Below are 142061 nucleotides of genomic sequence, written 5' to 3'. Positions count from 1 at the left end.
CAACCGCCAGACCTTCCTATCCTCAGTCCTGCCACGTCCACACCTGCTCCACAGATGCCTATGGCTTCTGGCATTCTGTTCTCGGCTCTGTCTGCACCGCCATCTCTCCTTGCTCCCAGCTCCTCCTTCTCCACGCAGCCTTTAATCTTCGCAGCTTCTCATCCTGCAACATCCCTGACTCTCTTGTGAAATGCAAATTAATTAGCATCTCATTACTCACCGGGTGCTGCATCTAGAGCTTTCTCCTGTTAGGTTCCTGTGGAACATCTTTCTCATCGGCTGAGAACTGGACCCAGGAGGAGCAATTCCAGTTCAGGGAGGCGGGCAGAAGTGAAGAGAAGCCACCTCCCTCCCCCACCCCAACCAGGCTTTGTCAGCACCCACCCCATCAGTGGATCCCAGGAACATGGCCTGGGTGGAGTGGCTCCACCTGCCACTCACCCAAACCTCTGGCATCATTTTAGGAAGGGATGGGGCCAAGGGCTGTGCTGGGCCAAGAGAGCCAAGCCTCTGCCCTCAAGGAGGTGACCATGGGGCTAAGAAGCAAAGCCCCACCTGTGTAACATATGTAACCCTGCCTGAGCACCGGGCAGCCGGGGAAGAAATGAGGCCGTGCCCAAGAACATCGTCAAGTACATAGTCTAGTCTTTAAACTTTGACAGACTGAGTTCAGATGTGGGAGGTAAATGGCAGAGGACTTGAGCCCATCCTGAGCCACAGTGTACAGTCTCCCGCCGTGGAGAGATAGATGGGGCAGGAGGAGGAGAATGGGCTCAATCCACCCACTCCCCAGAAGCCTTTTGGCCTTGACCCATGCAAGCCTCAGTTTCCTCATTTGGGAACAGACGATAAAAGGTCCAGCAAGATGAAAAGGAGTCCTTGTCTGCAGAGTGCACAGTCCATTTGAGAAGCACGCCCTATCCCAGGGTTTGGCTGACTCCAGGGACCCAGTCTGTTTGCACAGGGCCTTGAGCTAAAGGCCTTGAGCTAAAGTGTGGGTTTCCAGTGAATGCCAATTTCATTTGTCTTTGCCTTCGTGATCCTGTGGGGTGAATCTGTGATGGGTGGAGGTAGAGGTGGATTTTCAGCCGGTGTACAGCCTCACCTTGGGCCTTTGCCCTGCCCTCCCAACTCCTCCAAGTACACACTGGTCACAGTCACTCCCAGCAAGTCCATGCCAGCCCAGCTAATCCTCACAGAAGCTGAAAAATCAGTCTTCCACTCACCAGCTGGAAGAAGGAGATGACCCTCCAACCAGCCTGAATTTAGGAGACTTGGCCTTGAAAGCGGGACTCCTAGAACCCATCACCCCAGGGCTCAGCCGGCAGAGGCTCGCCCTGACACCCAAGCAGCCCACCTCCCTGTGTTCTGGAGATCCTCAGGCTTTGGCAGCTGCCCCTGTGGCCTGTCTCTCCCACCCCAGTCCCCTCCAGCCCTGCTACCCTCCCTCTTCCCAGCGCCGATCACTTCAATCTAGACTGAGCCCTGTTCCCCTGAAACCCCTCTCTCGTATTCATGGTTCACATGAGACCACCGGTCACTACTGGTCACTACTCCACTGGTCACTGCTAATTTTTTTTTCCTATTTTTTTTCCTATTTTTTTTTTAGAGCCACACCTGCGGCATATGGAAATTCCCAGGCTAGGGGTCAAATCAGAGCTGCAGTTGCTGGCCTACACCGCAGCCACAGCAACATGGGATCTGAGCTGCATCTGTGACCTACACCACAGCTTAAGGCAACACTGGATACTTAACTCACTGAGTTAAGTCAGGGATCGAACCCACATCTTCATGGATACTAGTTGGGATCTTAACCCACTGAGCCACTACAGGAACTCCCTTATTTCTTAACGGTCTGAGGAAGTGTGAGTGTGGTCCTATAAGGGTAACAGACTGTAAACTTGAAGGATAGGACCACAGCAGGCCCCCACATGTACCAAGCCCAGCGTGGTGCTGGGGCCATGGCCAGCCAGCACTTCAGCAGATCAATTGCATGACCCAATGTCCAGCCTCACCTAACTTGCTGGTGCCAGATGGGCAGATGTGTTTGGTGGACATTGGAGAAAGTGGGAGTGAGAAGGAATGAGGGCTCTTGGGGCACCTACTGTGTGCCGGGCACAGACCCTAGTGAGCCCTTGTAAGTAGGTGCTGTCGTTTCGTGCTCACAACAGCCTTGTAAGGTAGATGCTATTCTTCCCCATCTTATGGTGTAGATCTGAGCATGAGGGAGCTTCAGCTTCCAGCTCTAGACTGTAGAGCTGCAGAGTAGCAGGACCCAACTGGCACCAGACCTGCTTGCCTCTGGAGTTTAAAGCCCCTCTGGTAGACCCAGTTGCTCAGAGCTCTCTGCCCTCTCCCTCTGGCCTGGGTTGGCAATTGCGTGCCAGTTGGCTCAACCCATGGCTCTGCTGTTGGCCTCTGGAGCCATCATGGTCTTTCCTTCCTCTTTCCTGGCCAGCCCCTTGGGGCTGGAGCTGGAAATCTGCACTCCTGGGGAGGCCCAGGCCACCCTTTATCTGGGACACTGGTCAGGTTTACAGGCCCTGCCAAACCACCAGGCTGGGGCCCATGGACCTTATGACCCTGCCCAGGTAACAAGTCCCGTGGGCTCTCATCCACCAGGCACAAGTGGCTAATGCTATAGGGAGCTTCTCTGTTGAAATATGTCACTGGCCCAACCCCTTCATTCTATTGACAGGGAAATTGAGACCAAGGGAGGGAGGTGGCTTGCCCCAGACTTCAGCAAAGCAGATCCTGGGACCAGGTGTCCAGACACCCAGTTCAGGGTTGTCCTGCCACTCCCAGCTCAATTTCACAGTGTGCAGAGAGGGCAGCGGAAGCGTGTGCTCTAGGGCCACACAGAGAAGCCTGGTTCCCTTTCTGCTTCCTTCGGGAAGCTACACTCTGCTGGGAAAACCAGGCCTGACAGAGCAGCTCAGCCCCCGGCACTGTGGGGAGTGCTGCGGGGGAAGAAAGGCCGTGAAATGCATAAATCCTGGCTCAGCACACGGGCTGCTAAGTATGCTAGCTGAACCCAGGAAGGAAGAGCGCTTTCCAGGCTGAGGTGAGAGACAGGCCAAGGGGTAGGTGGCACAGGACTTGAAGGTCAGAGAGGACCCTATGGATGGATCAAACACTCTGCCGCAGTATGGGAACTAGAAGGGCTTGGCTGCCTCTTGTCCCTGTGCTCTGGGGAATGTCCTTGCTGCTCTGGTGTTAATCCAAGCCAGTGTTTCTCAAGATGGCTGTTGTACTGCCCCACACTCCCAGGACAGCTCTAGGAAAAAGCAGTATTCCTAACCCTCACCTCACCTCCATAGGTCAGCCTCCTCCACCCTCTGAGCCAGGGTGGGGGGATTCCATTTGCATGTGGTCACCTGGCTCTCCCCCTCTGCATGGACCTTCTCCATCCCTGACCTAAAGATCACCATGTCCGCAGAATACACATTCGCTGCATTGCCCAGGCTCTGCCCTGATCCTTCCCCACCAGCAACTCAGAAAGCCCAGCCCAGCCCCACTCCATCACTCCCTCCTCCAGTAAGCCCTGCTGAGTCTGGGCAGGGATGCTGAGCATGAATGAGACAGGTCCTCCTCTCGAGGAGCTTGCAATTGATGGAGCAGAGAAGACATGAACATAAATCACCAGAATGCATGCTAGAAAGTGGACACTCCTGCACAGTGCTCAGGGATAGGGGAGATAGCTTCCCAAGGTGAAACCCGGCGAGGCTTCCTGAAAGGCAGCACATGCCCTAGAGACACATACACGGGGCTCAGCGCCTGGGAAGTATTTGATGATGTGTTTGGAAGGTCTTGGTTGTGCAATAACTACGACTGTGAGGGCTGGAGTTGAGAGAAGAAGGAACTCGGAGATGAAAGACCCTGGGTGGCAAGGTTGGGAGCCCAAGCGGGGCAAGAAGCAGAGAAGTCATACAACCAGATTTGGGAAAATAAACTACTATGGCCATGGGGTCAAGAATTGAGGGGTGGAGGAGGGTGAGGGAGGGCAAAAGGGCAGCTGCCTGAAGACCAGTGAGGAGGGGACTGCAATGGCCCAGTGGAGAGCAGAGGGCTCAGGGTGATGGTTAGAAGGGCACATGGGAGGAAGAAGATCCCAGGGTTATGTAGAAGGTGGAATTGATAGAGTTGCTGATTGTTTGGATGGCAGGCTTGGGGGTGAGAGAGGGAAAGATTCTAAAGATAGGAGTGGTGTGTAGTCTCCCTTTCCTGCTGGGGTGTCTGGCTGGCTGGAACTGTGTGACCCTGGATGGCACCACCTCCTGCCCCTTGGCCCACAGGGAGGGGGTAGGGTGTCCAATCCCCCAGGGGAGTTCACGGCCCAACACCTGGCCACACTGCTGCAGCCAGGGCAGACTGAGGCCAGGAGACCCACCACCTCACCTCACCCCACCATGCTGGCTCCTGCATAGCATGCCCCTCCCTGGGCACCAAGAGATGTCTCCCTAATTTGCCCTTCTTCCCCATAACCACCCTCAGCCATCCCTCTGTATTCAACCCAGGGCAGACTTTCCACAAACAAGAAATCCCTTCTTCTTGTGTTAGGTCACTGAGATATTGGGGCTTATTTGTTACCGAAGCATCACCCAGCTTGGCCTGACTAATACATTCCCTGTGCAGTGATAGCACCATGCCAAGCTCACCACTTGTTCTCTGCTTTGCAGGGGCTATCGCCACCCACTCTGCACCCCAACCCTTCCAAGCTGCACTCTCTTCTATGCCCCAAATTCCAGAAACTCTCCCTACACTCACACACATTGTCATATCACCCACTTTTCCATCTCCCCAGCTGAAGTGTGAACTCCTGCATCCCCTCTCTGTCCTTCAGAGCACTAAGCACTGTGCCATATGCGTGGGAACTGAACTGAGAGGCCCTACAGGCGACTAAGCCACATAACATCCTCCATCAAGGGCTTCCCTTCCTTCCCCACTCCATCCTGCCTCCGAGGTCCCATCTGGGGGAGTAGGAGAAAGCCATGACTGGGAGATGGAAAATATTCCTGGTATTGTTCTAAGGCCACAGCCTGTGGTTGTGGAAGGAAGTGAAGGGGGGTTGGGAGATGGGGAGGAGAGGTTAACAAGATTAAAAAAGCCATAATGAGACCACAGCACAAACCCTGCAATTATGCTCCCAAATTTAATCAAAACAGCTTCCCGCACTGGGCCTGTAATGCCTCTAACAAGCCCCGTCAGGTTCTGCCTCTCAGGCCCTGCCCTTGAGATACCCCAGAGCCCAGGTCCTTCTGCAGAAAGTGAGGGTGGTGGTGGGGTGCCTTCCAGCACCACCCACCCCACCCACCCCCAGCCCATCCCACTGTGATGGGCCTGCAGGGCTTGACATGGCCTAGTTAGGCCAAGTCTCCAGGGAAGTTCTTCCTTCTCTGCTCCAACTATCACCTCCCCCCACTTCTCATCTCTGGCTCCCCCTTCATCGTGCCCAGCTCCACTGCAGTGGGCTCTCCATGGCACTGGTTACCAGCTGTCCCCATACTTCTCAGGCGAGGTTCACTCATAGTCCCTCCTCCCCAGGGATGCCCCCCTCCTTGTCACACCCCACAGCAGATCTGGCCCCACCAGGAGATCTGGTCTTGCCTAGGTGCATTGACCTTCTTGAGGAGAGAAGTATTTTCTCCAAATGGTTTTGGTCTCCTGTGGCACACATAGGTCATTCCCTATAGCAGAGGTAGTTAAATGATCACTGATTATCTATATGCTCCCCTCCATGTCCCAGCCTCCCTTGTGGGAGGTTGGGGCCGTGTGACTAGTTCTGGCCCACAGACTGTGGTTACCAGGTCAAGAGAAGAATGAACGTCCCTTCTCTACCTATCTCTTACTTTGTCCTGGTGATCCTGAACAACATGTATTTTGATTGGTGCACAAGGTGAAGAAGGCGACCCAACCCACGTTTGGACCTTTGCAATATTGTGGTTTATAAGAAAGATATGTATTTGGTCATTTAGATGACCAAAATATATCTCTTGTATATATTCAGTCTTAGTCCATGGTTCTAGGTTCACAGCTTTCAATTTCCTAAATGTTAAGAGCTCGATAAAGGTGTCTTTTGTTACGTTAATGAGGTGACTTTCGGGGGCAGGTACCTAGGTAAGTTAAGTATGAGATTGGTTGTAGGAGAATCAACCACATGATTAGTGGGTCGGAAATTTCAGTCCTACCCCCTGACTTCCAGGGAGGGTAGAGGAACTGGAGGTTAAATTGCTCACCAGTGGCCAATAATTTAATCAATCATGCCTATGCAATGAAGCCTTCATAAAAACCCAACAGGAGAAGGGTTTCAGAGTGCTTCCGGGCTGGTGAACACAGGGACATTTAGGAAATAGCTCCATCCCGTTTCCCCATATCTTGCCCTGTGTGTCACTTCCAACTGGCTGTTCCTAGTTATATCCTTTCTTTAAACCTGTAATCTAGTAAGGAAAGTATTTCTCTGAATTCTTTGAGCCACTCTAGCAAGTTAATTGAACCCAAGGAGGAGGTACCAGGAAGCTCTGATTTATAGCTAGTTGATCAGAAGCTCAGTTGACAACATGGACTTGCAATTGGTATCTGAATTGGAGGGGGGATAGTTTTATAGAACTGAGCACTTAACCTGTAGGATCTGACCCTAACTCCAGGCAGATAGTATGAAAACTGAGTTGAATTGTAGGACACCTAGCTGGTGTCAGAAAACTGCTTGGTGTGGGAGAAAAAACCTACAAGCAGAATTAGTGTCAGAACTGGAGATGCTGGTCCAAGACCAAGCACAGCCGGGGTAAGGCTGGTCCAGATCCAAAGAGGTGCTGAGATTCTTAGAGATTTCTGGGTTCTAGAGGGGAAGGGGGTGATGGTTCTCTGACACTAAGGACTTGGGACATTTTGTCAGCCAGGGGCTGAGCTGTTCTATAAGAGCCTGCTCTAGGAACAACTCAAGGAGGATTCCAGTCCATCCCAACCCATCCCATCCACTCACCCAACAAATACTGGTTGAAGATACTCCCAGCCTTGCCCTCAAGAAGAGGGAGGTGACAGCAGTGAGTGCGGAATGCAGACTTTCTACCTAGAAGACCTGAAATCGAGCCCAGCTGGCCTTGGGCTGGTTACTTGGCCTTTCTGAACCTCATTTTGTAAACAAAGCTAATCATACTCCTCAACTTCCATATATCCTATGGTGGTTTTGAAAATCAAAAGGGACTTTCTTTGACAAAGTGGTTTGTAGGTTGTTATTAAGAAGATAAAATAAGGACTTAATCCCTTGGGATAGAAGGCGGAGAGTCATAAGAGCAACTGGAGAGATAAGAGGTTAAGAGAGAAAAGGGGAGGGGACAGTTGGGATGATGGAGAAGGCTAAGGTGAAAAGGTAAGGCATTGAAATTAAAGGATGAGTACAATCCCAACCAACAGAAATGGCAGAGGAAAGATATTCCGGGAGAGAACAGAGAATGCAAAGGTATAGAGGCTAGAAATGATGCAGCAGTTTGCAGCGACAGTGTAAAACCCCATCAATATTTACAGGGGGACCTTAGGAGATAATATTGCAATTGTATCTGGGGAGGGGACAGAGAACCTTGAACACTAGGCAGAGGTATTTGGACTTATTTAATTATTTATTTATTTACGTATTTATTTATTTTCGTCTTTTTTTTTTTTTTTTTTTTTTTGGTCTTTTCTAGGGCCATACCCACAGCATATGGAGGTTCCCAGGCTAGGGGTCTAGTTGGAGCTGTAGCCGCTGGCCACAGCCACAGCCACAGCAACACAGGATCCAAGCCGCATCTGCAAGCTACACCACAGCTCAAAGCAACACCAGATCCTTAACCCACTGAATGAGGCCAGGGATTGAACCCACAGCTTCATGGTTCCTAGACAGATAGGTTAACCACTGAGCCACAACGGGAACTCCTATTTTTGTCTTTTTAGTGCCGCACTGGTGGCATATGGTATAGTTGCCAGGCTAGGGGTCCACTCAGAGCTGCAGCTGACAGCTTACACCACAGCCACAGCAACACCAGATCCAAGCTGCTTCTGTGACCTACACCACAGCTCATGGCAACACCAGTTCCTTAACCTGCTGATCAAGGCCAGGGATCGAACACGCATCCTCATGCTTAATAGTCGGGTTTGTTACCACTGAGCCACAACGGGAACTCCTTGGACTTTATTTGGTTGTTGTATATGTGCGCACTTGAAAACTTGTTATAAATGCACATTCTCAGGCCACACTCCATCCCTCCTAAAGCTAAAACTCAGGGGTGTGCCCAGGAATCTGGGTTTTCTCAAGCCTTCCAGGGGATGCCAATGCCCCTCAAGTGCAAGGCCCACTGGTGTAGCAGGTGCCATCAGCACGCAGCCCTGCAGCTTCGATCCACCACCAGCAGAATCCCTCTGACTGCAGGCTTTCTATGGCCACGGAAGCCTGCCCTGCCCAGGCATGAAAAGACTGGAGGTGCCAGAAATGAGTCCCAGGGGAGGAGCTGTCACCCAGTGATTGACAGGAGTTGGCACAGTATCCCCAGCTCCCTGGTCCCTCAGATGGTGTGGCTGAGATCAGGGTTTCACCCTCCATCCCACATGGGTCACGGCGGGCACGGTCTCTGCCTGTATGTGGTGCCTTCCCTCCCTGTCTGACCTCGCCACTCCCACTGATGTTCTCTGGGACACCACCCATACGGAGCGCTGCCGCTGGAGTCCTTGTCCCTACCATCAGGGGAGCCAAGCTCATGTGCGCATGCACACCCAAGCACTCACGTGGCGTCAGGGACAGGATGGGCAGGAATGATGACTTCCTGGGCCAGGAATGGCACTGGGGGAGGAGGCAGAGCAGCCAGGGGATCAGATGAGGAAGGAGCACTGGTAAGACATTGGCAAGAGCAAGGTGGTGACAGAGGGCTTGGGGAGGAAGGGGTGCGGGGAGAGGGGATCTCTTCCTAATGCAGAATTGCCAAGACTGAGGCCACGATGGGGTGTGGGGTGAGGAAGAGACAGGGAGGCCCCACCTGGCTCCAGCACGTTATGATCATCCCCATTTTACGGATAAAAAGACTGAGGCCTGAGAGCGAAATGGCCTGGCCAGAGCTAGTCCAAGATCTGGGAGCAAAACCCAGGCCTGCCCGGCCAGAACCTGTTGTTTCTGGACCACCATCGGGGACACAGCCTCCAGGCTGCCACTTACCTGAAGCCACACTGCTCTTTAGAGCTGTCTTGACTTTCGTACCTCTGAAGAGTCCAGAGTGTTAACTTTGGACAAAGGCAAGGGCTTGACTCTCCCTCAAAACTCTAGCCCTTCTCAAAAAAATCAAAGCAGCTGTACAGCAGAAATCAGCACAACACTGTAAATCAACCATACTTTAATTTTAAAAAGAATTTTTTTTTTAAATCAAAGCAGCTTTGCAGTCGGGCCACAGCCTTGCAAGGTGCCAGCCTGTGTGTGCCCCAGCTGTAAATCTGGGCTGTTTACCTGTCATCTTTGTGTCTTAGTTTCCTCACCTCTAACAATAGGACTCAAAATACATCACCTTAAATTCTTACACCAGTACTACTGTTGGTGCTGCCACAGCTTGTTCTTGCTGATTAGATCGTTAGGTTTGGAAAACTCTCAATACTGGTATTTATTCCTATATATTCATCTCCTAGCTAATAACTGGCAGAGCTGGGAGTCAATGTCAGGGGTGGCCGACATGAGAACCCAAGAGCTGAGCTTGCCATGCTACTCATGGGTAACGGAATTAAACACCAAACTGGTGGAAGTGTTTTATGTGACTCAATCATTTTTAACCTTAGAACTTTCTTTCCAAATCTCTGTATTGACGTGGTTTTAGAAGCTGCAGGTTGAGGAATGCTGTTCTGGCAGTGTGTCTGCTGTGAGGCCAGAGAAACAACGTCACAGAATTGAAACCAGGTCAAGGAATGTGGGTTCTGGGGCTAGTTCTGTGGCTACTCAGCTCTCTGATCTTTGGCAAGTCATTTTCTCCCTGGGGCTGCAGTTTCTCCATCTATAAAATAAGTACACACAAAGCCCTGCCTCTTGCAGGGTTGTGAGGAGACTCAGTTGAGAAATATTTCTTCTCTGGTCTGTGTGAGGCGCTAGTGGGGAGAGACTCATATGAGAAATACCTGGTCCTGTCCATGCACAAGGGGTGTCAGAGGAGAGGAACCTCTATGGTTAAGGACACAGTGTTGCCATGAGCTGTGGTGTATGTCGCAGATGCATCTCAGATCCTGTGTTGTTGTGGCTGTGTCGTAGACCAGCAGCTGTAACTCCAATTCAAACCCTAGCCTGGGAACCTCCATATGCTTCGGGTGTGGCCCTAAAAAGCAAAATAATAATAATAATACAAGTATTAGATGCCATGCTAACTTAAAGGAGGAAGTACTGCAAGGCCTCACAGAGGAGGAGATATTTGACCTAAGTTTTGAAGAATATGTAGTTTTCCAGATTAAGAAAAGAAGGTTCTTCAGAACAAGAAGATTTGCATATATAAGGAAGGCAGGTATCAAACTGTTGGCCACTTGAGGAACTGCGAATGGGTGTCAGTTACTGAGAGATGACCACAGCTGGATAAGGTGTATCCCGTCATCGATTTACTGGCTGCGTGATGTTGAGCAAGTTACTTAACTTTATTTTTTTTTTTGTCTTTTGAGGGCCGCACCCATGGCATATGGAGGTTCCCAGGCTAGGGGTCTAATCAGAGCTGTAGCCGCTGGCTTATGCCAGAGCCATGACAACACGGGATCCAAGCCATGTCTGCAACCTACACCACAGCTCATGGCAATGCCGGATCCTTAACCCACTGAGCGAGGCCAGGGGTTGAACCCACAACCTCATGGTTTCTAGTCGGATATGTTAACCACTGAGCCATGATGGGAACTCCATGTTACTTAAGTTTTCTGAGCCTCAGTGTCCTATTCTCTTAAAGGAAGATTGTAATGCTTAATTCGGAGTGTTGTTAGGTTTAGATGAGATAAACGTGAGAGAAATTTACATATATTTTTCTCACTTAATCCTTACAAGCTTGTTAGCTAATCTGGATATCAGCATCTCCCATTTTTTGCAAAGGATTGGAGAAGGAAGGAACTTGCCCAAGAGCACACAGCCAGAAGTGGCGTGTCCAGTGTTCGAAGCCAGGCAGGCTCATTGCAGATCTTGCCTTCCTAACAACAGTTACACTGACACAAAAATCCTAAATAAAATATTAGCAGAGCAAAACCAGCTTTGAATGAAAATACTAATCGACCATGATCAGGCAATTTTTATTCCAGGAATGTGGATATGATTCAATATTAGGAAATCTGTTACTGTAAAACAGCATTTATCAATAGGTTAGAGGAGAAAAGCCATGGGATTATTTTAAAAGAAATAGAAAGGGGGCCTTAATAAAATGCTACATAAAGATCTCACTTAAAAATAAACTTTAAGTAAACTAGATATAAGATACTTTCCTACCTTGACTTAAAAAAAAAACCTTTCTCAGATTAAATAGCCGACATGAGGAGTTCCCATTGTGGCGCAGTGGAAACGAATCTGGAACTTCTTTGCAGAACAGATGCTGACTCACAGACATTGAAAAACTTATGGTCTCCAGAGGAGACAGTTTGGGGGGTTGGGGGGGTGTGCTTAGGCTGTGGGATAGAAATCCTGTGAAATCAGATTGTTATGATCATTATACAACTACAGATGTGATAAATTCATTTGAGTAATAAAAAATTAAAAAAAAAAAAAAGAAATGAATCCGACTAGTAACCATGAGGTTGCAGGTTCGATCCCTGGCCTCGCTCAGTGGGTTAAGGATCCAGCGTTACTGTGAGCTGTGGTGTAGGTCACAGACACGGCTTGGATCTGGTGTTGCGGTGGCTCTGGTGTAGGCCAGCAGCTACAGCTCTGATTAGACCCCTAGACTGGGACCCTCCATGTGCCTCGGGTGCAGCCCTAAAAAGGACAAAAAAAGACAAAAATAAATAAACAAATAACCAACATGATACCTACTGATGAAAAACTAAAAGTATTCCATCAAAATTATGAAAAAGGAAATGATCCCTAAAACATTCCCATTGTTTAACTCTGTGAGCCTTCACAGACACAGTAAGACCTGAAAAAATATAAGAGGTATAATAGCCATTGGATGGGAGAAGGTACAATTATCAGATGGTATAATTGTCTACCTAAAAAACTTCTCAAAAACGAAACAACCGAAATTCTGTTAGGACTAATAATACTCAAATAACTAAATCTAAGATATATATATATATATATATATATATATATATATATATATATATATATCACTTGTTGCACTTACCAAGAACAAGAATATTACAGTTAGGAGTTAGGAGTTCCCGTCGTGGCTCAGTGGTTAGCAAATCCGAGTAGGAACCATAGGTTGCGGGCTCGATCCCTGGCCTTGATTATTGGGTTAAGGATCCAGCGTTGCTGTGAGCTGTGGCGTAGGCGGGCAGCTACAGCTCTGATTAGACCCCTAGCCTGGGAGCTGCCATATGCCGTGGGTGTGGCCCTAGAAAAAGACAAAAAAAGAATATTACATTTAGAAAACAAGATCCCATTCATAACAGTCAAAAATATTGTAAATTTGAATTTCCTTGACCATAAATTGCAGGGCAACATGAAATAAAGAAAACACTTCAGAGACAGAAAAATTTGACAAATGAGTATATTCCTAGAATAGAAGATTTAACTATTATAATGATGTTCATTCTTCATAAATTGATGGATGTTTAATGCAATTTAAAATTTAAAAATATGTGGAATCTAGGCCTTGATCAAGTTATTCTAGATTTCTAAATTAAGTTTCATATGGGAAAAACGAAAAGGCAAGTCTGGCCAAGAAGATTTGGGGAATTAAATATAATGAAAGGAATGGAGAATAATTTTTTCCCTACAAAAAAATGCAATGTAGGAGTTCCCGTCGTGGCTCAGTGGAAATGAATCCAGCTAGTAACCATGAGGATGCAGTTTCAATCCCTGGCCTTGCTCAGTGGGTTAAGGATCTGGCGTTGTTGTGAGCTGTGGTATAGTTTGCAGATGCAGTTCTGATCTGGCATTTCTGTGGCTCTGGCCTAAGCCGGCAGCTGTAGCTCCGAGTGAACCCCTAGCTTGAGAATTCCCATATGCTGCAGGTATTGCCCTAAAAAGCAAAAAAATAAAAAATAAAAAATAGTAATAATAATAATAAAGCAATATAGCATGAAGTTATAATCATTATAAGGCAGTATGGTCATTGCATAAGAACAGCCCTAGATAGACCAACAGAAGAAAGAAATCTCTGAAAGCAGACCTTAGGATAGAAATGTGCTAGGTATATAAGTAAAGTTAGTAATGATACACTGATAATAATTTCATCAGGGAAAGGAAAACTTACTCGTGCTGGGGCAATTGGTTAACTACTTAGAAAATTAAATTCGGATCTTCATTTACAGAGGATTAAAGCACAAAACAGAAAAAGCCAAGCCACAAAAATCATAAAGAGGAAATGCGACAATAAAATATTTGGTGAAAAAAATACATTTGTATATATAGTAGGATTCAAATATTCTAATATTTAGGGCAAAACAAAAAATTTAAGGATTATGGATTTGTATTTTTATCATTGTTCCTGTCTGTTGTTCAGATTTTTAACAATAAGCACATAATCTCTTTATGATTTTTTTTAAATGTATGAGATTATACCCTGACCTGAAATTAAGTGATAAGAGATAAGAAGGCCTTTGGACAAGTCCAGAGTCCTCTTTGGTTCACCTGCTTATTTTTACTACAAATCTCCTGGTGACCTAAGAGAAGAGATCCTGCTGAGGTGTCACTCACATACAATCAATTCTGGCTTCAAGATCAGGCTGTAGCACATGGATCAGAAACCACTTTACTGCAGAGAGGACAGCTGGCTTTACCTGGTTGCTCCTCACTGTCTTCCTTCTGCCCCGGCTCTATGCTTTTTGCTCTTCTCTGTAGAAGCAACGTCACTACTGCTATCACTGTCTTTCCAGGAAGAAATGCAGAGGACACATACACGCACGCACACACTTCCTTGTCTTAAATGAACAGGCAGCAGCAGCCAAATTCCCATACTCTTCTTAAGAGAGATGAACCTGGGTGGTTAATGACCTCTGTCTGTCCCCCTTCCTGCCATCCAGCTCAGCTCCTGCCCTGCCCTGGAATCTGTGCATCCCTGCCTTGTTTCACTCCCCCTTTACCTGGCAGCCACCAGGAAAATTTTTAATTTTCCAACCTTGAAAGGAAGAGCTGTTACACCAAGATGGTAGCTCTGGTTCTGCTACCAGTTTGGTGGATAACTAAATGTGGTGGGTAAATTTTTCAGGGGAGGGCACAGATTTTGGATCTCCGTGGTAGCCGACAATGGATCCACAAAGGTACATGTCCTAGGATGTCTATGACAGTGACGTCTGTGGTCCAGGATATGAAGGTGATGTCCCTCACTTGGAGAAAAGATAGGGAGACTATGGTGGGTGCATATTTTAGAAGACTCCATAACAATTGGAGGCAAATGCTGGATGTCCATGGAAAAAGAAACAGCATTTTATGAAAAGTGAGAAACAGAATGAACTCACTCGCCCCATATGTAAGTGCATCTGAACAGTGTCTGCAGAAAGAAGTCAAAGGCTTCCATGATACACAGGGCATGAAACTGGAGAGCCCCGTAGACCTCTTTACTGTATAATCCGGCCCCACAAAAGGACTCCTTTGGGTCTGAGAAGCATGCGTGTGTGTTTACAAGACACAAATCTGGTCAGAAGCTGTCCCGGATTCCACAAGAGAATCTGGGGTGATAATACGAATCTGACAAAAAGCTTTTGAACTACTCTGTGACTCTCTTATTAGGTTCTTATCGGGCCAGCCCCCTCTGTTCCATGGGTACTTTATTCCGGCTCCTTTTGGAACTATTTGGAAATGTATTTCTTGTTCTTCCAGCTACACCTGCCTCTTGCACCCTCCCTGATACTTACAAGACATGTCCTCCCTTCTCCAAGCCCAGAGAGCCATCCCCACAGACCAGTTCCCTAAGGAGGAAACCCATCTTGGGCTCTCTGAGCTGAGGCCTTCAAAGTTCTCATCCGCCAGGAGATGGACGAGATTTCAGAAGGCAAAAGGGAGACGGGGCATAAAAGAGGTGGCAGGACATGCAACCATGGTGACTTCTCCCTGAGCACCAGGGCAGCCCTGGAACAAAAGAAAAACCCAGCCCTGCTGGCTTCCAGGATGTCCTGGGCAACCGTCACATGTTTCCAGTGTTAATGGGCTTAAAAGTGCCAGCCTCGCTCGTGAGTTAATGTTCCTTTAAAAGTGCCTTGGACAAGAACAGCAGAAGTGCTTCCAGAACTCTCTCCTCTCCTTCAGAGAGGGAGAAAAAAGGAAAAGGTTCTTCAAATAGGTGGAGCCATGGGGGAGAAAGGAAACAGAAGTCATTTGCATATTCCCAGAAGTAGAATTACTAGGTCAAAAGGCCTAAGTGTAAATTACTTTCTAAAAATATGAAATAGTAACACCACCCACCATGGTTGAGTAGTCCAGTCTCACTGCTACCGTGCCAGCATTTGGTGGTAATGTTTTAAAATTGTTTGAGCCAGTTTGGTGGATAGTAAGTCTGTTCTTCTTCCTCCAACTTTATTTCATTCAGTCAGTTTTCAAAGCGCACCCACTAGGCCTCAGGCACTTGGTTTGACCGGGAGGTATACTGAGGTGGTTAATTAGGGCAGGGTCCTCATTCTGAACTGGTGAGGAGACAGAGGGAAAGAATGTGCCTGGGGAGGGTGACGATGCAAAATGTCAGGATGGAAACAGGGAAGGCAGGGAGCACAGAGGCCAGCAGTGGCCCCGGCCGGACTCTGATCATGGGCTCTCCTGCCCAGCTCAGGGCTCCATGACTTGAGAGAGCTTGCCTGAGAGTCGACCAAATTCACATCCAAAGGGGTGAGCTTCCGGGAGTTCCCATTGGGGTTCAGTGGAAATGAAGCTGCTTAGCATCCGTGAGGATGCAGGTTCAATCCCTGGCCTTGACCAATGGGTTAAGGATCCGGGGTTGCCATGAGCTGTGATGTAGGTCTCAGACGAGGCTTGGACCCTGCATTGCTGTGGCTGTGACGTAGGCCAGCAGATACAGCTCTGATTGGACCCTAGCCTGGGAACCTCCATGTGCTGCAGGCGCAGCCCTAAAAAGACCATGGTGGGTAGCTTCCCAGGTTCCAGGTCACCAAGAGGTGAAGAGAAAATGGACCATCCCTGAACCTCCTCCCTAATTCTGGAGCACCATCCACAGCTGGGGGTGGAGAGGAGCACAGAGAACACTAGTGAAGACAGAAGAGGGAGGTGGTACCTGTGTGCACATGTCTAATAATTTTTGCTCCCCTCCTCCTTTTGGGGAAGAAAGCTTTGTCCTCAAACACATCAAGCCAGCAAGCTACAATCCTCTCTGTCCCAGGGCCAAAGTAACAAACTGTCCATGTCCTCATCCCAAACCAAGGGAGACAGAGTCTGGGAGGAAAGAGGTCAGTTGGAGTCTCTGAGAAATCCTGCCTGGGAAGAGCAGGCTACAGATAAAAGACCTGATAACCATTGATCACTTACTATGTGCTCATTCCCTGTAGGAAGATTCTAGCAAGCTTGTTATCTTTAATCCCACCACAACCCTATGAGATTGCCTTTCTTATCCACATCTTGCAGATAAGAAAAACAGGCTCAAAGATTAAATCACTTGTCCAGGAACCCCCTGGGGCAGAAATCAGCAGGGGAAATGCAAACTCATCTGACCCCAAAGGCCATGCTCTTTTCTGAACGGACAGACCCCGGGTCAGACGCAGACCAGGCGGAATCCGGCCCAGGGATATGTGTCATTTGGCCTGAGCGAGGCTTTAAAAATTGGAATTGTTTACAAAAACCGAGCTTCTGGATTGGAAAACTGGGGAATCTGGCCACACAGAACCCTTGTTCCATGTGGCAAGGATGGGCTGGAGCCACGTGGAGGCCCAGACCTTTGGAGAAGCCTCCGGTGTCAGCCAGGTTCCTCTCCAACTTGGCAGCTGGCCCACCTGGCTCTTGCTGGGCGCCTCCAGGCACTGCTGCCCTGTGACCCCGGGCCTGGGGGAATACTATTCCTGACCAGCATCCAGCCCCCGGGAAAGCTGCAGAATACAGACAGGAGACGCCTCTGGCTTCTGCTCCCTGCCCTTTCTGCCTCTTCCTCCTCTCTCTCCCTCCCTCTCCTCTTCCTTCTCTTCCTCCCTCCTTCCCTTTTCTGTCCTCTTCCCAGGTCTTCTTTCCCCACCTGCTGCACAGCTAGACTCTACTCAGGTACCCATCCTCCCCTTCCCTTCCACTATGCCTTCTGGTTTCCCCAAGGAGACCACAAACCATGTGGAGATAGGGATATCTCTCACCTCCTGGCCACACAAGACCACCAGGCACATCCCTGCCGAACAGGAGCACAGCCTCCCCCAGGGGTGTTATAAGCGCTCATCGCCTCTGATGTCCCTGTGAAACGGACAGTATTGACGGCCTGAACCTGGCCAGAACACAGACTGGGACTCGAACCCACATGCTGGAACTCGAACCTGGCCTAAACCCAGACTGGGATGATAACCCACAGTTTTAAATTAGAATCACTCGCCCTGTGTCTGGCCTCACTGAGGTTCAGGTTCTTCATGTCTCCGCGCAGAGGGAATTCAGCAAGAGACAAAGTGATAGACAAGACGTAGATTTATTAAGATAGGACGCTTGTGAGAGATGCAAGCAGGCAGATGTGGAAGCTCGGCCCCTAGGATCTGGTGGGCAAATCCACAGAAGGGTGGTCCTCGAACTCTTGCCCTTGGTCTGAATCTGAATGCAGGCCTCATCCCATCCCCCACCCAAGGACCTGAGGCAATTCTCAAGTCTCCACTAATGAAGCAAGCCTGCCTTGTGCCAATGGCTTTCTTGAGCAATTTATTAACTTACAGTGATCTCCCAATGTCCCCCAAGTTTCCCTCATTATCTGTGGTCCTTTACTGTGACCTCTAAAACTACCTATGCCTACTCCATCCCTCTCACCTGGAGAGGCCCGGCTGCCTAGGGAAGGGAGATCCCCGCTTCTATCCAGCTGCCCTGCACCCACCCCCCTCACCATGCCAGTATTCCTGGGGCATCTGCCCCCATTTACACCCAGAAGGCCTGAGACTTACTAACTTCCCTGGAAACCATGAGCTGGACCCCAGGTCAACATGCTTGAAGCGCTAGGCCTTGTAAGTGAGATACTCAGCAGAGGCCCAGCCCCACCAGGAGCCCTGCTAAAAGCCTTTACGTCTTGGCAGATGATTATATGGGGTGGAGGAGGAAACTCAGGCCCTTCCATGGTGAAAGGAAGGGGTTCTCAGGCTTGAGCATGCGTTGGGATCACCTGTGGAGCCCCATAGACACATAAATTCCCTGACTGTATCCTTGGAGAGGCTGCCCCAGGGGGCAGCCTAGAAACCGTGCACTGGGATGAAAGGCATCATAATTTTTCCCATTAAAATTTATGGAATGGGTTTTTCATTTAATGGCTTTTCATTTAGCAGCAGAGTTTTCAAGAACAAATTCTAGTCATTAAGCGAAGGACTGGGTATATGCATCTGATCTGGGGGCAGAGTAGCAAATGAACTGGCCTAGATAATGGTAATCACCATCCTTGAGTGACTTAAGTGGTGGGAGCCTTACATCTGTTTTGTCATTTCAACCTTCGCATAGACACAAGCCCCCAGTATAGTTGTAGAGTATGTATATCCAGACTATAGGTGAGGAAACTGAGGCACAGAGAAATCAGATAAATTCCAAGCTTACCAAGTTAGCCAGTGGAAAAGCTAGGATCCTCACTGGCTCCCAAACCCAGCATCTTTCCTTATCCTCTCTGATGCCTTTCTGAGGAGGGGCTTTCTGCCCTCTCCCCACCCGTCCCCTAAAAAGAGTCCATGCAGCATATGGCCTATGGGCTGTGCATTCTTTTGGATCTATTGGAAGGAGTGTTCAGAATGAAGGGCAACTGGAAACAAAGCAAAAAGAAGTACAATTCCTGTTAAAAAAGATGGCACATTCAAAGAGCCGAGTTGAGGAGTTCTCGTTGTGGCTCACCAGAAATGAAACTGACTAGCATCCTTGAGAATGCAGGTTTGATCCCTGGCCTCACTCAGTGGGTTAAGGATCTGGTGTTGCCGTGAGCTGTAGTGTAGGTTGAAGATGCAGCTCAGATCCCGAGTTGCTGGTGGCTGTGGTGTAGGCCAGTGGCTATAGCTCTGATTTGACCCCTAGCTTGGGAACCTCTATATGCAGAGGATGTAGCCCTAAAAAACCAAAAGACAAAAAAAAATTTTTTAATTAAAAAAAAAAAAAAAGTGCTGAATTGCGGAATTAGATGAGCTGGTTAAAGACAGCTCTTCTGTGTGAAGTCACCTGACTCCCTGAGCCTCAGTTCCTTCATCTATGAAGTAGGGATAGTCGTGTCCACCATATTTGGTTAGTGCATGGTATGGATTATCTCATAGCATATGAGTAAGTTCTGGGTAAACCAGAAAACAAACAGTTTTGCAGAGAGCCAGATTTTTCCAGAAGATTCCAGAATGCCCAAAGATCATTTATCAAGTTATGAGTTTGTTTTTATATTTCTAACCTATGCCTGGATTCATTTTGCTATTTGATATTAATTGTACTTATTGTCAAAGACATGAACCTGTTAGGTTCAGCAAGTAAACTAAAATGATTGTTCTAGACAGGGCTGCTTTTACCCTGTTGGTGCCACTGATTTATGGGCATGCCTTTAGTCATCAGAATCAGAAAGGGCTACTTCCTGGAAAAGGTGCAGCATCTATTGTGGTTATCCGGTGCTGATTTTAAAGGTCAGCTCAGGGAATTCCCATTGTGGCACAGCAGAAACGAATCCAACTAGGAACCATGAAGTTGTGGTTTCGATCCCTGGCCTCGCTCAGTGGGTTAAGGATCCGGCATTGTCATGAACTGTGGTGTAGGTTGCAGACTCGGCTCGGATCCCGTGTTGCTGTGGCTATGGCATAGGCCTCGGCTGTAGCTCTGATTAGACCCCCAGCCTGGGAACCTCCATGAGTTGCGGGTGTGGTCCTAAAAAGACAAAAAGACCCCCCCACACAAAAAAAAAGGTCAGCTCAGTGTGCAATATTAACCACTTTTCAGGGCATTTTCTTTCTTCAAACATATTTCCATATTGTTCAAGGTGAGGGAGCCCTCGCATTCATGAAGAATAATAAAGAAATGCATGTAATGCCTTAGAACAGTCCAGTACATCCACCTATTTGACAGGAACAATGAAAATATTCTGAAAAAAATTGATGGTAAGAGGACTACGGAGTGTTAAGTAAAAAGCTTATTTGACATAAAACTTTAAAAAGCATTAGGTGTGTACACATTTTTAAGGATTCCTTATGGAACCTGTTTCAAGAAATGGATTTTTGGTTTTAAGGAAATAAAATCAGTTCACCAATCAACATGAAACAAACACTATTCTCTAAGAACCTACATGTGGGGCAATGGTACAAAAGTTTCAAAAATGCTTCTATCCCATTCATTCTCCTAAGTCGGTGAAATAGTCCCCCTGTGATATCACACCCTGGGCAGTCCCTCAGGGAACCCTTCTCTCCTCTAAAATCAGCAAACATCAGTGCTGTCATGAGCAAAGGACCACATTCCTGTAAGTTGAGCAGACAAGTACTATCTCGTGGCTCTACTTTTAAGGTTTAAGAGATTAATCATACACAGGTGCTCCACTACAAGCCTTCTTCCAATGTTCAACCCAAAATATGTGGTCCATTATATTCCAGAAAGGGGAATGGCTTTGGAAGAAAATGGTCAAGGCAGAGGCCATAAGGTGCCCACTTTCTGGGCTGTACTCTGGGCAACTGTTTGTGTTTGGAAATCCTGGAAGAGTGACCTTTCTCAGGAAGGGAGCACTGACTCCAGAGGCAGCCTCTCTGGGTTCAGAGGCTGGGTCTGTCTCTCATTAGCTGTGTGACCTTGCGCCAGTTGCTTAACCTCTCTGTGCCTCATTTCCCTCATTGGTAAAATAAGGAAAACAAGCCGATAATTTTATCAAGACTCCTGTTTCACGGGCACTGGTGGGTCTGGGGCAGAGCTTGGCAAACATTTTCCGTAAAAGGTCAGGTAGTAAATTTTTTCAGCATCAAAAGCCATACCTATAGTTTCCGTCACACTTACTCAGTTCTGCCCTTATTATGCCATAGACAATATGTATACAAATGGGTGTGACTGTGTTCTAATAAAACTTTACGAAAATAGGTAGTTATTTGTCTGGAAGCTCTAGATTGGCAGTTGCTGGTCTGGAGAAAGTCAGAGCCAGAGCAAGGGAAGGGGCAGTGAGAACAGACAGAGCCAGGTGAACAGGGGAGGGATAATAGAAGAGGTCCTGAGCTCATGGAAGGATGATGGAGGGAGCAAGAAAACTGATGGGCTCCCCCTCCACAATGTTGGTGGCCTGAACCTCCTGGCCTAGAATGCCTCCCCTTCTACTAGCCTGGTTTCCATGTTTCAAACTCCTAAAGGGGCTCTCCCATTCCGTCCATACCCTTGACGAGGGTGGGGACCAGAGCAGACTGCCTTAGGTGGGAAGCTTGTGGTAGCAGCACAGTCTCAGGAGCCTAGAGGGAGCTGAGTTCCAGTCCCACCCCTGCCGTGAACATGCTGTGTGACCTTCTATTGGATGACAGACAGCCGTAGCCCCAGGGCCTCCCCTACAAGCCATGGGGCATCACAAGATGAAGCTAGGGACAGATCTACACCAACTCTGTGCTGTGCCCCCATCCCTTCCAGCTCCTGCTGACCTCCGCAGCCTCTTCCCCAGAGCTAAGGCACGCAACCCAGTTCATGCCTCTGGCACTCCAGGCTGTCTCTGCAGCTTCTATCTCTTTGATGCGTCATACTTTCCCATAGCCAGAAGGGCCTTTGAGATCACCTAGTTAACCCTCTCAGTTTTCTTTAAGTTTTTTTGTTTGTTTTGTTTTGGCCGCACCTGCCACATAGGGAAGTTCCCAGGCCAGGGATTGAACTCATGCCTCCATGGAGACCCAAGCCACTGCAGTCGGATACTTAACCCACTGTACCAAAATGGGAATGCCTACCATCTTTTTTTTTTTTTTCCTGGTCTTTTTTAGGGCCACAACCACAGCATATGGAGGTTCCCAGGCTAGGAGTCAAATCACAGCTGTAGCCACTGGCCTATGCCACAACCATGCCAGATCTGAGCTGCGTCTGTGACCTACACCATAGCTCGTAGCAACGCCGGATCCTTAACCCACTGAGTGAGTCCAAGGATCAAAACTGCATCCTCATGGATACTAGTCAGATTCATTTCTGATGAGCCATGATAGGAACGCCTACCCTCTCATTTTTTAATGAGGAAACTGTGGCCCAGGAACGGAAAGGGACTTCCTCTAAGTCACAGGTAGATGTCCTGACTGACAGCCCATGCCCTGCCCGTCTCTCTGCCTCTGAGGAAGCCCCACCCTCAATCTATAGAATACAAATACTGCATCAAACAATATAATAATTCTTGGTGAGAAGTATTAAAAAAAAAAAAAATAGTATCCTTTCCTCCCGCCAAACAGAGCCCTATCTTAACACCCATGACGCAGCAAACAAATTATGGGAATGCAGCCCCCTTTGGGCCTCACAGCTGGGTGCCTCATGCAGTAAACAACCTGCACAGCCTTACCCAGAGGTCTGGGCCCATGCCTAGTAGCAGGGATTGCTGTTAACCTTGGCCAGCCCCAGATCACAGACCCATGTGGAGACATCAGAGACTACTCAGCTCACAGGTCATCCTTACCAAGCAGGAGTACATGCTCAGCATCATACCGGAAATCTAGATTTTGGAAACCTATAGTGTGCAAATGTTGGCAAGGGATTCCTTTTTTTAAAAAATGCAGTGCAGGCTGATTCTGTGCAGACCACAAGGACAAGTCTGTGGGCCAACAGAGTTTTGCCATTCAACTCCTCCAAACCCCTCAGGAAACAGATGTGAGATGACAGAGAAGTGACTTGTCCAAGGTGACACCTCGAGCCGGTGACAGGCTGTCTTCCAGCCTTCCCCGAGGCCTGTGACCCACACTGCGCCTGCACTTCACAAGTCAGCCCGAATTGCACACACACCTCCCGACCTGGCCCCGTCCCCAGCTGATATTTTTACCAAATGTCACAGCAGTTTGCAGGAAGGCCCAGGGTCTGGCGTGAGCCAGTAAATTATGATTGCTTGCCAGGGAGCTGTAAACAGGATTCTGATTAATGAATTCCTTAATGGTTGGGCCTGAGTGCCGACGTTGTCTGAGTGTCACCCTGGGCAGACACACAAGGAAGAGTTGGCTGGTGGGGGGTGGGGGGGAAGATTTGTGTCATGTTTTTGCCTCGGAAAGGGAAGGCTAAACCTGCTGGCGCCCAGCGCCTGAATAACCACTCCTCCCTCCTCCTAATCGTGCGCCTGCCCCATCTGAGTTCACGCCAGCTGACGTGTGCATAAGACCAGCGAGAGAGATGATGGATCCTCGGGTGAAAATAGAATTGGCTGGCCTCCACAGTGATCTCAAGAAACTTGAACATGCCCTTATCTGAATCCAAACAAAGAGCCGAGAAGCCTTCTTCCTGACGCTGACTGCCTTGCATCTGGCGGGACCCCCGAGACCTGAGCAGGAAGCTCTGGCTCAAGTCCTCTCTTGTTGAAGATGGGAAACCCGGGCAGCAGGAGCCAGACTCAAACCTGTCCAGAACCCCCAAGGATCTGAGAAGAAAGCAAACATGGGAGAGTCACTGATGAAGGGATGGTCCCACTGTGTGACCTTGGACCAGTCTCCTGACCACTCTGGACCTTGTGTTCTGCTCTGCGAAATGAAAGACCCGGAACACGTGATTCACTCAGTTCTCTGTGCTGGGGCAGGTGAGGGCAAAGCTAAGGCCAAAGAGGGGTGACAAGTAATCCACACAAGTGGCTACTTCCTGTCCCATCCCCAAGGCCAAAGTCACTGGTCAACCTGGCTTTCCTTGCCACTGAGTGGGGAGTAGCCTCACAGGCTTTTTCTGTGCAGGACTCAGGGTTGCTGCCACCAATCAGTCTCGGGCAGAAAGTATGAGAAAAGTGGTTTGCCCTCCCTGAACTGGAATATCTGTCTTCTTTGCTTTAGCCTAAGTGTGGCAGCTTGTGTGATGGAGAGAGCACTGGACTGGGAGTCAAGAGACCCAGAGAACTGTCAAGGCTCTGCAGTTAGCTCCCTTGGGTGGGATGTCCTGGAGTTTCGTCAGTCTTTTCTTGCTCGGGGTTCATGGACCAGTAAAAGCAGTGTCATCTAATTATAGTATCAGTGGGCATTCATGTATCAGGCACTGTGCAAACACTTTAGTGCATTTTCTCATGTCATCGTAATCCCTGACAAGAGAGGATTGCTGTTGTCCCATTTCGTGGGGAAGGAAATTGAGATTCAGACAGATTAAGTAAAAAAGCCCAAGTTCACAACTAGTAAGCATCCCAGTGGTCAAACCCAGGCATCATGTGACACATTAAATATGCCCATAAAGTCTTTGAGGCCCCTCCCATCAAGGAATGGAATTCCTGCCCCCGCCCCTTGAATCTGGAGTCACTGTGACTAACAGAATGTGACAAAAGGGATATTGTGTAAGTTCTGCAGCCCAGGCCTCATAAGACCTCATAGCTGCCAGTTTTGCCCCTTGGTCTATCCTGAGCATGAAGGACACTTGGAGGAGAACCACGGCTCTCCTGTGAACAGCTCACATCAGATGTGCAAGTCAGGCCAGGGCTGAACTTCCAGCCCTGCAGATCCTCCAGCGAATCCAGCAAAATGCAGCTGAGGGTCTAGAATGACCCCTCTAGAATTACATAAAGTGTACACTTACATGGTGGCCCTGGAAATAGCTGCTATTGGTCCCACCTTTCCCAGGTGAGGAAACCAAGACCCACAGCTCAAGAGAAACCAGCATTGGCACTGCCCAGCCACTTCCCAGAATTGTGAGAAATAAACCACCTTGTTTGTAGAGGTACTTGTTACACAGCAATAGCTAACTGATACATAATCTTACTCCAGGGCCACACTCTGAATATTGCTGGTGTACCTCACAAGAGGCAACTCATAGTAAGAAGTAAGAGTATGGTCTCTGGAGACAGACGACCTGGCTTCAAATCCAAACTCTGCCCTTTACTAGCTAGGGCAACCTCAGACAAGTCACTTCAGCTCTTGTGCCTTGGTTTCTCTGTCTGTGAAATGGAGGGATAATAATAGCATAGCTATCTTACTGGGTTGTTGTGAGGATTAAATCAGCCACTGGAAACATGTCAACTGCCTAGAATAGTGTCTGGCACAGAGTGCTCCCTTGTTTGCCCTAAAGAGAGGAAATTCCCAGGTCATGGTCAGTCGGGGTTACTCACCCAGTCAGGGGTCCTGGGGCCTGTGTCAGGAATCCCACCCATCTGCTGCCTCACACATCCTCAATCCCTCAGAGAGAGCGAGAGATTGAGCCAGAAGCCCCACGAGGGACATCTGGGCCAATGACCCCTCTAGAGTTACGTAAAGTATACACTTACATGGTGGCCCTGGAAATAGCTGCTATTGGTCCCACCTTTCCCAGGTGAGGAAACCAAGACCCAGAGAAAGAACTAGCCCTTAGCCAGTCTCCTAATTCCTGGTCTAAGGCTTATCCCTCAAGCCTACCTGGCCTTTCCAGCCTGGTCCTGATGCAGCGGTGGGGGTCCTTCCTGGAGTCTCTAGGCAGACTCTCTGGGGTTCAGTTATCCAGCCCTCTTTGGGATGAGGTGGGGAGATGATCAGGGCAGGGCTAGCCCCTCTCTGAGGCCTCCTGCAACCCGAAAGGCACAGGGAGGAGGGTGGGCCTTCTTCCATCAGGTCAGCAGAGCCTTAGGTCTTATCTTGGAAGGGAGCTCTTCTGCCATCTCTTGGTCTCTCTCTCTCCCTCTCTACCTTTCTCTTCCTTGGTCCTTTGTTCCTGGTCAGCCAGCATCCCTTTCCTTCAACCTCCATGAGGATAAACCTCCCTCTTTCCCTTTCCAGTGGGCTGAGCACCAGGCACACGGGAAACAAAAACTAAGATTTCCTGAACTCCCAATACGTGCTTTTGGTATAATATAAACATCCCCCCCTCCTTTTTTCTTTTTTTTTTTGGCTGCGCCCATGGCATATGAAACTTCTCAGGCCAGATATCGAACCCGTGCCACAGCAGTGACCCCATCTGCCACAGTGACAACACTGGATCCTTAACCCTCTCTGCCTCCTAAGAACTCTGAACATCTCCCTTTTAATTGACACAGCAATGCCACAAGGGAAGCATGGCACTGTCACAAATGAGGGAACCGCCACAAGTGAGGGAACACGGGCCCCAAAGGCCAAGTGACTTGTTCAAGAAGATACCTTTAGTAGATATCGGAGCTGGGTTTGAGTTCAGACCCTCTGCTCTCAGAGCAACACCATTTCCATCACACCACCTGGCCTCCCCCCCGGGAGAGGCCGGGAGCCCGGCCCAGAAACTCCGGTGTGGAAACAGCGAGTGGAAACTGCATTAATGAAAGGAGAGTCTGAGTGGGGCTGGGCCCCGGGGGCTGATTCCTCATCAACCTAAACCCCGGGAGGAACTGGGAGAGCTGTTCCCAGCATCCTCAGCTGCTAATTATCTGCTTCACTTTTTCCTTTCCCTTCTTGGATGTTTCCGATGCCCTCATCAAGGGCTCCCAACTCAGCCTCAGAGCTGGTAGGGCTGGAGGCAGAGCAGGGGGTGCAGAGAAGGAGCCTGCAGGGCCCCTCACAGCCCCCCAGCCCCAGGCAGCAGCCTGGGGGGGCCTCCCAGAAGGGCAAGGGCTCCCATCAGCTCCACAGGTGGCTGAATCCATGGTTCTCAATAAGGATTTGTTGGATTTATTAACTGGGCACCCTTCGGTGCTGGTTTCTGTGCTCTCATGTTCACATTCACATCTGTGTCTCACACTTTGGGCGTTCACACAACCATCTTCAGCCGTCCTCACGATGTGCCTTTACTGTGTGGACAGCCTCCCATGTGTGCTCCCACTTCGTGTTCACACGACCCCCCAAGACAGCTCTCAGGGGTCCCCCACCCTCATTGGGCTGTCCCAACCTTACACAGCAGCTGATGCTTGGAGGAGCTATGTGACCTCTCCCAGTTACTGGGTGACTGTGCCTGGAGCCAATCCAGGCCCGTTTGACCCCAGAGCCCCCGTTCTTAGGTGCTGTGCTCTAGGCAGTGGAGGGAAAATGAAAGCTCACAGGGGGAGTGCCACAGCTCATTGGCCAGAGAGAGGAGCTGGCCCAGGGCTGCCCTGCTTCTGAGCGTGGCTCTCATCTGACCTGGACCCCACTGGGGCTGAGTCCCCCTCCAAACCTGCCTGTCCCCACCTCCCTGCTTGCCCTCCCCAAAGCTTCCCACACAGCATGCTGGCCCACTGAGCCCTCCCCACTTCCAGCCCCCTCTCACCCCCTAGGCATGTGGAGTGGGAGCTGGTGAGAGTCCAGATGCCTCCGGACCACGGAGCGTTGTCAGTGATACCCACATGCCTCTGCTCAAGGCTGCAGCTGGAACCTTTGCAGCCAGCTCACTCTCACTCCCTCCTCTCTCACTTCCTCCTGCCCTCACCCCCTTCCCCACCCCGATGCCCTCTCCATTCCCTTCCCCTCTTTCTCAACCTTGCTCCTCCTCCCCAGAAAGGGAAAGGGCACAGCTCGGCTCTGAAGGCTCAGGGCCCAAAGTCAGTCCCCACTTACTCCGTGGCTGGGCAACCTTGGACAAGTCACGTGTCCTCAGAATGAAGCTAATTTGCAGGGTAGGGTCTTGGGTCTGGGAGAGGGAGAAGCCAGCAAACATTTGGGGGTGCGTGCTCTGTACCTGGCCTCCTTAGGGATCTCTCTGCCTATCCCACCTTGCAGCCTCCCAAATGGGCCTGAGTAGAGGGAGAGGTGGGAGGAGGTCCACTTGGAAATAGGGACCTGGACTGTCCATTTTTAAAATGAGGTGATGTCGCTTGCCTAATGCCTCAAGGCTGGTAAGAATTTGGTTCTGAACTTGAACTAGCTCCAGCCAAGCACAACACCCATGTTCATCATTCAGTGTGTGTATTCCCTGAGCACCTGCTGTGCAGCAGGCACCTTAACAAGACATTGTAAGGCACAGCCCACCTGTCCCAAGGGACTGGGCAGGTGTCAGGGGCCAGAGGAGATGGTGAGTGGAAAGGCACTGGTAAAGACCAACCTCTCCTCCCCTGCAGCCCTGCCTCTGCTCAGACAAACAGAGAGGCCTGGTGGGCAAAGAGGCAGGGGTGGCTTGCAGATCCCCGAGGGACCACTCAGCATTTGGGAGCCTCCTCTTTCGATGCCCCCTATCAATCAGGCAGAAGATTAAAATCAAATTAACAGAGGACACTTAGGCTTGGCCCAGATCCCACCTCAACCTGTACCCTCAATGCCCAGGGGTTCACTGTTTTGAGAAGCACCCCTGTCTCTCCCCAGGTCTTTTGTCCTGCTGGTCCGGCTGTGCAGAAGCCCTGTACGGAGACGGAGCCATAAGCAGAACCTGGCCAGGGCAGGGCCAGTGCCAGGAGGAAGCCCTGAGTGTGTGCCAACGCTGAGAGCAAGATGGGAGGTTATTTTTAGAGGCAGCCTGTTGGGGTAGCCGTCTGTCCCACTGCATGATGACATGGAGATGCCCTCTGGAGAAGGAGAGGAGCTTTTCCATCGAACCCTCAGCCTCTCCTGGCTTCAGAGCCCAGGCAGAACCACCTCCTCCAAGGAGACGTCCTTGGTTCCTGCAATCTATCAATGGCCCTTTATTCTCAATTTTGTAGACAGGGGAGCAAGCGAGATCAAGGAAGTTACTCTTGCACGTAGAATGGCCTCTCTGTGCCAGGTGCCTTCAGCACATCCCTTATTTAATTATTCTGGGCCTCCTGGGCATTCCTCATTCTCATTTTACAGAGGAAAAAGCTGACGCTCAGAGGGGCTAAGTCACTTCCTTGAGGTCACATAGCTTGTGAATGACAAAACTAGGATTTAAACCCAGGATAGTGTAATGCCAAACCCTGCCCTCTTTCCACTCCACTGTGGCTCTTGGAAACTTGTCCTCTTCCCAATTTCCGGACAAGCCTCTGGCCGTGTCTCCTCCTTCGTTCCTCCCTGTGACCTTCAGTCCTGACCTTCCACTGAGCCTTGGAGACCTGAGGATGAGTCAGCCCTGACATATGGCTCTCACTGGGGGATTTAAGCGTTTATTAAGTATCTACTATATCCCAGGCACTAGACTCGGTGAATCCCCCTGGGATTAATCACTGGGGCAGTTAATCCACTCAGACCTCTGTGCTCTGAGCTTTACCTCTATTCTTCTATTTAATCCTGCTGGTGACCCTCGGCTGCAGTGTTATTATCTCCATTTTGCAGATAAGGAAAATAAGGGCTGGGCGAGATTAACTCTCATTTGCCCAGGGCTTTGAGATCTGTGGTGTAGGGGCCCCTATTACACATGCATTAGCTGTTTAAACATTTCCTGCCTTGTTCATATCAAGTGACTCCTAGTTGCATAGAATGCTGAGGGCCGGAGGGATCTCTGGTTCAATCCCCTAATCTCTCATTTTATATTGACTTTGAGGCAGGTAACAGTCATTTGACTCTGTCCCTTCTACAGATGGGAAAGGCAAAGCCCAGGGAGGGGACAGAAATTTCTGTGTGTTGTACAGTGACCCAGACAGGACTGAGCCTACCTCTGCCCATGCCCTCAGCTTTAGACAGGCCCTTGGCCCTGAGCCTGAGCAGTCCGGAACACAGTCTCAAGGTGGGGGTGTCCATGTGGCCCTGTGCTGGGTTCTAGCCCAGAGAGATATTAAGAGAATCCAGCATCAGAAAGGGACATGCATTTTGGAAAGCACAGCACTCAAGCATTTCATCAGGAACCAAGGTCAGCAGAAGTCCCTGCTGGGGCCAGGGCAGAGGGTGGGCTACCAAAGAAGAGCTGAGACAAGCAGCCAGGAGCCTAGGCCCCATCCCTCTGAGCCCCTGTAGGGCCTTGGTGGCAGGAGCTGGGGTCCTTGAGCTCTTTGGGCCTCCTTCCCATCTGTAGAGTGGGGGAAGAGGACCAGGAGGTCTCTCAAGTTTCTACTTAGCTCTGAAAAGTGGTAGATAAGGCCATCTATTGGAGGGACAAAGGGACACTAGAGACAAGGTGGCCCATGTGGGAACCCACAGGAAAAGGGCCAGATGTCTGTTGCATCCAGAGAGTAGAGAGACCAATTAAGGGATCTCTGGGCTCAGGCAGGGAGCAGGGGTGAGAGTGAGCATCTGCTTCCTCCAGGAAGGCTGCCTAAAGGAAAAGTACCCCTTTAGCTCCCCCTGGGAGGCTGGTGGTGGAGAAAAGCCTGAGCCCTGACAGGTGCAAGGCAGACAGCCCTTCAACCTGCCTGCAGAGGCGGCTGCGGTGGAGAGGATGGTGGGGGGATGCAGCTGCTGGAGGGCAGGTGCCTGCACATCCTGTGGCCGCTGTAACCAATTGCCACAAACTGGATGGCTTAAATCAAAGACATTTATTTTTTCACAGCTCTGGAGGGCAGAAATCCTAAATCAAGTTGCCACCTAGCCTACCCTCCCTCTGGGGACCCCAGGAGAGATTCAGTTCCTCACCCTTCCAGCTTCTAGGGGCTCTGACTATTCTTTGATTTGGGACTGCCTCACTCCAGTCTCTGCCTCTGCCTTCAGATGGCTTTCTCCTCTCTGTCTGTCAAATGCTCCTGTGTGTCTCTTATAAGTACACTTGTCATTGGATTTAGGGCCCTTCTGAATAATCCAGGAGGATCTCTTCATCTCAAAACCCTTAACTTAATAACATCTGCAAAGACCCTTTTTCCAGATAAGGAAACACCCTGAGGAGTTCCTGTCGTGGTACAGCAGAAATGCATCCAACTAGGAACCATGAGGTTGCAGGTTTGATCCCTGGCCTTGCTCAATGGGTTAAGGATCCAGTGTTGCCATGAGCTGTGCTGTAGGTCGCAGATGTGGCTCGGATCTTGTGTTGCTATGGCTCTGGAGTAGGCCAGCGGCAACAGCTCCGATTAGACCCCTAGCCTGGGAAACCTCCTTAGGCCTTAGGTATGGCCCTAAAAAGACAAAAAAGACCAAAACAACAACAACAAAGGGAACACCCTGAGTTTCTTGGAATTAGGACATGAACATCTTTGGGGGTGGGTGGATGGAGGGCATCATTCAACCCACAACAGCAGGATCTTGACCCCACACTCACTGGGTCTTGGTGTCTGAGAGACTTCTGGCAGCTCAGCCCATGTGGGTGGGGAGTCCTGAGTGAGGGGCAGCCTGCTTCCTTGGCCCTCCCTGAGGCAGAAGGCTGAGGTCAGAGACACCCCCTGGGAGGGAAGGAGGCTTTTCTGCAAAGGTGCCTCCAGCTCTGGGGAGGAAGCAGCTGTCTCCAAGCCTGTTTTCCAGCTCAGAGACAAATGAGCCAGCTAATACAACCCCGTCAACTGGAATGGCCAAGTCTGAAAGTGACTTAGGGCAATCATGCCACTTCCTTCTAAACCCAAGGATGGGGAGCCTGTTTGTGGGACTGAGGTGCAGCAGTAGGACACGTGGCAGAACCCCCCAGCACAGTCAAACGCACTCTGGGGCACCATCTTTTCTTCCCAGCCCAGGCACAACCCCCAGGGTCCAGGTTTGGGGCTTGCTATATCATCAGAGCCCTTGCCAAGCATGCCTTCAGTGAATACATAAGACCTTTCTCTCTTTAAACCATTGGAGGGGAGCGCTTAGCCAGTCAGCTAGTTTATTAGTGCCATGGCCTGGTTCTGAAAGGGACAGCGTGGGTAGGGGAAGAAAGGCATGGGACATTGTCCCAGTGGTCAGGGGATACATATTGAGTAGAAATTATGCACCCAAAGAAAAGTACAGAATGTGGCCTGGAGGGTGGCACTCAGGGGACAGTGGTGTAGGCAAGAAAGCACTCTGGGTGCTAGGGGACAACTGGAAGGAGGTTCATGGAGGGCAACGGACTTTGGGGGAGAGGGCTGGAATCCAGTATTCTAGGGGTCCAGGAACCACTGAGTCCTGTAGCTTGAGAGTGACACTATTGGGCTAGATTTCAGGAAGATCAAATGAGGGGCCACTTGTAAGACGGATTCGGGGGCAGGAGAGAACAAGGTAAAGTGACTGGTTAGGAGGCTCTTGTCCAGACCTTGTTCAATGAAAGCCTGAACAAGGGTGGCAGCTCTGAAGCTGGAAAGAAGAGGATGTAAGAGGGAGAGAGGGAAGGAGGGAAAAAGACATGGAGCATCTGTTCTAGGCTGGACCCCAGGCCCACCACGTCTCATCCTCCATCCCATCTCACCTCCTCAGCTGCCAGCTCTGTGGGGCAACCAGCTTCCTTAAAGACATCGTGTGGTTGGACTATCACAGAAGGAACTTCTGCCACAGGGAGAGGAGGGATTGAAGAAAGAATAAGATGGACCCACAGTTATTTTCTCTGTGATGATTCCAATCATTACAGCGTCCTAGAGCCACACTTGCGGTTGCAATGGCGGGTTAAAAGCCACCGACAGCATGTGTGTCATGTGTGGGGTACGACGTTCACCATTACATCATCACCAAGAGCAGTCTGGTAACATGCACCGTGTCCCCTAATGGACCGACCATGCCATGTCCACCTCAAGCCATAAGAATGTGCGTGCAGAATCATGCCTACTTCACAGATGCAGACACAGGCTCTTGGATGTGAATGCACTTTTCAGGGTCACAGAGCCCAGGAGGGGCTGAGTGGAGCTGTGACCCCGGTCTGTCCAGTGGGGCCTCTGGTCATTTGCGAAACCCCAGGAAGAGGGACGGCTGTGGCGACTCAGTGACTGAGACCCACTGACAGCCCAGGAGGAAGGGCAGGTGCACTCAAGGCTCCAGCCGGGACACCGGCCAGCTCCTGAAGGCCTGAGCCTCCCCAACAGGCAGCCAAGGGAAGGCAATCCCTCTCCTGCTTGGCCAGGCTGTCCCTCCCACCCCCAGGGAGCCCTGATTGAGTGCGGCACTTTCAGAGCAGTGAAGGATGAAAATGGAAAAGGAGGAAAGGGAGCAGGCGGGGAAGGAGGGAGCATCTTGCCCAGAGGGAAGACAGCACCCTATTTAGGCCAGACGGAGGGCAGCTCTGCCCAGCTATCGCTGCATTTACCTTTTAGCGCTTTAATCAAATGCCTTACGAATGGGTTCGCCCGGATGTCAAAAATCCAATCGGATACATTTATTGGCCTGACAACCAATTTTCTGCGATGTATCATCAGGGACTGATGGTCCATTCGCGCAGCAGGGGAGTTGGTGATAATGGAGCCGAGAGAGCCATTGTGTGCCCTCAATATTGTCTCAGCCTGTCACGGGGAAAGAAAGGAGCCTGAGTCCATGGAGGTGGATGGATAGACAGCTGGACAGAGAGTGCCTTGAGCCTTGGATCCTGCACAGCAGAGAAAATGCTGGATGGAAAGGAGGGATCAGGGAGTTTCTGGCTGGCCATTGACAGCCTGCGGGGCCAAGGCACTGCCCCTGCCAAACCTGGGGTCTTCAGGATCCGCACCAGCCACTTGGGAAGAATGCGAGAGCAAGAACCTGGTGGGACTGATGTGAAGACCACGTGGACTCAAACTGCCCCCATTCATTATACTTCCCGTGCAGGTCGTGAGGAAGGGAGCCAATTAGGACATGGCTCCCATCCTGGGGGAGCTCTGGGAGAGTCGGGGAAAGCCAAATTAAAAGATTGGAGGGGACCACAGATGCCTGCTTCTCCCATGCCTTTCCAGCTGGTATTGGAGCTCTAGGATTCTTCAGGAGCCTCCCTCCCCACGCTGGGAGTAGCCAGAGAACTGAGGACCAGGCCCCTGGCCCCTGGTTCAATCAGTACAGCTCCATTTATATTTTATGCCTTTTATTTGTTGGGCTTCTGTGTAAGATCACCTTTGATCAAAAGGCTGCATTCCTTTAAAAAGAAAAGTTTGAATAGCACTGATTTAGTAATCTTCTTTATTTTAGTAGCAGGGAAACCAAAGCCTGAAGTGGTGAAGGGATCCCAAGGCAGCCTTGGAGGGCTGCTCAGAGGCGGTAGCGTGTGTAGTGAGCCTTGAAGGATACGCAGAATTTCCCCTGCATGGATGTGCGATGGGAGGAGGAAGGAACCACTGCCCTGCCCCAGGCCAGTTCCTCTGGGCCTCTGCTCGGGGTCCTGTCACTGGAGGGTCCTGCCACCATTTCACCTGTGCCCCATTTGCTCACCTTTCTCCTCCTTTGATACCCAGCTATGCCACTTCCTCCAGGAAGCCTCCCTATCCAGAATGAAGTGTCCCACAAATAATCTGTTCTTGTGACAGATTATCTGTTGGACAATTCAGCTCTTAATTCTGCCCTGGCCTGTGCCCAAGGTCAGTGGTGCCATTGCCACCCAGCTAAAGACCATGAGAACACACCTGTATGTGGAAAACAGCAGGTGTATGATCTGTTGCAATGAGGTTGAATGCACACCCTGGGGAATGGCGGGGCATCGGCCAGAGGGTGCTCAAAATGAGTTCTAGGATCTGGGCGGGTGATGGGCGATTTGGGGGAATTCAAGGAAGCAGAACTGGTCTGGTTTTGAATGCTGTCAGGAAGTGAGGAGGAGGAGTAATTCTATGCCTGAGTCTCTTAATGAATCTTATCTGGGAGGGAAGAAGAGAGCGAAGCGAAGCCTGTAATTACTTAAAAAGCAGTAGCCCCTGATATTAGCCAGAGTAAAGGGACGTTTGGTGATTTTTGCGGTTTGGACCATGTTCTTGTTTTTGTCTGTGTTCAGACACGATTAAGGAGCGGTCTTGTTTTTGTCTTGCTTGTGGCCTTGTCTGATGTTTATACTCTGGGAAGTTGTTTATGTTCCACAGGAGAGCACAGCGGCCCGGCTGGGGTGCCAGGCCAGCTCTGGCCTTCGGGGGCTGTCCCTATCCTCCAGGGAAGGGACCGGCTCTTGCTCCTTCCTGCCTCTCCAGTGCCCAGCCCAGGGCCTGACACGCAGCGAGTGTGTCCTACATCATAGGAGAGATTAGGTGGACAGGGCAGGTTTGAGGAATTAGCATGGCTGAAACCAAGGCCATGGTGGGGTGGGGGGTGCAGCCGGAGGTCAGAAGTAGGCTTCGAATGCCAACTAATCAAATGAGATAAACGAGGTAGCTGCGGTCTGGAAGGTATAAAGTACAGGCGGCTGGTGAAGGATTAGTCTTATCTCCAGCTCCTTCCTCCCTGGACATTGGCCTGGAGGCTCACAAGCTGTTCTGCGATCCCGCCAGCCTCCAGAGACAGGAAGGGAGGGAAAGCACAGCTCAGCAGAAGCCAGAGAAGCCCATCCCGACGGGCAGGCTAGCAAGGAAGGCTATTTATCCTGAGGATGCCCCTGACCTTTCCCACACAACAGGGACAGACGCACGGAGCCGGGCTGCATCCTTCTCCTTTAAAACAAGAAATGGAAGCATTACTCACCACCCCGGCCATTTATCATGGTCTGGGGACATTAATTTGACAGTGTGTCATTTTCCATTTGGTTTGGGCCTGGTAGAGGCTGCCCTCGAAACACCTTCAATTAAATGCAGCTAATAACACAGAGCTATTTTGAGCGAGCAGGGCCCTCTGCCTCCCCCACCCCGGGTTCTGACGGGGGATGGGGGTGCTGCGGGGAGGCTGCAGTTCACAATGATTTCAGCGCAGTGATTGTTTCCCACATATCTGGGGCTTGCACCATTGCAAGCGAGTGAAGTGCAGACAGGACAGAGAGAGTGGGGAGAAGGACCTCCTCGGCCCCTGAGAAGTTTCCAGCAACCAGCCAGGCTGTTGCCCTTTCTGTGGAACTTCAGAAGCTATGGCTCTTGCCCAGCTTAGAGAAAGCAAAGGTTTTGAAGTCTAGTGGACTTGGAAGTGGATCTCCATTGTTCTTTTTCCTGCTGTGTGACTTTCGGCAAGTCCGATAACCTCTCTGAGTCTAGGTTTTCTTATCTGTAAATGGAGACAAGAGCCTCTTGTAGGAAGCGATATCGTTTCATATTACTTCATAAACTCAAACAACACATTTACACACATGAGGTTTATTAATGCATTAGAGATTGCTCACAGCAACCTCTTTCTTTTCCTAATTTATGTTTTGAGGAAAGACCATTAAGTCCCCAACACTCAGGACCTCTTCTGTAAGACTCAGAGGTGGCAGAGTGCCACAGATAAAGTACATAATCTCTGGTTAGAAACCTCTAGGCTCAAATGTCACCACAGCCACCAAGTAGCCAAGGGGATTTGGGCAATTTATTTAGCCTCCTGTGCCTCAGTTTCCTCATCTGTAAGATGGAGACAGTCAGGCCAGCCTCCCCAGGATTGTTGAGGGGATGAAATGACATGACGTACCCAGCGACTAGTAAATGCTTAACCCACGTTAGCACACATCTTCCTTGCCTAGCCCTGAGTCTAGAAAATAAGCACCAATCTTGCAGGTTATTTCATTTCAGATATGTGCCAAGCATTGGTCATGAATGATCTCATTTTTAGCCTCAAAACGATTATTAGAAGATTGAGCCATATGAAATGTGTTGGTTTCATAGGTCAGAAATGGTCAGAGATCAGCAGTTTCCTATGTTCAGCTAACATCTTCCATTCTACTGGTGAGGCAGCTGAGTTCAGGGATGTCGATGCACTTAGATCAGGCGCATGGACCAGGGGTGGAGCCAAGGTGGTTTCCTGGCAATTGACACTGGAGCCCATCAGCTTAGCCAAGCCCTGGGAATAAAGGACAACAGCCACCCATTCTGCTTTCACAGACTGACCCCTAATTCAAGCCCACTGGCACTAGAAACACTTGATCAGACCCAGTTAGAGATCTGGAAAGACCCAGCATAAGGGCAAAAGTGTGGCTTCATGTGTGGGGAGGGCTCGGGCAGGGGGGCACTTAGGACTCTGCACAGCAAGTCCTGAGGGTTGCTAATCTCTGTGGGCACCCCAGGACTCCAAGTTCACAGTCTGATGCTTAGTCGGCTGCTCAGATTGCTACCCTCCCCACTGGAAGACCCAGGACAGCCATGAGCCAAAGCCACAATTTCCTGCATGACCAGCCTCCAACGGCCTCTGCAAAGTGTGATATTGAACCAGATGTTCCTGCCATGTTTCCTCCAGAGCTGATCTGAAAGAAATCCCACGGACCCCTTGTGCCACCATCAAGATCCTATTAGTCACAGACAAGATGCTGACAACACCAGCCATGATTCAGGCCTGCCGGATTCAGAGGAGACATCTTAGTCAGGTGGCCCCAGGCACTCTTCCAGGTCTTGCCACTGGCCTGCTCTAGGGTCATGACCCACCCCCTTCCCTCTGGGCTCTGTCTCCTCATCTGTAAAACGGCGCCCTGAATGAAGGGCCTTGCCAGTTCCTCCATCACAGAAGGCCCACGGGTCTTATTTATTTATTTATTTATTGTCTTTTTGCCTTTTCTAGGGCTGTTCCCGCAGCATATGGAGGTTAGCAGGCTAGGGGTCGAATTGGAGCTGTAGCCACTGGCCTATGCCACAGCCACAGCAACGTCAGATCAGAGCCACATCTGCGACCTACACCACAGCTCACAGCAATGCCAGATCCTTAACCCACTGAGAAAGCCAGGGATTGAACCTGTGTCCTCATGGATGCCAGTCAGGTTTGTTACTGCTGAGCCACGATGGGAACTCCTCACATCTTCTTGATGGGATATTAAATATTAGGTAGCTTAAGTCCATAACACTTATGGCAACATGGGAAAGTATATATGTTCTAACTGTAGGAAAAAGTAAAGATTCGAATCCATTGAACATGGTGGATTAAATGCACTTGACCTTCTCCCACATTCAGCCTCTCGTTAGATTGATAGTAAAGTGGGAGGTGCATGAAATCCAATTCCAGAGTGGTCTGTGACATTGGGAGATAAGAGATTTCAACAAATGTCTGGACTCTGGAAAGTCCTTCCGAATGTAATGACCCGGCAGAGTGGAGAAAGCTACAAAATCAAGCACTTGCAGAGGGAAACCGATGAGAAGCAAATTGATTTGTCTTGAAGGATTCCTGAGAGGCTGGGCACTTGCTGGTCCAAGTCCGTAAAAGGGCACGGTGAGGGGCAGAGCCAAGGGCTATTGGGTGGTGGAAGGTCTATAGCCATAGCAGTCGCATGCCCAGATCCCTCCCCACTCTCCACAGCATCCGCGTAGCATCAGTCCTCACCCAGAACTTGAGAGAGCAGAAGGCAATGGAAACGCGTCCCCTGAACGCAGAAGAGGGACGTTATTCCAACGCAGTTATGTACACAGCCTGATTATAATTCAAGTGTGACGATGGAATAAATACATTTCAGGCAAAAAATTAACCTCCCTTGCACCTTTTCTTAGGAAGCCACTATAGCATGTGCTTCAGCCAAACGAGAGCATAAACCAAGAAATGGGAATACATGGGATACAGGAAACAGGGGATCCCACCCAAGAAACTGGTGCAGTTTCTAGTAACTACGGTACAGTGGACCCAGAGGGGCCCAGAGAGCAGGGAGTCCAAGTGAGGAGTGAGAGTGGGTGGGGTGTGAAGATGAAGTCATTGTTTCAAACGTTTAGAAAACAACAATAGACATTTGGAGTTCCCTGGTGGCCTAGCGGTTAAGCATTTGGTGTTGACACTGCTGTGGCTTGGGTTCGATCCCTGGTCCCGGAACTTCTGCATGAAGTTCTCCAAAAAATAAAGTAATGATAGACATTTGGTAGCTCTCTTGAAGCAGAGAGAATGGAGCAAATGAAAAAGCAAAGAAATTAATACCAAGAAAAACAAAAAGGGAAATGTAATCATAGTGCCTGACTTGAGTCATGGGGAAGAGGATTTTCATAAGCTCAGACCAAAACTGATGGAACACAGTGGGATAAGAAGAAATGGGGGTGGGAGGGCGGGGCTTGTAAAGTAGCTAAATCTTCAACTGCAAGAAGAAGTCAATGGATAATTTTTCTTTCTCTTTTCTTTTCTTTTTTTTTTTTTTCTTATCTTTTTAAGGCCACACTTGAGGCATATGGAAGTTCCTAGGCTAGGGGTCGATTCAGAGCTACGGCTGCCAGCCTACACCACAGCCATAGCAATGCAGGATCCAAGTCAAGTCTGCAACCTACACCACAGTTCACGGTAACACTGGATCCTTAACCCTCTGAGCAAGGCCAGGGACTGAACCCACGTCCTCATGGATCCTAGCTGGGTTCATTAACCGCTGAGCCGTGACAGGAATTCCTGATAATTTTTCTTTAAAAAAGCAGCATAACAAATTATTTAGACGTATATGGAGATAAATAATGGAAGTATATGGAAATAAATAATATAATCCTCTCGGGGCCGGGGGAGGGGTAAGGAGCATGTGGTGGGAGAAGACTGCTTTGCACATGAAGCTTTTTAGTTATTCAGTTTCTTGGAACTATATGCATATATTACTCTGAAAAAAGTAAAAATTATTTTTTCCAAACTGTATACCCAGCTGTCAGTCCTTGAAGCCAAGCTGACCCACTCCCTTATCATGCCCACTGCAACTCCTAAAAGCAAGTGGCAAAGACAGTGGGTAATTTCAGGCAGTTCCCAGGACCATGGCTCCCTGTTTGCCCCCCGCCTGACTCCCCAACTTTGTGTCCCTCACCCCAGACCCCACGCGCCACATAGGATGGCTGTTTGTGGGTTTGTTTGCCTCTGACTTGCTGTGGATTTAGAGATGCCTGGGGGAGGTTCCCACCATCCCATCTATATCACAGAACCTGCCCACTGGCCACGGCTGATTGGAGCAAGGGTGACCACCTGACCCAAGCAGAGCCAATCCACTTCTCCCTGGGAAATTCCTGATGGAGGCTAAGACAGCCAGACAGCTGGATGCTTTCATGAACAGCGGAAATGTAAATGTAGGAGCTGTGGCCTGGAAGACGTCCAGTTCCATGGGCATGAAGGGCAGACCGTCTAGAGAAAGGTCCTGACGAGCAGGAGGAAGCCAACTCGAGAAAGCATGTAGTCTCAAGTAGAAAGACGGGCCAAGAGAGAGGTGGGGTCTTTGATGATTCTCCCCAAGGCCTCACATCCTCCCTGCTCCTCAGTTTCCTTAGGAGAAAGCCTCCTTTGCTGATGAAGCTAGCTTGAGTTGGTTTCTGTCACTTGCAAGCAAAAGAATCTTAATTAAAACCAGCCCATCTCTCTCAATTCTGAATGGGGAAGGCTGGTGAGAAGACATTTGGTGTTTTTTTCTGAGCCTGTAACATCTTTTCCCCTCCTTCAACAACACCCCCCACCCAGTTTCCTTTGGGGGAAGCCCCCCTGCTGACAGCACATGCAGCCTCAGCTCGTAGGAGACACAGGAGGCCTATCCTGTTTCTCTGGAATAAGGGGCACGTGATCTTGGAGGATCCTCTGCTGGAACCTTCCTCCCACTGCCCTGGTCCAGCCTGAGGTTGGACACCAGACCAATGAGACTCTCTCCTGGGACTCTGAATGGGGCAGAGGCAAGGAAAGAGACTGGGTTGGCGTGCATTCAGCTGACCAGCAATGGCCAGCCAGGGAGGTGGCAGGCAGGAGTTTCTACTTCTGAGGTATCTGCACACCCTCCCCGCTACTCCCCACCTCGCAGCTGCTTCCATGCTTTCATTAGTTAGCTCCTGGCACAGTCTTCATCCTTCTTTCCATACTGTGTGCTCCCCCCAACACCCTCCCATCAAGCCCCCCTCCTTTTTTTTTTTTTTTTTTTTTTTTTTTGGCTTTTTAGGGCCCCACCTTCAGCATACGGAAATTCCCAGACTAGGGGTCGAATCAGGGCTACAGCTGCTGGCCTTCACCACAGCCACAGCAAATCAGGATCAGAGCCGCATCTGCAACCTACACTACAGCTCACGGCAATGTCAGACCCTTAGCCCACTGAGCGAGGCCAGGGATTGAACCACATCCTCATGGATCCTAGTCGGGTTTGTTAACCACTGAGCCACGAAAGGAACTTCCCCCCCTTTTTGTTTAAGGTAGCCCACTTTGCCTTCTATCCCAGAGACTGGGCAGCTAGGTGTGGACCCTGACATCTCCAGGGGCCTCCCCTTGCTCTTTGTGGCAGACGGCACCCTCAGTTTCAGCAGGGGCAATGTGAGAGCTGCAGACCATGGGGGCTTTGGAAGGAGGAGAAGAATGACTGGCAGGCTGACTCCCAGCTGAGCTCTGGCGGGGGCTGGAGTTGGAGGTTTACTCTATACTGTGTGATCATGATCCTGTTTTTACCACCAGGCTGGTATGGCCTGCGAAGCATGGATTATACAGCAAGGGAGTTGGCTGGAAGAAGATTATACAGTGAAAAAAGGCTGGGGGGAAATGAGCAGTTTGTTTTTCTTCTTCTTCTGAGAATTCTTTCTCCCTTTCACCTGTGCTACTGTCTCAGTGACCACCTCCCCTGTCTTCTTTCCCTGTTCTCAGGTGAGCCATGCCCATGACTCAGTATGTGTCCTGCATTCAAATGCTCACTGGTATAATCCGATACAGACCTGCATCTGCATACATGCATATGCCTACAAACACACAGGTGGCTAATTTTTGTCATTAATTTATGAAAGGGATAACTTATGTTATACATACTTTTCTGCATCTTTCTTTCCCCCACCCCATCGCACCCTGAGTCTGGTAGATACTGTGCCAATTCATTCTTTTTATTGACTGAATAATAGCCCATGGTGTATGTACTAGTTTCTTCTACCTTTCTCCTGGCTGATGGGCATTAACTGTGCTCCCATTATGTGTGTGCGTGTGTATAATTGTAGCTCTATCCAGACAGCACCACTGTGGCTCTATCCTAATCCTCTCTTCACCTTCACATTCAAATAATGCTGCAGTAAACAACTTTGCGCTTACATTTGTACCTAATGGAGCTCTTACTCTGGGCTAGATTCCCAGGAATACGATTGCTGGGTTGAGGGTGTATGCATTTTTTTTAATTTAATAATGTCACCAGATTGCTCTCCATGAAGGTTATACTGCTTCACCTTTTCCTCAAAGCAGAAGAGGGTACATTTTTCTCATATTCCTCCAAGACTGGCAGAGAGTATTTCAAAATATGAATAGGGGCAGTATATTTGGATATGGGCACTATAAAGGTTTTCTGATCCTTTCTTTTCTTCTAATTTATTTTCCAATGTCTTCTCCTTTAAAAAGAGGAAAGTTATGGAGTTCCCTGGTGGTCTAGCAATTACAGATCTGGATTATCACTGCTGTGGCACAGATTCGCTCCCTGGCATGGAAGCTTCCAAATGCCATAGGCAAAACGCAAAATAATAATTTAAATTTTTAAAATAAATTTAAAAATAAAAAGAGGAAAGTTATAATACATCTATTTTAACCAGCCCCAGTCTCAGTCTCACCTGTACTGACCCTCAGGCAAGGACTCTTAGCAGCCTTCGGGCCCTGAGGCTCACTGTTCAGTCCCTCTGAGCAGCCCACGGCCCCTCATGGACCTGTCATCCCATCCCAGCAAGCAGGACCCCGGAGGGCCAGGGCACAGGTCCACACATCATCGAGGTTACCTACTTGGAAAGCATATGGTATTCTGGGGGAAACTTTTTTTTTTTTTTTTGTCTTTTTGTTTTTTGAGGGCCACACCCACAGCATATGGAGGTTCCCAGGCTAGGGGTCCAATCGGAGCTACATCTGCCAGTCTACACCACAGCCACAGCAATGTGGGATCCAAGCCACATCTGCAACCTACACTACAGCTCACGGCAATGCCGGATCCTTAACCCACTGAGCAAGGCCAGGGTTTGAGCCTGTGTCCTCATGGATGCTAGTTGGGTTCATTAACTGCTGAGCCACGACAGGAACTCCTGGGGGGAACTTCCGATTTTAGAAGCAGATGGATCTGGGGTTAACTCCTATTTACTGGCCGAGCTGTGCCAAGTCACTTAATCTCTGAACCTTGGCTTCCTTGTCTGTAAAATGGGGAGAATAAAGCAACTGTGTCACAAGATGGTTAAGAGCAAAGTGCTTAGGAAGCCCTTTGGCACATAGTCCACACCATGACAGTCTGATACATAAATAATGTCTACCTCGTAGCATCACTGTGGGATAATGTGCAGCAAGCGGCTTTTTTCAAAACAGCTGTTGAGAATCTGCAAACGTCCAGTCTAGGTCCCAAGCCAAGTGCCCATGGGCTCGGTGCCCTCCCTTGCTCTCCCACAGGCCTGTGTCCGCGGCTGTCCCCATCCTCCTAGGGCACTGCCGTTGCTTCTGGGATTGTTGTTTCCTCTCTGCTCTCCAGTCCCTGGCCAGGCTTCCCAGGCTGCACTCAGAAGGCCCGTGCTTGGCGTAAAGCTCTAATGTCACCATTCTGCAATTCCTGACCACAGGCCCCACCTTGAACTGGTAGGTCCTGTCTAGCACGGCGCCTACATAAAGTAAGGCCTCCGTCAATGTCTGCCAAAATGAAGTGAACCAAATAAGCAATAAGACATCGTTCTGCCTTCTAAGGGCTCCCAGCGTCTTTGGGAAGACAGCCTGAAGTACACTAAAACCCCACACAGCATGTGGTGTAGTGGTTACAAGCTCAGCTTGAGGCTGGACAAGCCTGGACTCAGGCCCAGGGTGTAATGCTGGACCGATGACCCCACCTCTGGGAACCTCAGCTTCCTCAGTTGTAACCTGGAGCTAAGACTCCAGTTCTGGAAGGCAGGCTCTGAGCTGGAGGGATGGGAGGGGTCACCCTGCTAAGCTGTGTTTTGTTTTTTGTTTGTTTGTTTGTTGCTTTTTATGGCCACACCTGCAGCACATGGAAATTCCAGGCCAGGGGTCAAATTGGACCTGCAGCTGCTGGTCTGCGCCCCAGCCACAGCAACACCAGATTCCTGGTGTCTATGACCTAAACCACAGCTCATGGCAACCCCAGAGCCTTAACCCACTGAGTGAGGCCAGGGATCAAACCCATGACCTCTTGGATCCTAGTCGGGTTCATTACCACTGAGCTATGATTGGAACTCCTGAGCTGTGGTTTGAAGCTGGGCTTGGGCAATGCAGTAGCAGCTCCTGCCTCTGAGGTGGATCAAAGTCTCCATTTTCCAGAACCTCTTGGCTCTCCCATTCGGGCCCAGGTGTTCCATCATGGGCTTCGGGACACTGACATAGGTCCCCGCACACCAAAACAGGGGTTTACCCTGGCTGCAGGGGAACAGCCTTTATGTATACAAGAGCTTGCCTAGTATAGGGAGGTCACAGTGCATAGAGGACCACAGGACAGCATTAGCAAATCCAGGTTCCAGAAAGTCTCCTAATGTGATACCCAGCCCACGCTTTACACCCTTATGTGCTGTGATCTTTCCCAGCCTCCAAGCCCAGCCCCTATATTTTCCCACCTTTTTTGCTGCCCTTCCTCCATCCTGGAGTCAGCCCCTCCCCAGCATGGCTCCAGGGTCACGTGGCATTAGGAGTAGTGGTGATGGCATGGGGTCTGCAACTGCCAGCCTGAGTTAAGCTTTGCAAAAAGCAATGGGGTCCCTGTATGATTTCTGAAAACCCCTGATGGGAATCCTACATTGATTTAAACTTGACCTCACAGCAAGGCTCACTGAACTCCAAGGACTGAGCCTTGGCTGAAACCATCTCATTCCACAGGCAACCAAGGACTCTGAAACCTGGTCAGAGTCTCTGAGCAGGGGCTTAGAGAGATTTCTGATTGGAAAAGGAAAAAAAAAAAAAAAGATGAGAAATGAATTCATTTGGCAGACACCATCTTTCACATCAGGGGGTTCACGGTAGTTAAAAATAATAAAAGGGGCTTTTTGCAATGACTAGCTTGCAAGAGGTTAGCCTGAACAACCTGAGCTAAGAAATGGGGATTTGGTCGTGCTTCCCCCATCTCCCTTCCCACCCCTGCCAGCATCACCTCTCCCCAATCTCCTCATCTCTTCCCATCACCTCCTCCCCTGAATCCCGACCTCGGCTGGCTGCCGTCCTTACCTAGGGCTGTCCAAGCTTCCTAGGTGGGATGTCCCCTGAGGAGAAGAGGGACTTTATGTGAGGTCTGCCTCAAAGTTACAGAGGTTTTCCAGGGCCCCTTCCAACCATCTTCCAGCCTGCCCCCATCTGGGAATCTTCCAGAAGGGTCACCCTAAGGACAAGCAGTTTGCTAACTCGAGGGAGAGCAGGGCACTCACTTCCCGGGTATCAATGAAATTTATGAGTCACGGACATCAGAGGACCCTGTTTTCATTCGACTTCATTCACCACTTCCTTTCTTCATATTAATTTTTCCCAACAGCCCACTTATCTTTCCTCTTGGAGCCCTGCCCACCATTACTTTGCCTGATACGGTGGTATCTCTAACAGCCTAAAGCACTCAGCACTGTGATGGTTCTGGAGCTGGCTCATTCAAGCACTCACAAGTTATTCTCTGCAGCTAATCAAATATCCAAACAACCGCCCCCAGAGATGTGGACGAGCTTGGTGACAGCAAGACATTAGCCACAGAGCCATCAGAACAGGCTGCGTTTGTTCGGTGGCAGGCAGTGAGGCCAGTTTCTGCTGTGTCATATACCTAGGGGACAGTTCCTGAGAAGCAACCGCTCTGTGGTTGCTGGGGTTTGGAATTTTTTTTCTTCTTTTCTTTCGAAGGCAAAGAGATGCTCCATGCCAAGGGTCAGCTGGGTGGTGATTACATTTTTTTCTATAACAAAATGAATCATAGCAGCAACAGCAGTGTGGTTAAAGTGGGGGCGGAGACCGTATCTACGAGCGGGTCTCAGTTTTGACCAGAGAACTTCGGACAAGTCACAGTCACTCTGAACTTCTGTTTCCTCTTCTGGAATATAAGAAAATTGGGTTAAAAGGTCCCTAAGGTCCCTGAACCTGAAGGCGATGCAACTTCATCCCATGCCTTAGAGCTTAAACACGCTTATTGCTTCATTCGATGTTCACAAGAGCCTGGTGAGTGAGCCAGGAGAGGGATTATTATCTCCATTTTATAGCAGGGAAATGAGTTGCCCTTGATTACACATCCTGCACAGGATGGAGCTGAGCTTCCTTCATGTCTGGCCTCCTGGTCCAGGCTTGTCCCACCTCCTGGTGCAGACAGGGCCGACTCCTCCCCCTTCATGGTCACAAAGGAGCTTCTGTCCAAGCCAGGATACAGGGGTCATCTCCTCCATCTCATTTTCTGTTGAAAATGCTGAGACCCACAGAAGGAAGTGGCATCACACTGCCAAGTGCCCCCATCTCCTGACACATAGCCCAGGGCTGTCCCACCTCGCTCTTCTCTCCATGGTTACCACGGGGATGAGGACACCTCTATCCCAGGATTGTGCTAAGGATGGGTCTGTCGACAAGGTGACACTGGCATGTTCTGGGCCCATTTGGGATACCGTCCCTGCGTCATCACCACCCAAACTGCCTGCATGGGGCCTTGAGAAATTGTCACAGGGGTCCTGGTGGGAGCTTATGTAGTAAGAGAACTCATGGCAGGATGGTCAGTGCCCGCACCCTCAAGGTCTCCCTGACCATCCAGGACCGCGGCAGCACAGCTCATCCTCTGGGCTCCTCCCAGTCCTCTGCTTTCTACAGAGATCCAGCCCCACCCACTCTCCCAGACCTCAGTGGGAGTGCTTTGCACCACTTCCGCCCCCACGCCCACCCTGCTGCCTGGACAGGCATGGCCTGCAGGGACCCCTGGGCCACAGGTCTGCGGTGTCCACTCCCTCCTGTCAGCCTGGCAAATGCCAACCCTTTTCTCAGCTCTTACTCAGCTGGCCTCTGGTGCCACACATGGCCCTGCAGAGGGGAGCGTCTCCCTTCCCAACTGCCACAACAGTTGGAGTAAAGCCCCATGAGAGCCCTCATGCTCTCCCATGGCCATCACCAGTCTACAGGGCTGTCCTTTTAACTGGCAGCTCTAAGAGGCTGCATTTTATTCCTCTCAGCGTTTCCAGTGCCTGGGCCATGGGGGAGCTCAGTGACCTTGGAGGGAAGGATGGCAAATTTTACATACTGATAAGAGCATAGGGAGTTCCCACTGTGGCTCAGCAGGTTAAGGACCTGACATGGTGTCCATGAGGATGAAGGTTCAATCCCTGACCTCACCCAGTGGATTAAGGATCCAACATTGTTGCAGACCGTCATAGGCTGCAGATGCGGCACAGATCCCGAGTTGCTGTGTGTGACTGTGGTGTAGGCGACCCCTAGCCTGGAGACTTCCATATGTCACATACACACAAAAAAGATAAGAGCACAGGCCTAGGCACCAGGCTCCCCCACACTGAAATCAGCTCCACCAACGCGAATCAGCTGCAACATACTCCAAGCCTCAGTGTTATAATCTTCAAAACACACATGGTGATACTACAGACCTCGGTCAGGATCATAGGGGATAAACCATGGCAAGTGCTTCGCGCATCACAGTAACAAGGAAATATTATTGTTGTTATTATCATGATCACCACGATCATCATTATTATTATTAGGGAATTCCCTGGGAAGTTCTTCCCTGAGCTCACAAGAAAGCCCCAGGGTCTCCACACTATTTGCAGGAAGCGCCCAGGGCGCTTGGCGGCTGCTCCCCTGCCCTCCCTTCCCCTCCAGCCCCAGCCGGAAAACCCCTCTGTCAGGTCGCCCCAGACACAGCCAAGATGTTTTCCTTTCCCTTGTTGACATGGGGAAGACCTGGCCACAGAGCCTGGGCAGGTCCTCCTACTCTTTTAAGTGCAAACACAGAGCTGTGTATTTTGGGCCCCTCTGAAGGGCCGTTTCTGGTGAAATATCAGGTTTTGAAATACTTCACTGCTTGTTTGCCTTGGGAAGCTCATATGCACTCAAGACTCTCAAGGCCTGTGTTCAGAGAGGCTGGAGGCTCTGTGTGGTTACAGAATCAGGCAACGCAGTAGGGGAAGACAACAGCCCCCAGCTCCCTGGGCTGGGGGGACCCCGAGCCCTGCCCCCAAGGGTCCAGAAACAAAGGCACATGGAGACTCTGCGGCTCCATCCCATCAGAGGCAGCATTAGAGGCGAGCCAAGTGCAAGGACAGACCAAGGCTAAGGTTCAGACCAAGAGTTAGAGTGAAAACAGCCTCCTACCATCCAAACAGCAGAAACTCAGGCCCAGCACTTCCTCCAGCCTCTCCCCTTCTCCACCCCACTCCCTGCTACACACACACGAATATGTAAACTTCTAGGCCAGCCAAGAGCCAATTTGAGAAGAGCGGATTTTACATGAGCTGCAGGAGAGCTAGAAGAGGGAAGCAGAGCTGGCTTCCTGGGGACGCCCTGGGTTGGAGCTGGTCCTGAGTGGTTGTTTGAGTCAAGTGGGTTTTTTAGTTTGTTTTTGTTTTTGTTTTTTAAGGGCCACACCCAAGGCATGTGGAGGTTCCCAGGCTAGAGGTCTAATGGGAGTGATAGCCACTGGCCTACACCACAGCCTAAGCAATGCTAGAGCCGAGCTGCCTCTGCAACCTACACCACAGCTCACGCTGGATTCTTAATCCATTGAGTGAGGCCAGAGATCGAACCTGTGTCCTCATGGATACTAGTCAGATTTGTTTCCACTGAGTCATGACAGGAACTCCTGGGCCAAGTGTTTTTTACATGCCTTGTTTACTTTAAACTTTATGAAGTGAGTGATGCCATCCCCATTTTCCAGGCCAAGAAACTGATGTTAGAACTGATCCTAAGGGCCAGGATGCTGGTGCAAGCTCCTAGGACAGGGCCCAGTGACCTCCGTTACAGGCAGGGACTCTGGGAATTGCGGGCTGAAAGGAAGTGGAGACAGAGTTCACAGGAAAGGAAACTATGGAGGAAGCTGGCCCAAGATCATCAAGGCGAGATGTCTGCAACAAGTTCAGAGACTGTGAGAAGCCCAGTTTGGCAGGAGAGGAAGGAGATGGGAGATGAGGACAGGAGCGAGGCAGGAACCGACCGAAGAAGGGCCTGAATCCCTCCTCCCAGGGGCCCAGACAGCAGCAAATCACATCTGAGCTCCATGGCTGTGCCCAGTGCCTGGGGAGCCCTCAGGGAGCAGACAAAATGCAGAGAAGGGAACTGATTTATTTCTACACCCATCTCCTGGCCCCTCTACAATGCAGAGTTCCAAAGCTGATATCCTAGAGCCCACATGCACTTCCCACAGAAAGGGCCCTCTTTTTTTTTTTAATTACCATATAGTTGATGTATAATGTGCCAATTTCTGCTGCACAGCAAAATGAAATATATATATATACATATACACACATACACACCCATACCCTTTCTTATATTAACTTCCATCATGATCTATCCCAACAGACTGGATACAGTTCTCTGTGCTCTACAGCAGCATCTCATTGCTTATCCATTCTAAATGTAATAGTTTGCAACTCCTAACCCCAAACTCCCCATCCATCCCACTCCCTCCCCTCTCCCTCTTGGCAACCACAAGCCTGTTCTCTATGTCTGTGAGTCTGTATGTCTGTTTCTATTCTGCAGAAAGGTTCGTTTGTGCTATATTTTAGATACCACATGTAAGTGATATCTTATGGTATCTGTCTTTCTCTCTGACTTACTTCATTTAGTATAGGAATCTCTTATTTGCATCCATGTTGCTGCAAATGGCATTATTTTGTTTTTTTTTATGGCTGAGTAGTATGCCATTGTACATATGTACCACATGTTCTTAATCCATTCATCACTCAATGGACATTTAGGTTGTTTCCATGTCTTGACTATTGTGAATAGTGCTGCCGTGAACATACAGGTGCATGTATCTTTTTGAATTACAGTCTTGTCCAGATATATGCTGAGGAGCGGGAATTGCTGGATCATATGGTAGTTCTATATTTAGTTTTCTGAGGATCCTCCATACTGCTTCCCATGGTGTTCATACCAGTTTACATTCAGAAAGGCCCCTCTTGCCAGGTCTCCACTCAAAGCCAGTTGACTCTAAGTAACCTGGATTCCCAGCCCTAGGCAACTCAAAGCTCTGGCTCAGGGTGGCATGGGTTAGAGGCCAGCAGAGGCAGCAGGAGACAGATTGCTGAAACCAACTGTGAAGAGGGGGATGAAATAAGCAAAGCAGGGTGGATGAAAGTTCTCCAAGGGCGGAGCTGGTGAGGTCCATCTCAGAGGCTGCCTGCCACTCTGAGGCTTGGTTTCCCCTTCAAAAATCAGGCCTAAGGCCACCCATAGGAAGGAAAGGACACGAGATATGAGGGTTGCCAGCTGAATGTCTGACTCACTCGTTTCTGACTGTGCTTGAGGTCATTTTTTATTATTGGAAGAAACATGACACATCCTACAGCAGTAGTTCTCAAACTTGTCTACACACTGGAATCATCTGGGGAGTTTAATAAACACTCAAGCCTGGCTCCACCTCCCAGAAGCTCTGAAATAAACAGCCTGCACCCGGGTGTCAGGGTTTCTTAAGCTCTTCAGATGATCTAACAGGCAGCCAGGGCTGAGAACCAACCCCACCACCACCCCAGCCAGAGGCAACCCTAGCCCAACCCTAACCCAACCCAGCCCAGAAACAGGCCCTGAGGGTCCAAATCATCAGAGTTGCCAAGCATGAGCCAAATTGCTATCTGGGTACCACGGTCTGAAAGCAGAGAAACATATTTTAGAAAGCTTTCTGTCAAAATGGTTAATTTCTTTGAAGCTTTGGCTCTTAGGGGAATAAAGTTCAATTATCTGGAAAACTCACTTATGTGGAACTCCTCACTCCCTAATGACACTGGCTAAATGAGGTGTTACCATTCTATAGATTCTCAAATTAGAGTCTTTGTGATTCTTCACCCAGAAAAACAAAAAAAAAAATTATCCAGAGGCTTGGATTTAAGTTCCTTAGGCAGCTGGGTCCTACTGAAACCTTGTCTCTGGTGGGGAGGTGCTCCATGGCATCGTGGGAAGATTTTAGCTTCCAGCCCTGCCAGCCAAAGTGGCATGCCCACTGCCCCCCACCCCTGATCCCCATGTTGCCTTGGCTGCCAGAGGCCATTTAGCCAATTTCTGCATGAAACAGCAAGCACTGTCTTCTCCCACATCCAATAACCACATCCTGATATGCTGGGAACATCACTCGCCATGCGTCCTGCAGAGCACCTGGCTCCATGTGAGTATTTTGAATGGTTTCTTTTGTAAAGGATTGGTTTCATTTGATTTATTAGCCCATTTTAAACCAGAGGGCAGAGAAAAAAACAAAAGATGCTCTGATTATTAAAATCTCATGCTATTCTTAAGAACCCCACGCAAAACCCAGAGATGGAAACGTTATCAGTGGGTTGTCATGACCCCAATAAGGAAAAGAGTATGGAAAGAAGGGTCCCTGTCCCAGGACCCTCTGTAGCCTCCACCATTAGATATTAAATTCTTTGTTTATTTAACGCCCCCCCCCCCCACCACTGGGAACGAAGCTCAAAGGAGAGCAGGATGGGAAGATGACTCCCACCAAGATGCACTAGTTATCTGCTATATTAGTTTGTTCCAGCTCCTGTAACAAAGTCCCACAAACTGATTGGTTCTAAACAACAAAAATTTATTGTCTCACAGACCTGATCCAGAGGTCTTGAAATCAAGGTGTTGACAGGTGTTTCCTTCTAAGTGCTATGAGGAAGAACCTGTGCCATGCCCAGGGATCCTCTGTGACAGGAAGAGGCAGTCACAGAAATGAGCCCGAGTCCCTTCCAGAGGAGCCTGAATTAGCTGAGCTGAAGTGGGACCAGCACTGGTATTTTTTTAAAACAATGGTTCTCCAACTTGGCTGCATCTTAGAATCATATGGGCACCTTCAAAAACTGCTGATGGCCGGTTAGCCCATCCAGAGATCCTGATTTAATAATCAGTGGTGGGGAAAGACCTGGGCATCAGGAGTTTCCAATAAGAAATCAGAGGCAGAGTTAGGATGGAGTGTCACAGCAGGGTTGGGGCAGATCCACAGAGGAGTGAGGGGAAGCTGGCAAGCAGAAGGACCAGGAGACCCTCACAGCCTAGAGGGCCAGGGAAGGGGTCAAGCACTGCGGAGAGACCAGGAGGGGTGGCACATAGAGGTCATTAGGCAGTAGCGGGCTGGAGCTGGCTCTGCATACTTGTATGCATCTCTTCCCAACTCTGCTCAGGGCTTCATCTTGATACCTTGAAATTGGCCATGGTGAGAAGATGTCAGTCAGCGCCCCCACCCCACTCCACCAAGCCAAATGTTCAACATTTACCAGCACATGACTGTCTTGGGGTTTGGAGGCACTCTGAGGTCAGTTTCCCTCCATGTATCTTCCCTTCCAGGATGGCTCCACCTTTTTTTGTTTGTTTGTTTTTGTTTTTAGGGCAGGCCGCACTTGCGGCATATGGACGTTCCCAGGCTAGGGGTTGAATTGGAGCCACAGCCACAGCAACTCAGGATCAGAGCCGTGTCTGCAGCCTACACCACAGCTCACAGCAATGCTGGGTCCCTTAATCCACTGAGCGAGACCAGGGATCAAACCTGCATCCTCATGGATTCTAGTCAGGTTCTTTAACCGCTGAGCCATGAAGGGAACTCCCAGGATGGCTCCATCTTGAGGGCTCCTGATTTCTAGGCTGGAGAGGTGATCTCTGTACCCTCCCCAGGCCTTTGCTCTCTGCCCATCTGAGTAGCCTGCCTGCCTTCATCATCTGCCACCCACAGCAGCCCAGGGTGGCCCCCCTGTTCTCTGGGATCCTGGAGGGGCCAACAGAGACTATAAAAACAGATGTCAACCCTGCAGGACCCTGGCTCGCTGGAGAGAAACCAAGGGTGAAGAGCTAGATGACCGTGGAAGACAGGGTGGCAGATGACTAGAAATGAGAGGCCCTCAGAGCCCAGGTGGTCCTATGGGTGTGCCCACCACACACATCGTGCACACCAAGCTCCACTGAGGGCAGTTAGTGTTGGTGGGGAGTAGCAAGGTGTCAGCTGCTAGTCACCCATGGTCACCTTGCAAGGGGAGAACTGGGTTCCATGTTATTTTATTGCCCTAAAAATATTTCTATACGGATTTATATTTCTCATCTGCTGGGCTTTTTCACATTTCCCTGGGCCCCAGCTAGAAGCCCCTGCTGGACCCTCTGGGATATTGCTGTGAGAGAGACCAGAGAGCCAGCTTCCTCAAAGACCCCTACCCAAACCTCCCTTCTCCATCTCCCACCCACGTGTAGCTTTGACCAGCAAGCCTCTCTCCTTGCACACCCCAGGCAGGGGAGCAGTAGAAGAGCTCACCTGGTTGGCCCTAGCCAGCTTCGACTTGGGTCCATTTGCACAGGAAAAAAAGAGCAGCTCAGTTTTCAGAGGCAGCATTAATAAGTTGGAGTGGGTCCAAGAGCAGTGAACAAGCTATCCCCCAAAGCCAGGTTATGGGAGGGAGGGTGGGGGCCTGGGGCCTGGGTATCCTTGGGTCTAGTGAGATTCTGACCCCAAGAATGTACTCTGGAAGGTGACAGAGCCCACTGCATAGACATGGAATTCATCTTCTGTGTAGCAAGAGAGGGCAGGACTTGGCCAAAGGGGGAATATCCACAAGGCAGACACACTTTCACAAAGTGCTCTGGCTTTTAGAGCTGCCCAGACTGCTGCTTGTACAGGCTCTGAAATTGGCAAAGGCAAGGGTCAGACTGGTCAAAGAGCCATGTTTTAAAATGAGCACTGCTGGAGTTCCTGTTGTGGCACAGTGGAAATGAATCTGACTAGGAACCATGAGGTTGCAGGTTTGATCCCTGGCCTCGCGCAGTGGGTTAAGGATCCCGCATTTCCGTGAGCTGTGGTGTAGGTTGCAGATGTGGCTTGGATCCCGAGATGCTATGGCTGTGGTGCAGGCTGGTAGCTATAGCTCTGATTTGACCCCTAGCCTGGGAACCTCCATATGCCACGAATACGGCCCCAAAAAGCAATAAAATAAAATGACCACTGCCAACACGTAGGGCAGTGACCCCTAAACCACACACCACTCTACCCCCAAGGGGCTAAAGGCCCCAGGAAGGAGATAAAAGGTGGTATTTCCTGTGTGTTTACCTCCTCTGATGTTAGAACCCGGCCATGCTTCTTCCTCCCAGCCCTGAGATGCAAGACATCTGTGAAGCACGGTCTCAAAAATGGCTGGCTGAGGAGTTCCCCTGTGGCTCATCAAGTAAGGATCCAGTGCTGTCACTGCAGTGGTTTAGGTCACGGCCGTGGCACGGGTTCGATCCCTGGCCCTGGAACTTCCACATGCCATGGATGCAGCCAAAATAAATAAAAGCTGGCTGAGATATAAATGACCACTAGCCGTGATATCCTCTCAGTATCTCTGGGGTAGGAAGGGATATTCATCTGGACCAATGGCTGAAGCCAAAGGGAAAACTTACTAGGTGTAATATCTGGCACTGCCAAGCTGGACACGGGAGCTAGAAATTCCAGGCTTCAGTGCCAGGTCCTGGGCTGGGGGCTGGACCTTCACTTAATCTTTCTTCTCAGCAGATCCCTAGATCTTCCCTATAAACTACCTGGCAGTGGAGACTGGCCTGGCATGGAAATGCAGAGATGAATCTTTAAAAAATATGCATTTCTGCAACTCTCCCCTCCACAGAATAGCATCTTACATTATTAAACAGAAAACCACACCTGAGCAGATCTTGCAGACGATGAAAATAGAGGGTAAACTCAGCCCTATCATGGAAGGATCCCTTGAGTTGCAGAAAGATCCATGGCCTCTGTAGGCATAGCATCTTCTCCTGTGTTTATTTTCAGATCATTAAACACTTAACAGAGGAAGAGACTAAAAGCTAAAGTGTTCCAAGCTATTGCTGATTAAGTATCAATCAGGTATTAAGATAGAGCAAACCTAAAGTTGTAACAGTCCTTAAGAACAGGCCCAGGTCTTCATGATTTTTTTTTTAGTGTGCCTGCAGGAAGTTAAATGACTCAAGCATGTGGTTAAGCATGGGACACCAGGTGCCCTTGCCACTCCAATGGGCATTTACAGGCAGGAGCCCAGGGCTCTCAGAAGCTGGGTCAGTGCCCCAAAGTCACAGGGCTGCTGAGTGCACATGGGGGGCCAGGATTTCATCTAAATGGTGATCGCCGACCCCACCCCTAAGATCACACCTCACAAGTGGGCAGAGGGATTGAGTGAGACCCGGCCTGCGACCACACTTTACCTTTCTTTCAACTCACATTTCCCCACAGAGCTGGCAGAGCCCTGGGCTCTGGGGCAAAGCCAAGACAACTCACACTCACTGAGCATTTACTGTGCTCTGAGGTTATGCCATTGCCCATACCATTCAATTGTCACCCAATCAAGTAGGTACCCTAACAAATCCCTCCACTGATGAAAAACTGAGACGGAGAGAAAATGAGTGATGATAAGTGCTGGGCTGGGCCCAAATTGTGTGTGTGTGTGTGTGTGTGTGTGTGTGTGTGTGTGCGCGCGCGCACATGCATCTTTTTGTCTTTTCTAGGGCCACACGCATGGCATATGGAGGTTCCCAAGCTACGGGTCTAATTGGAGCTGTAGCCACCTGCCTATGCCACAGCCACAGCAATGACAGATCTGAGCTGTGTCTGCGACCTACACCACAGCTTACGGCAACGCTGGATCGACCCTGAGCGAGGCCAGGGATGGAACCCGCAACCTCATGGTTCCTAGTCAGATTTGTTAACCACTGAGCCAGTGGTTAAGTCCCTTTTGTTGTCGTTGTTGTCTTTTTAGGGCCACACCTGCGGCATATGGAGGTTCCCAGGCTAGGGGTTGAATCAGAGCTATAGCCACCGGCCTACACCACAGCCAGAGCAACTCGGGATCCAAGCCTTGTCTTCGACCTACACCATAGCTCACAGCAAGACTAGATCCTTAACCCACTGAGCAAGGCCAGGGATCAAACCTGCGTCCTCATGGATTTGCTAGTCAGATTTGTTTCTGCTAAGCCACGATGGGAGCTCCTGGGCCCTATTTACAAACCCAGTCAGTTTGATTCCTGCTGGGCAGGAGAGCTGGCCTCTCCCTGCCACAGACCTGGCCCCAGCCCTGTCTTTGAGTTCCCAGCTAGCCTTCTAAAGATGAAATGACTGGGCCCCAGCCCTCTCTGCCTGGAGCCTAAAGGAATGCATGTTCACTTGTGGTCCCAGAGGCAAGGGGTTAACTTCACCTGGATTCCCATTCAGAGGAAATGAAGCAGGGGCCCTGTTGAGGGGTAGGTCCTATGCCTGAGTCACTTTGGCACTTAATTGCCTATTATTTAATTGCTGTATTGGGGAGCACAAAGTGATCTACTGCAAAGTTATTAGCAAATTCCAGTTTTAAGGAAATAATTACCGAATTTTCCCTCCCTGGGTTGAGTAATTCCTTCAAAGATGCTCAACGACATTAAGCATTTTCACCAGGGCCGCTAGCAGCTCTGTAATATGCAAATAAAGTAACTCTGTAATTACCAATAAAATGCTTACTGAAGTGACAAATTTTTACTCGAAGTGAGTTGGGGGAAAAAATGGCATCATTTGTTTTTTAAGGATCCTTTAACCTTGTTAGTTGGCATTCATTTCCTTGCTATTTTATGGTCATTTAAAAAGACAACGGAACCAACAGGCCTCCCCCTCTGTGGGGAGGAAGCCCTCCTGGGGGTTCTGTCCTCCAGCCAGCCCGGCTATCTCTGGAGAGGCATGCATGGTCCACTCTGGGTGCTGGCAACTTTAGGCACTCTGCCACCTTATGCTGGATATCGTTATGGATGCTGGGAATTGGGCTTTCAGTGGGGATCTTTCCAGATGGACAAATAAAGAGAGACCTCTCAGGAGTTCTGATTGTGGCTCAGCAGGTTAAGAACCCAACACAATGTCCATGAGGTGAGGGTTCGATCCCTGGCCTTGCTCAGTGGGTTAAGGACCCGGCGTTGCCCCAAGATGTGGTTCAAATCTGGTGTTCTGTGGCTGCGGCATAGGCTGGCAGTTATAGCTCTGATTTGACCCCTAGCCTGGGAACTTCCATATGCCATGGGTGTGACCAGGAAAGGAAAACAAAAATGAGTGACCTCTCAGCCAGGAGCAGCGTCAGATGGTTCTTCTGAAGCCCAGGCATGATGACTATGTGGTTCCTCTGTTTTCAAACCCTTCCCTTTCACACCAGAGATGACACTGTAAAGTCCAGCAGTTTGCCTGGCTCTCCCGGCCTTTCCCAATCAGCCGTCTGGGGCACTGGGCACAACGAGGGGTCCAGCTCTCTCTTCTCCAGGCTCACCCATGCCTCCCCAAGCAACCTCGATGGCTTCATGGGTAAAAGAGTATCTTGGTCAGCCTTGGCTTGATTATGCAGCAGTAACAAGCAAGTCCAAAAGCTCAGTGGCCTAAAACAATTAAAACGTATGTTTTTTGTTCATGCTACCTGGCCATCGTGGGTCAGCCTGAGTGTCTGTTCACTCTAGTCACTCAACAAAAAGCAGGCTGATGAAGCCACCACCGTCTCAAATGTTGCTGGCACCTCACCACGTTGGAGGGAGAATTAAATGTTCTCCAACTTGGACCGATGTGTTCCTTCCTCTCACACGGCATTGGTCAGATGGTTCACGTGGCCCCATCCCACCACAAAGGGTTCAGGAAGTAAAATTCTTCTTGGTACGCCGAAGGAGGAGAGCCAGAAGTATATGATGACCACGCTAATGACTACCACAAATGTGGGTTTAAAATATGGTATAAGAACTGGAAGTTCCCTTGAGGTGCAGCAGGTTAAGGAGCAGCTGTGGTATAGGCCACACTGCAGTGAGGGTTCCATCCCTGGCCCGGGAACTTCCACATGCCACAGGTGTGGCCAAAAAAGAAAGAGAGAGAGAGAGAAATTATCTCCCTCCCAGGGTTTTGGGGAGGGTTAAGTGTGATCCTGCTTGCAGAGAGCTTAGCACAGTGCCTGGGACACAGGCAGTGTTCAGCCAATGTTAGCTACTAAATAAGTTCTCGATACATGCTTATTGGAGGAATATGCCAGCAAAACAACTTGCAGTCACTTGGAACCAGGTACATATATGTGTATCTTTCTCTCCCTGGATCTCTATAAATTGTGGTGATCGGAGAAAGCCTTCAGTGAAAAGGCAGGAATTGAGCAGCGCAAGGAGATGACACTCTTAACAGGCAGAGGGGCATGAACAGAGGCAGGGAGGCTGGAAAGGAAGAAGCATGTGGATAAGGCTGAGATGAACTTCCCGGGAGCAGAGTTTTGCAGGGATAGTCCTACATTCAGCGGGGGAATCTCCTCCAAGGATAAAAAAACCGGGGCCTTATTCTAAAGCCTGAGTGAACAACAACACTTTACAAATCTGAAAAATTCCTTTGATGTGTTCCGCATCTCATTCTTGGCTTGGAAACTGTCCCGGGGGAATAAGGTTGGGGCTAGATTATCGGAAACCTTGATCCGAAACCCAGATGCCAGCTGAGAACCTAGGCCTCCTGGCTCCAAGTCCAGCAGCCTCCCCACAGCCCCACACAGTGGCTGGCCTGGTTTTTTTCCTCTTCTCCGTATTGCCAAAGGCTCCATTTCGGGGTGATCACATTTGCCCCCAGGGAGAAGCCTTTCTCTGATATTTGCATTGGGAACTGCTCAAAGTCCCACTGAGGCCTTGGAACCACGCCACCTACATCCTCTCACACTGGCCCGATTGTTCATGGCAAATGCCTCCCTTTTGAACTCTGGACCTTCTGGAGGAAACGGTTTCAATAGGAATAACTCTGAATTCTCCCAGGCCTTGCCATCTGGGCGTCTGGAATGGAGCTTCCAGGATATATGGCTCTTTTGAAGGAAACAAATTCTATTGGTGATTGTGTTTCCAATAATATGCCTAAGGAGTGATCTTGTGCTCTCGCCAGGGCTTTTTTTTTTTTTTTTTTTTTTTATTTCATTCGACGAACTCTTATTGATCTTGGCTCTGGGCTGGATGTAGGGGCAGGAAGGTGGGGAGAGTAGACACTTTTGAAAACTGACTTTGACCCCCTCTAGTAAGAAGCAGAATAAAGGTAGGCCCAGAGGCCTGTGGGAGCCCAGCAAAGGGGCAGCTCACTGGACCTGGGCAAGACAAGAAGGCTCAGAAAGGGGAAGCCAGGGCCAGCAGGCGCTGCAGAAAATAGACCTGCAGAAACTTAGGGAGCCCTGCACTTGTTCCCCAACATCTCTGGACAAGTGTGGGATGCACACATTTCAACACGATTGCCCTGAACAGACATTTGAACATGGACAGGCAGCTTGTTGGGCCCAGAGCTAGATGAGGAGGGACCCAGAGAGGAGCATGGCGCTTCCCTTGCCCTGTGCTTGCTTATGCTCTAGCTGCAGAGACTCAGGCTTGGGAGCAGGTATCTCTACCACACGGCCCAACAGGAGGATTCAACAGGGTTGCCTAAGAAACCCCACTACACCCTTCCAAGTGGAAAGAGCAAAATAGTCCCAGGGACTGGCAGGTGCCAAGGCAAGAATCCTAGAGGAGGTGGCAGGACTGGGTTTCTGGAGAGACGGAGTGGGAAGGAAGAGGGGGCCGTGGCGCAAACAACCAGGGTGGGACCACAAAGCCAAGTCACAGGCACAACCATGCACACGTGTCCCAACTGGAGCAAGCGTCTGTCTGAGGCGGTGGAGGAAAAGTCAGGGTGGAGGGGTGAGGTTAGACTTGACCCCGCCAGCCTGAGGTCACCAAAGTTATCACCACTGAAGACCCTTTATTCAGTTTTCTCAAAAGATCCCATCATTAGCGGGCCTGCTCTGCTGAATACACTCCGCCAATTAAATGATAACCCATGTGTCTGCCCACAGTATAACCAGCGTTGGCTCAGTTGAGATCACTATAGCAAAAGGAAAAAGGAAATTTTTTTGAATGTCTCCTTCTGTGCTCCAGAGTCTTCAGTGGCTCCCTAGTGCCCTCAGGATCAAGTCCAACATGCAAAGTCATTGGCCTCCTGGCCCCTCGGCTCTCTGCTGGGTTTTGCCAAACAACCTGTGGTTCGTCAGACCTGAATATTCCCCCCCCCCCCAACTTCTGAGTATGCTGCTCCTCCACACGGAAGCTTCTTGCTCTTCCTGCTTCTGTATCTTCTGGCTTCTCTGGGCTCAGACCTTTATGCCTCCTCCAGGCAGAGTTCCTGGACTCCAAATCTAGGTTATGTGCTGAGCACTGATCACACTGTGTGGGCATGCTCCGTTTGCTTCTCTAGCTCCACCAGGCGGCTGTGAACCCCTGGGGGCAGAGATTTCATATCCGACCCACAGTGGCCAGCACTATGGACTACAGTAGTGCTCCACAGAGGCTGAGTGATGAGCAAGCCAGCGAGTGAGTGGATATGATGTGTCATTTCAGATTTACCCATGGAGCCACGTCACAGGAAAAGGGACCATTCATGCCCATCAAGCTTTTTGAAGGAATGGAAAGAACCTACAGCTTACCCACATAGGTACCAGAACAGGGACTCCTGGCACAGGCACTGGGAAGCCAGTGGGGATTCTGACCGAGGGAGGCGCAGGCCTTTTCCAGCCACAGTCCTTATCTGTTTGGCAGCCCCTTTGGACCCCTCCTCTTCATCAGGAGGGCTGGGCAAGTGATGGCAACATCGGACAGGTTGTAGCAGCCTCTCCCTTGGGTGTCTCTCCCGGTCCTTTTTCAATATGTTTTCACCTTCTGACCCCAGACAGGAAGCAGCATCAGTGCTTCTGAGTCCTCGTGAGCTGATGTCCTTCTGATCCCTCACATCTCTTAATATTTTCACCAGCAACAACACAGGGGGCCCAGACACACCCCAAACATAGTGGTGGCTTTTGATGGGTTTGGAGAGAGGGCAGGAAGGATAAAACCATCATGAAGCAACTTCCATAGAAGCCCTAAGAGGGTGAGCATGCGGGTCCTGACATGGAAATTAAGAGGACACCAAAATGTTAAGGATTTTTTTTTTTCTTTTTTTCAGGATTGTGCACATCTCTCTCAGACCTTCTTTCTCACCCGGGGCCATCCACAGAGAGGATGGAGCAGGTGCCCAGTTGGTGAAGGGCAGCCTCCCTCCCTGTCCCATGTGGCCACCCCCTGCCAGTGCATCTCATGCTTCACATCCCTGGTTCCCATGCTGTGACTGATGACTCTCGCTATCATGTCTCTGGCACTGAGCTGCTTGATATTCACATACAGCCTGGAGACCCTCACTCACCTGTCCTGAGAGGTGAGGCTACTCTCCCTGTTTTAGCTAGAGTGCTTGTCCGGCAGATGGAGCAGCTTTTTGAGCCCAGGCCCGGGAGACCCTATAGTCAGGGCTGTACTTGTCGTATGTACAGTCATACCAATCGTCTGGTCCTCAGAGCAGCCCGGTTGGGGAGGCCAAGCAGAGATAAGCCTCCTCACTTGGCAGTTCCTAGGTGGAGCCCTCCACTGCTATGAATGTCAAGGGCAGACCCAACCCACTTCCTCTTTGGCCCACTACGCTAAAGCCAAGGAGAGTGGTTGTCTCCCGGACAGGGTCCTTGGCCGTGGGGGGTTAGGATGAGGAGGGGGCAAAGGAAGAAAAGGAGCCCCTTCCTCCCATCTAGGCCCCCAAGTCATCGCTCTGTAACCTTCCCCCACTCCAACCCACCAGGATTCACATTCATTCATTCACTCCCACAGTGAGCAACCCTCACTCAGATGGAGAACTCACTCAGTCTCAACTGAGTGGAGAAGGTCTTTGTTATTATCCCCATTTTACAGAGAAGAAGACAAAGGCTTAGAGGCCTTCATGATTCAAGAGCTGCTGTTGGTGTGGGCTGGGATTCCAACTTAGGGCTGTCTGGTTCAGAAGCCTCTTGGTGCCACATTCCTGCAGAGGGCTCTGCCCCTGCCCCCAGTCCTAATAGGCCAGGAGGAGCTCAAGAGCTTGGAATCCAATAGGAGAAGTTTCCAGAAGTCAGGGAGTCCTTGTCCTCCGACTTTTGCTCTGCCCCACATCACTCAGGGAAGTCCCTCAGCCTCCTTTGCATTTCCCTCCCTGGCCCAGAACACTTACCTCCATCACTGGGGCAGGCAAGAGAGGACTAATTTACAGTCTGCTGGGGGCTTTGAAGCTGAAAGGCAGCCTTCAAGGGGCAGCCTATTATCTCTAAGCTTCAGAGGCGGAATAATGAAATTCCAGGTTCCAAATGGAGAGTAAAAATCTTTTAACAAGGTGATAAAGGGAGGCAAGGGTGGAAGACACGGAGTGGGTCACTCACATGTCTAGAGAGAGACCCCGGGCAGACCCCAGCCGTCTTGAGCTAAAAGCCAGTGACCTGGGTCAGCCTCAGGCTGGGAGGCCTTTTTCATCACAGCAGGCAGCTGTCCCTGCCAGCAACCCGAGACTGGGGAGGAAGGGAGAACCAGGCCTCCCCTGCGGGGCCCCAGGCAGTTGCGGGGTGGGGGGCAGGATCTGAGGATCCTGAGGCCGGTATAGAGTTGAGGGGGTCAGGGCATGAGCAGCCCCCATTTCCAGGGGTGTGTCCTGCTCTGAAATGTACCTTACGAACCGACCCGCCTGATCCCTGCCCTGCACACAGGGCTGAAGAAGAGGGGCACTGTGCCCCTGGCATTGCGGAAAACCCGTGCCCAGCACAGAGCCATCATCAGCAACTATTTGTTGCCTCTAAGGGCCTTTCTGGTGCTGATTTTCTGGGGTTCTCAGACTTGAGGGGTTCAGTTGGTCCCAGGTTACCAGGGCCATCATACCCTCTAGTCATTCCCTGACTGGCGATGCCCTGGGGGCAGCTGGAGCTCTAAAGGTAAGCCCCCTCCATGTCCGTTTCCCCCCACCCCGGTCCCACTGCTCAGAAACAGGTCCTGATCTTCCTGCCTGCTCCCTGGTAGTGGGCATGGACCCCACTCCACTCTGGGCCCCCAGTGTCTGCACAGGGGCAAAGCCACACTCAAACTTTGGGGATTAGCAACTCCACAAACACTCACAACATTGAACTGGGGAAGTTATCAGATTGAAGAGATTTCAGAAAAGTCTCACCAAAAACAGATAGTGGAGATGGGATCAAGTTTTAATTTTTGGTGAGACTTTTCCAAAATCTCTTCAATCTGATAACTTCCCCAGTTCAATGTCATGAGTGTTCTTAACCTCTCTGGGCCTCAGTTTGCTCACCTGTAAAACAGGGAGAGTGGCAGGATCTACCTCATAGGGTTGTTCTCAAGTTATATGAGTTAATTGCTATAAAGAGCTGAGAACAGCATCTCATGGATAGTAAATATTTCATCGTTTATTATTACTTCTATTATTAATTACTATGATCACTGGCTGGATAGTCATTGCTCGCTTCACCCGTGTGCTGCCTCCTGGAATCCCCTTAACCCTTTCACCACCCAGGGGAGGGGAGACAGGGAAGGCAGATGAATTGGGACTTAATAATAAGCCCTAGCACCCCGACAGCACGTTGCAGGCGTTCCACACTCCTAATCAGCATCATATTTGATCCTTATGACACACCCGAAATCCAGAAAGGTAAGTACTGTTCTCCCCATTTACAGATGAGAACACTGAGACACAAAGAGCAAGGGAATTGTCTAGGTGACCCAGCTGGGCAGGGCAGAGCAGAGACTTGAACACACGGATGGGAAATCTTTTGTGCAGTCGGAAAATGTGTACCAAGCACAGTGGGGCCCAGTTCCAGGAATGGGAGAGACACAGGGCCTGCTGTCCTCAAGCTAACACCTCTTAGACAATGAACCAGAGACAGGTGAGTAAATGAATAAAGATCATAGCTTGTGATCAGGGCTATGAAGAAAATAAACAGGGTGCTCTGATCAAAACTAAAGAAGAGGCTGTTCAGAGAAGACTTCTCTGAGGAGGTGTGGGCTAAGCCCTGGAAGATGACAGGTGAAAGGAAGCCAGTGCCTTTCCATTTCTCCCAGCTGCCCCTACCTCTAATTCTCACTAAGATGTAAATGACTAGCTAGAGGTCCAGGCCTGGAAGTAAGGTTTCTAAGTGGAAGCACAGAGGGAATCTGAGGGCAGTGTGGAGTCCCTGGGACCGAAGAGGAAGGATGCCGTAGAGAACGGGAGGGTTTGGAAAGGCCACAGAGACTGGCAGAAGTAAGGTGGGTTGCAAATTTCAAGGGCTTTGCTAAAACCAGAAAGGCAGGCTTGGAGGCTTGGGGAGAAATTCTCCCTGGTGAGAAGGAAGGACATGTGCCTGAGTCCCCCCAGAGACAGGAGGCAATTTGAGGCTATCAAGGCAAAAGAGTGAAAATCATCTGTTCCTGGGAGGCGGGGTGCAGGAAGAAGGCATCTCTGGTCAGAGTGGCGGTGGAGGGAGCCTACAGCCCAGAAGGATGACACTGCGCCTTCCCTGCTCACAGCTGCCCTGACTTAGCCAGTCCCATGCATCGCCCCGCATCCTTTTTTTTTTTTTTTTCCATTTCTTTAGGATTTTTATTTCTTAGACAGTTGCCCCGCATCCTTAAAGAGTCCCCACCACATGCCCACACTCTAGTTGAAAACAGAGAAGGCCTCTCTGAGGAAGTCCCATGTGCACTGAGACCTGAGGTATGAAAGGGGAGAGGAGCTCATTTCTGGAAAAGGAGCTATATGTATAGTGTGTGCTGGTACATTTCTAATAACAGACTAATAATAACAGTGATGATGATGACGCTAACTGGGAAGGGCAGTTGACTGGTGGCATTTGCAGATTTCCATGATGTACTCTTCTCATGGCAAGAGGTGGGCAATCACAAGCCAGGGAGGGCTGGCTCTAGCCTGTGCCTGGTCTGTGCGGGCCGCGGGCAGGCAGGTACTCAGCTGGTTGAAAGAAGCAGAGCCCAGCTGGGGAACCCAAGGAGGTTGCTGGCCTTGGAGGGGGTGTGGGCTTTAGCCATCGTGTGGCATGTGTGGATTGTGACCACAGGTCTCTATATCATGTCCCATCCCCCTCAGAGCTCTGCCAGGTTATATCCTGGGCCCAGAGTTCCCTGGTGTTAAGTAACAAAGAGAGGATTAAATAATTAGCTCCTCACAGGAGCTTTGCATCTGGTAAAAGGAGCAGGTACTCTGTAACCATGGATGGGGCACCCCTGGAAGCACCTCTGTCTTCCTGTCATTGACAAGACCAGGTCGTATACAACCCGTGTGTTCAGCATCTTTCTGCCAGGGCAGCCAGGCTTGGGGGGCAGGGTGGAAAGGTAAGGTAGAGACCCCACTTGTGCCCCTCCAGAGGTCTGGCCCCGAGAGCTCTCGGATGTGAGGCATGTCTCCATTTCCATTTTGGAGAAAGCTGGAGCAAGGCAGAGGGGGACCAGTGATGGCAGGAGGGAGAGAGCTGCTCCAGCTGCAGGTACCCAGGAGGATCAGCCACTCACAGGAAGGAGAAGGAGGAGGAGGCTTGGAAAGGGCAGGATCGAGGGGTGGGGCCTTGAGGACAGGGAACCTTCACTTCCATTCCCACCTTTCACCCTGCACCTAGGCCGTCCGAATTTTCCCTGTCTGAATCTGCCCTAAAAATCCTGTGTTCCACCCATTCATCCCCCACCCCTGGTAACTGCTGATCTTTTTACTGTCTCTGTAGTTCTGCCTTTCCTAGAATATCATATATTTGGAATCACATCGTATGTAGCCTTTTCAGATTGGCTTCTTTCACTTAGTAACAAGTATGTAAAGTTCCTCCATGTCTTTTCCTGGCTTCGTAGCTCATTTCTTTTTAGTGCTGAAAAATATCCCATGGTCTGGATGTCTCAGAGTTTCTTTATGCATTTACTCCCTGAAGGACATCTCGGTGGCTTCCAAGTTTTGGCAAGGATGAATAAGGCTGCTAGAAACACCTGTGTGCAGGTGTTTGGGTAGACGTAAGTTTTCATCTCCTTTGGGTAAATAACATGGAGTTCAATTGCTGGACTGTATGTTAAGAATATGTTCAGTTTTCCAAAGTGGCTGTACCATTTTGCATTCTCATCAGCAGTGAATGAGAATTCCTGTTCCTCCTCCTCCCCAGTATTTGCTTCTGCCAGTGTTTGTATTTTGGGCATTCTTAATAGGCATATAGTTGTCTTACTGTTATCTTAATTTGCATTTCCCTAATAACATATGATGTGGAGCATCTTTTTATATGCTTACTTGCCATTTGAATATCTTCTTTGGTGAAATGGTTCAGACCTTTTTCTGTTTTTCTGTTTCTTTTTTTTTCTTTTTGGCTGTGCCTGAGCCACAGCAGTGACAACCTTGGATGCTGAACCTGCCAAGCCACTGGGGAACTCCCTTTTGTCCATTTTTAAATAAGGTTGTTAATTTACTTACTGTTGAGTTTTCAGAATTCTTTGTCTATTTTGGGGAGTTCCTTGTCTTGGTGCAGCGGAAACAAATCCAACTAGGAACCATGAGGTTGTGGGTTCGATCCCTGGCCTCGCTCAGTGGGCTAAGGACCCGGCATTGCTATGAGCTGTGGTGTAGGTCAAAAACAGGGCTCTGATCTGGCATTACTGTGGCTGTGGTGCAGTCCAGCAGCAACAGCTCCAATTAGACCTCTAGCCTGGCAACCTCCAAATGCCGTGGGTGCAGCCCTAAAAAGACAAAACAAAACAACAACAACAACAAAGAATTGTCTATTTTGGGTAACATTCCTTTATCAGATATGTGTTTCACAAATATTGTCTCCCAGTCTATGGCTTGTCTTCTCATTTTCTTGATGAGTTAACTTTTCGTTATTAAAATAATTATTTGCTGCCTATACAGCATGTTGATAACGAATATCAAAAGAAAAAATATTTTTGATTCTAGTTCCCTCAGGATGACGATAGTACTGATGACGGTGACAACCGTTCCCATCTTTGGAATGCTTGAAGTGTCCCAAGAACTGACAATCATCTCATATGACCCTGCCACAGACCCTTGTGGGGCAGATATTATCATACCCATTATGCAGAAGCTAAAGAGGAAGCTCAGAGAAAGGAAGTGGCTAGACCCAAACTGCATACCACTAAGTAGTGGAGCCAGTGTTCAAACCCAGCAGCACCGGCCCCAGAGTCCTTGTTCCAAACCGGGCAATTGTAGACTATGCCGTTTTCATCTTCGGTCTCCCCCAGTCAAGTACAGTCATATCCCTATGTGCCCCCGGACCCTCTCAGATGTTATCACCTTTTTTTTCAACTTCGGGATCTCCCTGGGAGCTAGGTATCCTCACAGAAGAACAAATCGAGACTCTGAGAGGTTAAGTGACTTTCCCAAAGTCTCCCAGGTGTGTGAGCTCAGATAAGCCACTTTCCAAGGATTTATGCTCTGTGAGGCCAGACCCCACCAGCCAATTCTTCCCTCTACTTTGAGTGGCCCCAGAAAAATCAGTCCTGGGCTGGACTGCCGCTGTCTTGCTCTCCTCCCTCCCTCTGCCCATCCTTCTGTGGCTTCTAGAGGGATCATTCTAAATTGTCAACCAAATCATGGCCCCTCCCCCGTGATGGGCATCCCGTGGCTTCCATCTGTCCTCAGGAGGACTCCCAAACTCCCTGGCATGGCATGCCAGGCTCCCGGCATCCTACCTCTTCTGCCTCTGCAGCCTCGCCCACAGCCTCCACCCATGTCCTCAGCTAAGGCACCATCTGCTCCTACTCTTCCTTGAGCCTCTAGGACTTGATCCACACTGCTCTTTTGCCTGGTACACCTTCCCTCCTCCTGCACCCCTGACTCCACCTGAGCCCGGAAGAGGCAGAGATGGCAGTGGACGGGGTCCCAAGAGGTGGGCCTTGGGATCTACTTGGAAGGGGGCACCCTCATGATTGATGTCCTGATGGAGCTTTTGTTTGGGGGAAAATCCCCCAGGCCCTATCCTCAAAGGCAGCCTTGCGAATGGTCCGTGGGAGGTGGGAGATTCCAGGTCTGCTTCTTTCCCAGGTAGGCTGGTGATGCTGGGGCCACCCCAGAAGTGGAAAGCACCTGCACACACCCCTTCCCTGGCCCGCAAGGGCCCCAGTCCCAGTTCCGCTTGGCGTTACCATCCATGGCATGGTGATGGTAGCTTCCTACGCCACGCCCCAGAGGCTCACCTCCCAGTCACCCGGCCCCACATTCCAGTTAAAGAGGAAGGGTGCAGAACGGGAAGTGGAACTCCTGCCCTAGCCACCCCACAGTCTACTGGGAGCTGGGCAGGCAGGGGTGTGGGGAGAAAGAGCAGAGGAAGCGGCTTCTCTCAGCGTTATTGGAAGCCACGAGACACCTCCAAATGCCCCCCTCCTTGATATGTCTGCAAAATCTCTGCTTCGCTGCATTTAATTCAGCATTTAACGAGCCCCTACTGCGTGATTACCCACAGGGCTAGGTGTGGTTTGCATATAAGATCACAAGTCCAGCCTTTGGGGGAAATAGCACTGGCATCTGACCAAGAGATCTGGGTAGTTGAGCCCCGTTCTGCAGTTATTAGCTAGCAGGCCACGGGCACTCCAGGAAACCTTCTAGGCCTCTAGTGGGCCATCTTTCGAATGGGGACTGTGGTATCTATCCAAGAGAGCTGCAAGGGAGCAGGAATGGGAAAACGACCTCATGCACCGGACATCGCTGGGCAAAGGTCAGGTGATGCCCACAGCCTGGAGGCAGAGACCCACACAGGCCCAGCTAACCACAGGGCAGGGCACCCTGGGGTGAGGGCATCAGACACAAATAAGGATGCCATGGAGCCCAGAGGGGAGCGACTCATTCTGACCAAGGGTAGAGGGCAGTGAAGAAAGGGCCTTGAAAAGCAGGTGGGATTCCATGAGCTCAAATGGAAAAGAAAGAGCATTCCAGCAGAGGGAACACAGGCAAACCCAGAGGCTAATGGGGTGGGGGTCGGGGTGGTTTCGAGAGCAGGGGAGTGGCAGATCCGATTTGCTTTAGAGGTCCTGCTGGCTCCTGAGAAGGGATGGAGTGGAATTGCCAGGGCCCAGGTGAGCGAGCCAGCCTCACCCTCCAGGAGAGGGGCGATCTGCAAGCTTGCCCTCCCCACAGTCTGACCTGCCAGAAGCTGGAAAGGGTTAGAACCTGGGCAGGGCTGAGCCAGCTGCCTGCCCACAGCCCCTCCCCCAAGCCCACCCCCACCCCCTGGGAGCCTGGAGACCTGTTTGTTTTCCTTGTAAAGAGGGGAGCCCTGCCCTTTGTGAGATTTCTACTTAGGAAGGAGCGGGCAGTCAGCTTGTGCTGCTGCCTGGATTTCCAGCTATTGACACAGACTCTGACAATGAAAGCAAAGGCCAAGAGAGGCAGAGACAGGGCGGCTGATTAAAATGTTCTTCCCGGGTTGTTCAGCTCTGCCCGGGGAGGCTTGCTGGAAAACCCGGGGAGGAACCATCACCTCCAGAGCTTGGCCCAGTTGGAGGCGGGGCTGAGGAGCTTCTGCACCCCCATGCCACAGATTCATCGGCTCCAGCTCCCAGGGCCCCTGCTTTTGTGGTTTCACCCTCCGGTAATAACCAGGGTCAGGGATGTGACTGTGACTCCTTTCAGGCTCAGTTTTGTTTCTAAAAAGGCACAATAACATACCACTTCATGGGCTTTGTTATGGGTCAGATTTGCCCAAGAAAGGACTCAGAGATGGAGCAGGGTTGCCAGATCAAATACAGGAAGCCCAGTTAAATTTGACTTTCAGATAAAGGAAGGATTTCTTTTTCGTAAGTAAGTATATCCCATGCCATATTTGGGATATACTTATACTTTGAAAAGTGTTCTTTGTTTAACTGAAATTCAAATTTAAGTGGGTTTCCTGCATTTTTATTTGCTGAATCTGACAACAGGAAAGTGGAGAATGTTCCAGTTTGCAGGGTGTGGATGGAGGAGGGCTCTCAGTGTCAGATCCTGGTGAGGAGTGAGGGCAGCAAGAAGGGGCAGAGGCAGAAGACAGAGGGCTGTGGCGTCGCCACACAGAGGTCTCAGCCGACCTGCAGGAATGCTCTGGAGCTGGGTGGCTTTCCAGAACTGCCTAAACAGAGGCTAGGGCGCTGAGCTTTTATATTCCCACAATCCACCCATCATTGGTTTCTGGCTCTCCAGGGCTTGACCTTGGGAGAGGGGGTTCACCTCTGCTGAGAGTGGTTCTGAGAGCTCCCAATCCCCCCTTGAAGTTGGGGCCTGGGGTCTTGGTTCCCAGGGGGAGTCTGGGCAGCCACCCACCCCTGCCACCATGATCCGATGGTTATACAGTTTGGTGAGACAATTGAGTAAACACCTGAATATGGGCTTGACAGCTAGGAGTCAATGATTTTAGCCCCCACTCCCCTCCCCCCCCAGTAAAGGCCAGGTCACTTAGCCTGGTCTCCAAGGCTGCCAACCATCCAGTTCCAAGTTACCTGCTCTTCCAAACTCCTGCAGCTCCTTTCTGCCAGCCCTTTCCCACATCAGCCCTGTTGGTTTAACATCTGGAAGGGGGGCTGGGTTCACAGTTCCCCTTCTGTGTCCATGACCAAATCTGCTCCAGCCTTGACTTCTGCAGGTCTCAGCCAACAGCATAGCACTGGTCTTCTAAAGACGCGTCTCAAGCCCAGACCCCTAGCCACAGCTGTGGGGCTTTGGTCTTCCTCTGTCTGGGTCTGGCCTCATTCTCATCTTAGGAGTTATGAGCCTGCAGTTAATTGGGTTGGAGAGGGCACGCTCCTCATTGGCTAAAAGGGGATCCATCGTGCATTGCCAGTTGTGGGGGCAGCCTGGCTCTGGTTCCCAGTGTCTCTCCAGATGTGGCTTTTGTAAGGTAGGAGGCTGCAGTCCGGCGGGCAGGGGCTGCCTCTGCGTCAGGCTCTCATTAGTTCTAGATGAGCAAGTCCCCAAGCCCTTCTCACCCACCCACCCACACATATCTGTTACCCACTGCAAACCCGCCCCTGCTTGCAGTCTGCCTTTGCAAGGACTCCAGGGGCCTCTGATGAACATTGACCTCCAGCATTTAGGCCTCAGAGTCCCCAGCTTCTCCTCTTTCCATGTGTCCCACTAATGTGAGACATATTTAAGTTCCTGGAACAGAGAATCTGGCTCCAGAGAAAAGCATCTAAGTTTGGATTTGGACAAAGAGGCTAAAGGGTCTGAATACATTGTGACAAAGCAGTTGACGTGCCCTCATTCATTCAGAATCACTAACAGTCACAGAAAGCTTGCTGCCAGCCCATGTTATCCCACTTAATTCTTACAACCACCCTATCAGGAAGGCACTATTAATAGCCCCATTCTACAGATGAGGCAACTGATTCTAGCCCAAGGACCCATAGCAGAAAGAAAGAAAGAAAGAAAGAGAGAGAGAGGGAGGGAGGGAGGGAAAGAAAGAAAGAAAGAAAGAAGAAAGAGCATCAGAACTCCAACCCACATCTGTCTACCAACAGCTCTTGGGTTCTAAATAGCACAATGTACCCTCTACCAGGCTGCACCAAATCATCTGTTTACGCTCAGGCTTGATGGCCCTGAGTCATCGTCATTTTCAGTATCACTATTCTTGTGAAATAGGTAAACAGCAAGGAAACACGAAACACCCCCAAGGCCCAAGTCAGGCTGAGATTGGCACAGTCAGGAGGTTTGCTGGAAGTAGCAGGAGGGTACCAGCCAGGAGTTTGGTGCAGGGAACAGAAGCCACTCTAGCTATGTGACCTAGACAGCATTCCAGGGAAGGAATTAGTATCTGACACACCACTGGAAGGGCTAGAGCGGAGGGCTGGAGCTGGGCCTCTCAGAATCATACCCGGGACTCCACAGAACTCCTCTGCCAGCAGTGCTGCCTCTTTTTGATTCTTCCGACTATGGTACAAACCACATAACATAAAATTTACCATCTTAACCAGTTTTAAGTGTCCAGTTCAGCAGTGGTAACTACATGCACACTGTTGTGCAACAGATCTCCAAAACTTTTTAGTCTTGCAAAACTGAAACTCAGTACACATTTCCCCTCCCCCCGGCTCCTGGCAACCACCATTCTACTTTCTGTTTCTATGAGTTTGACTACTTTACATACCTCAAATAAGTGGGATCATACAATTTGTCGTTTTGTGACTGGCTTATTTCATTTAGCATAATGTTCTCAAGTTTCATCCATATTGTAGCTTATGACAGGATTTCCTTCTTTTTTTTTTCTGTCTTTTCAGGGACACACCCGCAGCATATGGATGGAAGTTCCCAGGCTCGGGGTTGACTGAATCAGAACTACAGCTGCTGGCCTCCACCAGAGCCACAGCAACACAGAATCCGAGCCGCATCTGTGACCTACACCACAGCTCACAGCAACGCTAGATCCTTAACCCACTGAGCAAGGCCTGGGATCGAACCCGAGTCCTCATGGATACTAGTCATGTTCGTTAACCACTGAGCCATGATGGGAACTCCAGGATTTCCTTCTTTTTAAAAACTGAGTAATATTCCGTTGCCTGTGCATTTATCACATTTTGCTTATCCCTTCATCCATAGACACTTGGGTTGCTTCCACCTCTTAGCTATTGTGAATAACGCTGCAATGAATATAGATGTGCACAAACCTCTTCAAGGTCCTGCTTTCAAGGGGTTTCAGATGTATACCCGGATTGGAACTAATGGATCACATAATAATTCTATTTTTAACTTTTCGAGGAGCCTCCATACTCTTTCCAGCAGTGGCGACACCATTTAACACTCCCCACAGTGCACAGGGGTTGGATTTTACCACGTCATCACTAACACTTGTTATTTTCTTTTTTTATGTAATAGCCATCCTAATGAGGTTGTGGTGATATATCATTGTGGTTTTGATTTGCATTTCTCTGATGACTAGTGATGTTGAGCTTCTTTTCCTGTGCTGGTTGCCCATTTGTTTATCATCTTTGGAGAAATGCCTATTCAAGTCCTTTGCTCTTTCTATTAGGGTTTGTTTTGTTTTTTTATCACCACACCCACAGCATATGGAAGTTCCCAGGCTAGGGACTGCATCTGAGCCGCAGCAATACCGGATCCTTTAACCCACTGTGCTGGGCTGGGGATTAAACCCTTGCCTCTGCAGTGACCTGAGCTGCTGCAATTGGATTCTTAACCCACTGTGCCACAGGGGGAACTCCTGCCCATTTTTTAATTCAGCTATTTATTTTTATTGTTGTTAAGGTATGGAATTCTTTATATATTCTGGATGTTATCACCTTATCAGATATAGGATTTGTGGACATTTCCTGCCATTCCGTGGGTTGCCTTTTCACTTTGTTGATTGTTCCTTTGACACACAGGAGTTTTAGGTTTGATATTGTCCCATTTGTCTATTTTTGTGTTTATTGCCTGTGCTTTGGGTGTCATACAATACATCATTGCCAAATCCCATGTCCTGAAGGTGTTCCCTCATGCTTTCCTCTAGGAGTCTTGGGGGAAGGGCTACCTGGCATAGTCAGGAGGATGGGGACATATAGATGGCCAGCTCTAGGATCTCTTAACTTGATGAATACCTACTATTACAAAGACTTGGAGCTTAGAAGCTGCACTGCTCCTCCCCATGACTGCAACTTATCCTTGACATCTGTGAAGCTCAGGATTAGACACTGGAACATGGATGCAGGAAAAAGCCACCATCTCCACAAACACATCACCAGGCAGAAGCAACTGTGGTGGCCAGAATGATCTCTGACATACTGCTGCTTTCCAGTCTTGCTTGAGAGCATCTCATTGTGGAACTGTATTTTTGGTCGGGGCCCTTGCAGTGAAGGCATCTAGAAGTGTGATGTTTAGCTGTCAGCCTCTGCAGTATAGGAAGGTGCCCGGTAAAGAAGCTGGAATGCAGGATGAGTGCTAGGGTGAGGGAGTGGGTAATACATTAGGTGATGTATCAGAAAGTGCCAGGGCCCTGCAGACAGCGGAGCATTATTTCACTGGGACCTTCAGGGCGTGAAGGAATGAGGCTGGGCTGATGAGGCAGGGTGGTATCAGGTAGGAGAATTCAATGATCCTGGGCACTGACTCTACAGCTGGACGGGACTGGCGTGGAACCCCAGGTCTACCACGCATGTTGAGTGATTGGAGCAGGTCACTCGGTCTTCCTGGGTTTCCCTTTTTGTCTTCAATAATATAAATGGCAGGGGTGGGTGGTGGGGAGGGCGGTGGCCCAGAATTATCTGCTCTCCCCTTTGAGCCACTCAACCTTCTCTGAGGGTGTGGGTGTGGGTGTGGCCCTCAGTCTCCCAGAGTGTCCCTTTGCTCGTAGGCCATTTCACAAGAGAAAATGGGAGGGCAGGGAGCACTGACAGCTCCCTGGTTGTGAAGACAACACAAGGCCTTCTGCCCTCAGACCACGTCAATACCCCTCCCAGGGAGGCGGGCTTCTATAGCCCTTCTAAGAGAAACTTCTGGAGTCAGCTGAGAACGTCTGGACAGATGTTATGTAGTTTAATGATTCTGTAACGTCTTTTCTTAGCCCCAGAACCTCTTTTGTTTTTGTTTTTTGGCTTTTTGTCTTTTTAGGGCTGCACTCTCAGCATATGGAGGTTCCCAGGCTAGGGGTCTAATCAGAGCTGTAGCCACTGGCCTACATCACAGACACAGCAACGCCAGATCCAAGCCCCATCTGTGACCTACACTACAGGTCATGGCAATGCCAGATCCTTAACCCACTGAGCGAGGCCAGGGATAGAACCTGAAACCTCATGGTTCCTAGTAGGATTCGTTTCCGTTGCACCACGACGGGAACTCCCAGAATCTCTTCTTTATTTCCTCAAAATATTTTGTAGAACCCAGTGTATTAAACAGATAAAAACTAGAGCTCTTCCAACAGAAGTGGAGGAGGAGAATCCCCATTGCCATCCTCTCTACTTCCTCCTCTTCTTCCCACCCCATCAACTTCTGCAGATTCCAGGACCTCCTTAGAGCACAATCTAAAGCCCTGACTGGTTTATAGAGCGAGTCATTCTAATGCCAGAAGGCCTAATTTTGGTCAGAACTTACCATCATCAACCTGTGTGGTGGTAGACAAACCACTTTCTCTCTTTGGTCCTTAATTTTCTAATCTATCAAATGGGGATGATTTCTCTGCTCTACAAGTTGAGTCTTGTGTATGAGTCCATAGGTAGGATAGTGCTGTAAGCTGAAAACACAGCTTTGGTTTGGTTTGTATGCTGCCTCCTTTGGCAGATGTTTTGCAGTGGGTTAGGGGTCAAATAATAAGCTGACTTTCAAAGTTAGTCTCTCTCTTTCTCTTTTTTTTTTTTTTTCATTTTTCCCTAACATCAAAATCTGAGTGGTCTATCTGCTTCATTTCCTTTTCTCTTATATAGGAAGCCCCTTCTCTCTTTTCTGCCCCCTTCTTTCCATGTTCCCAGAATTCCAGGTCCACTTGCAGCCTGGTTGTTCAGCATCTTCATCAGTCTCTTCCCTCTGCACCCCCAGCCCTGCCCCAGCCCACCCTTCTCAGGGAGCCCCAGTCTCCCTCCTGCAGGACCCTCCTTCCAGCAAGGGCACCTCCAAAGAAGGCAGTGTACACTTCCTCCTCCTGCAAACTCCATGCAACCTCAGCCAATTTAGTCTTCCACCTGCATGTCTTTCAGAGCTGAGCCAGCAGCTACCTTCCTGACTATTTCCCAGAGTAATGTAGACACCCAGAGGGGCCAGACTTCATGTCCCCACTTGGAAGAGCTACCAGGAAATCCCAGGACCTTGTCTAGAGCCAGCCCTTCATAGAGAGACTTTATTTGAATGACTACATAATTGCTAATTTGTAGGGCAACCTTTAAAATGGCTTAAACTCTACACAAGGGAGGATGCCAGAGCCAGTTGGTTCTAATTACTTTCCAGTAGAGAGAGCACTGAGAATAGGGAAGAGAGAAGAAAAGGGGTCTGGAGACCCTGATGCAGAGTTGGAAAACAGAGTTTAACAATTGCTTCTTCCCGTCCTGCACAGACACTCCTTTCCTTCCTGTGTCTCAGTTTGCTCACCTGCAAAACAGGAGCAGAGGGAGTTCCCCTGCTTTTCCAGGTTCCTGAGACAGGTTGGTCAGGGCTCCTCAACCTCAGGGCTCTGGGCATCTGGGGCCAGATCCTTCTCTGCTGTGGGGGCTGTCCTGTGCACTGTAGGATGTTTAGAGGCATCCTTGGCCTGTACCCACTAGTTGCCAGTAGCACCCCTACCCTCTGTTGTGACAACCAGAAACTTCCCCAGCTCTTGCCAATATCTTCTTAGGAGCGAAACCCCACCCGGTTGAGAACCACTAGTATATGTGAACACACCACATAAACAAACTCTTCACTGTTATTGCCCGTATGCGACGACGAGCAGCCTTCTATCCGTTCATTGACTAAAAGGATATGAAGCTGAGAGCAGATTTGGAAGTAAAAACCAAAGCTGTCAGGCAAGTACAGACCCTCTCCTTTCTCCTCCCCCCCCCCCACCATCAAGGACATTGGTGACAATCCTGCCTTCATCATCCAGCCTGCCCCCAGCACTCCCCTCCACAGGCCTGGATAATTCTTGCGGCATGGGCTTCACCCTTGTGAAGTTGGATGCATTAATACCAGCAAAATATTTCTTAATCTCCTAAGCCTCCACTTTGAATCCTTAAAAAGGAAAGAAAGGACACAAATCTCTTAATTAGGACGCCCAATCACTTCGATAAATATTTACCTGGTTCCGGCCTGAGGCAGGGAAACCCTGCGCCCTTAGTCAATGGAGGTCAGCAAAGCTCGCCTTGGGAACAGTTGAGGGTGTGGTGGAGCGCAGACCAAGAGCTAGCAGGATGATTCCAGTCTTCCGCTTCTGCTAAGGTCAGGTGAACAAACACATTCCTGCCTACGCTGCACAAAGTCCCAAGTGGACACGAGGAGCTCATGAAATTATTGCCCAGAGTCCTTAGCGTTTTGGAGAGGTGGTGGCCTCCTCTGCCAGTTGCGCCACCAAGCAAAGCAAAGCAAACCATCCCCAGCGATCTCTAGAATGTCCTGGCTGGGTACCTCGGGCTCTGTCTGGAATTATCCCGCCTCCTCTCCACTTAGCCTTCCAGAGGGCCACCCCCTCCCTACAGGCAGCTTTCCTGATTGTCAGCCCCCAGCCTGTGACCCCATACTGCTTCACTGCATAGACCCGTTTAGTTCTTAGGGCCCACAGACAGCCTGGAATGAGGGGCGGTCCTGCCTTGCGTACGTCCCAAAGGCAAAAGGCTTCTCTTAGATGTCAGTACCTCCAGAGAGGTACTTATATAAAGTAGGCTTTCTGTAAATTCTCACCAGGTAAGCAATCAAGCATCGCCATTCCCATTTTACAGATGTAGAGACAGAGACCCTGCGAGTTTCAAGGTCTCACCCAGGATCTTACAGATCCTCAGGCTCCTGGTGCCCACACAGTACAAATGAGTGGATTCCTCTCTCCTGACCTTAGGAGACTTGACAACAGATTTCACTGGAGCCTGAAACAGAAGTGGGGATGAGCACAGGGCTAAGAGCTCTCTTCCTCAGGGAGCAAAAACACCTTGTCAGGTGGCCAAACACAGAAAGGATCCAAGGAAGCAGAAAGCACCTGCGCAGGCTGAGGGGGAGGGTTTCTGATGGAAGTACTTGCCCATCCCGGGTCCCCTTTACCCCCTGGAACTTCTGTCCATCCTTCTGTGCTGAGCGTAATCTCCACCTTTCCAGGAAGTCCTCTGAGGACCTCCCCCCGCAACAATTCCTATTCTCCCTCAGAGCCGGATTACTTTATACTCATAGACTTCATTGTTGTGACTTATTTTAGCATCAGAAATGCTACCAACTCCTCTACAGTTGTAGTCAGATTTCTCTGCCTCTAGCAGCCCCCCCCCCCCCGCCACCCCACAAGCCCTCCAAGGCTTTGAATTGGCCCCTCCTTTCTTTCCTCTCCCTCCCGCACACCTTTCAAGGGTTCTTGGGCCGTAGGGATGTCCTAGGTCATCTGAGGACCATGATAAAGAACGGGATTTCCAGAGAGGGAGGGGAAGGCCCGATGACCTCAGGTGGGGCTGCAGAGAGCTGGAGCTGGGTGTTCCCACCTGGGCTTGGCTACTGCCTGGTGGACTCCCTGCCAGGGTTGGGGTCCTAGATCTTTCTGTTCTCTGCAGGCACCTGGAAAACCTGTGAGGAGTTGAATCACGCCATGCTTCCACAACATCGTAACGGCCACCATAGCTAACCCTTATTGATCACTTAATGTGCCAGGTTCTGTACTAAGTACATTGCATGCATTATCTCCATCGATCCTCAAAACAGTCCTGTGGGGTGGACAGGATTGTTATCTCCACTTTACAGATGAGGAAATGGAGGCTTAACAAGATTAAATAAGTCCCCCAAGGTCACAGAGACTGGAGCAGCCAGAGAATTGGAAGAGGGATTGGGAGACCCTGGGAAGTCCCTTGACCTCTCAGAGCTCAGTTCCCTTCCCTGAAATGGGGTGGTTGCAGGATGAGCTCTCTGGGGGCTCCCTCTGGGACTTCCTGGGGCCCTTCCTGTGGTCTGTCCTGCAGCCCTGACCTGCATTCCCAGGAAAGCCGAGCTTGCAGAGTGTGAGGGTGAAGACTCTGGAGCTAGATTGCTTGGATTCAAGTCTATCAGCCACTGAAGTGACTGTGGGCAAGTCATTGTACCGCTGCAGGTCAGTTGTCCCCTCTGTAAAATCGGGGTGATCCTGATAGCACTCACTCCATTCACTGTGAGAGGATTAAGTACGTTAATATTTGTCAAGGGCTTAGAACAGTGTCTGGGACAGAGTTAAGCACTATGTAAGAGTTTGTTAAATAAAGAAAAATTCCCTTTCCTTTTGCTCTGTGATGAGGTGCTCACTTGTGGAGGAAGGCTGGGGATGACTGGGGGGGCAGGGTGAAGGCGCATGGAACTGCCCTAGCCGCAGAGTCCAGACTTAGAGAATCAACCAGAGGGTGGGGGGAGGGAGAGAATCAAAGCCAGGGGGGAGGCTGTGGGGGAAGGGATATAGGGAGTGACCCATCCTAGGCACTGGGATTTTCCTCAAATAGGAGGCCACAGCCTGGTGGCTGATCTGAACCAGTTCCTTTAATTCCTGGAAAAGGGAGAAAACATATGGTAATGCTCTATCTAAAACGCTTGGCAATTATTTTTTAAAAACCAGAAAAGCAGCTCTTGGAGCTAGCCAACAGCTGCCTACTAACCACCTTGCGCCCCAAATGAGGGGCTAGGGAAACTCCACTCTTCAAATCCAGGCCGGGCTTTCTGTCTCACCGGGTGACTTTTTTTTTTTTTTTTTTTTTTTTTTTTTTTTTTTTTTTTTTTTTTTTTGTGCCAGGAATTCCTCTCCCACGTGGGGTGGACTCCGAGGTACTCAATTAAGCAGCCAATGAAAAGTCAGCTCTCCGGTAGCAAATGACCCTGACACTTCTTGTAACATAAACAGTTGAAACGTTTCCAATTAGAACTGGAGACAGAGACGTTTGAACTCTCTCTCCACTCCCCTCCTTCTTTAAAAATAATTGTCAAGCGCATTGGATGGGGTGTTGTATACATGTTTTTTCCTTTTTTTTTTCCGCAAGCATACAAAAATGATTTTTGTCCTTGTTTTCCCTAATTTGTGGGGTGGCAAGGTGGGGGGGGGGTAGAGAGGTGGTGAGCTGAAAGGGGTGCTGGCTTGCTTGCTTACCTCCAGGCTCCTTTTCCTGCTCTAGGCCAAGGCAGCCCAGAAGAGTGGAGTGCTGCTGGGTGCACAAGAGTGGAAGCCAGGGTCTGGGGAGCCGGGCCTGTGACCTCACCGCCAGACCCTCAAAATGAATGAGTGAATGGTCATGAATGAATGAGTGAATGCTTATGTTCCCAGGGATCCAGCTCTTGCTGTCAAAGGTGATGCTGAAGTTGGCTGTTGAGCCTGTTGCCCTGGATTGGAATCCTGATTCCTCTGCTCAGCTTGGGGTAAATTACTGAGCTTTCTCGGCATCTCTTTTTCACTTTATAAAATGCAGCTATCAGCCAGGCCGCTTTCTTCGGGAATGAGGTGAGGATGAAGAGCCTTCTGGCCTTGTCCTGAGAAAGCTTTCTGATGCCACTACCATCGCTGACTGCGTGGTGGAGTTCTCTGGTCAGGCCAGGCAGAGGAGGCGGCTCCTTGCAAAACCAGGTCGATCAGACGCCCCGCGGGCTCCTCCAATGTGCTGGGCCCAGCGCTGAGGTTCACAGGTGAATTCGAGGTGAACCCCACGTGAATCTGCCCTGCAGGAGCACCCTGGCTTGTGGGGTCCTCAGGAGAGCGGACATCGGGGCAGAAGCTACGCCAAACTCGAGACAGAGCTGCTGTGCTCTTCTGGCCACTGTCCTCGGAGGAAGACCCGGGGGCCGGCGGCTGACCCCGGGCAGGGGCATTTGAGCCAGTCCACGTGAGAACCTAGAGAGAGAAGGCTGGGGCAGGCGCTGCGTCTGGGGCATCTTGAAGGCATTGTGTTTAATAAATCCAGGCGAGACTCACACCCGCTTCCCTCCCCCCACCGGCCACCCCCCTCAACTCCCAAATCGAGACCTGCTGCAGGATCCCCAGTTTATGGGGTTTTACCCCCCCTCCACTTTGATTAGCAGCTTCAAAGAGCTCCCTTTAAAGTTTACCCCCATCCCCGCCCCTACCTCCCCTTTTACGGGGCCACCACTCCCCCATCACTCCTAGACTTCTGGACCACAACAGAATACTTATTCAAGTTTAAAAGTAATGTAAGGGGGGAAATCTTCAGGCCTCCTTCTGAATGTGGGTCTTAGAAATTACCTGTTTCAGGCTTGCACAGGAGTAGGAGAACCGTGGAGTTTGGCTTTTTTCCTTTTTTCTTTCTTTTTTTTCTTTTTTCTTTTTTTTTTTTTTTGGTTTGTGTGTGTGTGTGTGTGTGTGTGTGTGTGTGTGTGTGTGTGTTTTACCTTTTATTATTTAAATTGATACGTTTCATTACTAGGGAGAAAAATAAAATATTCCTTTGATACACAAAATCAAATTGATATTTAGCCTCTGCTTACTTTTTTATGCATGGCTCCTTTATACCACATGGTAGTGACAGATTGTTTGAGCTGGAAGGAAAAGCCATTCAAAGCTAATTAAGCAGCCATTCCAAGCACTATTTGCAAGCGGGAGGCTCAGAAGCCTCGGCATTTGTCAGCGCTCCCCCACCCCGCGTGGTTTTGACTGACAGCCGCGGTCGCGGACTGACAGCGCCTTGCAGTTGAACCAATCAGTAACAGAGAGTCCCATTAGCTGTCTGTGATTGGCCTTCCTGTCCTTGCTCGGGGGCGGGGTTGGCGGCACCCACGTGGGGGCAGGAGCGAGAAAGGGGCGGGGCGGGTAGGAAGAGGGTGCGCCCACCCGTGACGTAAGGGGGAGGGCAGAGAAGGGGGAGGGGAAAAGGAAGCTCCAAAGAGGAGCCATTTTGTGTCTAATGAATGCTGCGGCCAGATGCTCGCATCTGTCGAGCCGGGCTTCTCCCCACCCCCCTCTTCGGTGCGTGCCTCACACGATTTATGTTTTTATTTAGGAAAATAAATAAATGAAGAGAGGAGTGCGGTTCGGGGCTGGCGGCCGGAGCGGGCGCAGGGAGGTTCAACTCCAAGGCGGGCGCTCACGTGTAACTCCCAACGCACCGGCCTCCGAGCGCCCGCTTGTTCTCAGCTCCTCATTAAGATGCAAAAGCGAACTCCAGCTCCTAATGAGGGGAAAATATAGATCCGGGGCCAACCGCGGGCCCCGGGGTTCGTGCAGGTCCGCGGAGATACTTGGGAAGGGGGGTACCTAGGGCCCACCTGGGCCCGTCCACTCGGCGGTGCCCGTGGGATCTGGGGCGCGGCCACTCCAGCCTTCCAGCCGCTTGAGGCCCATGTCCCCACGGCCCGTCTGCCCTGATGTAACCCCGAGTGCAGGCGATCGAGGCTATCTGTTTGCGGGCAAACTGGACCCAGAGTCGAGTGTGCAACCGCGCGGGGAGTCCCGGAGGCGCGGCGGCGGGGGTGGGAAGAGGAGCGCACGGGGGCGGATGAGAGTCTGCACCTCCCAGGGCGTCAAGGCTGGCGGCCGAGACACCTACGGGCTTGCACGCGCGCCCCTCCACAGGCTTCCGCCGACGCGAAGACCCTGCCGGGAGCAAGCTGAGAAATCCGGGACGGAACTCGGAGCTCCCGGGCCGCGGTGGGGCCAGCAGCCACGGCATTCCCGATTCCGCTTCCCCGGCCCCGACGCTCAATGAACAGCTGCGGCGAGGGCGTAGCCGTCTCCACCAGGAAGGAGCCCCGAGTGGGGATAGCGCGGGAGGACCCGAGTGTCCGCGGGCAGTCGGGCCTTTCCATCTGCTCTGCCCGCCAAAGGAGAGTTCCTTAGGCTTCTCCCCGCGGGCAGCCGCCGCACATCAAAGACGCTGTTTATTTGGCTTTCTGAAAAGGACGAATGAACAAAGAAGAAAAGCTGGGGGCCTGGGGTGGGGGGAGTAGGAGGGCAGGAGAAGGGGAAAAGAAAGGGACACCCTCAGTTCCGAGCAAAATTTTTTTAAGGTGGCAGGCAACTTCGGGAGCCACCATTTTATCGGTCCTAAATCTTGTGAAGTGAAAACATTAAAGTGACAAAGTGATTCTGTTTGTTTTATAGTATCTAATTGGGCTGCTTTGCAGACCTAATGAGATTAGAGGGAGGAATCCTTCGCCGCCTCTGCAGAATAAACTGATACATTACTACCAGCCACAGGTTTTGAGGACTGTACAGTTTGTCTTTTTTTTCTTTTGTTGTTATTCTTCTGTCTTCTCTCTTTCCCCTCCCGCCAAATAATTATTTGCTAGTAGATCGTGGGAAAAAAGAGCGGGGGGGGGGGAAAATCCTTAGCAGCCCAGTACTATAATATATATCTATTTATTATATGTCTTTCGGTTAATTCCTGATCTGAGGAGCGCTGTTTTTCACTCCCCTGCGAAAGTCACCAGCGGGTAGGGCCTGATTGCTACTTTTCATGCATAGTTTTAGACACAAGAGGGCATTGTGACGTCGCGCCCGGCGGCGCCCAGTCGCAGGCCGAGTCCGACAGCCCCACGTGGGGACCCCGCGCTCCCATTGGTTAGCGGCTGGCGAAGCTGCCACATTATTTTGTTACTTTTCAGTCCCTATTTGGAACTGCTCTCGCGGCAGTTCAGACCTCGTGCTCGTCCCCCTCGCTTGTCTGTGTGTGGTATCCGCAGGTCCGGGGCACTTTTTTTTGGTGTGTGTGTGTGTGTGCGCGCGCGCGCGCGCGCGTCTGGGGGGATTGTCGGGGAGCGGAGAGGAGAGCCGGGCCGAGGGGAAGGAAGGAAGCCGCAGAGGTCCCCGGTCTCGGGCTGCGTCTCCCCTCCAGCGCTCTCCTGCTTGCGCGCTCGGAGGCGGCGGCGGCGGCGGCGGCGCCAAGCGCTCCTCGCTGGGGACCCGGCCCTCGAGCTGGGAGCAGCGAGGACCCTTTTGCGGCGGTTTCCTGTGCCTGCTGGAGTTAGGATGCCAGGGCGGTTGATTCCCACCTCCTGAGCGCGGAGTTTCCTCCTCGGCCCTGGGAAGGGCTCGCAGCGGCGGCGGCGACAGAAGCAGACTGAACAGCAGGCTCTCCTCTCCAAGGGGGGGCGTCGAAGCGCCCGCGCCGGGCTCCCGCCCTCACCCTCCGGCGCTCCTGCGGCCCAAGCCGCCACCTCGGTGCTTGCCTTCTTCCTCTTCTCGCGGAGAGCTGCCCCTGGGATCGGACCTGAACGCCCTGGATGCTCGGACTGCCCCGGCGCGTCCCCCTCCCGGCGCGACGCGCTGAGTGATCCGGAGGGCGCCCGCGCTTGCCCCAGGAGGGGCCCCGGACCTCGGGACCCCGCGCCGGACCCTCCGGGGTGACGACGATGTCCGCGCAGTCTCCGGCTCTGACGCGCTCCAGGCAGTGGGGGGAAGGCGGCCGGCTTCAGTCAGCCGAACCCTAGGTGCACAAAGCCCAAGCCCACCGCCCGGCCTCGGTGCCCGCCGACGACTTTGCCGCCTGCTTCTCGGCTCTTTGTCTCCGCTTGGGGCGGGCGCCTGACTCTGGGATTTCGCTGCGAGAGCGGGCTGGGGGGGCCGGGGGCGAGCTCTCGGTTTCCCGGCCGCCCCCCGCTCGGTCTTGGCTCCCCCCTCCCCCGCACCTCCCCGACCCGAGCTCTCCGCGTTTCTACGCTCTCAGAATCACGACCCCTCCCTGCCATGTATCCGCAAGGCAGACATCCGGTGAGTAATTGCAACTTGGTTTATTTAAGCATCTATCATGGCAGGGTAAACGAGGCAGTTTATCTGGCACCTCCATTTTGCTTGTTGCTACCTTTATGGTGTGTGTGGGGTGTGTGTGTGTCTGTGCGTATGTGTGTGCGCGCGCGCGCGCTCGCACAAAGGGGATGGGATGGGGGGGCGCCGTTGCGAGAGGAGGTTAATTCCGCTCGATTGGCGGGGGGCTTGGGGGGGGCTGCCAGTGTTCCCGGGGAACTGTTTGTTTTCACGCTGTCCTCCGCCCCCTCGCCTAAGTCTTCCAACTCACTCAGCCTGTCTCCCCCACCTGGGTCTTACTTGGGAAGGGGTGCCCCTTCTAAAAAGGAATGGGAGCCCCGCGGCCAATAGGGAGAGATCTCCCCCCCACGCCCCTTCGGAGAGCTGAGAAACTTGCTGGGAAGGTTCTGGGCCGTGAGGGTGGCCTCTCCGGTTGGGTGGGGGCGGGGGGAGACCAGAGGAAACCACCGAGGGGCCTGGACAGCTTGGTGCCCCGTCTGACGCCCCCGCCCCTCCCCTGTCTTGTCCTCGCCGGCTCCAGGCTCCCCATCAACCTGGGCAGCCGGGATTTAAATTCACAGTGGCTGAGTCTTGTGACAGGATCAAAGACGAATTCCAGTTCCTGCAAGCTCAATACCACAGGTAAGGTCGGTGGGGGCTGCCCCAGGGCTGGCGGGGCGGGGGAGTCCCCGCCGAAGCTCCTGTCACCCTCTCCTCTCGGGGACAGATCGGGCTCCAGACCCCGGGGCGGCGGGGCAGCCTGGGCCTCCGCCTTTTGTTTCCCCTTTCGGAGCGCGGCGCCTTAACCCCTTGGTGCGGGCAGCCTCTCGGATCCCCGCGCCGCACGCACAGTCCCCGGGGTGAGGATCCGGGTGGCGAGCCGACTCGCTCCGGGTTCTGGGGCGGGGGGCGGTCTTGAGCCTGAATCAGGATCCCACCCCTCCACCCCCACCCCCCGCCTCCGCAGCCCAGATAGGTTCACTCCTTGGGCCGCGCAAAGTTTCAAATTGTTTCACTCCCTCTCCGCGCGTCGGGGACCCAAGTCCCCCGCCGGCTGCAGAATGAGGGGGTAACCTGGGGGCACTCTACAAAGTGGCTAGGTGGCTGTCAGACGCCTTTGGGTTGGGGCCTCTGAGGAGGCTGTGCAGGCGCCAGGCCTGAGCCGGCTCCTCCTGCCCTCGCAGCCTCAAAGTGGAGTACGACAAGCTGGCGAACGAGAAGACGGAGATGCAGCGCCATTATGTGATGGTGAGAGGCGGCCGGGGCCAGGGCGGCGTGGGGTTGAGGGGCCTGGAGCTGGGTCCCCTGGCCGGCCCACTGCAGGGCAGCCCCCCAGTGTGCCCACGGGCCCCTCACCAGCCTTCCTTTGCCCGGGCCAGTTGGAAGAGGGTGGGTGAGAGGAGGGGCAGAAAGAGAAACCCAAGCCTCAGGCCAGTCACTTGCGCACTACCTTTTTGTGCCCCTTTAATTTGTGTTTTGAAGGTTTCCCAGAGGGCTGATTGCCCTGTCTTGGCTAGTGAGGTAAGATTGGATCAGCCCACGTTAGGGTTGGATAAAAATCTCTCTCAGTGACCTCCTGGGAGTGTTTGGAAACTTTGCTGCTTTGCAGCCCCAGGACCTAGCCAGAGTGGGACAGAAACCCTCTCTGCCTACCCCTTTGCTTCCCAGGGGTTTCTGAGAGTGGAGGAGCCTTTTCAAGTCCCCTGTCTCCACTGCCCTTTCAGGGATCCCGCAGCTGAGGATCTGGTCAGCCTGGGGCAGTAGGGAGATGTCCCCCTTTCCCCCAGAATCTGTTCCAGCAAGTTTATGTCTTCTCTTGGTGAGGAGGGCATGGCAGGTACTTGAGTGAGGCTTCCTGCACCGCTTTCCGCATAAGTGGCCTTTGACATCTTGCTGAATAACTCTTAGAGGAGAGGCCAAGAGGGTCCTAGTGTACACGTGATTCCCTGTTGAACCCAAACCTTCTCTAAAGAGGATATGGGGCACAGGTGGGGCTAGTGGGAGGGAGGGCCCAGCTCTTCTTATGCTATTGCTCATAGGATGTTCTGTTGAGATGAGAACAGCATTCGCCCATCTTCAGCTCTTCAGCCCCCCCCCCCCCCCGTAGGAGGCTTTAGAACTTGATTTAAACTTCTTTAGCAAACGTATCATAAAAGTACCATTTGGCCACCCCCCCCCCCAAACTGGTTTTGGAAAATGAACACACTTCATTTGTGAGTTAACAGCAACTCTTTTTACTTCTAGTACTATGAGATGTCCTATGGCTTGAACATTGAAATGCACAAGCAGGTAAGTGCTGCAAAATGTATGTCTAATTTTTAAAATCTTACATAACATGTGGATTTATTTATTTATTTTTTTAATGGTCACTCCTGTTTGAAATGAGCCTAGTTGTTGTACCTCCCCTTCCTCCTTGACGAGTGATCAGATCCAGCCCTTGACACACGGGGGTCTGAGGTTTGGCTGATGCCTTAGACACATGTTAAGCTTTCAGCATTCGAGCTTGTGAAGTTTGTCCTGGTCTTGGATCTTGGTGGAGGAGAAAGGAGCAAAAGGAAAGTTGTCCCTTCAGGATGTGCTTTACAAACTCCTGAAACCTAGAGGTGGCTGGCTGCTTTTATTTGTTTAATGTAAAATTCTCAAGGGGAGAGGCAGGAGGGGGTGTGTGTACAAAATGTGATGTTCTGCCTTGATTAAACTTCGAAAGCCTTAAAAAGCCAGGCTGAGCTGTCAAAATGTAAGGGAATAAGCTAGCAACTGCTTAAAAATATAAAGCCAGAATGAACTACAACCTAATGCCTTACACGTTTGAGGCAGCTTTCCCATCTTAATGGGAAGGCAGGAATGGGAAGGCAGCCACAGTTGGTCCTATTTTCCAGAGAAGGAAGATGAAGTAGAGAGGTGAAGTAACAACAGCCCAGGGGCAGCCTCGCCGGGACTTTTGAGATGGCTGGGGGTTGAGCTCAGCTTTGAAATCCTGAAGTCAAACCAGTTTAGCTAGTGTGGTGGTGTTTGATGGATATGTAAACTGCTCCGCATTGTCACTCTTCTAATAACAGTATACCTCAAACCGGCAAATACAAACACCTTTATCTTGGGTGCATATCAGTAACTCATATCCCGGGTGCTGGGCTGGGCTGTGGGAGAGGCCTGTTTGTGTATTTGTGTTCCGAGGAGAGGCTGCCTATAATTTGGCTTGGCCAGCGATTAGCGTTGACTTGGCACGGATAAATGGCGCAGGCCGGTGGTTGTTCTTTTTAACAATTGGTGTTCTTGAAATCTCAGAAGGCTGTTGACTCATTCTAGCCTTTGGTGACCGTGACTTGAATGGATTTTCTGCTCTAAATTAACAACAGTGGTTTACAAGGTTTAAATTTTGCTCTTTGAAGGGGCAGGACCCAGGGCAGGTGAGAAGGGCTGGTGACCTGTGCAATGCTTGTAGGTTCCTGCCCGCTCCAGTGGTTTTTTGCCGAGAACCTATTGAATCTGGTTTCCTTTCCCTTCCTGGAGGGAACCCCAGTGTTGGGTGAAGGGAAGCCAGAAAGGAGCCTGGGTTTGTGGAGGAAGCTGGGGAGCCAGTCAGGGGTCAGCTCCCTAGGGAAGCACAGGAAGGCTATCAGGGTTTTACTTTTTGACCCACAGACGTCATTAAACAGACACCACATTGTGAGTAAAGATGTTTCTTTCTCCTCCGGCATCTGGACTAGAGACTGAAGGCCCTACTTGAGGTGGTCTGGCTGGTCCAACAAGAATGCGTGCAGTGGAACAGGGTCCCAGGTGTTTAAGGACCTTGGGGACTTAGGCAAGACGCCACCTCCTCCTTTCTCCACCCTCTCTTTTTTTGTGCTCGGTGTTAGGTATCCTGGGTGTGTTTAAAGAGGGTAATTGCACCCAAGTTTGAAATTTATAGCAGCCGTTCTTTTAAGAGCTTCGTAATGAAGGTGTAATACGTCGTTGGATGTTGAGGTCTGCATGGGTGGTGTTCCCCGTGTCTGTGAGCGGATGGTTCTGTGGCACAAAGACTCCACCTTGGCTGGAGGAGCAAAGCTGTTCCTGGAGTCCTGGGGACACTCTGAACCCAAGAAGAGTTATTAACCTTCTTAGCGCATTTGGTGGTAGGGTTTGTATAAGGAGCAGCTGTGTGCATCTGGGACTTTTGGCCGTTCCCCAAACCGGGTTCTTAGGGGGAGAATGCCTGAGGTTTGGCTACATGGTCTCACTGAATCTGCTCAGCTGCCAGAGGCAAATAGATGGATGCTTTGCCTCCTTTTTCTAGGCCAGGAAACTGAGGCTTCAGAGAGGCCAGGAAGGCAGAGCTGGGACTCAAATCTGAGCCTCTGGCTTCCAGAACTGGCTGCTGTACTCTGCTTGCCATTCACCTTTGCCTTCCAGCCTCAGCTCCCACTTGATTGCTTCCCAGCATGAATGAATATCTGTTCTCTGAGCACAGTGTCTTTGCAGGTTGGGTTGGGTGCAGTCGCCCCATGGCTGTTTAGGGATAAAGAGGCAAGGAGGTGAAGACACCCTGCGCTGAGAAATGCAGCCCTGACCTCATGGGGCTGGCCACTCCCTAAGCATGCGAGGGTTCAGCAGAAGAAAATCGGCCACTAATTGTAGTGTGGGTCTTGGGTGCATTTGGCGGATGGTGGTTAGGCCTGAGCAAACAAGTTTATCAGCTGACCTGTTTAGCGGTTGACTGGTGTTTTATCTGCACACACAATCAAGTGACTGGAGTGCTTGAATTATTCATGCAGTGTCCTGCCCTCTAGACTTGACTGTTCGTGTGATTACATCTGCCTGGAACAAACAGGCTGGATTCCTCATCTTGAAGCTCGGGAGTGGGGGCGGGGACTGTCTGTACTTTTATATAATAGGTGATCTTCAGAGCTAGAACCTTGGGAAGTGTGGCCGTTCTCAGCCTTCTTTCTCTATCTTTCTCTCACACACACGCGCACATGCGTGCACCCCCCCCCCCCCGACTAGCACACCACGTTATTTTTTTTTGCGGAAGCCCTTCTCTGCTGGCTCTATGGGAAATGCTTATTTCTTGGGAACCTCCAGTCCTGCTAGATGGGTCTGAGTATTGACACAGGGTAGCTGATGAGGTGCATCCAGCCCATTTTTGTTTTACTGAGAAGTTAAACTCAACGGCGGCTGGCTCCTCTCCTGGCAGTTTCTCTGTCTCCCTCTCCTTCTTCTTCCAAGCTGTCAAATCCCAGAGAAACAGGCCATGGTTTCTCCTCCCCTTCTCAGCCTTCCTCTCTAATTGTGGCAAAGCAGAGATGACAGAATCACGGGGCTGGCCTGAGATTTTGAGAGGTCACCCACCTCCTCCAAGCCTCTACTTCCAGGCAGGATGTCAGGGGTGATTCAGGCTGGGGAGGTGACCATGGCTGGCCCACTCATCAGCTCCCATCTTCTTCCGGCAGAGGAGAGTGTCAGCCACAGATCACGAAGCTCGTTTAGAAACTAGCACTCCAGAGCACCTGTAGTGCCTTGGGTTGGAGGCGCTGATGTTGTGAGATGCTGGAGCAGGCCATCTCCCCCCTACCCCCCCCCCCCCATCACCAGTGGGTGCTGAGGTTTTGGAAGAGCACGTGAGGCTTTTGGACTTGGGGGCCATGTGCCAACACTTTCCCATCACCCAGCCACTCTTCCTCTAACTTTGTCTTCTGACCAGGAGAGCTCTTCGGCTTCTCATGCAAACCTTTCAAGTTACAGATGAGGAAACTGAGGCCCTGGCAGGATCCACTGTGTCCAGAACCACCCAGGTGCACATTAGCGGAGGAGCTGCTACTGCTCCTCTCCCTCCTGACCCCAGGTCTGGTAGCAAAACTCAAGAAACGAAGAATGTTCCTTTACTGACTAATGGTACTCTCTGTCTTTACTTTTTGTGGCTTCTTTCTGCCTTATTGTCTCAGGAGGCTGAGGCTACAAACCTGGTTACACCAGAGTCCAAAGTCCCCCATTTCAGGTTGTATAACCGTATCAGCTGAATCGTCCTTGCCCACCGATCCTCTTCCGAATTGCCAGCTATTTGCACAACTAATGATTCAGTGTGTTTAGTAATAAACACGATGCATAGCTAGCCGTCCCGGAGGTAAGGTTCACGGGTAAGGTAAAGTGGTAAAACCTGTGAACTTTTCACCTGAGGATGAGTACGGCCAGGGGGTGGCCGTGAACCCAGGGCTGGAGAGGGCGGTGGGACATCGCCTTTTGTCATGTCCTCTCTCTGGGTCTTCACGCCTGCCTAGAAAGGGGCCTGAAGTTCTGTGGCTGCTGTGAAGGTGTGGATGGCCAGAGGGAACCAGCGGATGGTGTGGTTACAAAAACCCTGCCTAGGAGTGGAGTCTTTGTCAGTAGGGGGAATGTGGGACTGTTTGAATTGAAGGGGACCTGAGTCCCCACACTAAGGCAGTGCCTTTTTGTGTGGCACCTGGGTCGAGCCAAGAAAAAACTCCTTTGAGTATCATTTGGGCCAGAATGCTGGCATCCAGGAGCCTGTCTATGTCCCGGCCAGCCATCTGCCTTTTCTGGCCTTGTCACTCTCCTCCTGAAAGGTCTCTCCTCTTGTTACTTGGTCCTGGAGTGCCTGACCCTCTCCACTTTGGAGTCCGCCACGCTCAAAGCTCCCTTCACCCTGTCCACCTATGAGGAGCCCCCTTTCCTCATCCAAGACTGCCTCTCGCCCCAGCCTTCCCGAGACCCTGTTCTTTCTTGCGGGTGGGGCTGTCACAGCAAGAGTCTCTGTGCTTCTCTGGCATTTTCCTTTCTCATACACTTGGTCATTGAGATGACCTGGGAGATGGACACGTGGTCCTTAGGCTTATCTGCCAATCAAGGCACCTGGTCCTTGGTGGGGACCTGGCTCCTTTTTGACGACTCCCTGTGACTCCTGCTGGACCCCGAGCTCCTGGAGGGCACAAAGCCCTTCTGTTTGTGGATTTCTCCTTCCCCACCAAGTACAGGAAGGGTCTAATCTATGTCAGAGGCCCTTTGTTCCCTTTTAGTGTAGGGAGAGCATCAGTTGAGGGATGAAGTCCCTTTCCTTTTGCTTCCTGTGCAGGGCAATGTTTTTCTATCCTATTTGCACAAACTCCTGGGATGCCAGAGGCCAAAAGGTGATCCAGGCCAGACCCCCCCCCCCCAACCTGCCTGCAGGAGTTCCTCCCACACCTGGGGGGCTAGTTTTTGTAGCTGTGGGGAAGCTCCTTTTCTGAGGTCTCTTCCACGCACTTAGCATATAACAGGTGCTGACTAAACAGGATGGTTTTTCTTCCTTCCTTAGAATGACTGAGCTGTCTGAGAGTCCCCAAGCCCTGTGAGTTGAGGGGGGGGGGGTTGTTCACTGTGGGCTGGCCACTGGCTCTGCAGGCTTCCTCCTTCCTCCCGCAGCTCAGCACCCACTTTCTTCATCAGGCAAATGAGAGGGTTGGACTGATTCCCAAAACGGTTATTAGGGGCCTGGGATGTGCTTGTCCCACAGACACCATTCCCTTCATGGGCGAGTCGGGCATCTCACTAGGTCATTGCAAAGCAGTGAGGTAAGTGCTAACAGGGCTGGTGTCACAGGAGAGGAGCAGCCGGGGACAGAACGGCTCATTCTTCTCTGGGAAAGGGGAGTCGGGTCAGAGAAGACTACACCGAAGGGCTGTTATTTGAGCTGAGTCTTAAAGGGGGGGGCTGCGTCCATGAGGCAGGAGCCGGCTGTGGCTGCTCCTCTGGGGGTGGCAGTGAGGCGTGTACCGGAAGACATGGGTCCACAAGTGTTGGGAAGGCGGGGGAGGAGGGTTGCACTTGGGGTGGGAGGCGAGGTGGTGACATGTTGCAGCAAAGTGATCTCCAAGGCCTCTCTGCTCTGCCCCTCATGACTCTGTGGCTCCTGTGTCCCTAGATGGCTCTCCAGGGCTGGCCCGAGTCCATCTGCTGGGCTGGGGGTGAGCGGCACTCCCTGCCGTCTGTGGCTTCCCCTGCCGGCTTCCCCACCGTTGTCTGCTGGTTTGAACCTTATTCCCCAAAGTGGCATTGTCTTCTTGCTCATATTGGTAATTCCGTAATGACTGGTTATGACCCGCCCCCTCCCCCATATTTAATTCTCATCAGCGCGGCTCTCCACTTTGCTATTAATGATAGCAGCCAGCAAAATAGCTTTCAACATGCCATTGACAGTCTGGTTTAAGAGAGCACTTGAAGTAGTGCTAGACAGCTGAAAGCACCCATAATTGTGTACCAGAGTGAGAACTGCACGCTCAAGGGCCTTGTTTTTATATGCTTAAAGGGACAATATCTTGTTTTCAACAAATGCTCTCTGAGACTCACAGCCAAGATGTTCTCTCTCCCTTTCTCTCTCTCTCTGCTTTGCTCCCTTGGCTTTTGCTTTTCCTTCTCTTGCCTTTCAAAATAAATGTTCCCTCTCAAGTTGGGGCTAAGGGGGAGCTTAGGGAAAGGGGAGTTCCCTGCCACCCCAGAAGTGAGGGTGAAGGAGCCATCCACTGCAGACAGCAGAGTTGCAGGGTGGGGGGGGGGGGTGCTGGAGGGACGCCTTCCTGCTGAAGGGCTTCTGGAGGAGGCAGTAGAGGAGTCACAGTTCTCAACTCAAGGCAGTGAGTTTGCACAGTCAGCATGAGGGTGGAGCCGGCAGGCTTTCTAAGCTGTCACCTTGTCACTGTGGATGTGCAGGCAGAAGCCACCTGTGGGGAGGGGGGCAGCCTTTGGTGAGTCAGGTTGGGGACTGCTAAGCCCCTCAAATCAAATTCCAGGAGGCTGTTTTTTTGCTGAGGCCCCTCTGGAAATGGTGAGGGGCTTACTTTCTTCAGGGGAGGTTCATCCCAGCTTTATGGGGTTAACCATGGGACCCGTTTACTCAGCCCCGAAGGTTCTGCCTGAGAGCTGATATCTCCCTCCCCTTCACCCCACTAACTTTGACTTTGAAGATGGAACAATCTTCTGAGAAGAAGCTTCCTTCACCTGCTGTCTGTCACCAAAGCTTCTTCTCACCAGTGGCATCCTTTGAAGAGCAAAGGAAGAAAGCTAGTTCTTCTGGGAGTCGGGCTGAGACCCCAGGGGAACCTTGTTGGGGTTGCATCTGGCTGTGGCCACTGCCTATTCTCTCAGAGACGCCCCATGTCACTCACCCATCACAGAAGTGACCCAGACGGGGGCCTGGGCAGCTGCCACCACCTCGAGATAATCCCCTGAGAAGGCATTTATCGAGGGTAAAGACTGAAAATTTTGATCTAGTGAACATTATAGATGATAATAATATAGCTCTTCATATTTCTGTAGCATGTGATTGTTGGCAAAGCAGAGTAGACGTTTCCATGTTAGAAACGTACACCCCCAGGCCCTTGGGCCCAGGACAAACGCGCTCCAGGTGGAGAGCATCAGGATGACCTGTATACTTAGGGGGCCCACAGGGCTTGAGCTGGGGCTGGGGTGGGAGGGAAGGAGAGAATCTGGGCCCTGAGGACTGAGACCATTTTTTGATCACAGGGACCCCTGAGCCCGTAGTGGATCACAGGGTGCCTTTTGTGGGGGACTCCAGGACAGTTGCGTTCCAGCATGGGGTCTCCCCGACTCCACCATGGACCTTTCTGAGAAGGATACAAGGCTTTCCTGGGTTTCTTCAAAAGTTGGGATTATAGGAAGAGACGTGAAAGTGTCATAAACCTTTATTTTAATATGTCTTAAGTAGGAGCTTAAGCATTTCTTTTTAAATAGAGCTTAGGCATTTCTTTTCCCATCTCACAGGACAGACAGGGGAAGAAAGGAGGAGGTGGGGGGAAGAGGTAGTTGGGCGAGAGAAGATACAGCAGAGATGGGGGGGGGGGATAGGAATGGGGAGGAGCCGGGAAAGCTTGCTAAATTCGCCTTAGGAGCAGGAAGCCAGCATTAATGGCTTGGAGGTAAATTAGTAAATGATGCCTTTCATGCCTTAGCTATCTTGAGTTCCAAGTGTTAGGGCCTTATCGCCCTGCCCTTTTAAATCCTTGATAACCATTGTTCACAGCTCTTTGACTTGTTTTTTTTCTTTAATTCTGAATGGGAGTTCCACCAGCCCAATGGGAGAGGTCCCTTTTTAGTTGGCCCTGGAAGGCCTTCCTTTCTCTCAAAAGTAGAGAGTCCTTCCCACTGGTCCTGCAGCCTGGGGGCAGGGGAGGGGTCTTTCCTGCTTGGTTGGCTGGGAGGGCTTTGGTTTTAGACCTGCCCCAGTGAGGGCTGTGTGACAAGGGAACAGGTCTGGCCTGCCCCTGAGCCTGAGACTGGACAGATCATCCTGGCTGGGACATGCTTTGGGAACCAGTAGTGACCTCTGCTGGGGAGGAGCACAAGACAGATCAGTGTGGACCAGGGGGTGAGAGGCAGGAGTCCTCCTTCTAAGGTGGGGGTGGGGTGTGGGACTCTCAGGCTTCGGGTCCGGGAAACGCTTTGGCAGACTCTTGGGCCTGGGAGAAGCTGCTGTGATGCCGGTGGTCTAGAAGGGGGGCCAGACAGCCTGTGGGGCAAGTCGGGGTGAGATGGAGTAGGTGGGGAGGCAGCTGGGCAGGGCTGATCAGTCAGTGGTGCTTTGTCTTCTCCTTCGACTCCTACTCTGAGAAGAGCAGAGGCCCTTCGTCAGAGCTCCCTCACTTAGAGAGGGCTGAGGTCCAGCATTCATCTTGCTTGGCTTAAGAATGGAAGTCTTAGGGCAAGTTTCCAGAGGAATTGAGGTTGATGGCCTTGTCGCCCAGGACCTCACACTTCGTCCCAGAGAAGCAGGATGCCCATGAAGCCAACCCGAAGTGAAAAGTGTTAGAGTTTCCCCCCCGCGCCCCTCCACCCCAGAGCTGCCCTGCCCCTCGCCAGGTTCCTCTCACTGTTGGCGTGGATGCTGGCCTCTGTGTCACCTGGGGCTTGTGTATGGCACCAAGGAGCCCAGACTTCAGGATTTCGTGGTGGTGGTGGTGGTCTTGTGTCTGGATGGTCCTCTGTCTTGGCCTTTTTTGCTTGCTCTCTATTTTCGTGCTTGGTTTTATCCTACTTCTCAAGGGACCTCTACCCAGCTCTCCCCATCCCCCTGACCCAGCATTGCAGGAACACTGGGCATTTCCTGCCTCCTGGTGGTGGATCTTCAATTAACCCTTTTTCCCAAAGGTGCCAGTGGAATCAGAATTTCTCCATCAGAAGACTGTTGGTTCTCAAAAAGGAATCCTGGAAAGTCAGGTGCAGAGCACCAGAAGCTGGGGGATGCTGTGTCCGGTGGCTAGAGACAGGCTTGAAGTCAGACACACTTAGGATTGAGTTCTAGATCAAACCTATTGGCTGTGTGACTTGGGGCAGCCCATTTGCCCTCTGTGAACTGGAGTTTGTCATGGAGATGATGAGGATGCCTCTTAGAGCAGTGCCGCCTGATGGAACTTCCTGGACGTATCTATCTTATTGTCCAGTATGGTAGCCATCAGCCACAGGGGGCTATTGAGTGCTTGGAATGTGGCTGCTGTCAGATTGAATTTCAGTTACTATTAGCTAGCCACACATGGCCAGCGGCTTCGTATGTAGGACTGTGCAGTATAACACTCCTAACGGGAGTGTTTAGAGGATGACAGGAGATGTTGTGTTGCAGGTGCTTAGCATAGTACATACCTTGCGTGTGGGAAAACCTCAGCAAGGGATTCGCACAGCAGGACAGTCCCCAAGTTGCCAAGGCCTTAGAGAGCGAGGACCTTGGTGTTCTGGATGTTGTGAGACTTTCCAGCCCCTTTGTCATTTGTGACGTACTGGCTCCACATGCCAGCCCTGCAGTGTAGATACCACAGGCCCCACCGAACAGTAGGCACACAGATTCAGTTTCTCGAGGTTAAGTGCATTGGTTGTGACCTCACTGTGGACCAGGGGCAGGTCCAGAACCGGAAGCTGGGCTCACTTCACTCGGACCAGTGATCTTTATCCACATCAAGGTGTGGTCTCTTGTGGTCTCCGCACTGGCCCAGCCCAGCCACCTGCACATCAGGGCTTTGATTCCAGTGTTGGGGTAAAGAATTGGGTAAAGCATGAGCATCAGGATGTGTAGATTAGGGTTCCTCGGGCTGAACATGGTCAGCATTTAAGGGCTGGATAATTCCTTGTGGTGGGGCAGCCCTGGGCGTCCTAGGATATTCTTCATCTTTTACCTCCTAGTTTTTAGTAGCACTGCTTCTATTGCGACCCTCCAAAATGGCTCGACATTGCCTCATGTCCCTCGGGGAGCAAAATCTGCCGTGGTGGAGAACCCCTGATGTTGGGGGAGGAATTCTGGCTCTAGAGTCACTGTCTCGCTTTGTGACCTAGGGCAGCTGAGTCCTCTCTGGGCCTCATTGTCTTCATCTGGAAAATGAGATGTTGAAAGTGATGGTGGTTTGGGAGGAAGCCAGTCTGCAAGCAAGCTGATCATATAAACAAGTTTCTAAATAACTGATTTTGATTTTTATGGCCTATGAAATGCCACCATTCCTGCCATCCTCCTCTGGGGAAGAGGGACGCCTCCGACCCGTTTAGTCTAAAGAGAGGGACATGCTCTTGGGTTGTGGGTAGGTAGGTGGGTGGGTACAATGGGGCTGTTTGTGCCCACAGTGTCCCTGTCTCTTCTACCTCATCTTCCCCTCCCCGCCCACCACCCAGGTTTCCCAGAGAACCCCTGCCCTTAAAAAGCCGGAGCCCTTGCTTCATTTGTAGCGCTGACCTTACAGGGAGACCCCCAAAATTTAACGAGCTGCCTCTGCAAGGGTAATGTGACTTTTACAGCCTGTTGAGGGGCAAAGGGAGATTTGCATAATGTTCCAAGGGGGATTAGGTGGCTGGGGGTTGCCATGGCAACCCCACAGGGATGAATTGAGAATTTTTCCTCCTGGCAGGAGTTGGCCAATGGAGTCTGGGAAGGTGGGGGAGGGGGGCAGGGGGTTATCTGAGGGGAAGGAGGGGAGGGAGGGATGGGGGGTGGGGGGAGGGGGGCGGCGGCGCCTGGGATGAATGGGCAGTGTTGGGGGAAGGTGTAATCTGAAAAGGCTTTCCCTGTTTCCGTCTACACAAGCAGCCTCTTTGAGGGCCATTCCCTGGAGTGGGGGTGGGAGGCAGGCAGAGTTTAATGTGTTTGGGAACCAAGAAATTAAAGTGAACAAATATTTAAAGATTATTGGATCTTGTTAACAGGAAGCCCAATGGATGGAAACTGAGAGTCTTGAGAAATGAAAGTCTCCGAGTCTTAGAGCCAGGGAGGGACTTACTGTCGTCTTCCCAGGTCTCTCCCATGAAGTGATGTCCATCCCCTTGTGCCCGTTGGGCTGCCATTGACTGCTCCCCAGGACAGGGCCCTGACTTGCACAGCCCCTCATTGGTTTTTGAGAGCTAATTATTATCTTGGACCCAAATCTGCCTCCTTCCTGCAGCGGACGCTGAGGCCCTAGTGCAGGACACGCCCGGGGCGGGAATGCAGGTCTCTGGACTTTGCATTGCCAGCTCTTTCCAGGGTCAGTGGCCTAGATGCTCCCTCTGTTCCCTGACCCGTGCCACTCCCACCCCCTCACTCAGCCTCACCATTCCCAATGCCCTTACTTCCTAAACTCTTGGCAGAAAATGTCAGAGATTTCTAGTGGGCACAGGAAAGGAAGTCGGATTTCTTCCAGGGAGCATGTGGGATGGCGCTCAGCTCCTCGACCCCCTCGCCTTTCTTCTGCCCAGGAGCGGGAGGAATCCTCGTTGCCATCCTTACCCTGTGTGATGGGGGCTACAGCCAGTGTCCCTTTTCCTCTCCAGCGAGACAGATCCTCAGGGTCACACCAGGGTTGGGCCTTTTCTTGTTCCCAGCCCTCCCGGCATAAAGAATTCAGCAGGCTTCCTCGGAAGCATAAATATTTAATGGCGTTGTAGTTATATATAATTTGATCAATATGTCAGTGCTAAAAGGGCCTTTAAGGAGGCTCACCTATCACTGAGTGATCGGTGATGTAAATGTCCTCAGCCCCTCCAGGAGCAGGGGTCATTATCTCCCGGCTGCTAAGTGGGTCATTTATTCACCCCCTTCTTAAAAACACCGGGGAGCTGCTCTCCCCTAGAGCCTTTGCATGGCAGAGATGGAGTGGGGCCTGGGAACCTTTGCTGGAGGCCTCGACCCTTCCTGTCTCTGGGCTTCCTTCCCACGGGCGATAAAACACCCATGTGCAGAGTTCCCATTGTGGCTTAGCAGTAACAAACCCGAATAGTATCCATGAGGGTGTGGGTTCCATCCCTGGCCCCACTCAGTGCGTTAAGGATCTGGCGTTGCCGGGAGCTGCGGTGTAGGTTGCAGATGTGGCTCAGATCCATGTTGCTGTGGCTGTGACTTAGGCCAGCAGCTGCAGCTCCAATTTGACCCCTAGCTTGGGAACTTCCATATGCTGCAGGGTACGGCCCTAAAAAGGAAACAAAACAAAACAAAACAAAACACCCACTTGCTTTATTTCAGTGCTCTGCTAGCTCAGTCAGGAGAAAATGCCTGGCAAGGAATTTCATCTTGTAGTCCAATAGTTAAGGGCCTATCAATTTAGAATTGCCTAGGAAATGCAATGGAATATTTTAACTTAAAATTGCCCCGATGCCTTGTTCTGGATTCTTCCTATATTTGATTGCCTGGTGACTGTGGTGCCTGGTTGCTGGCGATTCCTCCTGCACAGCCCCAGCCTCTCCCTGAGCCCCTGTGATTTTAATTCAAGATGAGGCAGACTCACCTTGAATATCTGAGGACTTGTGTCAGAGGGCCAGGTAAAACCTGATTCAAATTCAAGAACCCCGGAACAGGAGTTCCCGTCATGGCTCAACAGTTAACAAACCCAACTGGCATCCATGAGGACATGGGTTCGATCCCTGGCCTCGCTCAGTGGGTTAAGGATCTGGCGTTGCCGTGAGCTATAGTCTAGGTCACAGACATGGCTCGGATCCCCCATTGCTGTGGCTCTGGCATAAGCTGGCGGCTACAGCTCTCATTGGATCCCTAGCCTGGGAACCTCCATATGCTGTGGGTGTGGCCCTCAAAGACAAATCAACAACAACAACAACAAAAAGAACTCTGGAGCAGACCAAGCGTCCACCCCAGACACACATGAGGGAGTGCACAGTGGAGTAACCCAAGGCCCTGCCACCAGGATGTGACTTTCTGTGGGTCATATGACATGTCAGTCACAGAGCTGGCTGGAAAACCACCATTTCCACATGGCTTGGAGTGTAACTCAGGTCTCACATAGGTCCCTTTTCCTCATCTCATTCTTACGCACATCCACAAACGGGTCTCCAGAATCACTGCACGCTGTGCTGACTATGCCATGAAGAGATCCTTGTTTGAGAAGTGAAATCAGGACCCTAATGGCAGCCCCTGTGCTGTCTCATAGACGGGGAATTGCTCTTACTTCCCGCCAAGTGAAACATCTTCAAGAGCCCTTGCCTCACTGTCGAAAGCTTCTTGTGAATCACAGAAGGAACGTGGACAGTAGCTGCTTGACACAGATAGGACCCTCTTGCCTGCTCTGCTCTGTAGTGCTCAGTTAGGCTGATGGATGCACTTGAACGGGCCATGCTATGAAGACTGGTCCTTGGGACCGAACCCCAGCCAGCTGCAGCTTAGCCCACACCCAGCATCCGTCCATGCCTTGCCTCTTACTCTGCTTGTCCTTTAAACTCATGCTGTGCTCTGTTTTACTGAACTTTCTGGAGCAATCGACGTGTCACAGAGCGACTGAGGAGGGTTTGGCCTTCTCAGACTCTAAATGATGGCTCTGGGATCTTACGAGTTATCCACTTTGTCCCTCTGTTTTGCAGACAACAAAATTGAAGCCCAGAGGAAGGAAGGGATTTGGCCCAAAGCCACACAGCGAGATTGGAGACAGAGCTGGGAATAGAGGCCAGGTCACCTCTGTGTGGCAGGGGGTCATGATATGCTCTTTAAAGCAGCCAGGTTCCTCCCTCTCCTTGTTTTTATCTGGCTGAGGTTAAAATGTGTGCATTTTCGAAGAGCTGACAGGGCAGTTTAAAACTAAATACCGGAGAGAATCTGGTGGAAGTGGCTGTCAGATGTGTCTTGAGCAGTCAGTTAAATAATTTCAAAAAAAAAAAAAGTCAAAGACTGGCCAGGTGCTGCAGGCTGGGAGCAAGAGGTTGCCAGGGTGTGGACCGAGAGCCGGTCCCATCTCCCTTCATTCAGTGTCCTGAGTCAAAGGCCCAAGGGATGGGAACAACAGTTAGTGTGAATGCTAGGGCGTTGCTGGAGCAGTGCACTCTGAGAATGTCCCACTGCCCTTTGTGTACAGTAAGATGTTCAGAGGCCCTGCTTTAACAAGGAGGTGATGGTGTGAACAGGAGTTACCTACGGGCGTGGAACAGACTGCTCTTTGGGAAATGACACCAGTCCCCCCCCCCCCGCCCCCCAACTCTTTTGTACTCCGTCATTTACTTGCCTAACAACCACAATGGAGGCAGATGGTCCTCCCAGTGTCCACTCGGGAGCTCAGGATCTCGAGCTTGCAGGGTCTCTGCACACACTTCTCTGTCTGTGGTGAGTAGGTGAGTTCCTTCTGAGGCACAATATTTTTCCACCAGCAAAGCTGCCTTCTTTGAACCACACTTGAAAAGGAACTTTCAAAGGCAGCACCCGGCTCCGCAAACACCTTTTTCCAAAGGAAGCCGTCGTCCCGCCACCCAGCCTCCGCCTCCTCTCTGCTTCTCTTTCCGAGGCTCCGACTCAAAGGCAGTGGTTTTGTGGGACCAGGATGGAGGGAAGGATGAAGGCCCAGCCCAAGAGCCCCAGCTTATCGGTAACAGGGTGGCGGTGCCCTGAATTGCCAAAAAGAGTTTTCTAACCTAGGATCTTGTTCCAGTTGGTGACTTGTGACCCGTCCCGTTGGTTGAAAGTCACACGTCTTGATCCCTTTTTTTCTTTCCTTTCTTGGAACTGATGTTTAGAGCTTGTTTGAGTTGGATCAAATGCTGTTTTAACAGCTGTTCTAATCGGAAATGCTGTCAATTATTAACCCTGACAGTAGTTTTTCTTTCAAAAAGACTTCTCTGAGTTCTCTCAAAATGTCTCAAAATGTCGAAATTTGGCTTCTTTGTAGGAAGTCGCTTCGTGAGGTTGCTTAATTGCCAAGTGTCAGTTTCCCCCTCTGAGAACTGGGGATTTAGAAGACGCGCCTTCCCTATACGGTTCTTGCGAGCTCACACGCCTAAAATGTGTGGAACAGCTTGGGTCAGCGGATGCTCGCCGTTATTATTATCATTGTTGTTGTTAAGAGTGCCTCTGTCCGGCCAACTTTCTGTTTGTAGGAGCTTCCCCTCCCGTTAATCACCACCCTCCAAAAAATAAACATTAAGAGAAAAAGTCGGTTAGTGAACAGTTTTCCTGTTCATTCTTTGACACACCCGCGTGCCCCGAGCCCGTGCTCAGGGCTGGATGGTCTTAGGTAGAGGAGGCCAAGGCTCAATTCCTGCTTCCACATGGTGGGGAGACCAGGAGGGGCATGGTGACCCATGGCAGGTGATGACACAGTCACAGCTGGGAGGGATGGGATTTGCATACTGTCTCCCCCGACCCCCGAAAAAAACCCAGAACCCAGACCCAAGGACAAGGACCAACTGCTCCCTCCCCTTTGCCGGCCCCCAGCTCTGTACAGTCCTGACTCATGGTGTGCCAGAGTCCTTCCCTGCCACGCAGGGAGGTTGCTCTTCATTGAGTCTGAGCCGCAGAAGAGAGCCTGAATGTGGATACCCCAGGCTTCTGGAACATTCCCTATCTGTCCTGTTGGCGCTTGGTTCATGTGTGTGGTGTTGGGAGGTAAAAACTGCTCTCGAAGAGTGGAAAGGTGAGATGAGAGGGGCTTCTATGGAGCGACCCCAGCCATGGTCACCTCATGGCCTGGATACCAGGCCTTGAGCCAGGCAAGGCCACATGAAATCCCAGAAGATCCCTTTTGCTCATAACTAGAGGATGCTGTGCTCTGGACCAGGCCTTGCAGGGAAAGATCCCACCTAGGGGCACCCTGTGGCCACATGGTTGCTAATAAAAGATGTGCCAAGGGAGAAGGTTACTTTTCGTTTTGTTCCTTGGCCTACCAAGATCCTGACACTTGACCTGTTTGCTGGAGGAAGTAGATGACAGTAGGGACTCTTCTGACCACCCACCCCAGAGAGCTGTAGTTGCCGAGCGGCCTAAAGTGACCGGGAAGGTTCAGGGCCTACTGCCTGCTTTCCTGGCTGGGGAAGGGCCAGCAGCCTAAGACCCACTGGGCAGCTTGTGGCTGTTCTGGCTTGACCACTGCCTCACCCCGTTAGCAAAGGACTTGGGCTGCTGCCTACCCTGCCTCCCAGTTGTATGTCAATACTATCCACCACAGCCCTTCCCCCAGATGCCACCCAAACTGAGGCAGGCCCAGGTCCCTGGCCAGGGGATCCTGTAATATGGAGTCTCAGAAAAAGAAATGCAGGGAGGCCAGTGAGATTCTTTTGGCTCAACATTTCCTGAGCACCTACTGTGTGCCAGGCACTGCTCTGCCAGCCATTTGAGGTAAGAGGCCTTGGTGAGCTTCCCTAAGCAGTGAGAATGATTGATTTTGTTTATTTCTCTTTGCTTCTTGTTTTTAATAAAACTTCCATTCTTATTTGGCACATAAACCTGTGACAGTTGAGTGATTATGTTGCTCTGTGCAGGTTTGGACTGAGCTGATTGTTTCTAGAACTCTGGCATATACAACCCTAACTCTTATATTTCATCCACTCTTGCCACTCTCTATCAATTGGGGAGAGGAAAAATGAACAGAAGTGAGAAAGGACCCTGTTTTGGAGGATGGCTCTTCCCACTTCCCTAGATTAATCATTTATGCAATAATTAGTACCTTCCCAGTTTCCTTTACAGTATGAATGGTGGGCAGCAGTGGGCAGAGGCTGGGACGCTGCTACAAACTGCAATGCAAGAATAGCCCCATGCAACAAAGAATTGTCTGGTCCCAAATGCCAATAGCACTGATGCTGACAAACCACTCTGTACAGGGTCCTTGCTAGAGTTTACCTCGGGTGTGCAAATGTGCCCCCGAGTCCCAAGCATCCCAGCCAGCATAATACACCCCCACACCCACCGAAAGTTTGCATACACGAGGACCGCTGTTGGCACTCAGTGGGCCTGGGAGATGAGGGACAGTCTTTCGCACCGAAGACTTGCTTCACCCCAGATGCCCGTGGGAAACACCAGTCCTGTTCCGGAGGGTCCAGAGTATTGCCAGAGAGAACAGTGATCCCTGACCCCCACCCGAGAGCCCCTCCTGCCGGGAACAGGTGGTCTGTGTTGGAGCCTGCACTGCAGCCAGCAGCCCTGGGCTGCAGGGCTGCAAAAGCCCTTTGGATTCCTAGTCCATGGCCCATCTCTTCACAAACAGGAAGCATCCTCATTGCTGGCTGGGGGCACTTGAGGGGGGTGGGGGTGTTGGCCCCAGGAATTCTCCTGAGGTCCAGGGTCTGTCTGTAAGCCTTCAGACAGCATTGTCTTTAAGTGCACAAGGATTTCTCATCCAGAATCATTTGACATGCAGATGATCACAGATTTTTAAAGGCTGTTGTCATGGTTTTGTCTCTGAAAGATTGCTATGTGCTGATGAGGGCTTTGAAGCCAGCTCTGGGACCTCAGCCCTGGCGGCCTCGGGTTCAGAATGAGATAAGAGAAGCAATTCTATGACTTGTCTGTCAGTGGTCCTCGGCCTTCCTGTCTGGTTCAGTTAACCATTTAGCCCCATTCTTTTTTTTTTTTTTTTTTCCTTTTTCTTTTTTAAAAAATTCTCCATCAGAGATGCTTCACATAGAACACAGGTGGCCAGAACTCTTGATGTTTTTCTGAATGTGATCTTTTCTGCAGTGTTAGGGCTAGGGCAGAAAATCCATCGGCCTTTCTGTGATCAGCTTAGAGCAAGGGCTAGGGATCCAATGAGTTGTGTCCTGAGTGGCATCTTAGAGAAGACAGTGCTTTACCCTGAAGAACGAAGCGTCAGTGCTAGGGTTTCAGGCTGGGCAGCACATGTAAGGGCGAGAGATTAGTCTGGGGAGGAAGAGGCAGCAGTGAAAATGGGGGCCGAGGGAGACCCTCTAAGCCGTGTATCACCGTGCATGGGGCTGGCCCTGGGAACCCTTGGACACATGCAGCCGGGGGCCGCCCCTCACCTCTTGACTTGTCTGGGAGCCCGAGAGCCTGTCTTGCTGTTACCATGGGGGCTGCTGGGCCTGGCAGTTCCTTCTCCCACATGGCCTTTCACTCTTATGCTAGGTTTTTCTGCAGTGTGCGGTGTAGGGGTTATTCTTGTTTAGTTTTGCGGTGTTGATTTGGGCCTCTATCTGGAGGAGACCAACTGTACCGTGAACCAAATACAGAGACCACCTCTGATAGGAAATTGGAGCTCCCCAAAATGTGGGCAGCCTGGCTGGAGGGAGTTGGAAGAGATTGCTTCATGCCATGGATTTAGCGAGGCCTCCTGGCAGGAGGCCCAGTGAGGGTGGAAGGATGGAGCCCGTCGAGGGTCTGTGGTTTTGGGGGGTGGGGGTGTTGGCCCTTCCACTCTGTGACATTTCAGCGACTTGATTGATTTGCCTGAGCCTCACGCAGTCTCTTTTCTTTTGCAGACAGAGATTGCGAAGAGACTCAACACAATTTTAGCACAGATCATGCCTTTCCTGTCCCAAGAGGTAAGACTTTCTTTTACCTGGTCCTCCTTTTCTTTCCAGGGCTGCCCACTGGCTGCCTGGGTCTCGCTAGAGCCTGACCCCTGTCCTTTCATGCGGGCTGAAGCTGACAACCTGGGCTTGAGAGAACCTTCTCCGGCACATCAGAGGGGCCATTTGCTCCTCCTTCCACCGGAACTGGTTCTCCGCAGCTGCCTGAAGAGAGACCAGGGTACCTCTCTGCCTCCCCACCCCCAGGCCCCATCCCAACCAGCATTCCCAACCACCACTTCCTCATGCCCCAACTTCCACATTGGGAAACATCTCAGAGCTAGGAAGCCTGGCCGGTCAGTGCCAAGGGTCGGACCCTCTCAGGGGAACCATTAGCCAAAGGGGACCCCAGGCCCAAGGACAGAGTGTCCTCCTCGGAGACATCACCAAGTCGTTACATCATCATCTAAGCACACTTTCCAAGAGGCTCCCACCTGAGTCCCGGCTGGGCTAGCAGATGGAGGAGAAAATCATCTCCAAGGGGGCCCTTTGGTTCAGGGCAGACAGGTGGGCTGCCTGAGAGGGCCCCTTTTCTGTCTAGCAGAGCTCCCTTGGCTGGGACAGGCCCTGCCCTCCAGGCCCCCTCCGTGGCTAGGACCACCCCCCGCTCCGTCCTGGAGCCGTAGGTCTTAGAGCCGAGGAAGTGACCCATACCTGATGGAACTCATGTAAAAATAGGATATAGTGATGTCCTTGGAGCTTGCAGCCCACTAGTGGGATGGCAGCTTACAAAGTGGGTACCACCTCAAGGCTCAAGGGAATGAATGCACTAAACAATTTTTTTTTTAAAATAGACTTTATTTTTTAGAGTTGTTTGAGATTTGCAGCAAACCTGAGTGGAAGGTACAGAGATGTCCCCTAGCCCATCCTACCCTCACCATCCCACACCAGAATAGCTGATGAACCCACATGGGCATATTATCGCCCAAGTTCATAGCTTATATTAGGGTTCACTATGCCATTTTTTTCCCTATCCAGTCACATGCTTTGTTGTGTGTTTTCTATTTAGATAGTCAGAGGTTGAGTATATATAGAAATACCTGTGCTTTTCTTCTGCACCCTTTGAATGTAAGGTGCAGACATCCTGACAGACTCAGCAGCTCTCACTAGTCTACTCACATCTCCTAAAAACAGGACACCCACCTACAGGACTACCGTGTCGTCACCATATTTAGAAAACTAACCATTATTCAGTAACCTCACCTAATAGCCAGCTCACTCTTAAGTGCCCGGAAGGAAGCTGTTTTGTCTCTGGTGGAAAGGGACAGTTGACAAACAGCCATCTTTTGCTTCATTTCTATTTTAACTTAAAACTAGGGGACATTTTGATTACAGAAGTAATTCTGGCTCATTGCAAAGGGTTTCAAGCAGAAAGTCCCTGTTCCCCCCTGTCCTGTTTTGGTTAGGGGACCGTGGGGGCTGGGTCACCGCCTGTCCCGTGGGGCCACCTCTAACCCGCCGCACCCGTCTCTTCCAGCACCAGCAGCAGGTGGCGCAGGCTGTGGAACGAGCCAAGCAGGTCACCATGACGGAGCTGAACGCCATCATCGGGGTACGTGGACTCCCCAATCTGCCTCTCACCGTGTGTATAGCCCTTTTATTCCTCTCATTTACCATAACCAGAGATGGACCCTGACCTCAGCTGGCCTCAAAGAATGGCGGCCCCAGGGCTCCAGCTTCCCCCAGCATCTCATGGGCTCCGACCCACTTAGAGACCTTCCCCATTGGCTCCCCAGTTGCCTCCCAGTCTCCAAATTAGAGGGGTGCCCGACACACCCCACTCCACTTCTATAGTCATTATCCCTGCCCCTCCCCTGGCCTTTGGTATCTTCCACACTGAGGGGGGTGGGCCTGGAGGCCCACCTTGGAGGCCAATCCAGCCTCCTCCTTTCACCTCCCCCTGGGGTGGGGGTGGGGGGTGCTGTCCCCTCCCTCGCACAGGTCTGCCCTTCTTTGGCCACCTAAGATCAGAACTGTCTCTGCTGAACTGTTGATGTGAAACGTGCTGTGGCATCTGGGTCTGGGCCTTGCTGTGCCGTGCGCTGAGCTACCTGGCCGAGTGTCCATCACGGGCCCGTGTGAAGTCAGCCAGGGCTCCTGGATTGGTCTCTGTAAGGTTCTAGAAGTCAAGTCTCAGCCGGGAAGGGAAAAGATAAGGCACAGTGCCCAGTGAGGCCCACTTCTGGTCTGACCCCTCCGTGAAAGGAGGAAGCCAAATGGCTGTCCTTTGGTGGCCCTGCAGTGGACTTTGGATGCACCTGTCCTCCTTTGGTCCCTAAAATGAAGGGCGGGGGTGAGATCACTGTTTCTTACTCACCATCGGCTGAGAACAGTATAAATTCCAGGGCACTCACCCCAGAGTTCTTTTCCATAGGTCTGGGGTGGGACTGGAAGTCTGTGTTTCTGGCGTTTTCCAAATCATTCAGGCTTGGGAAGCAGTGGACTGGTTGGCTGAGGTCCCTTTGGCCTTCTGGTTGGTCCTCATTCTTTTTGTTCTTAAGTACAGTCATTATTTCGAGGTAGAATTGAAGGCCCAGAGTCTTCTGCTTGGTGAGGCGTACGATGATGCTGGGCTCTTCATTCTGGGGCAGAAACCTGGAGATCTGTGTTCTAGTTACGCCTCTTCCCCATATGACCTCAGGCAGGTCCCCTCTCTTCCATGGGCTTTTAGTTTCTGTATCTGTCAAAGGAAGGGGTGGACCAGCTCACCTCTTTGGGCCGAGGATGCCGGGAGGGTGGGATTGGAGACAGCGATGCTGATGGATCCTGACCTTCCAGCATGCCACTGGGGCCCGGGACAGTTATGGGGCTCTGTCTTTCTGGCCTGTGTCCCCCGGCAGCCACCCAGCGCTGTTGGGGATGGGCAGGGGAGTGTTAGCCTCGTCTGAGTCCTTGCAGTGTTGGGGGAGGACCAGGCCCTCACCTGCTGTGTGGGAGGAGCAGAGAGGAGGCTGGGAAGGGAGTGAATGGTCAGTTTTTAGCCATTGAGCTGGGAGGTGGAGCCCCCAAGAGGGAAACCGTAACACTGTAAAGTTTGAAGTGTCCTCTGAGACCATTAGCCCAGGGTACTTCAACTTCAGCTCTCATAAATTTTGGGGCCAGATGCTTAGTGGGGATACACAGTAGGAGGTTGAGCAGCAGCCCTGGCCTCCACCCACTGGATGCCAGTGGCACATCCCCCAACACACACGTTAGGACACCCCAAATGTTTCCAGACATTGCCAAGTGTCCCAGCAGGGGGTGAGACACACAAAATGGCCTGTGGTAGAGAACCGTGGATCGAGCTGATGGCCTTGCTTACAGAGACAGTGATTTGCAGATAGTCACACGCTGTTCAGGAGCTCAAGCCAGGCCAGAGGCCCAGGGCTGTCTTTCTGCTCAGGGCTATCCTCTCCCTGTTCCCACTCCGTCCAGCCCTGGTATGGAGCCTGCGTCCTCCTCCTCAGTGACCAGTCACAGCTCGGTGGCTCTGCGGCTAGTGGTAGAGGGTACAGGGGTGGGCAGTGCCTTCTCCCGAAATCTCTCCTTTTCCAGCTCCCTGTCCCCATCCGCCTTCCAGGCTGAGCCCTCCCATCCCTGCCGTGGTCACAGTGGGGTCCCCTCTCCCCCTCTGCCTTTCCCTTTGGAATTAAAATCCTCTTATGAAAATAATTCTTTTTTTTAAGTTCTAAGAAAAGAGTGGAATTGGGGAAGAAGCACTGCTTGGATTAGCTCCACTTCCTTCGAGGAGTATTTAGGAAGCTACGCGTTAGGTCAAGGCAGCTCGAGGCAGATATTGGAATTCAATTAAAGCCAACGAGTGGGGCCTGTGACCCCCATTTTCAAGGTAATTGCTTCTCTGGCTCTGAGTGAATGCAGCCGTCGCCCTGTCATTAAGCAGGCAGCCGTCTAATCGCTGTGCCTGACAGAGCCTCACAAGGCAGGAATTACGGACGGCTGAGGACGGCTCACGCCGGGGAGCCGGGCTCAACTGCATCCAGCGAAGAAGGAAGGAGAGGGGCTTGCGGGCTTGCGGCCGGCCTGACTCAGAAAAGTGATGGGAAGAAGGTGGCAGGGGGCTGGGAGGGCTGGTGGCCACAGGTCAGGAGTCCTGCTCCAGCAGGAAGGGGCGGAGGAGGGAAGGGCCCAGGAGGCTCTTAGAGCAACTAGAGGCCGTCCCCATGGTGCTGGTGGATTTGCCCCTCGGAGGGGAGAAGTAGCCCAGCCCCCTTGCTCCGGGATTTAAAGGGGACTTAGGGCAAGTCACTTGGTTCCTCCAGGCCTGTTTCCCCATTTGTGAGAAGGTGGAGAAGGCTAGGCCAGTTCATTGTGATGTGCCCACTTCCGTCATCTGTGGCTCTCTTTTTTGGGTGTGGGGGGAGGATTCCGAGTGGCCCGCTTCAGAGGAGATGAGAGCTCAGCTAGACTCATCTGGGGTGGGCATGCCTACAGCGAGGAGCATATTTATCACACAGATTAGAGCACTTCTAGGGCCTCCCCTCCCGGAGAGAGAGGCCAGGAACCAGTGTCCTGTGGGTGTGAGGGGAGAAGGGACAGAGGGACAGATGAAAGGCCAGACTTGCTGGTCTAGCCTGCGGTGCTGCTGGCCATGCAGGCGTGCGTCTGGGGAAGGCGGCTTCGAAGCTGTGTCTGCCTGCCGGGCCCGGCAGGACCAGTTACTGTAGGCTCTGGTGCACATCCTTTTTTCTTGGATCCATGTTATTGGAGGGGATCCTTAGAGGGTCAAAAGATTCCTGAGCGTAAGCGGGGAAGGTCTTGTCCCTTGGTCAACAACTTGAGGACGGCCTTCCCAGGCAGATTAAACACCAGTGAGCTGACGTCCTCAGCGAGTCCCAGAACTCGTGTTTTACGTTGCTCTGGGCTGGTCCCGGGTCAGTGACTCTAGCAGGTGGAGGGGGACTCACTCCACTTGCCCACTGACAATTTGGCCTCCGTTTCCCCCTTGGAAATTATTAGTGGAAGAGATGTTATAAAGTTTGACTTTGTTTTTTTGGGGGTTTTTTTGTTTGTTTGTTTTTTTGTTTTTTTTTTTTAAGCAGGGGGCAGGTCAGAAAGAGGGAGGTGGTAGCTTGTCACAGACTGCACAGGGTATTTGGAAGCCAGACTCTCAAGGGTCTCGCATTCACTCCAGAATGTTGATGAGTCTGGTTCAGCTGATTGATTGAATTTTACATGGGGAAGAAGGATGGTAAAGAGAATCCTTAGAATGAACACATCTGCTTCTTCCAGCCAGGCAGCCGTGGTGGAGGAAGCAGGGCTGGGTTTGAGTCCTGGCTCTGGTTGCTTTGGCTCAGCAGAGTCCTTTCACCTCCCCAAGCCGGTCCGCATCTCTGAAACGGGGATAACGGGTTGTGGTGAGCATTCCAAGCTGGTAGAGAGCACAGAGGCACCATTCAGCGTGGAGCTCTGGGCCCACCTCCGTGGGCAGGAAGTCGAAGGACCAGGCGGAGGCCGGGGCTGCCCTCCCTGTCTGGGAGGGTGGGAAGTCTCCATCTGATGCAGTCAGGACTGTCTTGGCCTCCTTCTGGTCTTGGCTCTGGAAATGCCCAGACAGCTTCACTAAGTTGAACCCACATTATGAACCTGAGAAGTGAAGCATTAAATCAGGTAGCAGCAGCAGAAAGCATGATTGCATAATCCAATTACACAGGCTCGGCTCTCGGCAAGCAAGAGCCTCCCCATCGGCCTCTCCTGTAAGTGGCTATACCTTCCGAGCCCAGGATATGGACACATGGCACCTGTGAGGACAGGGACGCACGTCTGCCCCACGAGACATGACGTTGAAGGCTGGACAAGGGAGTGCTCACCAGTGGGCTTGCTTCCAGACTCCTCACACCTCTTTTGGGGTTGGGGGGATTGTTGACTGCCTTTGACATCATGGATGGAGAAATCCTGGCCTTAGAGGGAATAGTGGAAGCTGGGGACAGGCTGCTGCAGGGTGGCGCACCCAGGGCCCTCCTTGAACGGTGAACTTGATTCCATTTCTCCACCATTGAGAACTCTGTCACCCCCCCTCGGATGTCACTGTGTTTCCACATGTTGTCCTCTGAAGTCAGAGATGTGTCACAGAGATAGAAATGCAGCCTGAGGATGGTCACATCCTGCCTTTGAAGGGATCGGGGCTGTGACATGGGGGTGATGAGATGGGGGGATCGTTGCCAACCAGCTCCCCCTGCCCCGCCGAAGAGAAAGCTTTGTCTCGCTCTCCATTGCAACCAAGACTGTTGTTAGCAGACCCTTCACCCGACAAGCCTAGGCATCTGCCGTGGCCCCGAGAGAGAAGCCTGGGAAGTTGGCTGTGATGTGCCTGCTTGCTGGGGTCTGCTGGGCTGCTCCTGACAGGGCCTTCAAACCATGCAATGCAGACCTCGACCTCGGGGAATTTCTGGCTGTGCACGGGGTACTCTTGCACTTGAAGATGAGAAGTCCATGGAAGATGCCTTTCATCTATTGCAAAGAAGACACTTCTGCTTGACAGCCTGCAGCAGAAAAAAACCACATTCTCCCTCTTGGAAGCTCAACAGCTTTGAAAGGCACTGTCTTCCAAACAGCCACTTCAGCTGCAGCCTTTGTTCCAAGGGTCTAATGCTGGTTCACTGGTTCATGTTTTGGGAAGCAGGATGCCCTGCTGATGCCTTGTCCCAGCTAACTGTTCTCGCTGCATCACTGTGGACCTTGGAGAGGAGGCTTGGATCTGGGAGGTGGATGGCTTTTGGACAGAGCCCCTCTGTTGACTTACTTCCCAGCCTCTCTGTGCAAGCCTTTTCCAACATTTTCACTTAATTCACACAGCAAATGTGTACTGAGCAGACATCCCGGGCTCTACGCAAGGTACCAGGATGGATGAAACAAGGTCCCTTCTTCTTGGAACTCAGGACTTGCCAAGCATCACAGAGAGATGAGAGAAATGGTTTCTATTTTGTGGTCCATTCATAGTTTTTGCTAATGTCAACTGAGCACCTACTTTGCCTCCCCACATCATAATGGACGTGATCTTTGCACAACCTGAAGAGAGGGGCACATTCTGATCCCCACTTTGCAGATCAGAAAACTGAGGCTGAGAGAGATCCACCGACTCCTCTAAGATCTCATAGCTGTTAAAGGATGGAGCGTGACATCTTCCTTACTCTGTCTGGCTCCAGAGTCGGAGCTGTTAGAACTCTCAGAAGGGAGGAACATGTTTTGATCCTGATGATGGCGAGGGCTTCCAGAGGACCCTTTGGCTTTGCTTCTGCTCTGCCATCTTGGGGCACATCTGGGGTCAGGCTGCCACTCAGATCAGTGCCCACCAGCACCTTGTGTGACTGCCCACCAAGAGACGTCCCAGGTCTCGAGCGCTGGCCACTGGTCCCAACCTTTCCCTCTAAACCGAGAAATGAGCCCTCTGGGACCAGGAGTGCAATGCGGCTGGGGTTGCCATTAATTTGGCAGGGCATCAGGTTGGCAGTTTGCGGCTTAGTTGGCGGGAGAGCAGGGCCATTAACCCCCAACCTCAAAAACACTTACTGCCTCTTAGAGCCTCTTAGAGTCCATCCAGAACTGTGGGCCTCCACTGTGTTTCGTTGTCTGTCAGGCGAGCTTGTCAGATTTTGGTTGTCACCCCCACCAATTCTTCTTACTTTGGGGAGTGAGTCTCCTTAGGAACATTCTTCATTCTTCAGATGAGTGAGGTTGGTGGTTGACTGATTTGAGTGTCCTAGTGGTGGAACTAGTTACTGGCTGCCCACTTCAGCCCCTGGAGTGTCAGTTTGCCATCTGTAAAATGGGTACAACCTCTCCTGCGCCAAGTATTTGGAAAGGTCAACTCCAGTACTGCAGTAATATTTGGAAAGTGCCCAGTCATTCAGGCATTCAGTAAATTTCCATTCCCTCCCCTGTGCTCATTGAGAAGGAAGATGTTTGCATATCCAAGGCCCCAGCCATTCCTAAGAAGTATTTCAGTTCCTATGAAATACGTGGCTGTGCGTCCTGTGCCACAACGCCCATAGTTCTTGACACAATCTTAGGCATGATAAAGGGTGTTTTGTCTTGGCTGCTGGGGGAGAACAAGGGGTCGGGGGAAGAAGACCCTGCGGCTTAGTGCTGGGTCAGGGTGTCTGCGGCATCTGTGGAGCAGAATCCTTGGTTAGGGATTCTTGTCGTGGTTCTTGATAATAACTGACTTAATGCAAGTCTAGATTTTGGAACAGTTGGAGGAGGGGGGGGTGCGGGCGTGGAAAGCCCTATGGTAAATGTTAGCCATTGTTATGAGATCACTTAATGAGTAACCTGCCTGAGGTCACCCAGCTAGTACGAGCCAGAACTGGGGTTTGAATCCTGGTCTGTCTTGATTCCAAAGCCTCCACTCTTCTTGTGACCCTGTTTCCTCGGAGGTCCAGTGATGCTGGCTCTCATTCCACTGGCCCCAAGCACCTCTTGATTTCGGGACTTTTCTGCTGTGTCCTGCCCCCGGCTCTGTAAGACAGGCGTGGAGTTCCTCAGAATTAGGGAAGCTTCCCCAGGGTGCAGGCTCGGGGTGGAAGATGCTGGCTGCTGACGTTTGCAGGCATGTAAGCATGCGCAAAGCCGGGACCACTAGGGGCTTAAAAATGGACCTCCTCAATGGAGAGGGAATCTTGATGACGGTGTGGTTTTTGAATGCATGCTTTGTTTATCTTGGGTTCGCTTGCAAACATACATTGAGAAATTCTGTCCTGAGACTGGGGTTGGGGAGGTGGAGTATTTGCAATCATAAATCTTGTATCTAAATTGCGGTCCATTAACAGCCTTCCTCCGGCATGGCAGCATGTGACTGAGATGGGGGCAAAGGCTCTGGGGGAGTGTTCCCCTGCCGCCACAGCCGTCTCCTGGAGGAGGGAGAGGGCTGGCTCCGGCCTCCCCCGCCCTCCCCGATCAGCCTCGCTCACCCCCAACTTCATTGCAGCAACAACAGCTCCAGGCGCAGCACCTCTCCCATGCCACACATGGCCCCCCGGTCCAGCTGCCACCCCACCCGTCAGGCCTCCAGCCTCCAGGGATCCCCCCAGTGACGGGGAGCAGCTCAGGGCTGCTGGCGCTCGGTGCCCTGGGCAGCCAGGCCCACCTGTCGGTAAAGGACGAGAAGAATCACCATGAACTGGACCACAGAGGTGCGGCCCGGGGCTGGGGGGAGGAGGGGTGGGGGTAGGGGTTCTGGAGGCCCCACTGGGAGTGGACACAGCAGATACTGTCAGCCTAGGACCAGGAGTCAGCAAAAGGCTTGGAGTCATCTCTTCCATCCCAGGCGCATGGAAACCAGAGCCCCATCCCCCATGCCCAGCCCCGATCCCTGAGGTGGACCCGGTATTCTCTGCCCTGGAAGACAGCTTGTCCTTTCATCCTGGGGGACCTTCCCCCCTCCCCAGCGACACCCTGCCCACTCTCCGAGGGCCAGCCCAGGTCCCACTGCTTCAGGATGCCTTCCTGGCCAGGCTGAGGGCCTCTCTCACATTCCCATGAGAGTTTAAGAGTCGGGGTCCCAAGACGGAGGGAGCCCTTTGCCGCTGTCCTGTGGCATCCTGCCCTGGATGGTGTTTATCGTCACCAAGGTCATTAGTGCTCTGAGGACAGAGGCCGAGTTCCTGCATGTTTAACTTAGCATTTGTGTCTCACCCACCCAGGGTCCTTGGAAAAGGTACCCAGTTGGCGCTCAAGTCAAGATGTGTTAGTGGAGTGGACTCCCTTTAAGCGGAGGCAGTGGTCACGCTCCTGCAGGGAGATGATTGGAAAGACTGCGAGTGAGAACTTTCCCCAGCCCTTCCCGAGGGGACCCAGGAAGCTGCCCCAAGCAGGGCCTCAGGAGGACTTAGTTTGATCGGGAAAGGAAAGGGCCTGGCTTCCTAGGAGACCTTTTGCAAAAATTGCCTCCTTGTGTCCCCTAGATGATTTTTTTTTCCAGCTTTATTGGGATAGAATTGACATGTAACATCATGTACGTGTAAAGAGTACAACATGGTGATTTGATTTGTCCTTAGGTGTTTACCAGGGCACGTGGCCAGTGCTCACGAGTTCTCCCTGAGCACTGGAGGCCTGGAGTGTCACAATCGTGCCTGGTCAGGGCGGTGGGGCGGTAGCAGGTCGTGGGAACCAGAGACTTAAGTTTTCTGTCTCTGCGGTAGGAGGGTCCTCCTGGTAGAGGAAGACGGCCTCCCCACCGCAGGGAGCTGGTGCTGGGCTGAGCCAATAATCAGCAGCCTCAGCTTCCAGGGACTTCTTGGGAAAGAAACAAACAAACAAAAAAATGGTGTTAATTAAAAAACAGCACCACCAAAATTCAATCCCATAATTCCTTTTTTTTGAAAAAATAACGTTCTCAACTCTCGGATCCTATGGATACTTAGCATAGCATGATCCTTCCCAGGCTTGCAGCTTTAAAACCTGCCCGGTCGTCTCCGTGCCTGTCAGGGAGAGCTAGAGATCCCCCTGCTGCCCCACCCGGACCTGGTGGCCGGCGAAGCGTTGGAATTGGGGCAGTTAATTTCCAAACTGAGAGACGTCACCTAATGGCCCTGCCTTGGCTGACCCACAGTGACTCAGAGAACCAGGCCTGCTGCCCATTTTAAAACCCGTGAACTAGCAAAGCATAAAAGCCAGCTGGAAGAGACTGACCTTTCTTTCTTTTTTGTTTTTTCTGTCTTGGGGGACCTGACCCTCCTCCTGTCCTGGCCTTCTGTCCCCAAAGAGAGAGAATCCAGCGCGGTAAGTGCCAGCACTTTGGAACCTACGGGGTGTGTTTGGAGTGGTGGGAGGAGTGGGGGACCGTGTGGGTGCCTTGCCGTGGGGGCAGCAGCATTGGGTGTTGTCATGAAATAGGAGTTGTTGTCACCTGTTGAGTGACCTTCACTTGGGGAAGCCTTTATCTCTGCAGGCTTTAGGGCCGTCATTTGTCAAGTGAGGAGCTGGGCTGGTGAGAGCTCTAACCCCCTTTTATATTAGAGGTGATGACTGGTGAGGTCAGCCGGCCCGCCCTGAGTCCTCCAAGAGGGGGTGTGGAGTCACGGGACTAAACCCAGAGCTCAGGACCCTGGCGTCCATCATTTGGGGCTGGCATGCCTCCCTGCTCCCGAGGCTGGCTGCCCCTGGTATGGTCCTATATCCTCTTCACTTCCTCCCAACACCTGAGGTTTCTCCCTGTTCAGGGCTTTACCTCGGTTTAAGAAAGTGCTAGCAAGCCAGCATGTAGGCCAGACTGCCTGCGTGTCTGCCAGCTCTGAGATTTGTTGTAAATCTTTCTGATCACACTGAGGCTCAGAGGTTCTGTTTCAAGTGAATAAGCCTTCTGAATAAGCACAGTGGAGTCTGGATTAAAAAAAAAAAAAAAAAAAAACCTCCAGTGATTAGCAAAGCTATTTTATTCCTCATCGCCGTCCTTGTATCTGGGGCCATCTAATCTGTTAGGATGGCTTTAGTTATTACCTCGTGTTAAGTAGGACTTGGAAGGTCAGGCAGTTAACTAACCATCTAGACCGCAGCTTCCTCAGGCAGCTCCTCCATCCCGACCCACCTCCCCTTCCCAGCGCTCCACCCAGGCTGTCTTGAAACCTCCCATTAGAGGCGGTTCTCACGTCCCCTCTCAACTCACTTACGTGCCCAGAAATCCATGTCATTTGGGCCCGGGAATGGCTAGGTACATAAGAAGGGAATAGCTGAAGCTGCAGATCCGTTTTGATGGCTCTAGTGTTGATCCCCAATAAGTGGCATTTTTGGAGAGGTGGTTTGCCTAGGCAGGAAGAGGGCTGGGCTGAACAGCTCAAGGCTCAGTCTGGTCCCAGCTTCATGGGACATTGGGTGGCCCTCTTGGCCTCTCTCAGCCCCAGTTTCTCTATCTGTAACACAGGCATATTCCTCTCCGCTCCGGTAGGAAGACCCCCACCCCTGTTCAGAACAGGACCCAGGATCTGGGAGCTTACCTGCTAGACAGGGACCTGCTTCCGAGAGAAACCCAACCCCCTCCCTGCCTTCACACTTCCTCATTGCTCCTGGCTCTGGCTTTGTGCCCCTGTCTGTGAACGCTTTCTGCTGAAAACAACCACGTGGAAGCCTCAAGAGCAGGGCTCTTGACTCCACAGTGCATGTGAACATACAGACTCAGCAGAGGGGGCACCCTGGGGCCACCAGAGAGGCCTGTGGCAATGCATCAGAACACCGCCATCCTGGGCCGGGGTGGGCCGCTCCAGGCAGAGGCCGTCAGGCTCACAAGTGTGCACACGGTCGTGGTGTTGGAGGGAGTGGAGACTAATGTAATCAGCCCTTTGGAAACCAGGTTGTCAACAGATGAGGCCCCGGCAGGAAAGACAGGGCCGTGTCGGGGTGGGAGGGGGGCCGGCTGGACGGGCTGGAAGCTGTCCCAGAGGGGTTAGTCTGGAGTCCAATTAGAGGTAGCTTCATTCATATTTCCTTGCCTAGCCGAAGCAATAAAAAATACTTAGTTTTTTGGCTGCCTGCCAGCCAGAGGCGGGCTGGATCGATGCCGCTAAACGCCTGACATGACTCTCCTCCGGTAGCAGCGTGGGTTTTCAGCCTGACTGCAGGAGAAGAAAGAGCTCGCTGTTCTCCGAGCCGCGGCCCGGGTCGCGGGGAGAAACACGAGCGGCCGCACGCCCCCCTCTCCTCCCTGCCAGCCAGCCGGAGAGCAGAGGGGCTGGAAGCGGTTCTGCTTAGCACGGGGTGGCCACCGTCAGAGGAAATGAAATGAAATGACGGTGATTTTTCTGCCGGCTCTCGCAGCGGCTAATTGAATTGCGGCTGTGCGCGCATCGCCGCCGCGCCTGCCCGGCTGCGGGGAAGGTTGAGCTGCAGTTCCATTATAACCTCCATATTTTCTTCAAGGCTTGATAACTCTGCCATTTTAATTTGCTTCAGGCAGAAACTTGGCAGGGAAAGGCTGCTCAGAAACTGGCTTAGGGGAGGAAATTAAGTTCTGCGGCTGGTTCCCGCACCGCTCCCCACCAAAACATGGGCCCTGGCCTCTGGGGAGGTGGGGAGACTTTCCACCTGCCTCCTGATGGCCTTCTCCTCCGACCAGACGTCCCTCTGGGTCCCCATGTGGCCTCGTCATCATCTCCGGGGATGGGGACAGCGTGGAACAGCTTGACTGTAGCTCCTAGAGGGCAGGGACTGTGTCTTGTTCATTTCGCCCGGCCTGGCATCCAGCCCCAGGCCTGACCCAGGGCAGGGGTCCAGAAGAGGGTGGGTGACTGCTGCTTCGGGGAGGGAAGGTGTAGTGTGGTCTCTTAGGAACGAGGGGACCTCAGGGGCCCCTAGGGGACATTGCTTCTGATACTCTCTGCACAGAGATTTGCTGGGAGGCACCCCCTCCCGGAGCTCCTCCCTCCTCGTTCCCAGCCCAGTACTGATAGCCGCGTGATGCCTGCCAGTCCTGGTCGCCCTTAACACCACTAGCAGCCAGGGTCCTCCTCTGCGGGTGACTCTCACTTTCTAGGAAAGCTCTGTCCCCAGGCCTGCCTGCATGTGCTTCTCCTGCATTCCCTGTTGGGCCCACCTCCCCTCTTTCCAGATCTCAAATTCCAAACTCTTGCTTTGTGGTTGAAGGGAGAACATAGTCTCTTCCAGGCCTAAAAGACTTGGATTTCCTTCCTGTTGCCTCCTGTCAGGAGACCTTGGGTGCGTTTCCCATCCTCTTGGGGCTGCTGCTTTCCCATCATTACAAAGTGGGGGTGTTCTACCCACTCTTATGCCTCGTCCCATCTTAAGAGGGAAAGGCTTCATTGCTTGGCATTTTTTGTTTCTTTATAGTCTTGCCATTTCTCTACAGTCATGGGAGGCCACGCTGGAGTGGTAGGGCATTTGCACAAAGTGGCCTGTGGCCCACCTACACTTGGGAGGCCTGTCGGCAGCCTGGCATCCCCCCGCTCTCTCAGTCTCCCTGTTTTTATTGGGTTCAGGAGATGAAGTGTTGCACGTGGCCCCAGTTTGTGGGCTCAGATCCATCTTTCAAGACTCAGAGCAAATTCCATTGATCTACCCTCAGAGCAGATGTGTGCGGCAGGCACGGATGGGGGGTGGAGACAGGCATGACCCCCGCCCTCAGGAGGCATACAGTCTCCAGAGGCCAGAGGCAACTGGCTAGTATGAGGTTCATTATTGAAGAGCAGTGGCATTGCTGCAAAAAAGAACTGTCATGCTCGCAGGGCCTCTCTCGGGGGACTTAGTCTGGGGAGGCGTCCCTGGTGAAGCACTGATGGAGCTGAGACCCGTGGGACACACATGGCACCCTGGCTGACCTCATGCACAAAATGTTCACACTCAATCTCCTTCTTTCAGAATAACTCAGTGTCGCCCTCGGAAAGCCTGCGGGCCAGTGAGAAGCACCGGGGCTCCGCAGACTACAGCATGGAAGCCAAGAAGCGGAAAGCGGAGGAGAAGGACAGCTTGAGCCGATACGTATGTCTGAGGGCACAGCGGGCTCTGCTGGGGTCTGTGCTGGGGAGGCTGAGCTGTGGGAGACCCCATGGGGCCTGAGTTGTGGGAGAGTCAGGCGTGAGCGAAGACAGGGGAAGGGTTCATAGAGCCTTCTGTGAGCATGTGGGCCATGGCCAGGAGGGCATGGATGAGGGAGAGCCAGGGGCACCTCCCCAGGTGGGCCACCAACCCTGTGCTGCCATCAAGGCCTTCTCAGAATCTCCAGTCTGCTCTGGGTGTTGTCCCTGGCGCCCCCACACTGACCCTACAGGTGGTCATGATGTCTGCTCTGGGGTGTGGGATCTGTTGGTCTTATGCCTGGTACCCCCCCGCCACCTCCGCCGCTCTCCAGCCACTTGGCTGCTCTGAGGCTTTGGACACGTCACAAGTCGAAGCCTCAGCTGCATTTCTGGGAGATGAGGCTAATCACCCCTCCCACACAGTGATGAAAATGATGAAATGAGGCTGCTGCGCTTACTTGCAAATGATGGCGGATATCAGACCAGCTGGAGAGTGGTGTCTGGCACCAAAGGGACACATTAAAAGGGGCTTCTAATGGGGCAGGTGTCAGAGAGGCTGCCAGTGGGTATGGGAGCAGAGTGACCCCGGGGCAGCGGGCTGGGCTAGAAAGCAGCAAGGAGGAGGCTGACTTTGACAGGGCTGAGTGGGGAGAGCGTGACTGGCCGGGGTTCAGATCCTGGCTGGTGGAAGCTGGGGGCAGGGTTGGACTCATTCTAGGGTGGATATGGCTTCTTACTGGCTTCTCTCCATGCAGGACAGTGACGGGGACAAGAGTGACGATCTGGTGGTGGACGTTTCCAATGAGGTAAGGGGCAGGCCCAGGTCGCAGGGTGGCTCTCTGTGTGGGGTCGTCTGAGCTAGTTCCTGTCCTGAGTGGGAGCTGTCGTGTCTCAGCTGTTGCACGGTTACTCACAGCCCCCAACCAGGTGATGAGGCCCTTGGGGTGGAGGCATCAAGTTAGTCAAGAGGAGAGTTCGGGGTTTGGCTGTGTGGTGGCTGGGTGTTCGTGCACACTGAGGGGTTCCTAGGATGAATCTCCAGAGAGAGAGAGACCCCCAAAGATCCCAGGAGAGAGCCAACTTCCACTCTCCGCCATCCCTGGGATCTCAGGGTTGTGACACCCCCACCCACCCCAGGATCAGCCTTGACAGGGAAGGTGGAGCTGAAAAGCAGCTCCATGAGGCCGAGAGGCCAGGCTGCCCAGATTGGAGTCCTGATCTTGTGTTTGATCCTGGGCGGGTCACCTCCACCCACCCAGGCCTCCATCTCCCCACCTGTGGGATGAAGGCGTCAGACTAGATCATGAAGAACTGGTCGGTCCCCACCTGGGACCATGCTCCTTTTCCCAGACCCCATGCCCCCTCCCTTCCCGGTCCCAGAGCAGAGAAGACTCAGCTCTTAGCACAGCACACTGCTCTCAGCGCATCTCTGCATCACTTGTGCTTTTAGGACCCAGCGACGCCCCGGGTCAGCCCAGCACACTCCCCTCCCGAGAACGGGCTGGACAAGGCCCGTGGCCTGAAGAAGGACGCCCCCACCAGCCCTGCCTCGGTGGCCTCCTCCAGCAGCACGCCCTCCTCCAAGACCAAAGACCTTGGTCATGTATGAGGCTGGGAGAGGGCTGGGGAGGGTGGGGGCAGAGGAACAAGGTCTGGAAAGGGCACTGGAGCCGGAGTGGTGCTAATTGGAAGGCGGAGGAGTGGATAGAAAGCATGTGGGTTGGGGCTTGGCCTGGGTTCAAACCCTGGCTTTACCACCTACTGCTGGTTGAGCCCTGTGCTTAGTTCATTAACACTTCTAGGCCTTGGTTACTGCATCTGTAAAATGGGAACAGTCATCACAGTCCCTGCCAAACAAGGCTGGGCAAAGAATTGAGGGGCTGTGGGGCAGAAGGTTCAAAACCGGGGCCAGCACTGGCTTCACGTGGTGCCTAGCTCTTGGGAGAAAGGAATCTTCATGGCTTCCCTTGGTCTCTGCACCTTCCCTCTGCAGAATGACAAATCCTCCACCCCTGGGCTCAAGTCCAACACTCCAACCCCAAGGAACGATGCCCCAACTCCGGGCACCAGCACGACCCCGGGGCTCCGGTCGATGCCAGGCAAACCTCCAGGCATGGACCCGATAGGTATAATGGGTAGGCACTGTGGGGCTGGGCTGCCCGCTGGCGGGAGGGGGTGGGGGGTCTGCCCCGGGCCAGGGCTGGAGCCTCGCAGATGGGCTAGAGCACCGGGGAGGGTGTCGGAGTTGGGACCTTCCCAGGGCTTGTCTCTGTGGGACTTGCTCGGGTTTGAGAAGGTGAGTGCCCAGGGCTTCAATGCCGATGTCCAGGCGTCTTGGAGCCACTGCCCAGCTAGGTGTGTGGAAGGAGCTCCAGACAAGTCAGCGCACCTACTGTCTGTCCTGCCTCTGTCGTTAGTTCTCTGAGGCTCCGAACAACCCCCTTCTCTGAGCCTCTGAGTCCTGCTCTAGAGGTGGGCACATCTCTCAACTCACACCTTCTTGGGCTGGTGGGTTCCATCTGGGAGGACTGCCTGGAGAAGACAGCTTTAGAACGCAGGAAGTATGGCTGCTGGGCTAGGAGGCAACCTGGTGGCCTGGGTGTTTTCCTGGATGGAGGGATGGGGCCCACTGCCCTTGACAGCATCTCCCAGCTGACGCCCAACTCCTTGCAGCCTCTGCCTTGCGCACACCCATCTCCATCACCAGCTCCTATGCTGCGCCCTTTGCCATGATGAGCCACCACGAGATGAACGGCTCCCTCACCAGCCCCAGCGCCTATGCCGGCCTGCACAACATCCCACCCCAGATGAGCGCGGCTGCCGCTGCCGCTGCTGCCGCCTATGGCCGATCGCCAATGGTGAGCTTTGGAGCTGTACGTAGACCTTTTGGCTCCTTTTTTGGGGGGACCGGGCCCTGAATGGGGAAGTTGGAGTGGGTTAGGGATGCCCTTCCTGGTGACCACGTCGCTGCCTTTCGGATAGACTGTTTATTAGAAACAAGACAGGAACACACACTTGGGGCTCAGCAAACCTGGGTCTCATCCTGCTTGCCCATTAGTCACCCTGTGACCTCATGCAACACAGCCTCCCTTTCCATGTGGAAATCGAGGCTGACACCTGTTTTTCTGGGCTCTGTGGGAATGGGAATCCCCGCAGTGAGTGAGGTGAGTTTCCTTGGCAAATGGGGCTGCCAGGTACACAAAGATGTGTCTGCTGTTACTGCTCAGCACTTGGGTTGGCAGGGGCAGTTTCTCTCCTGACCTCCTGAACATGGGGTGGTGGTCTCTTCTCTACATGGCCTGCTGGGACACCAGGAGAGGGGACAGGGATCAGCTTGTCTTGCAGAACAGGGAGAACGAGCGGAGGGTGGGGGTGGAAGATCCTGGTTCAGAGTCTGAGGGTCTGGACTGTCACCCTGTCCCTGCCATTGTCCTGGGAAAGGCACGTGACCCTCCTGGGCATGTGTTCTCTCTGGAACAAGGGGCTCTGCTCTGCTTGGCTGCCCCTCAGGTTCTGAGGGGGAAGCAGTGCAGGAGGAAGGCGGGGTGGGGCATGTGTGGTGGGGGATGCGTGGCGGCACCCTCACTGAGGGCCTTGTCTTGCTTTACAGGTTGGCTTTGACCCTCACCCTCCCATGCGGGCCACGGGCCTGCCCTCAAGCCTTGCCTCTATTCCTGGTGGAAAACCGTAAGCTCTGGCTGTATTTGTATTTGTTGTACGCTTCTTGGGGAGGGCGGGGGTGAGCATACCACCCATCCACTTCTTCCCTGCCCTGGGAGACCACCCCCCCCAGGAAAGGCGCCCCCAGGCCAGGCTGCAGTGCCAGCAATGGCTGCCTGGCCACACTCCTGCTCAGCCCCAGGCTCCCTCTGAAAGGGAATGAGGGAGGTTGGGGTTGAGGCTGTAGTCCCTGGGCTCTGAGAGAGAAGGGACACTTCAGATGCCAGGCTCTCCCATCCAGATGCCATGGAGCTGGTGCCATGCCCCCGTCTTGGGGGCTCCCGGGGGTTCCGCCCCCAGCTGGTGCCCACTGTGACCTAAACCAGTAGGCAGACCATGCCCGCTCAGGCCCGGCTGTGATGTGTTCATTTGATGATGATTCATTTGATGATGACGATGTGTTCAAGTGATGATGATTCATTTGAGGAGCCAATTTTCCTTCCTAATATCACTGGCTCCTGGGCGACGGGGGGAAGCATTCAGACGGCATCGTTTCCAGGATCCCTGTGTTAAGGATTCTGTAGCTGGTAGGAAAGGCTGTCCCAAGGCAGTGTGGGGTTAGCCACCTGGTTGGCAGCAAGGCTGGGTAAGCAGGAGTAGAGGTCAAGGCAGGGTTATGAAGCACTCTCCACCCTGGCAGAGCCAGACGGAGGAGGCCAGGGTACCGGCTTCCCTAGGATCTGGGGAGGGAGCACCTGGAGGCAGGGGGTGGGACCAGTCAATCCAGGCAGAACCCCTGGGAACCGTTAGAGGATTAGAGATGCCAGGAGTGATGGTTCTCCCCCTTCTAGAGCGTACTCTTTCCACGTGAGTGCTGATGGGCAGATGCAGCCCGTGCCCTTCCCCCACGACGCCCTGGCAGGCCCCAACATCCCCAGGCACGCCCGGCAGATCAACACACTCAGCCACGGGGAGGTGGTGTGCGCTGTGACCATCAGCAACCCCACGCGGCACGTTTACACTGGTGGCAAAGGCTGCGTGAAGATCTGGGACATCAGCCAGCCAGGCAGCAAGAGCCCCATCTCCCAGCTGGACTGTCTGGTGAGGATCCTGGGGCTCTGGGCATCTCCAGCCAGGAGAGCAGGGCAACCTGGGCCGGGGGCACACCCCCATCGACCTGGCCGGGCTCGACCCTGTATTGGCTGGGCAACATTGGGCAAACCGGCAAACCTCTCTGAGGCCCACTTTCATCATCTGTAAATGGAGATGATACTGACCTGCAGGGCCTTACGAGGAGATGACTGAAAGTTTGCAAGGTTATAAATGAGGAATGGAGATGGCCTGGCAGCTTCCTGGAACTGCCGTGAATAAGGGCAAGAAGTGAGCAGAAGTGATAAGGGTGCTGCTGGATGTGATGCCCCCGGGAGGAGGGGGTTGGGTGGCCCTGAGCACTGCCCCTTCTCCCTCCAGAACAGGGACAACTATATCCGCTCCTGCAAGCTGCTCCCTGATGGACGGACGCTCATCGTGGGCGGCGAGGCCAGCACGCTCACCATCTGGGACTTGGCCTCACCCACGCCCCGCATCAAGGCTGAGCTGACGTCCTCGGCTCCTGCCTGCTATGCCCTGGCCATCAGCCCCGATGCCAAAGTCTGCTTCTCCTGCTGTAGTGATGGCAACATCGCCGTGTGGGACCTGCACAACCAGACCCTGGTCAGGTGAGGTGCGGGAGGGAGCAGGGGTCCTTGTTCTCGGGAAGGCTACGCTGGCTGTGCCTGGCATTGACGCTCCGGGGGTCAAGTGTGGGACTTCAGAGCCAAGCTGCTGGGTTTGAATCCTGCTTCCATATGACCTTGCGCAAGTCACATACCTCTCCCTGGGCCTTAGTTTCTTCTGTGTGAAACAGGCAGAGTGAAGCCCTGTCCCTGGAGCTGAGCCCCAGCGCAGAGGCTGCAGTGCCTGGCCCAGTATCGGCCTCCAGTGTGGCATGGCCGTCTGTGTCAGTGGGAGAGGGGCCCAGGCTCTGCTGTGAGCTCACCAGGGGACCATGGGCCTCGGTGTCCCCATCTGCTCCGGCAAGCCCGGCCCGCTCCCTGGGATGACTGTCAGTTTGGCAGTTGGTGCTTCCACAGGGCTCACCCCAATCCCTACGTGGCCTTCCTAGGCAGTTCCAGGGCCACACGGACGGGGCCAGTTGCATAGACATCTCCCACGATGGCACAAAGCTATGGACTGGGGGCCTGGACAACACCGTGCGCTCCTGGGACCTGAGGGAGGGACGGCAGCTGCAGCAGCACGACTTCACCTCCCAGGTGTGCACCTGAGATCTCCCTTCCCGGGTCCTGCTGGCTGGGTTGGGGATGAAGGGGCCCTTGCAGGTGGCAGTTGCAAATGGCCCTGAGACCAACCTAAGCTATCTGGGAAGGCTTCCCGGAGGAAGCAGCAAGGAAAGAGAATTGATGAGGCTTCGCAGTTGGATACACTTGACCCAGCTACTCAGATTGAATTTCCAGGTCCTCCGCCATTGAGCACTTTAGCCTCGGTTTTCTCCTTCATGGGATGGGAATAGTAGTAGCTACCTTAGGGGTCTAGACTTTCCAAAAGCCTCCGCTATAATCCTGGCTCAGAGAAAGGATTCTGTAAATATTAGGTATTACTATTTTTTTTGTTGCTGTTACTCATTTTAATATGTGCATCTTGCATCTTTAATACATTAGTGGTTTTCTCTGGGGATTTTTTGTTTGTTTGTTTTTTTAGGGCCACATTCACAGCATATGGAGGTTCCCAGGCTGGGGGTTCAGTCAGAGCTGAAGCCGCCGGCCTACGTCACAGTAATAGCAACTTGGGATACAAGCCGAGTCTGTGACCTACACCACTCACAGCAACACCAGGTCCTTAACCTACTGGGCAAGGCCAGGGATCGAAACCATGACCTCATGGATCCTAGTCGGGTTTGTTAACTGCTGAGCCATGATAGGAACTCCATGTTAGTGTTTTACTTACACACATTTTTCTTAAGGAAAGGCAGAAGTCCCTGAGACAGAGGAACTTTGAGAGTATAATACTTCTGGACACTCATTTCTAGAGTCAGCAAGCTCTCTGAGCCTCAACTTCCTCGCCTATAAAATGGGGATGAAAAACGAGATCCCGTTCCCCTGGGTTATTGGGCTGAGGGAGAAGGGGGGCTTGCTTTGCAAATGGCAAGTGGTGGGGAGGTTGTGGGGGAGGGGCTTGTGGGACATTGAGCCCTCAGGGTCCCTGAGCAGGGCCTTTGAGGAGCCCCCCATGGCTCTGGAGGGTGCTGATCTCCATCTGCCCCCTGCCACAGATCTTCTCGCTGGGTTACTGCCCCACTGGGGAGTGGCTGGCCGTGGGCATGGAGAGCAGCAACGTGGAGGTGCTGCACCACACCAAGCCTGACAAGTACCAGCTGCATCTGCATGAGAGCTGCGTGCTCTCCCTCAAGTTCGCCTACTGTGGTGAGCCTGGGGGAGCGGGAGTCCCGGGTGGCCTTGCCTGCTCTGTGTGTGTGAATGAGGGCCCAGAGCTTAGAGAAAGAGCGTGAGCATGGCCCCAGAACCAGGCCCCTCGACCCCAACCAGCATTCCCCCATCCAGTGTCTGTCTCGCTCACCATCCTTGGGTGCAGATACTGTCATAGGGTACCAAGCACTGGTGACACCAGGCCAGTCCTTGCTGGCTTGGCACAAAGGAATGGGACTCAGAGCCTTTCAGGCAGTGCCTCCAGTTGGTTTGGACCATGGGCTTTGGCAGCCATGGCTCTGGAGTCAGATATCTGCCCACCTTCCGTCTGGTTGTGCAGCTTTGGATGCATCTCAGCCTCTCTGAACCCAACGGGTGTTTCTGTGGATGGAAATAGCGGGCGGCCAGCATGGCTTTGGGAGCCCTGGGGAGTTAACGCAGCCGGAGCTCTGGCAGAGTGTCTGGAGAGTAAGGGTTCCTGCTGACCCCCACCTTTGTCTGGCTCTCCAGCCACCCAGAGCTTTTCCATTCCCAGTACTTCCTGCCATCTTCCAGTTTCAGAATCGAGGTGGGTCAGTCATTGTTTTTAGTGGCTTTAAAAAGAATCTTTTGGGGAAGTGTCATCCCTGTGATTGACGGCAGATCCTAGCTTTTTCCATCTCAGCCCACCCAGCCCTCCCCTTGATTGTAGAGAAATGCATTCCCTAGTTGACTGTGTGTTATGTGTTTCGCTTGCAAAATGCTTCTCACAAGTAGAGAGTCAGGCCAGCCCTGGTTAGCGGTTTACACCGCGTTTCCATGGCAGCCAGCCATGTCTGGGGCGGGTCTTGCTTGAGTGTCCAGCAGGCCACAACCTGACGTTTCCTTCGCCTCCTGCCTGCAGGCAAATGGTTTGTGAGCACTGGGAAAGATAACCTTCTCAATGCCTGGAGGACGCCGTATGGAGCCAGCATATTCCAGGTACCACCTGCCCTCCCAGTGCCCCTCTTGATTCTGCCCAGAGTTGCCGGTCTGCAGAGATGGGGGTGGGGATGAAGGAGGCTTCTCCAGCTCCTTCCAGCCCCTACCTGCTGCAGGTCTGAGATGGGTTCTGCACAGGCGGAGCCTTGGCCCTGGGCACAGCAGCGGGACACTCCCTGTGCTGCTAATGGCATCGGACCCCTCAGGGCAAGGGCTTTTAAGCAGGGGCTCTTGTAGGATTTCTAGAAGAGGAGGCGTAAAAACCTGCTCCTGGCTCTGGCCGGCACACCGAGCACTGACAGGAGGCACGCTGGTGCATTTGAGCAAACTGGGCAGTTTTTTTCTGAGCATGTTACCCCATGTTCAAGTAGGTTCATATTTCATCTCAAGACTTGAATGTAAGGAGAGATGGGGTAGGAGAAGAAGGGTCCAGAAAGAGATGGGAGAGAGGGAAGAGGCTTTCTGTGAATTTTCAAGATCTGGGGCCTGGCACTGCAGCCTCCCACTTGCTCACTCACAGGCACGCACACACAGAGACAACGCATGCACGCACACAGTCATACCCTCACTCTCAGAGCCGACAAGCCACGTTCTGGCTCCAGGCTGGAAGTCTGGCACCCAGTGTGTCACACAGGTAACTTGGAGGAGTCTCTAGTTACACAGAATGCTTCAAAACTCAGGTGCAAATCCTTCTTTAGCTCAGTGGGCTGGGATCTGGCCTGCTGACACCTGCGCCCAGTTCGGAAAGGCTTCTTCCTGTTTATCGACTCCGGAGTGAAGCTCTCGCACAAGTGTTCTGTTTTTGCCCCTCAGAGCTGGCTTTAAAGATCACATCGGACCCTGTTAAGGAGCTTTGCTTGTGGGAAGGCGGGTGGAAAGGGCATCACGCACGGGAAGGGCTGCATTTGAAGGCCAGGCAGTGTGCGCTCCGGGGTGGGCGGAGGGCGGTTGGATGGAGAGAGCACTGAAAGGGCGTTGAGTACCCAGCAGTGAATTTCTGTCCTTTCTCCCTCCGCCCCCTCCTGTCTCTCCTCCTCCAGTCTAAGGAATCCTCATCTGTCTTGAGTTGTGACATTTCGGCGGATGACAAATATATTGTAACAGGCTCTGGTGACAAGAAGGCCACGGTTTATGAGGTCATCTACTAAAGCAAGGACGCTAACAGGGCTGTCAAACTCTGGGAGAAACAGACTCGGCTGTGCCAGGGAGACCCCGGCGAGGGGCCCCGAGGATGCGGAGGGACGGGCGGCGAGCGTCCAGTCGTCCCAGCGCGGCGCTTCGGCGGGCGGAGAGGGCGCGCGCCCATCACGGTTGGGACTCCCCTGCACGGATTGAGGTGTCTCACGGACTCCGATGGATTTCTCTTCTCCTCCCTTAACAATCCTGGCAGATGCTACAAATAGATTTATTTGGAGGCTCATGGCTCCTTCATGAGTCTCTCTTTCCTTCCCCTTTCTTTTGATCTGTCCCCTTGCCCAGGCTTGGGGACACTGGAGTGGGGACCACACATTTGTGCCGGGGGAGGGGGGGTGGGGCTCGTGTTCCCAACTGTGCAGCGCACATGATTTTGTGAAAAGTGTAAATAACAGACTTCTATCTCAGGCTGGTCAGCGGGGGAGGAGCCCCTTCCCACCGACCACACCAGCCGTGTATTTCGCCTGCTGTATTTGTAATCCACTCGTGGTGGTGGCTTTTTTTTTTTTTTTAAACCAGACGTTCCCATCTGGGAAGGGGAGGCAGGGAGGGGGGGCAACATTGTGAGGGGGTGGAACGGGGAGAAAATGCCTGGGGTGGAGCAGGGGCCCCACAGCTGGTAGCCAGCTGGACCGTCAGGTACCCCCAGGATACATGTGTCTTCGTGTGGACCTGGGAATCCCCTGAGGCGTGTCAGGACCGTGTTCCAGACAGACTGACAGACGGACAGAGCTTGCGATGGGTGCCAGCCTGGACTTCTCTGTGACCTCCTGAGCTCCACCTGCCTCTTGGCCTCTCAACTCCCCTCTCAGGTGTCTGCCTCCCCCCCTCCCTCCGCATCTCCGTTTGATGCACACTTGGTTATGGTAATGACAAACAGAAGTTCAAAGGCACTCTGTCTCCAGCCCTTTCTTAACCTTCAGACAACCTAAAAAGGATACGAAGTTAGAGGAAAGCATAGCAACTCAGCTCAGGGAGCTACCAGAGAAAAAAATAGCAACAATGTGGGTGCTTTTTTTTTTTTTTTTTTTGAATTTGAATTTGAATGAAAAGAATTAGAAGTGATATCCTTTTGTAAAATGCCCTTCCCCCCCTTTCCTGCCTCTGACCCCTTCTCCTCTCTTTAGAGGGAAAACGTGTATTTAACCTGCAGGGTTGTGATTCTGAGAGGACTATCCCCCTCCCAGGGCAGGGCAGGGGGCTTGGGCTCGGGCTGGTGGCACACTGTGCTGAGGTGTGTAGCTTCCTGTCTCTCTTAGAAGCCCAGACAGGTTACAGGTAGAATATCGTTTCCTGCAGGTGCCACTTTGGGGTAGCAAAATGTTCTGAGGTATTAGGATTTTGGTGTTTTTGTTCTTGTTTTTTGTTGTTGCTTTTTCCTTTTGGGTCTTATTTTTTCTTCTTTTAAGGAAAAGCAGAAAGGCCGTTATGAGTCCTGGAGGTGGGCTCTCCATGGATGTAGCATATGGATGATTTTTATACTGCATTTTTATGGATTATTTTATAATGTGTGATTCTGTCTGATGAGGAGGCAGGGGGGGCTCAGGTGAACCCCCCTTCGATGCTCTTGCTCCCGGGTGAGCCCCTATCCTGGCCTACCGTGGAGGCTGCAGAGACCGGCAGGGCACCCTTACCTTTCTGAGGTTGGGGAGGGATGTCCAGAGTCTGTCTGTCTGTCTGTTTCTCTCTCTCTCTTTCTCTGGGTCTCAGATGTTCATCTACCACCTCTTAAGGGTGTTGCCACAAAGGAGGGGGAGGGTAGAAGAAAGTTGATTCCTGAAGGAAAAAAGAAAATGAAAAGTCATTGTAATGAGCTGTTTTTATATTTTTAAAAGTTACTATTTAAAGGTTGGTTTGATTGTTGCGTTTTAATTGCCTCCCCTCTCCCAGTAGATGGTCTCTCTTACCCCCTCACCCCACCTCCCCAGAAGAGAGAGGGGTGCTGTCTTAGACACACACACACACACACACACACACTCACACTCCCCGTCCTGGATCCTGGGTGATTTCTTTTGTCACCCATGAATGTGAGCTCTTCTCATTTCAGAGCACTGCCAATGCTATCCCAACCCCCAAGAGTGATGGGGCAGGACAGTTAAAGGGAGTGTCTTCATGGTCCCACGTGCCACCTCCCCGGTGTAAGGGAGGGGGGATATCTGGGCAGTTCCCTCAGAGGAAGCACACAGTTAACACCGAAGTCCGTACAGCTGTCCCTGCAGTGCTTTTGGAGGAAGAAAACAAAAATGAAATGTGATGAACTCCTAATGAAACTACGAAGTTGTCTGTGGACATCAGCATCTTGTAAACCCCCACCGTCTTTTTTGAGGTTAAATTCATATGCCCCTGGAGGACCCCACTCTAGTTCAGAAAGGTGCATGTCGAAGGAAGAGGAATTTGCAGCAGAGGCAGGGTGGGAAATACAGAGCAGTGCCTCCAGGGGGGCAGGGCTGGCCTGGGGCACTTCCCAGGCTCTTGGGTTTCATGTACCCATGAGTGAAATCTCTCCAGAACTAGGGACGAATGTGGTTTCCAACACCTTATTTTGTCGAAGTCAGTAGAAATCAGCACAAACAATTTCCGACAGTTATTTCATATTAAGAGAACTGGACATTTGCAAAAAGGCATGGTGATCAGGATAAAGCAGTCTTTATCTAAGCCTAGAAGGGACAGCTGGACTGCACACACGGGTCATTTAACTGGAGCAGGTGATCTTCTCGGGCCCACAGGGGAGAAGCTTCCGGCAGGTAGGAAGAATGCCCATCTGGGGCTGCAGTTTGGCTGACGGCTCTGTCTTGCACTGACTGCACGGACTCAAAGCATCAGATCACCCTTTTGGATACACTTCCCTCGTCTGTCCTGGTCTGATCGCCACAATAGAGGGCTAGAGGGGCCAGATGGCACAGGCTCTAGCCGGAAGATTCTTTGTCTGCCCAGGACTCGCCTGATGGGTTGCCCATCAGTGCCAAGATAGGGTTGGAGTTGAGGCTTGCAGGCCCCGTTGGGTAGAAGAGGAGAACGGCTCAGGGAAGGCTCACCTCCAGTCTTGCATTCCTGGGAGTGAAGGCCAATGTCGGGCTTATTTCTGAGAAGAGGTGATCTCAGAAAGGTTGTCTGAGCGAAATTTCCTGGGCACAGTCAAGGCTGGAGAGATGACCAGCATCCCACCCCAGCCCTAGAAGCTCATGGTCACTGGTTGGGAGAGACGGCACAACCCTGTTATGTGACCTGTGAAAGCGGGGTTGGGGGCACGTCCTTCAGCATCGGCTGCCGGTGCCTGGATGCCTGCCTGTCCTCACTGCCACCATCCTGACACAGGCTCACCCAGCCCTGCCACACCGAGCCCCTCACTGCGCATGCTGCCTCGGCTTCCACCCACCTCTCCACTCCTTCGCTTTCCTCTTTTCCTGCTCAGTCCTCCCAAAGACAGACCTGCATCTTAGCGCTCTGCAGGTGATTCCTCTGAGCTTCGAAACTTGTAAGGCGTCTTTTAGTCTTTGGGGAGGGGCCCCGCTTACTGTAAACAATCTGACTTCCAGCCTTAATCCCTCTAAATTGCCCCCACCTCCTGCTCAACACGGTGGCAGAAGGCCTTAAGGCTATTTTGCTAGCCTTTTTCAAAGTCACCCCCTTGACTTCTTTTCCTGCAAAAACCCAGGCTCCTTCTAATCATAGCATTTGCAACATTTCCCTGCACCTGTCTGCCCAGCTAGACTTGTTTCCCTGGAGGGCAGCGACCAGGACTTCACAGGCCTGGGGCAGGCATCTAGTGAATAAAAGATGAGCTTTCACTGGCTTGAGATGGTCCTGTTTCTCAGCAAGCAGGGTGTCCTAACGCTCATTGCTGAAGCCCAGAGAAGGGACTGGCTTCTCTGCAGCTCTTCAGCTCAGTTGTGCTGCCTGTGTTCAAAGCAAGAAGATCTGTTGAAACAAATAGAGGGCATGGTTGTCAGAAGCCAGCTTTCATGGTTTTAGTTCACATCAGATGATGTATGTACCAGTGGCCAGGCCATTCCTAGCAACAGCGGCCCAAGCCACCCTCAGGCCTCTCTCTGAGTCACTGTTCAGCCCTAGGCAGCCCCAACCCCAGCAGGGCCAGTGACTATCCTAACTTGTAAGGTCTATGGGAAGGTACCAGGATGCAGAGATCTGGGTGCTGGAGCTGGAAGCATCCTTAGCAAAACTTAACTATTAGGAACTGGCCATGGACTAACTACTGGTGATAGAGTGTAAATGTTTTCTTTGCGGACATAGTGTTTGAGAATGAACTATTTTTAATACAAATACACCTGATGAGCCTTTTCTTTTTTATTTGTATGGTTAGGCATCATTTAATTTTGTGTGTGTGTGACCAAAATATAAAATCTACTCTATAAAATGCACCGTACTCGGAAGTTCCCTTATGGCACGGTAGATTAAAGATTCAGTGTTGTCACTCTAGCAGCTAAGGTCGCTGCTGTGGCACAGGTTCAGTTCCTGACTGGAGAGCTTCCACATGCCATGAGTGTGGCCAAAAAAAACAAATTGGTAAAGACTTTTTGGAAATAAAAAAATATTCAATCTTTCGGCCTCGCTCAGTGGGTAAAGGATTAGGTGTTGCTGTGTGAACTGTGGTGTAGGTTGCAGACGAGGCTTGGATCCCGCATTGCTGTGACTGGGGTGTAGGCCGGCAGTTGCATCTCAGGTTTGACCCCTAGCCTGGGAACTTCCATGTGCTGCGAGTGTGGCTCTAAAGAGACGAAAAGAAAAGAAAAAAAAATGCATCATATTCATGAATTTTTTTTTTTTTTTGCCACACCCACGACATATGGAAGTTCCCAGTCAGGGATCCAGTCCAAACTATAGCTGTGACCTATGCCACAGCTGTGGCAACTCCAGATCCTTAACCTACTGCACTCTGGATCAAACCCACAGTGATGCAGAGACAATGCCTGATCCTTAACCCACTGGGACACAGAGGGAGCTCCTCGTGAAGTATTTTTAAACATTACACCAAAATTGGACCTTTGGTATTTGAAGAGACATCTATACTGAGCCCCTGGTTTGGTAGATGGGACAGTTAAGGCCCATTAAGGGTAAGTAACTTGCAGTGAGTCACACAGACTGAGCCAAGATTGTGACTTGCACCACCTACCCCCTGAACCTGTAGCACATCTTCAGTGAGGCTGTCCAGTGGGCAGGACTGATTGATACTGTTTGGAGGATTAGTATCCAGGGGAGGAGGCCTCTGCCTCTCCTCCAACAGGACTGGTGAGGAAATTCCTCCCAGAAGGAAGATAGGCCACAGTTGTCATGGAAACCAGCCTCCAGCTTTAAGAACATTCTAGAAGTCACCAACCCATCTTGCTCATGCTTCCATCCATCGATCCATCCCCCATCCACTCACTCATCCATCCATCCACCTGCTCACTCATCCACTCACCTCTCTAGCCATCCTTCTATCCACCCATCCATCCAACCAACATTTCTGTAGTAAGAATCTAACATGTGTGGTTCTGCATGCTGGGATGCAAGGGTCACTAAGACACAAGGACTGCCCTGCCCACAGACCTCTGCCAGGTGGGAGAAACAGTCACATAAGTGACAGCTGCCACTCCAGGAGATGTGTGAAGGCACAAGCCGCACCACAAAGCTGAAACATTACCCTGGGCATGGAGTTAGAGCGAGAGGTTCTTGGAAGGGGTGAGCTGAACTGAGGCCCGAAGAATGCAGAGGTGCCATGCCCAAGGGAGGTGGGGGGGAAGAGTGTTCCAGGTAAAAGGAACAGCATATGCTAAGGCCCGGGGTAAGGGCACATCTTACCCCCATCCCCCACCCACCCCTACTCACCTAGTTCTTCCCTCTTCCCTGTTCTAGCTCCGGTCCAGTGCTGGAACTCCAGTTCCTGCTGCCTCTCCCTGGCCAGTCTCATTCTGTGCAGAATCTAGGAGTGTGGGAGCTGCAGAGGCCAGAACCAGGAAGGGGAGGGGGATGAGGAGAAAATAAAGGGGATGAGCTGCAATTCAGGGGCCAAAACTGCCTTGATGAGCCCCAGGGCTCTTGGTCCCTCACCTCAGTTGACATTCTGAGCCCTGGGGTTGTGTGCGCTCAAACTGTACATGTGTCCTTGCCATGCCCCTGCTGGGAGCCTCTCAGTGGTTCCCTGCGCAGCACAGAGTCTGAACCCCTTAACTTGTCCTCAGTCTCAGCCTTGTGTGTCTAGAGTCACACCTCACCTTTTCTCCTGTTTGGCTTCGCACCTGTCACACACGCCTCCAGTGCCCTGAAAAGCCACTCTCCGATTTTAGGTTTTATATGTGCTGCTCCTCCAACCAGGCATATGCTCCATCCTTGTTTGAACCCCACTGCATTCTTTAGGATTCAGTTTCCGTTTCCCTTCTTCTAGGGAGACTTCCCTGATCCCCACCTCCTCTTGTCTGGATTGGCTGCATCTCCTCTGTGCTCTTGGAGCCTCCCCTGCCAGCTCTGTAGCACATACAACACACGGTGTACTGTGACTATTAGATTAATGACATCATCCTCTCTCCCAGTGTCTACCTGGTCCTCCCACCAGACAGTGAGCCCCGAGAACAGGGACTGTGTCTTGTATCTTTGGTACTTAGAATGTAGTTCATGCTCAAGGAATGTTAGTTGAATGAATCAGCATGTGTGTGATGAAGATAAGAGCTATTATTATTGGAGTATTTAGTGTGTGTCCACCCTGCTTCATTAGCATTGTCTAATTCTAAACTCAACTGTCCTACAAGGTCAATGCTATTATTATATTCATTTTATAGATGACATAACTGAAGTCACAAGAGCCCACAGCTTGTAGTGTTTGTATGACGTGGCTGCTGGCTGACTGGCTGGCTGGACAAATGAATGAGTAGGTAGGTGAATGAGTGGGTGAATCGATGAATAAATGGATGGTGGACTAGCGACATCATTAATTGATGCAGAATTGACACAGAAGCTTGGAAAGAATTGATCCCACAGGTAGAGGAGGAGATGAGCAGTCTCAAGATGACCACAGGAGGAAAAGTCAGAGGAGGACAGACGTATCCGCTGCCCAGCTTGGGACTCCTCACATCCATTAGGGCAGATCTGTCAATACCCAGAAACCTCCACAGTGTGCTCACCCTGACCCTGACTCTGTACTCCCCTCCCAGGCAGATGGACAGGGCAAGGCTGATGGCCCACAAGTGGGCCCTTGGGACCTCGTGCACTGCTGAGGCCAGGTCCGAGACTGGAATGCGGCTGTGTGGTTTGACTTTCCTGGATATTGCATGAAAGCTGCCTGTGCAAGTGTTTACCACCAGTAGGGGATAAGACCTGAAAAAAGCAGGTCTGGAATGTCCATTTGATAAAAGACTAAAGGTAGTGGGAGCTCCCAAGCTCAGAACACTATATAAAAACTACATAAATCAAAAAAGGACAGAATTTTGTAAAGAAGAATGGGAGGTTTTAACATACTACTAATAGATCAAGCTGAGAGAAATTTATAAGGATAGAGAGGATTCGAACAACATAACTGAGACATAGAACCCTACAACCAACTTCTGAAGAACACAAATTATTTTCCAGCACAGCTGGAAGACTTAGTTTTATCAACCAAAAGAAGCAGACAAGACTTTTGAAAAATTCAGCACACATTCATGGCTTCTGTTAAAGTACCAAACTAGAAATTAAAAAAAGTCTTTACTCTGAAAATGCATAGGTAAACCAGACCAGAAGCAACCCAATAACAGATAAAGGTTAAGTTTTAAAAGCATTATTTCAAAGTCAGCAACAAAACAAGAGAAACAAGAATACTCAATTACTCCTGCTTCTTTTCAACATAGTGCTGGAGGCTCTAGCCAATGCAATAGGATGAAGTAAAAGAATTTTTTTAAAAGTACAGTGATTGAAATGAAACAAAGTTGTAGTCATGTATAGAGGATATGACTATATATGTAGAAAATACACAAACAAAACAGTTTAATCAAGTTGCTAGATCTGAAATCAATAGCATTTCTACTTATAAACAATATCCAATTACAAAATGTAATACAAAGACATAAAACAACAATAGCAACAAAAATGACCTATGAATAAATCTAAGTAAAGCTACACAAGACCTTTATTAAGGAAAAAATAAATAAAATGTCATGGAAGGAATTTTTTTTTTTTTTTTTTGCTTTTTAGGGCCGTACCTGCAGCATATGGAAGTTCCCAGGCTAGGGGTCCAATCGGAGCTACAGCTGACAGCCTATGCCACAGCTACAGCAATGCCAGATCCAAGCTGCATCTGTGACCTACAGCATAGCTTATGTCAACACAGGATCCTTAACCTACTGAGAAAGGCCAAAGATTGAACCCACGTCCTCATGGTTACTAGTTGGGTTTGTTACCGCTGAGCCACAATGGGAGCTCCTGGAAGGAAATAATTTTTAAAAAGACCTATGCAGATCATAAGCTATACCATATTCATTGATGAGAAAATTTTGATTCCATTTTAAAAGCTATTTTCCCCAGCAATCTACAATGCAGTGTTAAACAAAAGCTGAAGAGGATGTTTTCTATGTAATTTGAAAAGCTAATACTAACATTTATCTGAAGAATAAAGGACCAAGAATAATTTTTTTTGTCTTTTGTCTTTTTAGGGCTGCACCCATGGTATGTGGAGGTTCCCACACTAGGGGTCTAATCGGAGCTGTAGCCGCTGGCCTAAGCCACAGCCACAGCAATGCCAGATCCAAGCTGTGTCTGCGACCTACACCACAGCTCACAGCAACGCCAGATCCTTAACCCACTGACCAAGGCCAGGGATAGAACCTGCAACTTCATGATTCCTAGTCAGATTCGTTTCCACAGCACCACCACGGGAACTCCAGGACCAAGAATAATTGTGAAAAGGAATAAGAAAGGAGGACTTATCTTCCAGATATCAAGATTTATTATTGTAAAGCTATAGTCAGCAGGAAAGTGTGCTCTTGGTGCATGTATAGACAAATGGACCAATGGAATTGAACAGAGTCCATAAATAAACCTCCATAGAGATGAAATCTGATCTGACTATGACCTGTGACCTAGGTCACATTAAGTATCATTGAAGTAAAGCATTATTAGCAAATAATTCTGGGATGATAGACCCATCTTTGTGGGGGAGTGGGTTTAATAGATCTCTGCCTCATGTAACATACAAAAATAAATTCTGGAGAGATTAAAGTCTTAAGCTTTTAAGATAAAATATTAGAGAACCACCTTAAGACTTTGAGCTGAGAAAGGATCATTGAACAAGACACAGAAAGCAAGAGTTATAATGAAAAAAATAAAAGAGGTCAATTTGACTACATTAAAATTTAAAATACCTGTACAATGAGAGATGCCATAAAGTCAACAAAGCATGAAGAAACAGAAATGCAGTACCTATAACCAACAAAGAAGTGGTATCTGCAATATGTAATGAATTCTTCCAAATCAGAACCTGGAGGTAAATAAACAAACCATAAAAAAAAAAAATGGGTAGAATGCAGAAACAGGTGGTTCACAGGAGAGCAGACACAAATGGCCAGGAAACAGGTGAAAATACCCCATTTCACTAGTCTTCGAGGAAATGCAAATTCAAAAAACTAAGCAAGGCAGAACAACTCATTCCCATTGGATTGGCAAGTGTTTATAAGTTTAATAATTCGCAGGAAGGGGGTTGACTAATATTGTCAGACACTGCTTGTGGAAGCATAACTGGGTCATCCACTTTGTAGAGAATTTGGTGATCGTAAAGTAGAAGCAGCACAACCCTGTGACCTGGTAATTCTACTTCCAAGTACATACCCTAGAGAAACTTACGCAAGTGCAAGAAGAGATACATACAGAGCTTTTTCATTGCCCCATGGTCCAAAGCTGCAAAAAATAACTGGAAATAACCTGTCCTTTATTGGGGGAATACATAAAGAAAAATCTATGCATTTTTGTATAATGAAATCGTATGTAGGCATTAAAATGCATGAGCTCTATCTTTATGTATCAACTTGGATAAATCTCAAAAACACAATGTTGTGTGAAAAGAGCAAGTTGCAAAAGGAAATATATGATATGATACTATTTATGTCAAATATAAATCCTCACAAAACAATTCCACATTTGTGTATACATATCAAAATCTAAAAACACAAGTGGAAAGAACACACTATGCCACGAAGATAATTGTATCTGGGGATGGAAGAAGGGAGATGAAGGTGGGAGTTTAGTTATGCTATCACATTTTATTACCTTCTAAAAAATGTGAAGAAAATCTTAGGATGTGCCTTTTTTGTTCCAAATCTGTATGGTGGCTTTGGTAGTATCATATTATCTTCTGTTCTATGTGTCTGAAATATTTCATAATTGAAGATTAAAGAAAGAAAGCCAGGAGTTCCCTGGTAGCATAGTGGTTAAGGATCCAGTGTTGTCACTGATGTGACTCAGGTCACTATTGAGCTGTGGTTTTGATCCCTGACCCAGGAATTGATGTATGTCGCACGTGCAGCCAAAACAGAAAGAGAGAGAGAGGGAGAAAGAAGGAAAGAGGGAGAGAGGAAGGAAGAAAGGAAGACCAGGACTTGATAAGGAATCATCATAGTTTCTGGTGACTAAAAGGGAGCTTTGGGCATGAGGCAGATTGGGGGACAGGTATGCCCAGTGGCAGAGGAGCAGAGCCCCAAGCTCACCAGATCATCTCAGCTGTGCCACTGGACCTCTCCAGTTCTTGGGCTTCTCATCTGTGGAGGGAGGCTTGAAGGTTGAATGCAGTCCCTGGGGCCTCTCCAGCCTAGGTATTTTGTGATTCTGATGATTCTGTAGGTGTCCACAGGTAATTCTCTCATGCAGAGGCAACATGGATTGAATTTGTTTAGCTTCACATTAGAAAACATGCCAGAAGAATTACACAAGTAGAGGGAACAGTAGAATGAATCTCCATGTACTCATCATCCAGCTTCAAAAGATACGAACTCAGGGTTAACCTTGTTTTATCTACACCCCACCTATTTCCACTCAGCCACCACCACAGGAGTATGATGCAGCAAATCCCAGACATTGCATCCTTCAATTAGTAAATATTTCAGTATCTCCGAAAAGTAAAATTTTAAAAAGATGGCCCTAATACTACTAACCCATCTCCAAAGTTAACAATAATATCTAATGTTACCACATACCCACAGCGTATTTAAATTTCCTCAGTTGTCTCATGATTTTTTTGAATTTGTATATTTGAATTAGGATCCCAAATAAAGTCCATACCAAGCCATTACAATTGGAAGGGAGCTATGCTCACCACTATACCACCAGCGCAAAGTGACTGTATGTCTTTTAGTTTCCTTCTTTCTATCTTGGTCTCTCTCTCTCTCTCTTTCCCTCTCCTCCCTCCACCTCTCTCTCCCCCCACCCCCCACACATACTCATACACACATTTATCGAAGAAACAAGATTATTTGTCCTTAGAGCTTCTCGCACTCTGAACTTTGCTGATTGCTAAATTGCAGTTAGATCTTAGAGCTTGATTAGATCCAGGCTTTGTTTTTGTTTTTGTTTTTTTTAAGGGAGGAGGAGTGACAAGAATACTTTATTGATCCGTTAGGAAGCATACACTATCTAGATGTTTCTCCTTCTGTATGTTAGCAGTCACGGATGATCATTATTTAGATGTGTGAATTCATTAGGGGCTACAAAGTGGTGATACTTTCATTCTTATCACTTCTTCCTCAGTTTGCTTGAATTCTGTTAGAACGAGAAACTGCCTCTCATGAACCGTTTGGTTATCCTGAGGTAGAGTTTAAGTGTAGTGTAAATATTTACTTATTTGCTTAATGTTTCAGTTTTCAAAGTAATAAGTTAGTTCCTTAGTATCCTCAAAAGCTGACCAATAAGGTTTTTATTTTTATTTATTTTTACTTTTTAATTTTTTTATTACTCAATGAATTTATCACATTTATAGTTGTACAATGATCATCACAATCCAGTTTTATAGGATTTCCATCCCACACCCCCAGCACATCCCACCACCCCCCCAACCTGTCTCCTTTGGAAACCATAAGTTTTTCAAAGTCTGTGAGTCAGTATCTGTTCTGCAAAGAAGTTCAGTCTGTCCTTTTATCAGATTGCACATGTCACTGATAGCATTTGATGTTGGTGTCTCATTGTCTCACTGACTTCACTTAGCATGATAATTTCTAGGTCCATCTGTGTTGCTAAAGATACTGGTATTTTGTTCATTTTAATGGCCGAGTAATGTTCCATTGTGTATATATGTACCACATCTTCTTAATCCACGCCTCTGTTGATGGACATTTAGGTTGTTTCCAAGTCTTGGCTATTGCAAATAGTGCTGCAATGAACATCGGAGTACATGTGTTTTGTGAGTCATGGTTTTCTCTGGATAGATGCCCAGGAGTGGGATTGCGGGATCAAATGGTAGTTCTATTTTGAGTTTTCTGAGGAATCTCCATACTGTTTTCCATAGTGGTTGCACCAATTTATAATCCCACCAAGAGTGTACTAGGGTTCCTTTTTCTCCACACGCTCTCCAGCACATATTGTTGTAGACTTTTTGATGGCCATTCTGGCTGGTGTAAGGTGGTACCTCATAGTGGTTTTGATTTGCATTTCTCTAATAATGAGTGATGTTGAATATCTTTTCATGTGTTTTTTTGATTATCCCTATGTCTTCTTTGGAGAACTGTCTGTTTAGATCTTCTGCCCATTTTTTGATGGGGTTGTTTGTTTTTTTGGTATTGAGCGGTAGGAGGTGTTTATAAATTTTGGAAATTAATCCCTTGTCAGTCGATTCACTTGCAAAGATTTTCTCCCATTCTGTGGGTTGTCTTTTCCTTTCATTTAGGGTTTCCTTTACTATGCAGAAACTTTTAAGTTTCATTAAGTCCCATTTGTTTATTTTTGTTTTTACTGTCATTTCTCTAAGAGGTGGATCTGAGAAGATGTTGCTGTCATTTATGTCAGAGAATGTTTGGCCTATGTTTTCCTCTAAGAGTTTTATAGTGTCTGGTCTTATACCTAGGTCTTTAATCCATTTGGAGTTTATTTTTGTGTCTGGTGTTAGGGAGTGTTCTAATTTCATTCTTTTCCATGTGGCTGTCCAGTTTTCCCGGCACCACTTATTGAACAAGCTGTCCTTTCTCCATTGTATATACTTGCCTCCTTTGTCATACATTAGTTGGCTGTAGGTGCGTGGATTTAATTCTGGACTTTCTATCCTGTTCCACTGCTCTATATTTCTATCTTTGTTCCAGTACCATAGGGTCTTGATGACTGTTGCTTTGTAGCATAGTCTGAAGTCAGGGAGCCTGATTCCTCCAGCTCCATTTTTCTTTCTCAAGACGGCTTTGGCTATTCTGGGTCTTTTGTGCTTCCAAACAAACTTTAAAATATTTTGTTCGAGTTCTGTGAAAAATGTTCTTGGTAATTTGACAGGGATTGCATTGCATCTGTAGATTGCCTTGGGT

The 142061-nt window shown here is 51.2% G+C and overlaps 1 protein-coding gene across 27 annotated transcripts; it reads left to right on the top strand.

The window, feature by feature from the left end:
* Positions 1–82999: 82999 nt before the first annotated feature.
* TLE3 (TLE family member 3, transcriptional corepressor) lies at positions 83000–130458 on the top strand. Of its 27 annotated transcripts, none has more exons than XM_021100733.2 (21): positions 83000–84095; positions 84670–84770; positions 85313–85376; positions 86373–86417; positions 104763–104825; positions 106330–106404; positions 113776–113980; positions 114491–114607; positions 115552–115568; positions 119154–119273; positions 120067–120117; positions 120762–120914; positions 121305–121446; positions 121985–122184; positions 122922–122998; positions 123823–124072; positions 124442–124689; positions 125136–125283; positions 126300–126450; positions 127337–127413; positions 128454–130458. In XM_021100733.2, exons 1-21 carry the CDS (start codon positions 84072–84074, stop codon positions 128559–128561), a joined length of 2436 nt encoding a protein of 811 aa, XP_020956392.1. In that variant the 5' UTR covers positions 83000–84071; the 3' UTR covers positions 128562–130458. The 27 variants fall into 27 exon arrangements, with proteins under 27 accessions (XP_020956392.1, XP_020956389.1, XP_020956378.1 ...); XM_021100730.2 differs by having other exon boundaries at positions 106330–106434; positions 121305–121437; positions 121985–122169; XM_021100719.2 differs by having other exon boundaries at positions 106330–106434; positions 121305–121437.
* Positions 130459–142061: the final 11603 nt, after the last annotated feature.

Source organism: Sus scrofa, chromosome 1 (assembly GCF_054392235.1).
Source record: "Sus scrofa isolate SSC_HxYL_T2T_F1_AM1 chromosome 1, Sscrofa_HxYL_maternal_Yorkshire_Landrace_v2.0, whole genome shotgun sequence".
In the NCBI taxonomy this organism is placed as follows: Eukaryota; Metazoa; Chordata; class Mammalia; order Artiodactyla; family Suidae; genus Sus; species Sus scrofa.
This window is presented reverse-complemented; position numbering and strand designations above follow the sequence as displayed.

Bases quoted from the DNA above. Each gene is read 5' to 3' on its own strand.
- TLE3 (XM_021100713.2), top strand. From the start codon at position 84,072: ATGTATCCGCAAGGCAGACATCCG. The intron at 106,435-113,775 runs GTGTGTATAGCC...ACTTCATTGCAG, and splicing joins TCCCCAATCTGCCTCTCACC to CAACAACAGCTCCAGGCGCA. The intron at 124,073-124,441 runs GTGAGGATCCTG...TTCTCCCTCCAG, and splicing joins TCTCCCAGCTGGACTGTCTG to AACAGGGACAACTATATCCG.